Source organism: Parasteatoda tepidariorum, chromosome 10 (assembly GCF_982258835.1).
Source record: "Parasteatoda tepidariorum strain Cologne lab strain chromosome 10, Ptep-v5.0, whole genome shotgun sequence".
Lineage (NCBI taxonomy): Eukaryota > Metazoa > Arthropoda > Arachnida > Araneae > Theridiidae > Parasteatoda > Parasteatoda tepidariorum.
Window position 1 is genome coordinate 65,333,289 of NC_141764.1, and position 121,896 is coordinate 65,455,184.

At 28.4% G+C, this 121,896-nt stretch overlaps 4 protein-coding genes across 5 annotated transcripts; 3 read left to right on the forward strand and 1 right to left on the reverse strand.

Annotated features, from left to right (window-relative positions):
* The first annotated feature begins 18,413 nt into the window (after window positions 1-18,413).
* On the forward strand, window positions 18,414-51,352 carry LOC107450776 (ubiquitin-protein ligase E3B). Its single transcript, XM_043042361.3, has 28 exons — window positions 18,414-18,971; window positions 21,137-21,242; window positions 22,647-22,714; window positions 23,795-23,851; window positions 24,784-24,888; window positions 26,334-26,433; window positions 27,048-27,216; window positions 28,174-28,279; window positions 29,303-29,423; window positions 30,511-30,545; window positions 30,630-30,659; window positions 30,768-30,880; window positions 31,547-31,722; window positions 33,023-33,184; window positions 33,309-33,480; window positions 33,994-34,112; window positions 34,198-34,312; window positions 35,538-35,637; window positions 36,354-36,473; window positions 36,921-36,998; window positions 39,998-40,096; window positions 40,818-40,925; window positions 43,807-43,944; window positions 44,087-44,211; window positions 47,487-47,669; window positions 48,666-48,777; window positions 50,037-50,129; window positions 50,984-51,352. Exons 1-28 carry the CDS (start codon window positions 18,858-18,860, stop codon window positions 51,173-51,175), a joined length of 3,216 nt encoding a protein of 1,071 aa, XP_042898295.1. The 5' UTR covers window positions 18,414-18,857; the 3' UTR covers window positions 51,176-51,352.
* Window positions 51,353-58,837: 7,485 nt separating this feature from the next.
* LOC107450774 (tyrosine-protein phosphatase non-receptor type 9) lies at window positions 58,838-94,798 on the forward strand. Its single transcript, XM_016066672.4, has 11 exons — window positions 58,838-59,074; window positions 62,147-62,290; window positions 63,175-63,264; window positions 65,663-65,787; window positions 67,373-67,478; window positions 74,533-74,643; window positions 80,774-81,357; window positions 83,338-83,498; window positions 84,358-84,587; window positions 86,256-86,463; window positions 93,612-94,798. Exons 1-11 carry the CDS (start codon window positions 59,018-59,020, stop codon window positions 93,836-93,838), a joined length of 2,043 nt encoding a protein of 680 aa, XP_015922158.2. The 5' UTR covers window positions 58,838-59,017; the 3' UTR covers window positions 93,839-94,798.
* A 10,433-nt stretch (window positions 94,799-105,231) lies between these two features.
* LOC107450779 (uncharacterized) lies at window positions 105,232-111,264 on the reverse strand. Its single transcript, XM_016066677.5, has 3 exons — window positions 110,777-111,264; window positions 107,057-107,225; window positions 105,232-105,545 (listed from the first exon to the last, which is right to left on the reverse strand). The coding sequence occupies exons 1-3, from the start codon at window positions 110,991-110,993 to the stop codon at window positions 105,266-105,268; spliced, it is 666 nt and encodes a 221-aa protein (XP_015922163.2). The 5' UTR covers window positions 110,994-111,264; the 3' UTR covers window positions 105,232-105,265.
* A 101-nt stretch (window positions 111,265-111,365) lies between these two features.
* On the forward strand, window positions 111,366-118,615 carry LOC107454444 (ras-related protein Rab-28). Of its 2 annotated transcripts, none has more exons than XM_043042371.3 (7): window positions 111,366-111,406; window positions 111,701-111,817; window positions 113,101-113,197; window positions 114,875-114,963; window positions 116,184-116,313; window positions 117,256-117,359; window positions 118,177-118,615. In XM_043042371.3, exons 2-7 carry the CDS (start codon window positions 111,746-111,748, stop codon window positions 118,360-118,362), a joined length of 678 nt encoding a protein of 225 aa, XP_042898305.1. In that variant the 5' UTR covers window positions 111,366-111,406; window positions 111,701-111,745; the 3' UTR covers window positions 118,363-118,615. The 2 variants fall into 2 exon arrangements, with proteins under 2 accessions (XP_042898305.1, XP_042898310.1); XM_043042376.3 differs by lacking the exon at window positions 111,366-111,406 and adding an exon at window positions 111,467-111,598 and having other exon boundaries at window positions 118,177-118,502.
* Window positions 118,616-121,896: the final 3,281 nt, after the last annotated feature.

Genomic DNA, 121,896 nt, shown 5'->3' on the forward strand with positions numbered 1-121,896 from the left:
GTGATCCTTCATTTCTTTTAAGAGTTAATTAAGAAAACAAACTATTTTTTTTTTCAAAAATAGTCTCCACTGTCCCCCAAAATAATCCCTATTTCACAGGACTAGTGTGGACAAGTCATAAAACTAATTATTTTATCAATGAGACAACGGGATAAAAACGACTTCCACGAACTTCCTTTTTACATTAAAAAATAGCCAAAATTTACACATAAATCGATTTTAATAGCATGGATGTTCTATCTCATTAAAGTATTTATATCCCTCATGCCCCTTAGAATTCGAACGAGCTTTCGAAAGTAATTCGAGAACGAATACTCGCGGTGGAACAAGGACCTAGAGTCTATTCCTCGCTTCGAAATCTTAAAAGGTCTACCAATTACCATCACTAATAAGTAAACATCAGCCTTCTCTGCACCTCAACGTGGTACGAGGATGAACACCAGTACATCAGGTAGGTAACGCAGACAGAGAGGGCGGTGGACCGAAGACAGAAACGAGGGCTGTCTTATAAGTGATTGTCAGAACCAAGACAATTCTATCTTGCTTTTCATTTTGCAATCGGATCATTTCAATCTATTGATTTATTTTCCTAAAAATGGACAGCGAATCAGAGCTTGATTATATTCCTGAGGATTTCAATGATTCGTTTAAAGACTCCCAAAGAAAGTGGAATAAGGCAGCGGCGGTTTTAAATTAATCTTTTATGAGATTCATTGAGGAGAACTTAGGGAAAAAAGTTAACTGGAATGAGCTTAACAAAACTAACTAAAATCACATTTGAATATCAAGATATAGTGACAAGACAAAATGAGGTTTTGTCTTATACCAAAGGGCGACAATTGGAGGCAGAAAGAGCTTTAAATGAATTTTTTTTTTTTAATGGCGGGCAGTTGGAGCTATTGTCCATTGGCCACAGAAAGTGCCAGAACTGCTAATTCTCTTTTCGTTACCCAGTGGGCACCTGTGGCGAAGCCACGGCGGTGGAACAGCGTCGCCCACGTCACACTACCACAACCCGTTTATAGGGCGGGTCACATTCACACATTCACACACAAAGGAGAAAGGACATAGAACACAGATAGAGGGAAAGAAACATCCATGCCTTGCCCGGGATTCGAACCCAGAACCTTTCTGATGCAAGGACAGTTCCCTGCCCCCTACACAGACTGGTCGGCTTAAATGAAATTATAAACACGAATATAAAAAAGTGACAAAAACATACGCAGATGTTGCTAAGTCAGCACTCCCAGTTGCCACGAAAGTAAAGACAGACCATGTTGTACTTGTGAAACCCCAGGATGCCGGAGCATCTGAAGAAACAGAAAAATTTCTAAAAGATAACATCAAGACCGCAGAGCTGTGCTTGGGTGCTAAAAAGTTGAGAAAAATTAAGAATGGAGGCATCATGATCCAAGTGGAATCCAAGCGAGATATTAGAAAACTAACCGATGAGTTTGAAAGAGAAGGCCTTAACGAGAAATAATCCTGAAGTGCGTACTTAGAAATTGCCGATGATAATACTCTATGACGTAGACGTGAGTATGACGTTGGAAACCAAATTAAGAGAACAAAACGAAGAGTTGGAAGAATCAAAACTAGAAGTATTATTCCCCATCAAGGCAAAGAAAGGTACCCACTGGGTAGTGAGCGTTGACTCTAAAACATTTAACAAAATTCTTAAGAAACCCAGCATTAAACTCGGGTGGAAAATCCACAAAGAGAACCAAAGCCAGATACCTAAGAGGACTGAGGTGCTACAAGTGCAATCACTTTGGCCATACGGTCAAAATTGTCGCAGCGAGGAAATCTGTGCGAACTGCGATAAAGCAGGACACCATATAAGAGATTGTTCATCGAAGAGCAACTGTGTGAACTGAGCAGCTGCGAACGAGAAATTCGGATTGAGATTAAATGTAAACCATCCAGCTACGAAAGGATCTTCTCCTGCAAACCAAAGAGAGCTGGAAAGACTCATAAGACAACTTCATTACTAAAACTAACTGCTGCCCCATGATTTTGTGGGCCAGTTTGGCGTCCCAAACCTTATTCTAAAGGAATTTATTATGTATCACTTTTAAGCATGTCTCTTATAAAATTTGTATGTTTTAATCCATTGAAGCTGGTGGTTTAATTTGTCTGTACTTTTGACTGTTTAATAAAGCTAAAGCTAAGGTTCATAGCTCCTTCCAGGCGGAGGATGCCTCATTGGATCACATGGTGGCGGTTGGCTCTCCTGCTGTCGACCCTTTCATGACTGCAGCACGGTTTGGCACAGCCGCCCAATGGCTCTTGGTCTGGAGCTTGCTCCACCGGCCTCCTTTATCCGTCGAAATGATTGTGGTGCTTCCTCGTGCGTGACTCGGGACCATGCACCTTTGTGACAATGCACCGTTGAGTCCGCCGAGCTGATTCGAGAATTTGCATACATAATAAGTCTGCAGTTTCCCTGGATGCCCCTTATGGGGGCGGGTCAGGATTAAGCTGCGATTAAAATATTTATATACAAGAAACTTTCTCTATAGATCTTGCATAAGGTGCATTTTCAGGATAGGGTGCATTGTCATAATGGAGCACGGTTCCTCTAACATTCACTTCTTGAAGAAATCCTGGAAGACATTTTGTGGCGTACCACGTACCAGTTAACAGTAGCTATCTTCTGTCCTTTCAGCTTGATGTCAACATGACCAGTTTTGTTCTGCTGAGGAAAACAGCATGCATTACTTTTTTCATGACATGTTATCTTTTCACTAATGTGAATATGGGATTATGAAGGATCCGTGCTTTGCTTTCTCTCCTCACGTGTTGGAATAACATGACGAAGTGGTATGCGCGAATCATCACGAATTACGATTTTCGCAACAATGCAGCGGCTACCATCTTTAAGAATTTAAGGTTTTCCTTATTGGTTTCGATAAGCGTCATCTTTAAAGTGCTCAATTAACCTATAATAAACTATTTTTTATAGGAAATTCTTCGAGAATAATTTTCCGTACTCTACGGATTCAATATCAAGTTCCTTCAGTGTCACTTGGTTAACAATTTTCCATAAAGCAGATACATAAAGGCTTAATATGAAATTACATCTGACAACGGCCTTTCTGTTTATGTTCTCCATCATAAAAAGAATTGTGACCTCGGTGAAATACTGTGTGAATACAGTCGAATGAGATGAATTGATATTTTAAAAAGTTAATTGCGGAGGTTGATCGTATTCTTCATTATTTAACCCCACTATCATAAACAATTAGAGCATAATACTGTTGTTCGATCAACTTTATTTTTTTCTTCAGCTTAAATTTTATGCTTCATTTAACTACTCACGATTGGCCAATAAAAAATCGTCTGCTTGGCTAAAATAAAGCTTGGCTAAATAATAATACTTGGGTAAAATCGTCTGCTTTGTTTCAAATAATTCATTTAAATAATTTATATTTATTCATTCTATTCCTTTTTTTTCTCTACTGCTTCTCATGGGTGCGTATCTTATAAATTTTTGAGTAATTAACAAATTTTAAGGATTTTTCTTTATTTAAAATTTACGCGGCTATTAATGCACCATGGAATAAGAGCAGCCGGTTCAGCCGCTAATAAGGTCCGATATCCCTGCATAGCGTCACTTCCAGGTACCCGATTCTAAATAGAGTACTATTCCTATTTAGTTCACCTTTAAAAGAAAATTTAAGTTATTTTATTTAGTAGTAATCTTTTTCAAATAAGAATTGCATTACTGCGAAGTGAAATTTTTGCTACATAAAGAAAATGAATAATATAAATTTTTTCTTCTAAAATTAGAACGTAAAAACTTAAACGCCATTTGTTTATCTAGAAGTTTTTAAACAAATTTTAAAATTTTAATGAAAAATATAATTTTTAAAAATTAATAATTTATTTAAAATTAACTTATTTATTCCAGTATTTTTTTAATAAGCAAATGGAAAGCATCTATTAGATTTTTCCTTATCTTCCTCTGTTAAAATCTACTTTCAAAACTTTAAAACAGTTATTTTTGTGACTTCACTCTAAAGAAAATCTACATATTCTTGTTTTCTCAAATATTCTAAGAATCTTTTTAGGCTTGTTTTTAGAATTCGTTTAAATTTATTTTAGTTTGATTTAAAATACTGAGAGCATTTTTTTCAGTTTTGCGTACAGTTTAAATTAAATTTGTTTTGAAAGATAGTTGCCAGAGAAAGTATGCTTTTTTTCAATCTGATTTCCCACCAAATTTATAATTAATAGTTCAAATTCATAATCAATAGTCCAAATTCATAATAAAAAATGAATTAAAGCTAATTATCATATTTGAACCCTTTGACCCTATAAGATTAGTTTATAATAAGAGAAAATTCTATTAAAGCAAAAGTTGTTTAGGTTTTTTTGCACCATTTATACACCTACTTTCGTAAAATCTGATACATAAACTTAATCATAATGCTATTTTTTTTTTCTGAATGAATCGTAAAATCTATTTCATAAAAAAGGAAATGTTGTTTTAATAATGTCATAGAAGTTGATCTTTTTTCTTCCAGCTAGCTTCTTTTTTCGCAAAATTTCCACTTTTAAAAATTTGATACCTAATATAAGTTTGTATCGAAATATATTTTATTAGCATAATTCTATAATTTTATAACCATCGTTGAACAGTCGACCCAATTTCCGGGTTTACGACTACTAATGCTCAACTCCATAGCCTTGTAATTTGAACCCAATCCAGAAGACAAGGGAACTCCTGGATTAACGTATTGGGAGAAATTTGTCTTTGTGGAGGACTTTTTGATGGAACTAACCCGCATTTGCGTTAGATGGAGAGAAAAACCATGCAAATCTTCCACGGTTAGCCTGACGGTAAGGGGACTCTAACTCATGATCCGTCTACCACTGAGAATATTTTACGTCAGCACTGTAGTCGATGCGAGCCGGGTGCGGAATTCGTATCGACCAGCCATCACTGGAATTCGAACCCGGCTCACCTCATTGGAAGGCACACGCTCTATCCCCTGATTCCCCACGACTCTATTCCGACCATATGAGAAATAGAAATTTGTTGATGCGAACACAGTAGTCCCCTTGCCATCAGGCTGAGAGTTTTCGTGGTCCCACCCCCATGTAACACAAATGCGGGTATGGCATCAAAAAGTACACCATGAAGACAAATTTCTCCCAATACTTGATTCAGGAGTTCCCTTGTCTTCTGGATTGGATTCAAAATTACAAGGCTACGAAGTTGAGCAATGGTAATCGTATTCCCAGAATTGGGTGGGCTGTTTAACGACTGTTATAAAATTATAGAAAAAAGTAAATTATTCTAAATTGTAAAGTAAATTATTCTAGTATAAATTATAATAATTAAGAATAGAACACAATGACGTACTTGGTCTAAAATTATATGTTACCATAAAAGAAGTATGAGGTATACGTGCAACAAAATGGTCGAATGTATCAGTTATTCTCTTCTATTCTTAACGTTGTTTTCCGAAGTTCTGCCACGAAAGAAAATAAAAAATACATAGTTTAAGTGCGTAACACTTGAAGTAATGCGATAATTTCAAACTATATACTATATAATCTTGCCGTGAAGAATAATTTGGGCTTTAGAACAGAAAAATAACTTCAACATTCAAAAAGTTATTAAACTTTTTTTAAAAATCGCCAATTTGGCGACATTTTTCCACGTTATTCTGTGTTTTCGCAAATTTTTATAAGCGCAGACAATGCAACATTGGAGTAAGAATTTTTGAATATTAAGAAATTAGATGCCACAAACGCTTTTCAATTTCACAAAATTCTGGCTTTTCTCCATATCGACGTTTTGAGCAATTTTCAAAATAAGCGTAGACTGCGCTGGCTTTAGATAGGCTAAACTTGACCTAACAGTCATGGAGTAACAGTTGCAAACTCACAGCAGTTATAAAAATATAGCATATTATTCGCAAAAAAGCATCATTTCATATCACAACGGAGCCTTCGAAAACCAGCTTTAACTCCAGCTTATGATTCTCGTGTATGATCCAAAAATACGAGGAATCCACTTTCTATCAGACAAATTGGCATAGAACTAGGCCACTTTACCGGATTAGATACTTTACTCGAAAATATTCATTTTAAAAGAATCGACATAAACTCAAACTTGAGGACATCAAAATCATATTGCTTAAGAAATACTCTTTTGAAACTAAGACTATAGTTGAAATATTACGATAATGCCTGTTTTTTATTCAATAAACAATTCACAATTATGCTTTTCATTCCGAATATTTTTCAAGAGAGACTCACTCCTGAATTTTGGAGAGAAAAATAAGCTGGTATTACTGACAGCCAAAATAGAATTTTCCAGACGCAGGTACACATAATCTGCCGCATATTCGAGCAGCACGTCGTTGCCACACATATACGATCAAATAAATTGAGAAATAAGCTACATTGTACAAGAAAAACACCCTTCAGATCCAAAGCCGTCGGAAGGATTAAGGATTATTTAAAGTCGATTACATATTTTTTTCCCTCGTTGCTTCTTCCTTATTCAAAGCAGAGTTGAGTAGTTGAGTGAATATCGTCTGCAAGTGAAAAAAAGAAAAGGAAACGCCCGATGAAGAAGCGAATTCAAAATGCATTTGCATAAGAACGAACTCTGAAATTGGAAATTGCGTTTCCTTTGTTTACAGAAGCGGGAGAAGGATATGTTTCTTCGAAAGAACATCGTCTGCAGCTAGAACGTTCGTCGCGGTAAACACATCAAGTATTAAAAAGAGCGCCATTTCAAAAGGCTTATCACAGTAAACACATTATTCTTCTCTCTTTTCATCTTTGTTCCGTTTGTCTTTCGTTTCATTCCTTTTGGAATTATTTTTTTTTCTCTCTCTTTGCTGCTTTCTCGTTCAATGAAATACGTATTCGAGTAGTTTTAACAAAAAGAATTTCTTTAGCTGTTTCGAACTTTAAGGCGACACTAATGTACTAGGTTTCAATTTTGAAGGATTATCTTCCCAAGAGACTAGAAGAGAAGAAGGGCTAAACGTCCTTTGTCGTTAAATAAACGGCTTAGAAAACGACGGAAGAAAGAAAATGTTGTGTAATATATTCTTTCTTTGTAGGATTGGATCTTGTACAATCGGCTTTCTACAGCAACTGCAAAACTCTAATTAAGGAATTCGTTTCGAACAGTTAGGTTTTGATGCTTTTCTAAAAGAAAATCATTATTTGAAAGACCGTTTTCAATAACTTATGAAATTCTTCATTCTTTATAAAAATAGCAAGAGTGATGAAAGATAAATATTTTATTCGTGAAAAAGCGATGTAATGTTAGTTTCAGATTTTGCAAAATTAATCCTTTACCAAACTCTTATTATTTTAAACATCTAAGCAATTTTGATCATGCATAAAATAAAACTTTTGCAGTATCCCCATTCTAGCTATAAAACATATTCTTTTTATCTTAACCGATTTGAAACAAACATGGAACTATTTTTTAAGAACTACAAAATGCTACATGGTAATTACTTTTCATGCATTTTCTTAAAATAATAATTTTCTGCAACTATGCTGCATTGCGAGTTCATTGTGGTATAGAAATATAATGATAAGTAAAATACTTATTAAAGGAATAAAATTTAAAACTGTAGGTTTTAAAATGGAGGCTTATCAAAAGGAGAGTGCATGTATTCCTGAATTGTTTCTACAAAACTTTTAACCCTAAATTGAAAGAAACATTTTAATTAAAATTTAAGACTGAATTTTGTTTCCACTTTAGAAACTAAATTATTTTTTGAAGAAAACAATCAATGCTCACTTTAAATAACGCTTTTCATCTATCGTCGGGATTCATCGTGCTAATGCTGTATTTCCAATTTTGAGTTTTAATACTATGTAATTAACTATGTAGCACTAAAAATAAATAAAATAATGAATCATATTGCTAGTGCAAAAAAAACAGTGCAAAGGAAAAAAAAGAAACTGTACTCTAATTGATAAAATCTTTACATGCTTGATTCGCAAAACATAACTTATTACATTTCCAAAAATTTTGGTACAAACACATTTTTGAGATTTTGTACAATAAAGAAAAAGTTTATCAAGAGGTCATATTTTATATGATAATACAGTAGAACTTAAATTAACCGAGGTTTCTGTTAACCGAGCCAATTACGAAATATGCTTTTTTTTTTTTTTTTTTTTTTCTGAATGAGTCCTGAAAAAGACCACACTTTTCAGTTCAATGAAATATTGCACCCTGAGAAGTCAACTGTGGCTGACAATTACTTTCAAAACTTTGTTTCCAGTGGCTGTGGGGGCGGCCCTATTAAACACGAGGTGCAATAGGTAATCGGACAGTATTTTTGTAACAATGCACTTTTGTAACAAAATATTTTGAGAAATAGTAATGTAAAATTAACAAATTAATATATTAAATTTGAAAAATTCTATAATTTCTTGAGATTTGTGTTATTTTTGAAAATGCTCATTTCAGTTTAAATTTGAAAACAGTTTAAAAAAAAATTCTATTTGCTTCTTAAAATTTATTACAAGTACTTTAAAAAAATTTTGAGCTGTGAGACATAACTTTATCAATGTTTATTTTTATCATTTTAAAAACTTTCTGGTGTTTTTAATATCAAAAATATTAAATTTGCGATTTTTATACTCATTTCCTATTAACCGAGATTTCGATATCCGAGGTACTAGCTGTCCCAATAAGCTCGCGTAATCGAGGTTCCACTGTACATCAAAGTCGGAAAAAAAGTTTGTATATCAAAAAGGTATTGGCATGAACTCAAAATTCTGAGTTAATGAACATCAAAGCCAAATAACCCGAAAATGATGTAGCAAAATGAAATTTGTGGTGGATTTAACATTCGTTATAAGCCATCCTGACAATGCAAATCTCACAATAAACGAGGGCTGGGATAGCCTGGTCGGTAGGGCGCTGGGCCCATGTCCGAGACTTCATGGGTTCGAACCCCGCCGGCTGAAGACTCCCTGTGTAGTAAAGTGACTGATGCACGTTAAATCTGTCGAGTCGCAAAAGTCCTCCATGTTCCCATAACAAATCAATACCTCTGGGGGTACTGGATTGGAGATCGATCGTTCTCTGATTCAGGTCAAAATTACGATCTGTGGATGAATGAATGGATGTATGAATGGGTCCTCCCTACAAACGGGTGCAACGTATAGTGTGGCAGAAGTCGAATTCTTGGCCATAGATGGCGCCACTAAAGAACAAGAAACGCACACTCTGCCTTAAATTTGCTCGGTTTCACCAAGCAGGCTTGCCTGTGTGGCAAGTGGCATTAGAAACAACAGCACAATAAACGAACCTATGTTCGTAAAACCTATGTTTACGAAGCTGACAAGTGTTTTGGGGCACTAGAGAGAATATATGTTATTCCACAAAATTTGAGCGAAATCGGTTAAATAGTTCCTGAGCGATCGAATTTTAAATATATTAATTATTTTTTAATTTGATTTATCGGGAACTATTTGACTGAAGTTTGCTTTTAATTTAATATCATAAAAATTAGTTAACTTTAAACAATGAGAAATGGTTTATTTGAAATGCTTGTTTTTTCTAAAATAACTTTTTTTTTCTTCTAATCTAACATTCAACTCTGAAAGTAAAACATTGGTAGCATCGTCTTAAGTGTACTCTGACTGCAACATGAGGTTGTATCGTCAAAAAGAACTCTCTAAATAAGAGTTACACACAAATAGTTAGAATACATTTTAATCTACTTATTTGTTTCATTAAATTTTCTATTTTGATAATTTTCCGTGTTTCCTTATTTGACCTTTTCCGCATTTGGTGCAAATGTTTGCCCGGTCGCAGGGAGAGGCTTTAATGGTCTCTCCTAAAGGACGGGTGCATCAAAACTTCTCAGCCAAAACTCCCGGAGTTTCTGGCGCGTCATAGTAGACGTGTGGTACAATTTCTTGTATTCCGAAATATTTATAATTATTTGTTTCTCGGGATTTGCATGAAATTTATTTCATGTGAAAGAATTTCCATTTTGTGATGTAATTTGTATATATATATATATATATATATATATATATATATATATATATATATATATATATATATATATATATATATATATATATATATATATATATATATATATATATATATATATATATATATATATATATATATATATATATATATATACACTATTTACCAATTAGTATTTGGACATCTCTGCAAATGAATGGTATTTCTCCTGGTATGGATATTGGGTCCCTTGATCCCCATTTATAGTAAGCTCAGCGCCGATGCCTACTGCACTATTTTGGATGACAATGCGCTTCCTACGTTGTGGCAGTTTTACGGGGTGAACCACTGTTACTTCCAGGACGACAATGCCAGCTGTCATGTTGAGAGGGTTACCAAGGCTTGGTATGGTGCCAATGGGGTTAATCGAATGGACTGGACTGGTCTGCCCAGAGCCCAACCCTGAACCCTATCGAAAACCTCTGGGACGAGTTGGATCGCCGAATTAAGGGGTGTACTACCCGTCCAAAATCGGTGAAGAAACTTACATGTCTTCTCCAAGTCGTGTGGAAGAAAATACCACTAGCCGTCACACAAGGACTTGTGGAAAGTATGCCTCGGAGGGTTCACGCTGTAATTGCCTCTCGTGGAGGCTCTACCAACTATTCATTATGAATAAAGTTTGTTTTTCTTTTCAATCACACGTGTCCAATATATATATATATATATATATATATATATATATATATATATATATATATATATATATATATATATATATATATATATATATATATATATATATATATATATATATATATACACTATCTGGCCATTAATGACCGGACACCCCTCATTTCGGATACATGAGGTGCTAGTATCAAGTCAGTAGGGCGTAGGGCCGAGACGCGCCCGAATCACAGCTTTAACCCTTCTAGGAAGGCTATCCACTAGGTGTTGGTACACGGCGGCAGGTATTGCCCGCCATTTCTCCTGTAACATGGCGAAGAGTTGAGTGTTGGCTTTGGGGCGTTGTGGTCTGGCCCTCAACCGGCACTCCAACTCATCCCAGAGATGCTCAATTGGATTGATATCGGGACTTTGGGATGGCCAGTCAAGCTCTTGCACCCCCATTTCATCAAACCAGTCCGTGATGGCATGTACTTTATGAATGGCAGCGTTATCGTGTTGAAACACAAACGGGCCATTACCGAACTGTTGCCACAGGGTGGGAAGCGCCGAATTGTCCAGGATGTCTCTATACCCTTCTGCGTTCAGGGTTCCACACACTAACACCAAGAGTCCAAGGCCAAACAATGAGAAACAGGACCACACCATAATTCCTCCACCACCGAACTTCACAGTGGGGACAATGCACTCCGGTAGGTACCGTTCTCTGGGCATTCGCCGGGTCCACACCCGTCCATCAGAGTGCCACAACATGTAGCGTTACTCATCACTCTACATAACGCTTTTCCATTGCTCTACTGTCCACTGGCGACGTGCTCTGCACCACTGAAATCGGTGGCGGGCGTATGTTTGGCTTATGTGCTGCTGCTCGTCCGTGGAATCCTTGTGCAATCAGCTCCCGACGATTGGTACGTGTACTGGCAACACTGCCATATGCAGTCCGGAAGTTGGTAGCGACAGTGTCCAACGACATTTGTCGGTTTGCCTTCACTACTCGTCGAAGAGATCATCGATCCCTGTCAGACATTATTTTGGGCTTGCCGGGTCGGGACTGTGGTTTTATCACTCCCTCCCGTTCCCATTTCAACACGACGTCACCAACTGTTGACCGTGGTATCTGAAACTGGTCGGAGATGGCACGTATGGAATGGCCAAATCGGTGGGCGCCTATGATCATGCCCCTTTCCACCTCATTCAGCTCTCGCCGTCCACTCATTTTCACTGTTAACGCTCGTATGGCCGTCGCCAGCTTGCGAATGGTCTTTCCCTCACCACAGGTTCCGTATTTATTCCGCCAGGACGAGTCCACCTGCCGTTCAAGGGGTGTCCGGTCATTAATGGCTAGATAGTGTATATATATATATATATATATATATATATATATATATATATATATATATATATATATATATATATATATATATATATATATATATATATATCCTTTCGTCCCTCCCCCCTTAAGAACGAATATTCAGTTAGTAACTATAGAAAAAATATATTTTGAGAGACTTGAAAAATTTTTACTTAGCTTTCTTCAATCATATATACGGGCTGAGTACTTAATACAGTTTAACAGTTTAGAAAACTAAGACAATACAAGACATTCGATAATTTTAAAGTACAAATTAGTAAAGGAAAGCACAACGATACATCAAGGATTGCGGTGGAATTCGAAACCATTACCTGGATGTTTCAAATCGTCTGCCAGGTGAAGGAATTCTTTGTCTTCTGGATTGGGTTCAAAATGCTACCTGAGTTCAACTGCGAAGTTGAACTCAGGTAGCTGCAAACAAGAAAACTGATTGGTTGCTCAATTCCGTTTTTAAAATAAAATTAATTGGAATCATCAGCATAGGCAGTGCTGAAGTCCCAACTTTAATGTGTTCCAGCCTTTCTGATTCATGGCTTTAACTCAGAAATGAGGCAGCGAGTTTCTTTGTCAAATTTGTCTACTTTTGTTAATAAAAAGATTTTTTTCTCTTCTTGCTCACAGGGCGCAAAAATATAGACGGACCACCTTGAATAACTTTTGATCTAATGATCGGTTCTTCATATTCCAGGACTCAATTTTCATGGTTGAAAGGGATTACTTCAAATATGATCATTAATAAGTGCGGACGATATTTTAAGCTACGAAAACAGACACAAAAACCTACTCTCTCTAAATAAACATAGAAATTTTTCGACAGATCCAGAATTTACCCCAAAGTCTGGATCTACCACCAGCTGGAAAACATGAACTCCATTTTGGTCAGGAGAGCTATCCACTGTCGTATATTTAAAATTCGATTTTTCACGAACTATTTGACCGATTTCACTGAAATGTTGTATTTTTCCATGCAAAATTATCTTCTTTAAAATGGTGTAAAAAATTGTATACCTAAAAAGTCAATTTTTTTACTATTATTAAATAAAATAATTAAAATAATAAATATTTACTAAAAGTTTATTTTTAACTAGGATTTATCTTCGGATAATCGAATATCATAATTGCGGGCAAAAATTTTTCAATCCGCTTAAAAATTTCTCGAGATATAGCGAAATACGCAAAATGTAATATTAGCATCAATGGGGTCAGAACTTAGGATCTCCTCTGAACTCCTTTTAACGGAACTATGGAGACCATATTTCCCAAATTGCCGCTACCCCCCTTTTTTAAGGGTCACAAATATGAATGAAATATGCCACAATGCACACTTTCATCAATAGAATAAATAGCAGGGATGTTAAAAACAGGGATGGTTTAATGCGACAGAGGTAATGTCATACTTGCAAAAGTATGCAGTAAAAAGTAAAGCATTTAAATGTGATATAAGCAGAACTTTATTTACGTCGCTCCTAAAGCTGCACAATGTAGACCGGAAAATAAATACTCACATGGCGAGTCAACAAAGAAAAAAAAATGGGGACTTGAATAAACAACTGACCACTCCCATCTTTATTTATTTATTTATTTACTTTGAAATTTTTTGATTCCGCAATAAATTTTCTTGCTCAGTGAAGTCAAGTCAGTATGCTTAACTAGATTTTGTCACATATTTGTATTATTTTTATTGTAAAATTAATTTTTTATAGCCATAGATTATTTTTAATATGAATTTCTTTAAAAGAAATACATAATTTAACCTATGCAACAAAAAAAAGCATGAAGTGTCTACTATATAAAGAGAACCAGCCGGTAGTTGTGACCGACTCATTAGGTTTGAAGAAAAAATGACTACTAAGTTACTAAAGTCTACCAGCCACTGGCTACTAACTGAAAACTTAAATATTCATGTCAATTAAATATTCATATTCATGTTCACAATGGGCACTGGGGACGGTCTGTGAATCATTCCTGGGGTTATCTGAAGACATGCCATCACAATCCTCAGCAGAGGGAATAGCTTGGCCGTTTTGGTAATAACGAGGACCAATACCGCGCATTCTCGCTCCCATGGACTGCAGAAATATCATGTTTTGGTTTAAAAAAAAACTAATTAAAGACATTCTTTGAGCACTTATGGACAAATAAGATAATTTTCGGAAAATTTAAAGCACATATTTAACATGGAACCAGTTTTAAGAGAATTGCATTGTTCAAAAAATTTGTAAAAATTCGCAAAGGTGTCCGCTCTATTGCATCTTTTATGTGGACTGTGGAAATTCCATGTTTTGGTTTTGAAAAAAATCGGTTTAAAAGACCTTCTTTGAGAACTTTTGGACAAATAAGGGCATTTTCGGAAAATTTGACGCACATCTTTTAACATTAAACCAGTTTTAAGAGGATCGCTTTGTTCAAAAAATTTTGAAAATTTCACAGTGTCCGCTTTATTGCTTCTTTTATGTGGACTGTGGAAATTCCATGTTTTGGTTTTCAAAAAAATTGGTTTAAAAGACCTTCTTTGAGCACTTTTGGACAAATAAGGGCATTTTCGGAAAATTTGACGCACATATTTTAAGCAGAAATCAGTTTTAAGAGAATCGCTTTGCTCAAAAAATTTTAAAAATTAGCAAAATGTCCGCTTTATTGCATCTTTTAAGTGGACTGTGGAAATTTAATGTTTTGGTTAATAAAAAAAAAGTCTGATTTAAAGACATTCTTTGAGCACTTTTGGACAAATAAGGGCATTTTCTGAAAATTTGACGCACATCTTTTAGCATGAAACCAGTTTTAAGAGAATCGCTTTGTTCAAAAAATTTTAAAAATTTCACGAAGTGTCCGCTCTATTGCTTCTTTTATATGAACTGTGGAAATATTATGTTTTGGTTTTTAAAAAAAATCTATTATAAAGACCTTGTTTGAGCACTTTTGGACAAATAAGGGCATTTTCTGAAAATTTGACGCACAAATTTTAAGCAGAAACCAGTTTTAAGAGAATCGCTTTGTTCAAAAAATTTATAAAAATTTCACAAAGTGTCCGCTCTATTGCTTCTTTTATGTGGACTGTTCAAATTTTCATGTATTGGTTAGAAAAAAGTATGTTTTAAAGACATTCTTTGAACACTTTTGGACAAATGTGGACATTTTCAGAAAATTTTTACGTATGTATTTAAGCATGTATATATTTCAGCATATTTAGCATGTAATAAAATAATAAATTACCTACCTACTTTTTTTTTATTGAATGTTAGTACAAATAAATATTACGTATACTAATATATCGATATACGTAAAATCAGAATAAAATGATGATTAGACCGTGTATTCTAATTAGGCAGATAAATCGCATAAGTATGACCCAAATTTTTCTCTCATGAGATCCTGTTTATTTATTTATCAGGCATAAAATTAATAAATATTATAAAGGTAAAGATTCCTGCAAAATATTTTTTCATCCCTTTTCTTAAAGCTCCCAGTAATAATTACTTATTGCACTTTCTTTAATCTTCCCTGCTATTATATATATGGGTGATTCTCACGAAACATGACATTCACTGTCCTTTGCTCCAAGATCTAATACTATAATACAAAAAGAACTTTTTTTTAAAAAAATTATAAATAGCATTGCTGTTAGCATTTTAAAATGACTTTGCACTAGCATTGACTGTTTTGTATACTTAAAAAATTTAATTGAATATCAAAATGTCATTTTCCTGGCATGCCCCAAACAATATTTCCAATAATAACTGACTTCAAAACTTCCCATGCATTTTTCAAAATCTATTTTTTTCTTTTTTTTATCTTATCCTATGTAAGCATTTCTAGAATATACGCAGAGGGTATTGCTTACTAAAACTTCGTTTAAAATAATTTTTTTTGTCAATAATTTGTTTGTCCCATGAAAATCTGTCATTTTCCTGGCTACTTTTATTTAGTGATTTATAACCGAAATAGATAGCGCCAGGAATCAATTGATTAGATACCCTCCTATCTGAACATGTCTTGTTGCATGAATAAAGAACCAATTTTCTGGCTCAAAATCTACTTCAAAATTTTTTTCAAGGTGAGTAGGTTTTTATGCTGTCATTTTCCTGGCTTCTTGAAATCATTAATAACAAAAACTACATCGATTTATCTGAGTTATTTTAAGAAATACTGTTGTTTTCTACAGAACATAAGCGTCTCCGGCCAAAATATTAAATTAAAGTAAAGTTATATGCTATTAAATGGCGAATTTGTCACTATCCTGGCGCAATGCTGGCTGCATTTTCCCTATCATTCCGCTGATTTCGAAATTGTGGAGTCTTAGCCACCATCATCCCACTATGGGCTGTTGCTGGATTGCTCATGTAAACTAAGTCCAGTCAACTTATACAATTAAAATAATGAGAACAAAATTAATAAAATGATGAATACTAATGCCCCTCTGACAGAGCATTAATGAGAATTACGTATTTAGAATTATGTATTAGTACTAATCTTTAGATTAGTCATTATAAATAATAGCCGATTTCTCCCTTTAGCCACATTTTCTAAATCAAATGTGTACACATATGGAACATTGATTTTATCTCAATGGATGAAAATACATTTTCTCAGTAATTTTCGATGCATAGTTCACCAAAAAAAAAATTTTAAAAAAAATAAAAAAACGGATTAACCAGAATATTTTTTGGTCTAATGATTTGATTTTCATTTTCTAGGACTCGATCTTAATGGTTTAAAGAGGTGACCTCGAATATGCTAATTAGTTAGCGCAAACAATATTTTAATGATATCAGACACAAAAACATACTTTCTCTGAATAAACATACTTTTTTTATCGGCAGATTCGGATATCAGATTCTCAAAATGTAGGGGTAGCCGCAATTTGGGACATATGGTTCCCACAGTTTGGTCAGGAGAATGATCCGAAGTTATGACCGCATAATGTTAATATATTAATTTTATTTTTGCGTATTTTACCATATCTCCAGAACTTTTTAGATGAATTGAAACACTATTGCCCACAATTATAAAGTTATGTTATCCAATGATCCTTGCGAAAAATAAATTTTGGTAAATATTTATTACTTCTTATTATTTTATTTAATTGCAGTCGAAAAAATCTTGAATTGTTAAGCATTCAATTTTCACATCATTTTAAAGAATATAATTTTACATGATAAAATACAAAATTTGTGAGAAATCGGTTGAATAGTTCCTGAGAAATCGAATTTTAAAAATGCAATTTTTTTTTAAATTCAATTTTTTTAGCAGCTATTAACCGATTTCGCACACATTTTGTTATTCTAATTTTTTAAAAACTGTCTCAGGTAACCACGAATAAATACTTCTTAATACTTTCTCATGCTTAAAAAATATAGTTGGTCACCGATATTTGGCAACCCATTTCTGCAACGCCATTTAATAATAGGCAACGCATTTTGATAACAGTTGGAATTTGTTGTTGTTGTTAATTTACGTCACATTAGAGCTGCACAATGGGCTATTGGCGACGGTCTGGGAAACATCCCGGAGGATGATACGAAGACATGCCATCACAATTTTGATCCTCCGCAGTTGGAATTTAATAATCAGGGGAACTATTATTAAATACCAACGCGTTTAAATCTCTTTTATAATTTTTCATTCTATTTTTAATCATTACGTATTCAAAGAATCTTATAAGATTCTGCGAAAACTTCATTATTAAATGTATGGATTTAATTAATTTCTTAAATATCTCGTAATTTTTACAAAAACTGTTATTTTTATAATAGTAAAGAACATAAATTTACTCTGATAAGCACAAAGCGAAATTGCAGATATTATTATTATCATAAGCAAAAATACGCACTATGAAAATTGCCACGTAAGCACATTTCTTTTGTCAAAAGCCAGTCTTTTGGCCACTAGGCCCTTGGACTAAGGGCTTATCTTCTCCACTTGACTAAAAAAAGTGTTAGATGGCCCAAAGCATAGATGGTCAAAGTGCAAAGCAGTCACAGTAACCACAATATTCACTGTTTACATTCCCCCCCCCCCTCATTTTTCTGCAGTTTACTCAATTTATTTTGCAGCATCTGAATCTTTTCTGCCATTTTAGCACATTTTTTTCATTTCAAAATTTACTATTATAGGGTAGATTGAGCATTAAAAATTTCTGAAATCTCAAAATTTGTTTATTAATCACTAAATAAAATTTTTTAGATTTTTACTGCAGTAAGCTTTGTTATAGTCACCCTTTTATTTATTATTTCTTTAATTTATATAACTAATTAATAATGAGAGCAAGATACCACAAGAGTTAGTTCCTCGACATTATTAAAAAATCACTCAAACTTTACCATATGAACTCTCGAAAATTGATTACCTGTAGAGGGCGCTACTATACTCAAAATATTTCAACAGCATAATGGCAGTTAACTGTAACAGAATTGTACTTTCCAATTTAAATATTGGCAATGGTGAATTTTAATACACAACAAGACATCAAAACTAAAAGCTGTCTGATTGTCTTTAAATTTTAATGGGATATTTATTTTAATGTTGAGAAATTTTTCATTGATTGCACATGTAATGCTGTACCAATATCAGAAATATCATATTTTTATTTGAAACGGAAACTCTATATAACATTGTCTAAAAACAGTTGCAGTTTATGATCTCAAAGCTCTTTTAATTACTACCATTTACTTAATTACTTTTTTAGTTTAAATATGCTATAAAGTATATGTGAATTATTTTCCTAAAAATTATTAGAACATGTTTTTTAATTGTTTTAGTTTATGTGCAGTCATAGGTTAAGCGCTACCGCTTATAAATTTTAAAAAAATGTTTGAAATATCAAATACTAGTAGTAAAGACCTGTTTTTGGAACAGGCTAAAGCTGCTAGATTAGAAAGAGCTTTAGAGAAAAAACGTGAACAAGCAACTTTAATAATACAAGTAAGATGAATATTTTGTTTTCTTTGCATATTGCTGTAGAAATTAAAAATCTTCAAATAATTTCCTTTTGCAAAGCTTTTCTTTTTTTTAATGATCCTTGTTTGTAAACAGTTATAAATTGAAGAATAATTCCTTTTTGAATAAGTAACAATATATTATAATAGGCAGCAATAAGGTAGACAAAAATATTTTACTCATACTACTTTGGCTAGCATAATTAAAATAGTTCTCCTAAGAACTATTCATGATTTTCTTACTTATCTTGAGTGTTTTCCTCATCAAATTTAGGGTTAAGCTATTCAAAAATTTAATCATATTTTTGTACCAGTTAACACCTACCTTCTCCTAGTGGCCAAAGGGTTTTTTAACTTACAAAACTTTTTTAAAAATGTGTATTGTTTTGCCTGCTGGTTGCTACAAGTTATACCTTTCAAGTTGATCCCCTTCAGTGATATTTTTTTCTTTAGTTTCTCTAGGATCATTGTACAGAAGTTACCAAAACTTGGCAATTATTTTGGCGTAGGTACTGATATGAAAATCTTACCCCAAGTTTTCATAAGTAATAATAATAAATAAGCATTCTTATATCTCTCATTTATTGTGTTCTTTTTCAAAGATATTACAGCTTATCTTATCTTTTTTTTCATGCCGAAGGAAAAAGTTTCTTATACTTGTGTTAACCCATAAAATCCTACTTTTTGTTTCTATAGTTGTCTTATTTCTTATTCTCATTTTAAAAAAATGCCCAATTAAATAGATTAAAGTATCACTAAAAAAAAAAAGAAAAAACTTTGTTAAAGTAACTGATTTGTTCATCTTATATTGATAAAAAGCTTAATTATGATTGTTTGACATGTGAACCGTATTGCAGTATTTCTGCTTATGCTCTATAGGGCATCAAATATACAACAAAATCATTCAGGGGATGCAACAAAAAAAAAAGATGCTATAATGAGTCTATTGGGACTCTTTATTCTCACTTCAAAAGGCTTGAGAAATATTTGTGAAATTTAATAGTTGTATTTTTCATAATAAAATAAATGGTAACCAATATTCAGTGAAAATATTTTATTCTATTACATTTCTTCATGGGATCTTGATCATTTCAGATAATTTGTTGTTATTCTGAATCTATGCTAAAGTAGATCTTTCATTTTTTAACAAACTGGTAGCATACACAAAGTTAGATAAAATGAAAAGCTTACTGCGAACTCTAACTCTCTATTTAATAACTTCCTGCCAGCATTTCATTAAATCTTGTAAGTACTAACCCTTTTGTGATAACCTCATTTTTGGTGAAATTCGTTTGAAAATTATGGATTTTTTTAAAAAATTTTATGGAATTTCATATTGATTCATTCCACTGATATGAGTTTGGTCAAAAACCAAGAAAGCTAAAAATAGAAATCCAAATATGTCAAGCAAAAAAACAGTTTTTAAATAATTTAAAAAATACCTGAATTTACAGCATGGAAAAAGTGTATGTAGGAAGCATTTATCCACAGAATGTTAGTTATACTTTAATAAAACTATTCGTGCGAGATTTTATTTATATAAATTGTGTGAATATGAATCTCGATTGATTTTGTGATTTTTACATCACGCGAATCTCGGCTTTTAATTTTTGAAATCCTGTGGATTCTATTCTTGATGTTTGGTTTTTAAATCGCTTGAATATGAATCTCTATGTTTGATTTTAAAATCTCTTTAATGTGAATCTAGTGTTTTGATTTTCAAATTGTGTGATTACTATATTGTGTGATTACTAATTTTAAAATATTTTTCTTAATCATACAGTACTCATCTCATTTATATACTTATACCTTTATATAGGAGATTTAAATTATTTTAAGTACAGATCTGCGTTCATTAAAAGAAGTCCTGAATTATATTGACCCATTTTTCCAATGTCTACTGGAATATTCTGCTCATTAAAATCTTTTTCAAACCAGAGCTACTAGAACAATGAAAACCTGTGTGTGCAGTTGTACCCACTGATTTTACTTCTACTTTTGTAGCACTGTATTTTATTGCCTTTTTTTAGCTTCTTTTTTTAAGAAAAAAAAATCTCAATTGTATCAGTGATTTTGCATTTTTTATTGAAAATTTAAATACTTTTGAACTTCTGTTATATTTTTTACTGCACTGAGAGATTATTTTTTTAGGCATATACTAGAGGCTACATATCTAGAAAGACCTTAAAGCAGAATGTCAAAAAAGAATTTGATGAAACCTTTCTTGAATTCACTGAAAGTAACAAGTTGCCACCAGGTATGTTTGTATTGAGTTTTTATAAATATATCTATATTTTATATTCTGGGGTATAAGTTTACATTTCAAAACCCAAAATTTTTATATATTAGGTGTCAAATTAGGCACCGGTAATAATGTCAAAAATTTGCTAATCGTAAAATATCGATACATGATAAACAATGAGATGGATGTGAATAACTCTGTATCAATTTACTTTTACAAATTACTTTCAAAAACTTTTTTTAATATGTTATATACAATTAAATTTGAATTTTCTCTTCTTATATTTTCTTTAAAGAGAAAGATTTTTTTTAGAAGCAATATATTTTGAAATACATTCAGAAAAAAAATGAGATTGAGGAAAGTTGTAGAGTATTAATTATTATTATTATTAATGTGTATTTCTAACATTATAACATAATTAAAACTTTTTTTAAAAATACCATTAAGCTACAAATTTAAAGATTCCAGAAAATCACGCGTGTCGAATTCATTAACCTTAGCAGTAACGTCATACGAATCCCATTCTGCAATGAATTCTACTTCATTCTCATCTGTTGAGTTTCATCTTCAAAAACCACCTTCACCCCTATCCAAAGATTTCAACTCATCACTTTTTTAAAACACTTTTCAATAACACATGAATCCACATTTTGCCACACATCTATACTCTGTACCAAGTTAAGAAAAGACCATTGCAGTATAGGATTTAAGTAATCATCCGCGGTTGCATGTTGTTATGTTTTATTTAGCCATCAAAATATATAATTATGCTTTCAAAACAATGTAAAAGCTTTTAAAAATTAAACTCGTCGGACAGAAATTGAATTCTTGCTGTTTTTTATAAGCAAAAAGAAGGCCATGCTACGTTGTTTCAAGAGTTGGCAATGTTGATTTTCATTCACGCTTGGAGCTTCACTCCCATTTAGCGTGCGTTTTGATGCAAACAGGTTCTCTCCATAGGGATAATGGTTTTTCTTAACTTGCAGCAGAATATAGTATAATTTGACGCATGATATCTATGGGAATAATAATCGACTTGTAGACAGCGGTTGACCTAATACACCCAGCATACCAGAAATTTGCTGTCTTGTAATTTTTTATTTGTTAATATTATTATTACATTGGTATTATTAATTCCCCAATTTAAAAAGACCAAACCCAAAGTTTGAATAAAATTAGTCAAATAGTTTTGAAAATTTAAAAATTTTATTTTCGTTACTCTGAAATTATTTGATTGATTTCACTCAAATTTGGTAATTTAAAATAACATACCTTAAACATGTTCAGTATTCTGTTAAAATAACATGAAGTTTTAAAAAAATTTTCAGATAAAATGTTATTTACTATCATTTCATGATTTGTAAAAAGAAGCAGATTTGTTTCTCTTAGGTAATTTTAAACTTTTTTTTCTTTATATAGTCATAGATATGTACAAAGTGATAAGGAAACTGATATTTGTCATCAGTGAAGACGTCTGTGATAGAGAGGTGATTATTTTGAATATCAAAATATTTTAAATTGAAATGTATTTGCAGTTGAGTCCCGATAATCTGATTCACTACTAGTGCAAGGAATGAAGCATATTTGATAAGATTCAAAATAATTAATCAAAATGTTTGGTAAAAATCTATATTTAAATTTTGCATTACCAAACCCTAAAAATCACCTACATCAATATGAAATGTGATATTGTGTACAAAATACAATATCTGAAAGGTGCAAAATAATGTTGTATTGTAAAGTTATAAATCACAGTCTAACACACATCAGTTCTAACATACATTTCTTTTCAAATAACTATTTTTTAAAATATCCAATTTTTATTTGCACACAAAATAATAAAACAAAAAATGCACAGACTAGAAATTCTGACCTGAAAAATTGTATGTTATATGTTGATATTCAGCAATGAAAAGGTTATCACTCAACTTTAACTAACATAGCCAAATATAAACTAATTATTAACCCTAAAACAAAGCATTAAAATGCCTACTCTTTTTTATATAGAACCATGAATGATCAGTTTTCTTACTGATCAAAGAGGAAATAAGTTTTCTGTTCACGTCAAAATTAAGAGTTTTTCCCAGAGTAATGAAATTCGAGTTCGCGTTAAAAGTACTTTGAAGCATTAAATGCTTATTCAATTTGACGGGGAATTAGAAATTTGTTCACATTAACGAAATTCATTTAAAGCGTGTTCACCTTAATGAGGTTCGACTGTATTTAAAAAGCTGGGGACTACAAAAATGCAAAATTTTTAGATTCCAGAATCAATTTTTAGGATCCAACATGTTGTAAAAAATTTTCTATCATACAGCGTTTTGCTTTTATACTAAATTTTACTAAAATGTTGGGCACCAGCTACAGTTCTTTAGTTCCCGTGGTAACTAGGTGTGCAGGATTTGTAGACGTCTGGTTATAGCTAATTTTTTTTGGATGATAGTGTGATCTACCTAAACTGAGTTTTCAGTAATCAGATAGTGATAAGCTAGATTAAATCAGATTATCAGGGCTCTGTTATATTTTTATTGCAATAAAACTAAATTGTTTTAATGGTTTCATTTTAGAGATTTGAAAAAGTTTGCAAATATATCATTGCTAGTCTTGACAGTGACTCTTTAAAGGTAAAACAACCGTTATTATTAAAATTCTATTATTGCGTAAATGATTATTTAGATTAAACTTATAATAATTAAAACTTTTAATAAAAAGTGTTAAATACTGTTTTTAGCTTCATTTTTGTTTTATGAATTATTTTTGAGTGTACATTTATTTAACATAACACTTATTATTCTAATACTCCTGTTCTACAAGCCCAGATTAAATGCTTTTCTTTCACTGAACAAAAATATATAATGAAACACACTGTTTCTCTACACTGCAACTTGAAAAAAACTCATTTTCTCTGCAGAAAAGCCTGCAGGTTGTAAGAAGACTGTGGATTAATCAAGTTATTAGTGTATACCTTATTCGTTATGAAAATAAAAGTACATTTATTTTTATCTTAAGATATTTTGTTTTAAAAATATTGGTTTTAGGATTCTTCCTTGCTTTTTAATTATTAATTTATGAATATGATTTTTTTAGCTTTCATGTATCTTTTATTCTCTTAGACAATGCTTAAAAAATTGATAATTTTGTTTAAAAGTGTAAAATATATCATTGATTTGAATTAAAGAACTGGTAAGAACCTGTAAGTTTTAATTTTACTAATATATGAGATGTACTGTAAGTTCACCTTAAAATATTTTGCAATATAATAAGAATAAACTTTACGGGATCTTTTTATGAATTTTAAAAAGTATAAAAGTAAAAAACCTGTCTAATTTCTCGTATTTCTAGCCTTAATGCTTTCTTTAAAACACTTAGGTTTTGGTTTATTTTTTAATCTTTCTGAACTTGTCTGAATTTTATATAGAATGCATCATGTATGTTTTGCGAATGACATTCTGATGTCTTAGGTGAAAAAAACTTTTAAGTGATTAGATGTATTAGATAATTATGTTCAAAATATTCTTAAATATCCATATCTATTTATAATATTATTTATTTGCAGAAAAGCTATATTGCTGTTGCTTTCAACAAGGATCTGGCAGTTGGATGGATTCATCACATAAAAATTGTATTATGGCAATGTTGTGTGTATCTGAAATCTTTAAAGGTAAAATATTGTTCATGTTTTAAAATTATTTTTGTATAATAAAAGAAAATTTAATATATTCTTGTTTTGTAATAACCATATCAGGAATTTGATAAGCAATTATCTATTAGGGATCAAGTTTCAACTCAAAGTTTCAAATTCTTGAATAAAATTAATATTATCAGAATAAATGTTATATAAAATTATTGCTTGGATTCTCATCATATGCTTTTCTATTTCTTCATGATACAGCACAGTACCATCAAAATGCAACTGATAATCATTAGATGATGTTTCGTTAAACAAAATATATTAATGTAGTGTGTAAAAAAAGATGAAGGTTTTTGGAGAATTAGGATTAATTTAGAGTTAAGTAAACTACAGTAGGGAATCGATTATCCGGAACGATCGGGACCATCGCTATTCCGGATAACTGATTTTTCCGGTTTTTTTAATCGCTACAAAAAGCCGTTTTTTTTATTGTTAAACCCAACTAAAAAAATAAAATTGGAAATAATCTTAAAAAGAAGAACAAATGATGAACTAATACACTAATGATTATTTCCAAAATGATGGTAAGGTAAACATCTTTCAAAAAAGAAAGAAAAATCCTAAAATCTTATAAGGAAAAAAATATTATTTTTTTGAAAATGGCGGTAAAATTTATTGAATTTCATTCCGGTTTTTTGGTTTTCTGTATTCCGGATAATGGGTTCTGTACTGTATATTAAGAAAAGATATAGTAAATTTAATAAAAGCAAAAAGAATACAATGGCTCCGACATCTGGAACAAATGGGTGACGAAAGAGCAACAGAGAAACTTTATAAAGGAAAACGAGAGGGAAATAGAAAGGTCGGACACCCTAGAAAACGATGGCTTGAGGAGGTGGAAAGAGGTCTAAAAAAATTTAAAATCAAAAATTGGAGGATAAAGGCCAAGGACACAAAAGTGGAGTTGTGTGATAAAGGAGGCCAAAGTCCTTCATGGCCCATAGAGTCAAGGAGTAAGTAAGTGTGCAAAAATAAAAATAAAAACATGCTGTTGAAGACTCAAATATCATTTAAATTATTCCTTTGATTTATAAGTATGTATTTTTGCACGAGGTTTCGAATTTTGTGAACAAAATAATATCTTAAAATTTTGATGTTGTCATTCTTCGCTGAACTTACATCTCTATTTTATATCAAAAATATGAAATGATTACAAATCTCAAATTAAGCTGTATATTTTATTCTTTTCCTATTTTTAAATATTCATGTTACTTCAGTCTTCATCAATGAAAATATATATCTGTTGCACAAGTAATGATATAACTATTTATAGTTTTGTTGCTAGATTTGATTGGTAACTCAATAAAAAAATGACCATAAAAACTCTTTGTTCTCTATAACTTTTTTCATAAAATGAAATTGAAGTATACAACTTCAGTTATGTGATTTATTTATATTTTGTTTATGTATTTTAGCCTGAATGGTCTCAAGATGCAAAAGCCATGATGTTGTTCCTTCATATGCTTGTTTCATTTACCAGCATTGGAACGTGGAAAGTACTCAATAATAAACAAGGTATTTGTTTTAAATTTTCATGTTTGAAAAAAAATTTAAATAGTTCGTCTTATAATTTTTTTTTTCAGTTTTATTCAATAAAGAAAAAATGTTTGAGTAGTTTGTATTAGTATAGTAATTTGATTCCTTCCTTTAAATTATGTATTTGAGAATAGTTATTTTAAAATAGCTTAAAAAATATTTCAATTTTTATCTTAATTTCAAAAAATAACTCAATAAATAAATAAACATATTACCTAGGTTTTGCAAAAAAAATAATTATTAAGATGCAAATCCATCTGGGAGTATAATTAGTAAATTTTTATTTTATTTTGCTAGACTTAATGTTTATTATCAAATTTTAATATCAAAATTAACTTGTGGTTGATCTTTTTAGTATTGTTTTTTTCTCTTAATTTAAACAATTATGTGTTACAAAAACTATTAATTGTACTTATTATTAAAGGTTTAGGATACAGTCTCATTTAGAAAGTTAATATAGACATCAGGCATATATTTAGCTACATGTATGCTTAACTATTTATTTAAATCATTATTTTTTTCCATTGTTATATGAATATTTTAAACTACTTGTGCAGCATTTTTCTTACTTTTCTATTATATTTTTAATTTAGGAGAAGCATTAAAACCTGCAATGAACCAACTATGTGCTAACATTATGGGCTTTTTAGTTTCTAAAGGGCTTTATAGTATACTTCAAACTGTTTTGCTGAGAGGTTTAGTTCGAGTAAAACCATGTTTAAAGCGAGCTACTCTTTTAGCTATCACTAATATATCAACTCGGTAAGAATATGACTTTCTATGTATTAAGTAATTATTTTGATTGTAAAGTGATACTTTGTTTTCATGAATTCACATTTATGTGAAAATGAAAATTTCAGCTGCCTTGTTTTACTTTTTACAAATTGATACTCTCTTACAGATATAAAAATTATAATACTCAAATTATGAATTTTTTTTTTTTTTTAGTCACTGAAGTTTTATTTTAACTGATGTCTGTAAAATATTTTATGTAAACTCAATATATTTAAGCTACAAAATAAAATACACTCTGCAATCTTAAGATTTCAATTAAATTTTTATCAATTTCATAAAAATTAATTTTTTATCAATTATTTTTAGAAATTTTCCTTTACAAAATGTTAAATTTCATCTGTAAGTAAAATTTTTCAAATTTTTCTTTAGTTAATTTCTATATTTAAATACTTTTTATAATTTCGTGAGAAATTTTATCAGGATTTTTCTTCTAACTTTTTTTTTAACTCTCAAACTTAACTTTGTCTCCTTTATTTTCTCTAACTTAACTCTTAAGTTTGTATTTTGCCTTCACAATACCTGCTTTTGTAAAAAAGAGAAAATACAAGAGGATATTTGATATTGGATTTGTCTATTCTTGTAAAGACAAATAATCAATAAACCATCAATAATCAATAAATAAAAATTTAGACATTTAATACTGCTTCGAGTCACCAAAGTTTCACTGTATTTGAGCTTTTTGATGAATCTTGTTATTCTTTTCATTTTACAAGTAAAAGTATTTATCTTCTTTTAATATATATCTAGATATTTTCTGCACCTTAAGACTTTTTCTTCTTAAGGTACAGAAAATATCACAGTTAATTTCAATTACCAAAAATTTACACATTGATTTACTGTACAAAAATTGTATTTTTATTCAGAAAATGTATTTTTTTTTAAATATGTGTGTCTGAATTGTCGTTTTTATTGTTGTTGTTGTAGGCCTTTAGCATCATCTCAATACTCAAATAACCTACTAAATTTATTCCTCCTTCATATTGTGTCTGTTCCTGCTCTTGTTTTACATTTTCATAACTCTGCACCTGAGGTATGTTAACAATTATGTAACTTCTGCTGCTATGTTTTTCTTGCAGATATATGTGTATTGCTAGTATATAAAATTTCTTCAACGCTACATAATTTTTAACATTATGTTGTGCAGTGATTTTTTTTAAAGACATTTAGGTTAAATTGGCAATATTTTATTTTATTTATTATTATTTTTTTTTACCAGACGTAGACTGTATTTTTATTTGTGATCTATGGTTCTACGAAAAATTCTAGTTAAGATTCCATTGATACTTGTGTAGTTTGAAAAACCCTTACATTTTACAGCCCTTTTATTAGTTTCGTGTGTTACCTAAACACGTCTGAACAAATTTACTTTTATAAATCTGTTGAACCTTATTTATTTCTTGAAGTTTTAGTGCGAATGTGTAGCTAAAAAAGTATTCCAGTATTGGAGAAGTCGATTCATACAGAATTCAGATTGTTATTATTTTGTGATATCAAAGCATTCTTCATGTTGGAACTTGTGTTTTGAAAGTTTGACTGTTTTTTTTAATTAAATTTTTAAGTGATATGATGCTTTGATTGTATGTTTTTTTAAGTAATCTAAAGGTTTGAGTGTTTTTGTTTTTAAATTTTAAGTGATATGAAGGTTTAACTATATGTTTTTTTTTTAAATTTTGGTTGTCTTAACTAAAAAAATTGTCCAGTAATGAGAAAGCCAATATGTACAGAATTCAGATTATTATTATTTTGTGATATCAAAGCACTCTTCATGTTCAAACTTGTGATGTGAGGATTAGACAGTATGTTTTTATTTTTTAAATTTTTAAGAGATATGAAGGTTTGGTTGAATGTTTTTTTAAATGATATGAAGGTTTGACTGTATGTTTTTTTAAGTGATATGAAGGTTTGACTATATATTTTTTTAAATTTTTACAAGTTATTTTTGTTATTTTATTGTTTTTGGAACAGCTACTATTTATTGTTCATCTAAAAAATTTTATCAATAAGTAAATATGATATTATATAAATATGACAACTTTTTTTTATTTACTTGCAGTGTTTAGGTATTTTTTCTAGCAACAACATTTTCAAACATGCTATTGACTTACTGGTATCTGAGCAAAATACCAGAATTTTGTTTAATGCTCTAGAGGGAAATTATGCACTTTGTCTTATAGGTAAATATTAAGTTAAATATTTATTTAGTGAAATTTTAGCAGGAATCTTATAACATGCAAATACTAAAAAAGAAACCCACATTTAAAACATATCTAAATCTGGTTTGCTTAAATGAGCTAAAATGTTTAGAAATTCCTTTTTTTTACATATATTTTTTATGTACTAGATACTTAAAATTATATAATTATTATGTAAGTCTGATTTATAATTAAAGAAAATTTCAAACGCCTAAAATTCAATAAATTTGATAAATTTTTTAAAAAGAATATGTAAGTTATATTTAATTCCTTATTAGAATTGACAGTTTATTTTTATTAAAAAATTTAAAACACTGTTAATTTTACAGTCAAACATTAAGATACTTTCTTTAACACTTAAAAAGTTGAACTATTTAAATTAATTTTTGAAGTGTCCTTTTCTAGGAATATTTGTTTAATTAACATTATAGGGAGATAAAACTAGTTTTATCTGTGAGATAGCAAAGAGAGTAATTAAAAGCGAAATCAAAAATCAAGGAAAAAGAAAAGATTTTGTATTTTTATGACTTCTGGAGCTGGTTCCCCCTGACGATGTCAGCTTCGATTGTCATTATTATATTTTTCATTTTTTTTCATTGTTTTGATTGTCATTATTATATTTTTCATTTTTTTTCATTGTTTCGATTGTCATTATTATATTTTTCATTTTTTTTTCATTGTTTCGATTGTCATTATTATATTTTTCATTTTTTTTCATTGTTTTGATTGTCATTATTATATTTTTCATTTTTTTTCTTCATAATTTTCATTGTTTTCATCTTTAAAATTTGCTATGGCAAAGAGAGCAAAGGACCAATATTACAAAGTTTGTTACTATTTGTTAATTTCATAGCATTATTGCATTACTATTTTGAATTGCATTAGTGATTGAAATGGTATTAACTTTTTTTTTCTTCAAAATAATGTCATCTTTAAACTCATTAACTGTCAAACTTTTATTTTCCCATTCATTTTAAGCTTGAGTTGGCTGAATAAGAAATTAATAGTTTACTTTTAATTGTTGATTAATAATAATAAATGTTTTAATAGTTATTTTCTTATCTTTCAGCTAATTTGATACATTTAGGTCACTCTGACATTGAAGTAAGTACAAATTTACTTAATTTATATTTAGTATTATACTTTTATTATTTATTGCTACTAAAACTGTTTTATTTTAAAATTTAGTGCCTTCAGTCCAATTTGTTAGATTTCATTGTAAGTATTTTTCATGTTCATGAAAATAGTTTTTAAGTTATATTTTAAAATTGTAAATTTATAAATGTTCTGAAGCTGCTTGTAAGTTATGTTATATTTATGTTCCAGAATGTGATCACTAAAATATTAGAGAGCTGTCAAAAATATGTTGTAAACAAGCAGTCAAACTTAACTCACTGGCATCCAGTGTTAGGCTGGTTTGCTCAAAAAGTAGATCATGGGTTAGTATAAGTTACTATATTTAGTATAATTATTTAGAAATTCATAGCTCTATATTTAGAAATAATGACTTTTTAAATACCTGGATGTTCATTGTGGTACATTTTTCTAAATTTAATTAGAATTTCTACTTAACGAATTTTTGTTGCATTTTTTTCCCCTGCTAAATTAACACCATTAGGAAAATGCAGATTTCTGGCTCTAGTGTATCAGTATGTTTTGTGTTATTGTTATCTACCTTTATAAGTTTTATTTTATTAGACAGCAGAGATAAAAGAAATTACCAAAAATAGTTCACAACTTTCTGAGGTATTTGTATGTGAAAATTAGATTTTGTTTTACCAATAGTATAAGTTACTACATTAAAATAATTTAAAGCAAATTAATTAGCTCCTTTTGTTTTGTACAGAAATAAATGAAGTAGGTAATTTATTTATATATGTTTGAACTTTTGCGAATTTTTTCACTAACCAGTTTTTTAGGTGCACTCGGTTATGACAAACAAATAATACATTCCTTTCACGCTCATTATAAGCGAGCTCAACTCTAGATATCATCACTGAAAAGATTAAATTAATGCTAATATATGTTAATTCTCTATTAAACTTCAAATGAAACATATCTTTTGTTTTAAACATATATATATTATTATTTATGGTTTCTTCTAGGCTCCATGACTCCCTTTCACTTGTTAAGAAGCAAATTCAACTCCTGTGGAGTGGACCAATGATAAAAGCCATGTTTTCTCACCTGGTAGACTCTGTCACAAATGCACCTCAACCATCTAGTCCCACCGCAAATAATCCTGCTACTTCACCTGTTCAGAATTCACCTTTCAAAACAAGTAATTTATACCATTTATTCCATAAGTATCTTATTTGTACGCCTGTTGTAACATTCCATGACTTAACAGCATCAATCTGTCTTTGCTCACCAAATTTTGCTTTATTTACATAGATTATCTTATATATAGCCATATTGTTCATTTTAATTTGCCATATTGTTCATCCATCTCCATATTGCTCATCTTGAATATTTTCAAGTTCTGCATGTATGTATAGTTTCTGTTCACTCCTTCTGATCTTCAATAAATAAACTATGCATCTCTACGAGTCAGTTTTGGGTCAATTCTAAGCATACTTTTACTTTTTATATGATGAATAGTGAGCCAGCAACCATCTTGTTTTAAAATACATCACAGCATTCCTTTTTTTTCTGTTCATATATAAAATTAGCAGCATCATTATGCATGTATCATTATCATTTTATTTATGTCGTTTTCTTTAGGAAAAATGTTGAATCAAAAAATATCCTCTGTAATTTTTTTGATTCTTGTCAACACTAAAGAGTAAAAACTTGTATGAAAACTTTTTAAATAACAATGAGACAATCTATTTTGTTGTTCATATGTCTTGCTAATATAACTTTGTGAAATAATTTCAAGAAAGTAAAGACCTCATCTAGTCACATAAACTATGTGAAGAATAAAAATGACATTGTCCAATGTATAATGAAGAAATTGTGTATACGGAAGTAGACCTGTTCCAATTTATTTGAAAATGAAATCAAAATGTATCATTATTGATAATTGAAAAAAAGCTCAAAATTATATTATGGATTCTTTTTTTTTTAACTTAAACCATATTTAATAACTACATTAAGTTTTCTCATTTTTCTTTGCATACTCTAAAATCCAAAGAGTTTTAAGATTTTTAAATTATCATTTCAAAAGTGCTGTAATTTATTAGGCATGGAGTACTAATGTATTTTGCTAAATTTAAACTTAATAAATTAGCAAAATATTTTAATATATTTTTAGACTTTGAATATCAATAAAAGTAATCTTAGATTAAATTGCTTTGCAAATTTTTAAATTGATATTTTCATTGAAAAGAATAATTTTATTTAATTAAGCAATTTTTAAAAAAAAAATAAGTTAGTTTAAATTATGTTTCTAATAATGCTGTTTTAAATTATGCTTGTTAGAAACATTTTTTTTCGAATAATAGTGAATTAAATAGGTTTTATTTAAAAATATAAGTAACAATTGTGTGTACTTTAAGAATTGCATATTATCTAATATATAATGTTTATTATGAATATTGGTATTCTGATTTTATTAAACACTAATATAATTTTGCTAGATATTTTCAAGAAGGCCTTAGAAAAAGCATCATCTAGTCGCACAAGCAATGTGAGATTCAAAAGACTAGGTAGTCCTGAAACCACATTAGTAGCACTTACATGTAATCTCTATGAGACTGCTCTTGCTACCTTAAGTCAGATGAAATTAGACATTCTTACTGGTATGAAAAGCATTTCCTTAATATTTTGTTTAGCTTTCCTTAATTTTTTAAATATTGTTTAGGTTTTAAAGGGAGGAAAATTATTTGAAACAATTGTTAATAGCATCTTTGTCTGCCATCATAGGTCTCTGTTATCAAGACATGGTGCTACCACACTTGTGGAAGTTCATATGCAGTCTTGGAACTGGAAATGGCCTAAAAGCTTTTCTAGATCATCTTGCTGTCACAACAAAAACCTGCAGTCCGGAATTCCAGATATTGGTCTTATTTTGTGATTGTGCAACCCACCTCATAACGTAATAACCTCTTGTTTCTACAAATTTTGTATGTCATTTTGTGTAAATGTTTTATATAACTATTCAGCTCACACATGTTTCCATGCAATTTACTACACTTTCTGTTATTTATTACTCTAAAACGTTAATTAGTCATGATTGATGTAAATGTTAAAAGGGGATATGTAACATTTTTACAAAAATAAGTGTTTTTGTTGATTAACTGAGTCCAGAAAATACAGAGCAATTTTCTAGACTGACTAAAGAAGAGAATCCAACAATTTAGAAGCAATTAAAACAATTTTGCCACAGTTGACATACTAGTTTTTTTCCCCTCAAAAGTGCTGATTTGTAACATGCCCTCCTTTTAACATTGACCGCTTCAATTTTTGTATGCGAAACAAAAATATATCTTTGTTGTTCACGTGAATTCTGCTATTTGGCCTGTAATAAGCTACTGTCAAAATTCCATGCAGCAATGTTCTATTATTTATTTATACTTATTCGGTTTTAAATGTTTTCCATTTATTATAGGATTTTAGATGATGTTGAACTCTATGAACAACAGAAGCCTTTTTGCCTGGAAGATTTAGTATCAATATCATCTTTTCTTAATCAACTTGTGTTTAAACTTATTTGGAACAATCTGATTGGTATGTATATTAAGTTTTGTCACTAAAGTTTATGTCACACACTGTTAAATCACAAAATATATGTTGCTTTTCATTCTTATTGTAGATTCAAAAGCTGTGAAAAGCAATGCCTTGCTGAATTCAGCCCACACACTATTAATGCTTCTTTATAAAAGAGACTGCAGGCACCCTTATACTCCAGCTGATCATTGGCTTATAAAGTATGTTATATCAGTTTTTTCCCCTCTAAATGAATTTTTTTGCATCTTTTCTATTGAAATTGTATTAAAATACTGTGAAATCTTTGTTACCCTTTTCCGTTTAAATGATGAAAATATAGTTTACATTTAACTGAATAATATCAAGAATATTCTTATGGGTTGAAGTGTTTGATTATTATTCTTAATTTTTATGTGCCCACACCCTATTAATTATGTAAATTTATAAAATATATTATCACTTTTTATAAATTTTCTCAAAATGTGTACCATGCATTATTATACTTACTTCATTTCTGAGTGAATTAGGATAGCTCAATATAGCTTTTAATTCCATTATCTTCCTTTACTTCTACACATTCATGATATGGAGTCTACAAAATATCTGGCTAACACAAGCATGAATAAAAAAAGGATGATCAGGAAGAAAAAAATAAAAGAATGAGGCAATTTTTGGCATTGTTTCCTTCTAATTTTTTAGAATTGTCTTTTGATTAGTTTTGGAGAGTTAGATTTTTGTTGGGAATAATTTTTGTTTGTATTTAAGGTTTACACTAATCCTTTATTGGAGTTTCAATTTTTTTTTTTGTTGCAAAGTTTAGGGAAAAATATACTTGAGGGTGCCCCTTGATGAAATTGGCGACTTATGTTTGGCGCCATACTTGTTTGCCCGGAACGCCGTGGCAACCCACAAACAGGACATTTATATCTATTACTAATTAAACCTTCATTCATACACCAGTCAATCACTGCTTTTTATTCATTGTTATTCAAATCGTACAGAAACTTAAGATTCATCTTATTGACAGTATTCATTTTTAGTACCAGAAGCAAAAGTAACCTTACCAGCCGGTATCCAAAGCAGAATTAACGGATCTCTGAAATTGCATTTAAAAATTCATTTAAAAACAACGCTAAATTCTGAACCAATCAGAATCACGATTAAAATCTAAACCAATCAGAATCACGATTGGTTCTCAGCATCGCCCAGCTTGGCGATCAATCGCGATCACAACTTGGCGGGGGCACCCTCAAATATAGTCTACCCCAAAGTTTATACTAACCCAATATAGATATCTCAATTTATTTTTGCTTTATTGATGTGTGGATGTTGTGTCAATGAATGTGTTTTTATAAAAAATATTTGAAAAACGGTCTCTTCAGTATAGCTGGATTCATTACAATGTTTTAAGCTAATATTAATTTAGTTTTAATTTGAATATTTTAGAGATATTAGAGTCAGTTCTTTTATGAATGATCTGGAAAAGGGAAAAAAAGCTGCACAAGTATTAATGCAAAAAGTACCTCACATCATTCCTCATAAAGAGGTAATTTCATTTTTTAATTGCAACTTCTGTTTTTATATTAGTTTTAAAGTAAGTCATGTTTCCATTTCATAATTTTTAGCCTTCAATTTTATTATTACGATGTATATCTTATTTAACCGTATATTTTTTACCAAACTTATAAATTATTTTTCTTTTTGTTTTTCCTTTTGTTCTTGCACATTCTTTTTAGTTTTTGGCTTGTATCTAATATTTTGTATTTCAAAGAATCTTTATTTTTTTACTTTTTAGATGAGTTAATGTGTACAGCAATTACATTTGAGACAGTCTATTTTATTATTGTATTTACTTTGCTTATTTTCTTGTTCACAATTAAATATAGTTAAATCTATTTCAAAATTTAAAACAATGTAAAGTTTGCAATTCAAAAATAAAAAAATTTATAACTACTATCAATGCAGTATTTAATGTATCATTCTATGGTGTACTACAAGTTTGAAATTACAATAAGGTGAGTCATGTTATTATAAATTATTCATAATAAGCAAAATCACAACAAGTTATTCAAAATAAGGCTTTTAGTATAAGTGTTTTTAACGTACACATGTGATAATTTAGATCAAATAACCTTATAGTGAGTTTACATTAAGTTTATTTTGTCGTTCATGCTTAATGCATATTGTTTTTAGTATTAAATTATTCTATTAATATTCATGCAAAGTGTACCTCTATTACAATTTAGAAAATGTATTTTTTAGAGAGTTGTCTTGTTTAGAAAATATGTAAACAATGAAAAAGAAGTGCTGGGTCTCACAGAGTCTGCTTGTGCATCACCACAAAGTACCTTGATTACTGTTCATAGGTCACGAATTGTTGAGGTAAATTATTTGAGCTTCTGTTTTATGAAAAAAAGCATTTTTTTATTCAATACATTTTCATGTCAAAAATTATTTGAGAATATTTAATATCTCGTTTATTATTTTTATTTTAGATTTTGCAGACATTTTAAGATGTAAATAAAACTCCAATTAATATAGTTCAAATTGAAAACTTTTGGGTTACAAGTGGTGCAAAAATTGCATATTTAATTAATAAAGTATTAATATAAAATTTTGTGGAATTTTTGATATTCGAAGGAAATGACCTTGGTTAATTTGAGTTATTTATAAGTTTAACATTATGAATGCTCCTCAGATTTATCACGTTTTTGTTATTAGAATAACTAAATTAGACATTAACTGTATCATCATTCTTTGAACCATATTTTTTAATAAATGAAAATTATTAATATTTTGTTTTATTTGTAATTTTTTTTTTTTATGTAGGATGGATATCAGCAGTTGTCAATGCTACCTTCTCAATCTTTAAAAGGTGTTATTCGAGTAAAATTTATAAATGAACAAGTATGTAAATTTTTTACATTATTTTTCATTTCTGAGATAATTTTTCTTCACTTTTGGCTTAGCTGTTCTATAAAGTTTGAGTTCGTTTTAACTAGTTAATATAAAATTTGTCTTAAGTATTATGAAGAAGTAGAAAATGTAAACTTCAAATAAAATTATTATTTTTAATTGTTATGTCAAAATGTTTGTTGTGGTCAAATAAACTGGTGTTAGTTATGAACAGCCTTGTTGGGTGCATCATTAGGCCATTTTTCTTTTATTTTTTCCATGTAAACTTTTCTTCAAGCAACAAAAAGTGTACATGCAGATGGTGTAATTTAACACTTTTACATTTTTTTTCCAACAAACTTTCATACACCCAGGTCTTGAATTGTGTGATGTTATATCAACTGTATTTATCGCGATTGAAAATACCAGAAAATCACGATAAGTGTATAACACTTTTACAATTTTTTTTCCCAACAAACTTTCATACACCCAGGTCTTGAATTGTGTGATGTTATATCAACTGTATTTATCGTGATTGAAAATACCAGAAAATCACGATAATAAGTGTATATTTACCAAAACTGGTGCTCCTTGTTTAATTGCAACTAGTCTATTCTATGATTTAAGTAAAAATCTGTTTAGTTAATAAATTTTTTCAAACACATTCTTTTTCATTAATTTTGCATATATTTTATATCTTTTTTTAATATGATACTTTTATTAATTGATAGTATTTAAATAATGAATGTTATAACTGATTTGTTGTTGTGCTGTTAAATTTGTTTAGAATAACCTTCCTTATAAATTATGTGTGTGTTTAAGTTATATAACTTAATTGTGAGATCATGCATTTTAAAATAGGCAGAATCTAAGAAAGAAGCCATTCATGTTTACTATACAAATCTTTACAAACTCTCTAGACAATGAAGTATAGGTTATAAATTTTAACACTTATCCATTAGCTGTGTATTAAAAAAAAATTTATATTGGTTCAAGTTTAAAACTGATTGCCAAGTAGTCATGCAAAAGCAGGCAAAAAGCTAAAAAAAAGTCACAAAAAGCAGCCAATTGGAAGGCTACTCTATGTATTTCCTTTAATAATTGCATTTTTTTAAAATGCAATTATTAAAGGCAATGACACTTTTGCATCTTAGATTAATTAGAATCTCAATGACACCAGAATCAATTATTCTAGTATCTAACTAACTTAAAAGACTGATATCCAGCTAACAGATAAGTACCTATTTTAAGTGTTATATGTGATCATGAGAGTGCTGTCCTGGTTTTGATAAAAAAAATATGATGAACTAGAGTACAAATTTTATGAATACATTTCTACTGTATCAGTTGATAAATTGTAATTATTTACTTTATTGTGTAACAATTACATAAGATAATTATTGACCTAAAAATTACTATCAATGAACGTTAATTCAGCTCTGATATTATATACACATTTTACTTAATGTAATTATTTATTAATCAGAATGTGTGAGCTTACTAAAATCAGGAATTGCCGTTTTTTTATATAAAAAAAAAAAATAACATGAGCACAGAAAAGCAAAATAATTATAAAATTTTATGCAGGATATGAAGCATAATTAACTGAAAAGCATGTAAAATATAAAACACCATAGCAGACTATCATAATATGTAATTTTAATGATTCATGGGTTTAATTTACACATTAACTAGTTCATTGTAGATAATATTTTAAGTTACAGAATCAGTCATGAAACCATACTTTCTCTGAATATTTTTGCCTTTTTTATGGATTTGGGTCTCTGATCCACAAAATAGGAAGTGTAGTTGGTGATCAAAAAAATATCCCGATAGTTGCATCAGTTTAGTGGTCCTTAAGTATTAGTTTAACCTTTTTGCAAATTTCTGAATATTTTGAGTAGTTGTTTTTGTTTATTTTTCATAGATTTTGAATAATTAAATTTTGAAAGTCGTTCTAAAATTTGGTTATGTCGTTTAAAATTGCGCAGTTTAAAATAATCTAAGCATTTCACAATTCAAACATTTTTTGACCGTAATTAAATTAAATGATGATAATAATAAGTAATCTGAAATAAATGTTTTTTACATAGAATAATAATTGGCATGTTTTACAGTTTTGTCCAAAAATTGTTTCTTTCTCATAAATAATTAAAATAATGTAGCAGATTACCTAAAAATTAAATTAACGCAAAGGGCATAAACTTTCCACTGCTCTCCTGACTAAATTGTTGGGAACATATTTTCTAAATTATGTCTACCTCCAATGTTGTTAGGATCAAAAATCCAAACATGGTAAAAAAAATTTGTTTATTCAGAGAAAATTTGTTACTGTGTCTGATTTTGTAATTAAAATATCCTAGATAGTTTTCGCATATTCAAAGTTTACCCTTCGAGCCATAAAAATTGCCTCTTAGTTTGTGACAATTCATTCTTTGATAAAAAGTAATTCTGCTTTTAAATCTTTTATTCTTACACCCTGTTCTGACTATTGATGTATGTTTTAATAACTTAGTTAGTTAAAGCTTAAAGTTGTGCATTCTTTCTTATTACAAATGTGCTGCTTATTGTAAGAATAGGGCCGGGATAGCCTGTTTGCAGGGCACTGGACTCGCATTCATGATAACGGGAATTAGAATCCAGCCGGGCCAAGACTCCCCGTGTAGTAAATGGTGACTGGTGCATGTTAAATTTGTCGGGTCACAAAGTCCATTTTGTTTCCATAACAAATTATTGGAGGTATCGTTTTCTGGCTCAGGTCAAAATTGTGATCTATAGATGAATGAATGGCTGTGTGAATGGGTTCGCCCTATAAACCGGTGTGATATATGGGTTTGGGAGAAGTTGAATTCTTGGCCAGAGAAGGTGCCACTAGAAAACAGGAACAGATGTATCCCTAATGGCCTATGACAACAACATTGTAAGAATAAAAAGTACTCTTTAATTTCTATTACGAAATGCTAAATTTCCCAAATCTTGTTATTTAAGTTTTAAAATGGCATTTTTTGTAGGGCTTGGATGAAGCTGGCATTGATCAAGATGGTGTTTTTAAAGAGTTCTTAGAAGAAACTATAAAGAAAGTCTTTGACCCTTCGCTTAATTTATTTCGTGTGAGAAAATTTTAAGTATTTTTTTATTCATTTATTCTAAAGGTTTAACATTTTAGAGCCATTCTCTTACATGTTAATGACTAAAATTAATTGGTAGCTGAAGATAAATTAATGTAACTTTTTATCTTTGTCACAATTAACTAGTACAAGAATTTTGATCTTGCTATATTATATATCTAGAAATATTCATTTAATTTAACTCTGATTTATAACTTGACTGGTTTTCTTTTATCTTTAAATATACAAAAGCTGAAATTAAATTTCAATCTCATTTAAAATTAATTTTTTGATGATAAATTTACTGGAAATTTAACTTATTCGTATTGGAATCTATTTATTCCCTTAATATGCATTTATGAATAAATGATTTTATTAAGAATTATTTCAACTAATCAGTTTGGAAATGTTTATCTCAATTATACATAGTATTTTTTTTTATAAAAGTGCATTATATTTTTAATTCAAAATAATTCTGCACTATTGCCCAGATGCTAAGGTTGCTAATATGTGAATATCACTCTCATAGTTTTTTTTTCCAAAAAGGAAATAATATCTTACATGCATTTTGTGATATTTTTATTTTAATGCATTTACTGAAATTAATTTGATTATATATTTTAAAATGGTCTAAAAGCTAAAAAAGAAAAAAAAAACATAATTTAAAAACTGCAACAAACTGTACCAAAATTCAAACTTGATATAATTTTATGTTCTTATGTAGGCTACAAGTGAAGAAAGACTTTTTCCTTCACCCACCTCATATATTCATGAAAATCATCTCTCACTTTTTGAATTTGTTGGGAAAATGTTGGGCAAAGCTGTATATGAAGTAAGTTTACTTTTATTTTAAAGGATTATAAGCATGATCTGTATATCTAACTTTCAGACTTCTACAGCTAATAATTTAAAATTCTTTTTTTTTCATGCATATAATCAGATTTTTTAAAGTTATTCATACAGCTGTATAATATTTTTTGAGATGATTCACTAAAACAATTTGTTTGTGTGTTTTTCTAAGTAAAAAACACTTTGCGAAAAATTAAAAAATTTACTACATTTGTTAGTTTTTATATTTATTAGTAAAGGCAGGGTGCACAGCATTTTTAAAAAGTGCTTAAAGGTGCTTATTTTTGATTATCTTTTTTTAAAAGCCCTTTAAGGTGCTTTTTTCGTTGGGTATTTTTAAAAAGTGGTTAATATTCTATTTACCCTGTTATGCAAACAGACACTGTTCATATTACAGTGTAACGTCCCATATCCGGACGTCCCTTTTCCGGAAGGGTCGATTTCCCGGACACTTTTTAACAATCAAAATAAACAAAAATTTCTTCATCTTCCCCTCTCCTTTAAAAAAAATAATAAAAAAAACGAAGTCTTTTGACAGGTTTTTCCCCTCTTAGCTTCTAGAGATCTATGCATTGAACCCATAATTCAACAGAAAAGAGAACAGAAGATCTACTAAGACCATGATGCTCCTCCTCTGGAACGCAGGAAAGGGGGGGGGAGATTTGTTTTCAAAAGAGCACAACTGAGTCCCCTCCCTCCCCCTTCTTTCCTATGCAGCTGGCTAGTAAACGAGGCATTTCCTGGAACCTTTTCATTTGAGTGTCAGGGGAAGAAGAAATACTGTGAAATAGGGTAAACACAGCAAATGTTAAAGTGGAGGGGGAATCCCCTTTAGTCACACAAGAAAAAATAAAGAGAACCCAATCAGCATGCCACGCCTTTATGCTTGATTGATAGCCAATGATGGGAGAGAAAATAAGAATTTGTCCCTACCCCGCCCTCAACTTGAATGACAAGTAAGGAGGAAATGAATTTTTCTTCTCCGCCTACCCACCTTATTGAATGACGGGAATTTCCCCTTCTTGCTTGAATCGTTCTAGTCCAAAAGGGCGGAGAGAGCAATTAATATTTTCATAACTGTGAATTTTTTTCGTTTTCTATATTTATTTTTAGAATAGCAATAATTATTTTTTTTGTAATATTTTGTTTATGATTGATTAGATATCACTCTAATACTAAAACATTATTGCCCGAAAAATAATGTTTATTTATTTTCTGCTTCTTAGATTCAGATCATTTTAAGCTTTGTTTACCTTGGAGGTCAATTATACGGAAAAATCATATATACGGACTTCGGGAAGTTCCGCCTATTCCGGATACGCGACTTTCCACTGTATTCTATTCAATGTTTTCACAATTAATGCAACCCCAATCTATTTCGGCGTACTGTCAATCCTTAGTGTGTGAAAACGCCATCAACCCCAATCTATTTCAGCTTACCGTCTTCCTTAGCGTATGAAAGCGCCATTCGTTTCATGATTCAAAATTTCCAGATTTCTGACAATTGTCAAAAACTATGCCTGCAAAACTAACAAAACTAAAGTGTTTTTGACATGACGGTTATATCCGGATAAAACCGTCAATTGTCGAAAACTTGCCAACCCTGCCTAATTATTTTTAAAGTACTTGAAAAGTGCTTATTTTTTGTTGAAAAATTTGGCTACGCACCCTGAAAAGGTTTGCAAAATTAACTGTTCTCTAAAATCTATTAAACATTGTTTTCTTTGTTGTCTAATTAGAGTAATTCATAAAGAAGTATGCTGTTTCAATGCACTATAAATCAGTGTAAAATATTGTATGATACATGCAACAGAATTGTATGGGATTATTTTAATTTTTGTTAGAAACAGCCTGAAATGTTATATGACCCCTTTAGTCACACAACACACATCGGGCCAGAAATCCATTTTCACCCATAGAAGTGTTCAAGTACAAGAGCAAACTGTCACAGGAGCCACTTTTTCATTTATATTAAATTTTATACTGATACCACAGTTGCTGAACAACATGACAACTTCCTTCTCTAATGGGATACCTGCAAGTGACGTAGTGTGGGTATCTCAATCCTGATTGGTTGCTGAAACGTGGCAATTGTTTACATTAGCAACTCTTCTTTCCATTCTATTTTGAATAAACCTAGCCTGTCAAGTACCAATTCTCTTAAGTAGCACAGCCTATATTCTTTCACTATATATTTGCACAAAGACAGGCACGAAGCTATATAGAAAATAAACTTATTATGCATCGAAGTTGCCAGTTGCGCAAAACAAAAATATATCACGGTTGCAATAAAATATATAAACAAATAGGAAAGAAAGAATTATATTTCAACAAATTCAATGTGCGATACGGTTCTGTATTTAATTAACTTAATGTTAATTAACGTTCTAAGTTATGTAGAGAATCTCAGCTCAACTTTAATGCGCCATTTTACTGATAAAGATTAGCTGGTAATGACATTATAGGTCACATGTGTGGTTATAAATTGTCTTCTTCTTGGAATGCAAGTACCCAATTGGATGGCACACAACCAAACTGGTTGGTCTACCTGTGAGATCACCTTTGATAAATGTATCTCACTTATTGATTGATGAATCACATGGATTTAACGAGGCGCGAACGCAGTGGCCACTCAGAAGTTCTGACCTAACAGCTTGTGATTTTTTCTGGTGGAGTAATGTGTGTCATGTGACTAAGGAGTTACATCTAGAACATCTGTGACTGTCTGTAAGAAATTTTAGTATAATTCTGTTGCATGTAACATATAATAACTTACATTGCTCTTGATTAATAGGACCATGGAAACTGTGTATTTCTCTTTGCATCACCCTGTATCTCTTATTAAATAATTTGCCTTTATTTAGGGCATTGTTGTGGATGTACCATTTGCATCATTTTTTCTAAGTCAAGTTTTAGGTCATACTCACAGTGCTTTGTACAGTTCAATAGATGAGCTTCCATCATTGGATCCTGAACTCTATAAAAGTTTGACATACATAAAGGTACACTTTTTTTTCTATTGAACGTTTCGTAATTTTCCTTTAATTGTTACAATTGCTGTTATATAATTTTAAATTTAGCTTAAACAATTTTACTATACTACTAGTTAGAAATTTTGTAAAAGTTTATATTTTGAATATCTAGCACTTTTCTGGAGAGCTACATGATCTGGATTTGACATTTTCCATCGATGAAGATTGTATGGGACAGCTAGTCACGCATGAACTTGTCCCTGGTGGTAAAGCAGTTCCTGTAACTAGTGAAAATAAGTAAGTAAAATTTTATCATTTTTAAAAGAAAGGGAACATTTAAAAACAAATAATAAATCTGTAATGCACATTGAAATAAATAATTGCCCAAATTTATATTTTCAATTCCTGCTCTTTCCTTCTTAGTTATATTTTCTTCACAAAACCTTCAGAAATATAATATATTTCATCACATTATTGACTTATCCAAATAACAATAAATTACAGCTTTAGGGTTTCTCTTATCTTTTTTATGATAATCTGCATATAAGCAGGAGTGCTCTCTCTGGCCTTTGGGCAGAAAGTGTCCTCTGAAGACTTTTAACATTATCCCTAAACAATTTTAAATATTTATAAAAGTACAGTCAGACCTTGTTAATTCGACACTCTCGGGACCTCTGAAAAACTAACGAATTAAGCGGAGTGACGAATAAACCAGAGTTGCATTGCTTTTCAAAAAATTCATTTCGTTACCTCCTCGTAAGGTCAGAGATAAGGAACATTATTGCAACTCTTTCTGCAAGAGGTGGTGGAAGGAGAGGTGAGACAAAAGGGCAGGGGAAAACGCTTCCAGTGTCCGAATTCCGTTACCCCCTCGTAAGGTCAGAGATAAGGAGCATTACTGCAACTCTTTCTGCAAGAGATGGTGGAAGGAGGGGTGAGACAAAAGGGCAGGGGAAAAACGCTTCCAGTGTCCGAATTCCAAGAACCAGTTGCCTAGTGCGAATGGCAAAATTAGCAAAGTGGAAATTTCCGCAAAAGTTGACTGGAGAAAAGCAATTTCCCAGTGAAAACATTCTTTAAAGTGTCATTTTATACGGAGTTCATAATTTCCCCATGACGTATTAAACGGAGTTTGTTAACACTGAATCCAATGCAAATCAATCGGGACTTGAAAAAAAACGTCAAAGTAACTGGAGTGACGAATTAAGCGAGTGTCAAATTATCGAGGTCCGACTGTATAATAAAAAAAAAGGACAAAATCCTTTTCTTTTAGCCATGCTTCATAAAAGTATGAATATTGAACTAACTTTCCTCGTAGTATCAGATTTTATGTTAATTTATGACAAGCATTGAACAGCCGACCCAATATTGAGTTTACGACTATTAATATTCAACTCTGTAGCCTTGTAATTTTGAACCCAGTCCGTAAAACAAGTACTCAAGTGGGAGAAATTTTGCCTTTGTGGAGGACTTTTTTGATCTAAATAATCAGCATTTGCGTTACATGGTGAGGAAAACTGCGAAAAATTCCCAACGTTAGTTTGACAGAAAGGGGACTCTAATCCATGATCTGTCTACCACTTGAGATATTTTACGTCTGCACTCTGGTCAGTGCCAGCCGGGTGTGGAATTAGTATCAATCAGCCATCGCTGGGATTCGAATCCAGTTTACCTCATTGGGAGGCAAGCACTCTATATCCTGAACCATCACAACTCATAGTATCAGATTATAACCAATTACAATTACAATCTGTCATGATTTAAACGATTTAAATCCTGATTAAAATCGTAATTTAAATTGCCTGATTTTTTTTAAGTCATTGATTTAAATGATTTGTAATTTTTTTAAGAGTCATCAATTTAGACCAGCTGATTTTTTTTTCTAAAAAAAATATGAAGTAAAAATTACTTTTTGTATAATATAGTTAATAAATACACTCTTTAGAGTGTGATTTTTTTATAAAGTCTGATTTTATTGGTATTGTAGGTTTTTTACTAAGAAATAATGAAAGGGATATGTATGTAAATTATTATATTTACATGCATATCCCTTTAAATTTTTCATTAAAAAAAAGCATTGATTTAAAATAATTTTTTTAAAAACTGATCAATTAAATAAAACCATTTTTTAATAATTAATTTATGCAATTTGATGAAAAAAATAAGAAATATAAGGGATAGGTTTCTAAATTATTATATTTCAAAAAAGTTGAAATATAAACTGGATACTAAATGTGGATAAGAATGCCTTGAAACTTTTGAATTATAGTTTTCCATCAGATATATGTAAAATAATTTGCTCTCTAAAATCATCTATAATTGTACCCATTTAATATTGTGCTTATTTAAATTTAGTGCTTTTAAAACTTATTAAATATTTAGTTCATGTATATCAAACAGAATAACTTAATATAATTTTCTTTTCAGTTGCACTTTTTTGTCTAAATTAATTTACTCTTCATTTGATATCTAATTGGCAAATAGTCTTCCAATCGTTTACATTCATTAACAAGTTAATCTTGAAAAACATGTCTCTGATTTTATTTATTCTATGATTAGTTTTTATAATTAAATAATAATTTTGACCATTTTAATAAAAAATTTTAACCATTTTATCTATGATATTGTTCTTAAATAATATTAAGTATGCTGGATGCATCTTATCAGATGATTTTATTGAAAAATGTTTTAAAAATCTGATTTAAATAAATTAAAAAAATCATGACTTTTGCCAGCCCTGCAACCTGTTCATAATTCTGATACTGTATTAGTAACTAATTTTGTTTTATAAATTTAAACGAAAATGTAGATTGCGATAATTATCTCCAGTTGTGTGTCTGAAAATTTTCTTTTTTTGTTTTGTTTTTTTCTGTATGCTTACAAGTGTTTTATGTGATAATTTGTTTTGTAATCATCTAAACTATATCTGTCTGTACATGTTTACATAAAATATTTTTATTCTTTTTTTTCTGCACTCGTAAAAAAAATAATTAATTGCACCATTATAAATAATTCATATTACTTTTTAATAAAAACCAGAGAAATAATATTTATAATCTCTCCTTCCACAGAGTATTATTTTTCTATAAATTACTGTATGAGAATTCTTGCATGTGAACTTAATTGAACGGCATAGTGGAAAGTTTTCTTAAATCATAAAACGTTACAAACAGCGTACGTCCACACTCATAATCTAGTGCAAAAATGTGACAACCAGATCACATTTACGAGGGTTCATGCCCATAAATTTGACCAGATGCAATAAAGACATTTTGATTAGTTTTAAATAATCAGCTTTAAAATATATATTAACATTAGAAGGCTGTTTACGAAATGTTTTTCTAATTTTAACTGATTTGTGTGCATATTTGATAGAATAAAGGAATGCTCCATGAATACAGCTGACAATTACTTAGAAATTTGTGTATTTCCAAGATATCACCTATTGTGTTATTTTTCTTATCTCTTCCATCATTATGCCAATTTGCCAATTTTTAAATAGCTCTCTAAATTAAAATGAGATTGATTTATTCCCCTACAGAAATAATTTTTTCTTTTTTTTCTTCTTTTAGAATCAGTTACATTCATCTTATGGCCCATTTCCGAATGCATGTACAAATCAATGACCAAACCAATGCCTTTATTAGGGGTTTTCGTTCAATAGTAAATCCTGACTGGCTGACAATGTTTTCAACTCCAGAATTGCAACGACTTATCTCTGGTGATAACACACCTGTAGACCTTGTTGACTTGAGGTATGAAAATTTTGCTTTAATTTGCTCTTTTCATTTTTTTTTTTTTTTTCATGAAGTGCAATTGAATCTTAGTCGCCTAAACTTTAATTGTTGATTAAGATATTGTTTTCTTACCTGACTCATTAAAAAGCAGAAAGGAAATAAATAATTTTTATCCTCTAAATTAGCATTGGGTAGTATCGCAGAATTTTTTTAAAATCTTAAAGTAAAAAATATAGAAATATAAATTAATGTTTCGAGTTTTAATTCTACTTTTAAATGGAAGTAATATGCTGAGAAATTTTACTGGTTCAGTGTGGAAAACTGAAAATCGTTCTACTAATGCAGAACTATTAGGAAAGTTTTAAGAGATAGATGTCTGTTGAACCTAATATGTGTTTTTAATGTAACTTTTTAATTGATTCATAATCATTGTAAACTATGTTTTAAAAATGAACTCACAGATTTTCCTCTATGATTATTTTTTCATCACTAAACATTTCACGCTACATATATATATATATCTATAACTTTATAAAGATGCCATTTGCTCGTGACTGTTTGGTCTATCTAAAGTATTTTATACTATGCTTATTTTAAAAATGGTGTTAAACTTCAATATAGAGAAAAGCCACAGTTTTGTGAAAATGAAAAGCGCTTATGGTCGAATTTTTTAATATTTAAGAACTTACTTCAATGCAGCATTACCTGGACTTATAAAAATTTGTGTAAATTGAGAATAAGGCAGTAGTTTTGGTAATTTTTGTCTAAGTGGAAAAATATTGCCATATTGGCAATTTTTTAAAAAGTTTATAACTTCTAAAATATTTAAGTTATGTGTCTGTTCTAAAGACCAGATAACTCTTCATGCCAAGATTATATATAGTTTGGCACTATATATAGTTGGTCAAGTGGCTTGCCTTATACAAGTGTAAGGCGCTTAAACTATTTGCTTTTTTTTTACTTGTCGACAGAGCTTCAAAACACAGCATAAAACTTCAAGTTTTCTTTTTTTAGGAAACACACAAAATATTTTGGAGGATTTCATAACAACCATAGAGTTATAAATTGGCTGTGGGATGTTTTAGAAAAAGACTTCACCCAAGAAGAACATAGAATGTTTTTAAAGGTATTATCAAAATGTAACATTAAATGAGAATTAGATTGTTAATTCTGTTTTTCTTGTTTAAAAGTTTATTTTTCTTATATAAAGATGGTTATCTTAAATGTCTGTTGTTTTGAACAATAAAATGATGTGTAAGTTCTGAATTAAACTACAAAATAAGCCACTTCTGTGCTTTAATTCATGTATACAGTTAATCATTAGTGCACTAGAACTAACTGTATCTTGATCTTAAAGTTGGAGTGATAATTCAATTGCATACCTACCAGTTATTTAGAAGCATCAGATGTTTCTGCTTTTCAATTTTAATAGTTTCAACTAATAGAATTAATTGTCAGTAATTTAAATTTGTCAAAAAATTATGCTTAGCTTGTTCTTAACATTTTCTCATCAGATGAAATACTGTAACAAAAGCATTGTGTGACCAGATAATTTGCTACCCTTGTGTTTTCACATTTTTTTTTTCTGATTTTGTCTTACTGTAATTTCAATTAGTTAATGTTCATGTATGTAATAATTTTTTTTTGAATACCTAATATAAATTAAACTTAAGGCATATAATCTCTAATATTAAGAATTTGAGCCATATTAAAAGAATATAAAATTTGTGCGTTAACTTGACTTAATAATCAATTCAAATAAAGCAGAAGTTATTTATATTAAATGAAAGTTATGCGTAACTCAATGTGAAAATTTTTCTGCTTTTCTTAAATGTACTTGTTAACCTTTAATACTGTTGTGCAATATATGCTTCCTTTTTTTTATTTTAGTTCAATTCATTATTTTGTCTTATTTAAAAAATTAATGTTTTGATTTTGGAATTTGTCATTCCACAAGCATTGAAAATAAATTCATTGTTTCTGGTTTAGAATAATAAAATATTCACTTTTGCTTTGCAAGATATTACTAGCTTTATTTAACAGTGTTATAGAGTTTCTTTTTTTAATTACATTTATAACCTAAAATTAGACCTCCAGAGTGAAGCCCTTTTCTAACTCTAACTCTATCATTGTAAAATTTTTTTAAAAAAAAGAATGCCTATTTTTATTTTGAAATGATGTGTCTAAAATTTAACCTATTACTCATTGAAGACTGATAACAAAATATGTATACTGAGGGTTGAAAAAAATACTACAATAAGCAATTTTTGAATTTTTTTTTTTTTTAAGTAATATATAAAAAAATTATTTGCTTGATAGCATTCATTTAAGTTATAAGTTAATCAATAACAGTATCTCTGCAATTAAAAAAAATTTCATTCACAGTTTGTCACCAGTTGCTCAAAACCTCCGCTTTTGGGATTTGCCCATTTGGAACCAGCTTTCTCCATTCGTTGTGTAGAAGTCAGTGACGATCAAGTAAGTGGCTTTGAAATTGAAATTTGTTATATATAATATATTGTCTACAAAAACAAAAGTTTGTATGTTGAAAGCGCCGATGGCCATTTTCCCATTAATGTTTGTGATACATTTTCAATTTTTATTATCTTACAAGAGTCCCAGCGCCTCACTTCTAAAATGATCCGCTAATCTAGAAATGCAGCAACATACTGCGTATGGTGGAATTGATGTTTTCTTTGTCTGGGAGTACTGCAGCGGTTGAAAGGGACTTTTCAGCAATGAATTTACGAAAAAACACATTACGTACTGGTCTTAAACAAGAAGCGTTAAACGCAATTATGAACATCTACCTAAATGGAAAACCCCTTTCAGATTTCTGTGCAGAAACCTCTGTAAATCATTGGCTTGATTGTGGAACTGGCAAACGTCATATTTGATTCATTTAAAAACGCAGTACCCTCGGATAAACTGGCATTGCAGATAACTTGACCTTTGTCATTTAAGTAATTTCATAAAAGAAAGAAATTATTTCATAAAAGAAAGAAATTATTTCATAAAAGAAATACTAGGTTACTATTAGTAACCTAGTATTTCTTTTATTGCTGTATAATGTAATCTTAGTATTTGTAATCCTAGTAACTACTAATTCATTGTGCAATTTATATAAATGTTTGCAATAAATGAGAGAAAATTATATTTTTATTTATTTAGAAACTGCGGGTTAGCTTCAAAGGAGGACGGGTACATTGTTGGGCAAGCCGTCCTCAGGGACGGGTGAAATTTCAAACCCTGTTACAGACCATCGTTGATTCCGAACCCTGCAAAGTCTATTTAGTGATTTTAACATCTTGATATATTTTTTTATATTGTAGGACACGGGGGATACAGTTGGAAGTGTTCTTCGAGGTTTCTTTACTATCAGAAAGAAGGATCCTGTCAATCGATTACCAACTTCGTCCACTTGTTTCAATCTCTTAAAGCTTCCTAACTATCAAAAGAAAAGCACACTTCGAGAGAAGTTGCGCTATGCAATTACCTGCAACACAGGTTTTGAACTGTCTTAAAGGACAAGTCCTTCCATGTATTTATTTCCACCGCACCATTTAGTTTTTGCACTTGTATATAGTTTAATATTTTTGTCATTTTGTACTGTGGTTATAAATTAATCAAATACATTTTACATCGAAAATGTTTCATTTGTAATTTTTTCATTTCTTCTGATTTTAAGAAAGAGTATTTTTAGTAATTTGAAAGGATGTATTTTGGAATAATATATGCTAAAATAGATTTGAACTACTACCTTAAAACCTGATGACATTTTATTTTTTCTACTTAGTAATTTTAGCTTACTAATGTTTTATATTCATCTATTCTGTACAATTTAAATTACTGACGACAATTGCATTCATAATAGCTATTGATAGAAATTTCCCACTGTTCTATGTATGAATGTTATTTTTTTTAAGGGTCGATTTTACTTTTTCATTATTAGCTTGTTTTTTTATTGTCTCTTGTTGTAAAATGTTTAATGTGATTCTTAGTCACAAATTTAAAGATTATTTTTTTTTTTAAAAAAAAGCAAATTTAAGAATTAAATACTCCTTAATATTTTAAATTATTAATAATTGACTCTTAATTTTAGTTAAAAGGTACAGGTGATGTTATAGGTACAGGTGATGTTATTTAATGCAATTCATGAAACTTTTTTTTTTTTGGATTTGTTTTATTGTAACAAAACTAGTTCTGACACTCATGCTATTCAGATAGGAATGAATTAAATTCAAATTTTTGTTTTACTTTTGAAACTGCATTAGTATTTTTTTAAGATACTAACTAAAATAAGGATTTTTTTCCCTGATTAATACAGATTTTTGCTATAAATGTTGTACATTTTAATAATTATGCATGTGCTCAAATAATTTTGTTTAAAAGTGAACTTTTATTAAAAAGTTACTCATTTTGTTTTTAAAAAGTAAAAATAAAAGTTTCATAACTTCTCTTAAAACAGTATAAATTTTAATTCATAGATAGTCTTTTTTATTAAATTTTTAAATTATGTTTACATTATGCTTATATTAAAAAATGTTATGAAATTGAATATATTTTCAATTTCAAAAAATTATACTCTTAGAAAATTTGCATAAAATCAAGCTTAAATTTGATTTTCCTTCCTTTTTCTCCTATTGTATGCCAAAGATTTTTTTTTCCTAGAAAATAAAACTTTTTATGCATGTAAAAAAGACACAAGACTTTTGTCGATTTTGCTCTTATATTATATTTTTAGTGCTCTAATAAAAACCAGAACTTTTCAATAATTTTAAGTATTATGTCATTACAGAGCCCTAAATATTTTATTTAACTTTTTATTGGCCATTTTGATGGAAATTCAAATTTTTTCTTGTTAAGTTTAAAAAAAGGATACACATTTTCCTAGTAATTAGCTTTTGTGTTAAAAGTTTTAATGAAAAATTTGTTTAAATAAATAATTTTAATTGAAATAAACAAGTGCAAGTTTTAAGAATTTAAAAAATCCTATTATAGTTTCACATTCATGCTATGTTTATGTCATATAAACACAAAACTATATTTTAATCAAATATAGATGGAACTTTTACTAAAAACTATCAAAATTAATGCCAAGAATATTATCACTATTCAACTCAAGAGTGAACTCTTATCAGTGTTTGATAATGTGAAATCATAATAAACTTAAATCAACTATTTATCATCAGACTCCTTTCATTTTGAAGTACTATTGATATACTCTGAAAATTCTTTTAAAACTTTAATTTCACATTGATATTTATGAATTACTCAGAAAAGAAACTATATAACTGCTGCTCTTTATTTAAAAAACTAACTGTAAAACAACTACACTTTTAAATTTTTTACTTTATTAGTATACAGCACTTCAGATTGATGCAATAAAATTATTGTCTCCATCTTGTATGAATTATTAGGGTTAACTGTTTTATATAATATTTATACAAAACTGATTAACATTTTGCATCAGTTAAGTATTTTGAATTTTTGTTTGATTAGTTATCTTTGTTCTTTTTTAATATTTTCTTGAAAATAACTGTGATATAACTCATAGAAACTTTTCCTATTTGTTCTTGTCAGTAAACTATTACTGAACTGTTATATCTATGTACTAGCACATATCTCACATAATCTAGTATTAAAACACATTCACAATTAAAATGACTAAATCTTGTTAAAGTTATAAATTGTTATTTATTTGCTGTACTTTAAAATTTTGCTAAAAGTGCTTGCAAATGCACTAAATTTTTAAACTCAGTTTAATACTGTTTTGGATTTCTATGTGTATATGCTTAATTGTTTAGTTATTCTTTTCAACTCTTGACACTCAGAAGATTGTTGCTTCTAAGTAAAAGAGATAAAAGCTTTTGAGTATTGTTGGCAATTGTTCTTCGTATTTTTTATTTAATGGTTGTATTTTAATATCATTGCCTTGTGTTAAAGCTTAAATAATGCATTAAGTTTGCTGGCATTCCTATTGCATTATACATATGTATATAAGAGTTTATTTGAGCGAAAAAAAGGTGTAGACATTTTAGTGAGATTTCGTAACCAAATTGTATGGGTTCCATGATTAATTTTATGTTTGTATGTTTTTAAATAACTCATTTTTAATTTGTTTTCTTAGAAAATACTTCTTGCATTACATAGCACTTTGCTAAATGTATCTTTCTCTCAATTATATAATCTTGGCAGTTACAATATAAATCTATTTTTGCTTTTACCTATTTGCTTTCCCATTAACCATTAACTTTTTCAAGAATTTGTAAATTTCAATATAAATTATTTTCTGAAATAGGTTAAGGTGTTTGCCAACTGGTTTATTTTTAGAAATACTTCTATTGATATCCTTTTTTAAATCATGCACAGGCAAACATGGCCAAGCACCTAACTCTTTTTCCTGGCTTTGTATGCCAAAGACTATGATTGGAGTACCACATAAACTTGACACCACTCAGAGGATATAGTAAACACGAAACTTCCACTTCACAATGACAGATTTAACATTCACCTTGCATGTATTTTCGAAGCATCTTCTTAAGTCTCACTCCAGATTTAAATCTGCCACCCTCTGCCTTCAATTGATATGTGAGCTGACTGTCACTGTGCTTTTAAATCCTTATTGATATTTCAAATATAGTTGTGTCTTTCACCAGTTTGTCTGAACTCACAGATGAAGACTATGCAAATCCGGACCTAATTGCATTTATTAAATGTTAACTCATTTTAGCAGTTACTTTGCTAAATAAGTATTCGTAAAAAGCACACATTCCAATTGTGTTGTTATTTCTGTGCATTACTAAAAAATTTAGGAGATACTGTAAATGGTTGAACTTCTGTTAAAAATATAAGACGTTTTTAAAAGAATTAATTAATTTCGAAAGATATTATAGGCAATTTAAAATTGCATTGAATAATTTATGTGCGGTTTCAGTATATAAATCTATTTGAAGGTATTTTTGCATAAATTAATATGAATTATTTTATAAAATTGTGCCTTTTCAGGCAAATTTTATTGATGAATATGTTTATTACTTATAATCTCTAATTTTTATCACTTTTCAAAGTTTAATAAGAACATTGTATTAATTGCAGTATATTTTTTATACTTTCTCATTAGTTGATTAAAATGAAGTTTTTAAAACACGTCAGCATTCTTATTCATTTAGTAGATGCACATTGAGTGTGAGTTGAACATTCTTTTTTAACTGTTATTTAAAATTTAGACGAATTCTAATATATTGGATTAAATTTACATTTTTGCTTGCAATTATATAAAAAAAAAAGTAATTTAGATTTACAAAATCCTATATATGTTCTCAAGCAACATTTTAATTTTCATATATTTTTGGCTATATGCCCACACTGTTTTTAACAGCTAACACAGGGGTGGCCAAGGAGTATATGTCCTTCCATCCGTCTAAATTGATTTGTTTTAACAGGGAAATGTTAAGTATGTAATCCCATTCTTATGTAATAAACCTTCATAACGAGAGGGGGTTTTTTTTTTGAAAAAAATATAGGAATAAATAACTCCCACCATTGAGACAATGTCTGTTAGACTTACATTATGAAGTGTTGTCCTGAGACTTGTGAGAAAACTGCAGATGTCGACAGCTATTACCAAACAAATCAAAATCACATTCTTTTTTTTCTTTCTTTTTTTTATGCTTCCCAAAGCTCTATTCTGTACTATTCATCATTTGCTTAGAGTCTAAAACTGGAGACCAATGCAAAACCTTTTATTAATAATTAGTTTGAAATTTACGTATATAATTTTTTTTTCAAGTGTTTTCCCTCTTTCCCAAAAGAAAAATTTAGTAGGGTTAAATTTTTCTTGAAAAATCATGCTATTTACAATATTGTTCCAATGGGTGCCTTTGTAAATCTGGAATAGTGGAGATGCAATTGCAATTTAGATTGAACTGGATCAGTGCAATCTTCTTAGTAACTGAAAAACTTATGAGTTCATTAAAATGGGAATAAATAGATCCTATATTTGTAAGAGTACACTTTGTTGAGATTTATAAGGTGCTGGATACCTCTGGTAACAGATTATCATTAAGAAATAATGGTGTAAATTTATGAAACATAAACAATTAAATGATTTTTTTTAAGAATTTAGCTAGCTCTATTTTCACATTTTTGTTGTTTTATATTTTCAAACCTCAAGAACTGTAAAAATTTTAAAACATTTAACAATTTTTTTTCTACCATAAAAAGTATAATTCAAGGATTTTTATGTTAAATAATTGAGTGTGTTGTTCTACTGTTTTATTAATTTTTGAATTGAAAATTACTTTTAGTATTTTAAAACAGTATCATGTAAAAAATAAAACTACCTATTTTTTTATCGCAAACCCTTCAGATATTTTTTGTAATGATTCTCTGAAGGGAATTCTTTTGTTTATGTCATGTTCCTTTTTTAATATAACTGTTTAATATTAAAATAAACTGTTCAGTAAATGGAAGATTTTTTTATTGCATGTCCGTAAACTTAAATAGTTAGTTTTCAAAGAATCAGTTCTTTATCTCCTGGGAAGTGCTATGGTTTTGTATTGAAGTGTTGCATTTTTTATTTGATTTGAAAATATCTCTTGTACTTTAAGCTTTGACACTTTAATTTTAAAATGATATGGCTTTGTTTTTCGTTTTAAACATAATCCCAACTAAATATGTTAGAATGTATCTTATATTGCTTTGTGCATTAAATAAAATAGTGTATTTGAGTTTAATAAATAAATTTTTTAAAACAAAAAAAGTTAAGCTTTTTATTTCTTGTGGATCTCTTAATTAGTTTATAAGTGTAAGATTTCAATTTGTCGGATAAAAAGCACTTGAAGTGTTCATTTTTACTTTATTTTCATCTGTATATAGTTTTATCAACTGAAACAAACGTTTTACCAGTTAAAATCAGACAAAAAAAATAGCGTCTTTAAGATGTCTTATGTCCATTTTAATCAGATAAAAAATGGCCTCAGTCAAAATCTGAGGGTATAACCTAAATAAAAGTCTTATCTCTAAGGATATAACCTAAAATAAAGTAACCACTGGTTGAGTCATGTCCTCAAAGTGATTGATGAGGTTTTTGATAAATTTCAAAGGAAATTTTATTTATCTATTTTTTAAATTCTGGTTCTATATTCTAAATAATAGCGCCATTAATACGTTCTACATACATTCTTCACTTGAAATAGTTTGCCAAATTATTCGGTGTTGCAAAATAGTTTTAAAAAAAATTGATCCTCTGACCGCTGGATGAGCTAAGTCCTCAAAGTATAAGTTTCATTCAACAATATAACCTGGTATGTTTTATTTTATTTATTCATTCATTTTTAAAGTTTGACTTAATTTGTTAATCATTAGTTTATTTGATGCATGCACTTTCAAATCAGTGGTGTGTAGAGGTATAATGTTGCCTGGAGATAAAAGTGCTTGATTAGATGCCTCTGAAAAAAGGGTTAAAATAGTAGAAAAAGTGATAAAAAAACTTTAGGTTCATAAAAATCTAATTTAATATGTAAACCCATGTTGAAATAATTGGAATGTTTGAGTCGTGTTTTTTAAAAAATTTTTTTACACGAAACAGATTTTAGAAGAATCAAGTGGTACAACATAATTTTAAAAAAAAATTCCTGTCCACTGGATTAGTCATAACAGTTGACAATTTTCATAGATGGAAGAAATTTTGATTATGACGCAATTTTCTAATCATAAATGTCATAGTATTTGACACTCAAGCATTCAGATTAATTTGGTTACAGGAAATTCTTTTATTGCAAAATAATTCAAATAAAGCTGCCAAAAAAATAAATCATATCTTTATTTTTAAAATCTCTAGGTTATTCTTAATTGAGAAATCCTATGTGAGCTCAGTTCCTATAGATAGAATTGTTCCCAGAATAATTTAGTGAATGCAAAATATTTAACAAAGTTATTTGATTGTTCACTTTATCCAAATTATAGGTTTTTATTGAGATTTTTAAAATATTTAAATTTTCTCTAAATTAGCTAAATGATAACTTCATCACAAAGTTTGACACTTCCCCCCTTTATTTTTACTTATTACAATTTGGAAAAAAATCTGACTAGTGTTTAATACTTTCGAGTTTTAGCTATTATTTCTATAACTTAAATAGATGTTCTCCTTTCTAGAAAGCGCACATTCCTTTATGAAATTACTATTACTGAAAAACCAGGTATTACTAGAAGATATCTTTTATCTTAAATTTCACGTCTGTAGATCCTTTTTGTGAACTTGGTCCCGTTATCAAAATGTTAATGAAACATTTTTAGAGACATTCTTTAACTTCTCGAGCTAGACTGGTAGTAATTGGCGATCGAAATGGGCTGCAGGTGGCGTAGAGCAGAACTCTTTTCCTATGGCAACACTTCACATGCTTTCCCCATTAGCGTGTGGAAAGTCATAGAGAAAGGAAGTACGTTAGTTTCTCTCTTGATTTTCATATAGATTGAAATCTTTTAACTTGAAAAACTATATGGAAGTGAAAATTACATTAAACATAGTTCTAAAGAAAAGTATTATGGGAATTTTAAAAAATATTCTTATTAAATAAAAAGGAAAAATATTAAGAAAAGGGAAAATATCGTAGTACATTCCTATACAACTGAAAAGAGGAGGAGAGGGAAGGGAGAAGGGCTAAAAGCATGAAACTGGTCTCTCCCCAGATGGCGTATTCGAGTGTTGCGATCGCGAATAGTTGCGCACAAAAGTAATTTGTTCATTCTTTATAAGGACCATACTCAAGGGTAAGGGGTCAGAGACAAGTGACCCGAGCCAACAGCCAAAGGCTGCTGACGGCCCGATTAGTCTAAAAATTAAGTGCTTTTTTGCTTGTTTTTTTCTAAGAAATTTGTGGAAAATTCTCAACTTTCTATAAAATAAGAAAACAAGACTTTTTGTGTTTTCGGGAAAGGGAACCTATATCCTTTTATATTAGTAGCCAAAAATAAGCTTAAAAATAAAAAATATTCTTATTCAACCTCACTAAAATACAGATACCTCATTAAAATTTTAATTGTATAATTTAATTTTTATTGCATTAGTAACGTCATCACAATCAGCGGTTGCCTGGTGGCAACTGATCAGAAACGCCAGTAAAAAACAAACTGTAAAAAAAAAATTCTTCACCTTTTGTATGCTATATGTTAAGCCTTATTCTCTTAACTTGCAAGTTTTAACTTGCGAATATAATTTTTGGCAACTGCTTAAAGTTAAATTAAAAACATTAGTATATTGTTATGGTAGGAAATGGGAAGTGAAAGATCTTTGACATTTAATTTGACGAACATTAGTTTATGTAAAATTTGTATACTTTAATATTTATCATGCTACTTTAATTATGATCATTATAGCAACATCCGTCATGGATACCTCCTTAACTTCCGAAGAAGAACAGGTTCGTATCATAGTAGTGACTTGCTTGTTTCATGAAACTTTAATTATAGTATTTATTTCGTACAGTATTATTTTTAATTTAAAATTTCATTTTAGTATTTTTTTAAACAGTTCTAATTGTAATAAGCTATTCTTTGAATTCGATCATTTAAATTTATGAGTGAATTAATGTATTTTTCATTAGAAGTCAAAATTGACATTCGGCAAAATTGTATAGTTTAATTATATTTTTTATTATTATTTCTTTTTTAATTGCAGCCATATTTCTTTTTGAGAGAGTACAGTACAAAGATTTAAAAGCTGTTATCGATTTCTCAGATCTCTATGATTATCGTATGAATTTGAATATCGTAGTTGGATTTGAATATTATCTTTAAAATCCTGTTCATTTTTTCGTTTTACTGTTACGATATTAATCAGGGGTCTGTCTAGGTTTTTCTAAGATGTACCTATTTTGTGAAAATTTAGACATAATTTGTGAAAAATTAAAAATTATATTTAAAAATCAACACAAAAATATGGTAAAAATATGATTTTATCGTTTCTAAAGGGATACAAAAATAAAATTGTAAGAAAAAGTATTTTTACTATCGTTTTTCCTAATGATTGTTAATGAAAAATTATGTTTAAATATCGTAATATGGAAAACTATAGGCTTACAATGATATATCTTTTACAAAAGTAATAAGTATAAGTAATATTTTTCTCTAACACAGCTGTTCCCAGCATGTGTTCTGTGGAACCATAGGGGAAGGGTCCTAGAGTTTCCAGGAGTTCAAAATTAAAACAGTAATGAGTTTTGAAAATCTTAATTATATTATCCGATCATTAATCAATTATTTAATATTTCATTTATTTTTAGGAAATGGAAAGTAAAATGCAGTGAAGAAAGAAACTGCTAAATTTTAAATACGTTCTAATACATTGAATAAATTATGAAAAGGATTTAGATTTGTAAAAAGTTGGGTTACTGTAACTTTTCAATTCAAATTAAAATAACTAAATTCCATCAAATCCAATTGTTTTATATATAAAACCTCATTTTAAGACTTATTGATATAAAGTTGAAAAAAACTTCATTCTTCACATTAAGTAATTTCAAAATAATCAGTTGTGCTTCTCTAGATTCATTATTGCTAATGAACTTCAGTGTTCCGCCAAAAAAAGTTGATCATTTAGGGTTTTATTGCTGTAAAAAAGAGAACCACTGCCTGTTTACATAATGCTATTAAATTTTTATCTGAAGGGGTGGAAAAAAGGTTTAAGTACGGATTTGTTACTTAACAGTTTGGAGGCAGTGAAAGATCTATTTTTCTAGTATTTATGTTAGTTACTTATATTAGGATATTAATAAATTTGTATCATATTGCCATAAGCCTACCTACTATCACAATTACGTAAGCATCATTGATGTCAATAATAGTTTCCCAATTTTTTTATGGCTTCTCTAAACTAATATGTGCAGACATAAAGAATATGGATAAAGAACTGTTTAGATCCATGAAAGCCGATTCTAAGAACAAATGAATTTCAAGGCAAACTAAATTTTTTTTAATAGCACAGCTGATCTTCACTGTGTAATAACTCTTTAGAAGAACTGATTTTCCAAGTTATTAATTTAATAAAACTTAGAAATCCCCAAAATGCAACAGATGGCAATCCAATTATCATTTTTGTGAAAACATTTTGCATAAATCATTCTTCTCCCTTGATCTTAATTTTTTACGTCCCATATTACACTTATTCATCAATTTTGTTACCTTTCACACTTTTTACTGAAAATTTATTTTATTGGAATTGCTGTAGTTAATTATAAAATTTAATTGCTTTTTTTTTTATCAATTCCTTCTACCTACATACGTTTATTAGTTAGAAAGTTTTTAATTTTAAACAGTAATACATAAATTTAATTCATTGTATGAAAATTAAATAAAATTTAATCTAGGAACTTGGTAGATATTTGTTTAGAATTGTTCATTTTTTAACTCTTTAATCAAATTTCGATTCTCTAATTAGTTATTGATTATAGCTCAATCTGTTAAAGTGCACCATAAGTTTTTAATAGTTTATTAATTCAGTTAAATTTACTTTTCTATTTAAACAATAAAGATATTAGTAATTAGTAAATTTAATTTGAGGATGCATTTCAATATCTTTAGTCTTCATTTATTGATATCTTTATTGCCAATCCAGGGGTCTGTTAAGAAGAAATTTGGGTCCGTTAACGGGCTCTTTACAATATATCTTTTCATGAAAACGGACCCTTCTCAAAATAATTTATCTTTTAATCACACCTTTCACAAATTTGTTTATCTTCATTATTGTTTTGTTAATCGAATAAACCCTTCCAGGGGGGGGGGAGACGGTTTGAGACAAACAAAGTTTCCCTCAGTTTAAATTCCAAATGACGTATTCTAAGAAAATATTTCTACTTTTACAAACATTGTGTTCGCATTCTTATTAATATGAAATCATAATTTTTTTCGTAAATGAATAATTGATCGATTTATATTTATTCATGAAATTAATTAGTTGAATATTATGTAAATAAAAATTAATTTCTGGCAATTTTTTAAATAAAATATTATAAATTTAAGAATTGTTTAAGTTTGCATACTGCGTAACACATTAAAAGTGATACTTTACTAAGTTGTGTTATTTAAAATACATAAATTGAAATTATTAAAAGTGTGAGTGATTTTGTTTTCATTATTCGTCCGAAATGAATATTCTGTGTTGAGCAGTATAGGCTGAATACCAAATATTTGTATGTTGCCTCTCTAATTTAGTAACGGCAATTGTTGAGCAGAATCTTGTATCTATTTACAATTTAAAAACTTCTTGAAAAGGTTTTTAGCAATATTTGCAATAACAGGACCCTATTTACACAAATTCACAAAAGCAGAACCCTGGTTGAAAAATTCGTGACGTAACGCTTATTTTATATTCACAAATTATGAATAGTTTTCTCACAATTTTGCAGAAACAGGACCTTTTACAAAATATCTGGACAGACCCCTGCAATCATGTAATCTTGCTAATATTGATTTATTGTGATTTAATTTATTTCTAGGCTGTGCAGGAATTTATATCTATTGTAAATGAATTGCGTTTACGGCAAAATGTTGGCCCATTATCGTGGAGTACAGCTGTAAAATTTTTGATGGCAAGAAAATTCGATACACACAGAGCATTGCAACTGTATGAAGCTCATGAGGTATTTTTTAATCTTAATTTTCTTGGAACTAAAATAATAAGTTCAAATTTAAATATAACCTTTTTTTTATTGTGCTAATTATTGGCCCTGATAGGGTTTTTTCTGTGTAAAAGAATTCATAGAGATTATCTTGGTTTATTAGTAATAGATATGATGATTCAAGATGTGTATGAGTAATTAATTGCTGCATAAGAGAGTTTTGTAAAATAATGGATTTTCAAAAAGAGTTATAAGGTTATAGTTATGCATCATGTATTTTATGCGTACCTGTGAAATATTTTTAAAATGACTTTGGCTATAGCTCAAAAAAAATAATCATAAATAAAAAGAAAAAAAAAATGGGTTGTGTAGATTATAAGCAAATTTGTGCTACATCTATGCCTATTTTATTTTAGATTGAGCTTACGAGCAAAAGTAATAATATTTTGTTGTTTATCCGTCGTTTTTTTTTTTATATTTCTCTATTTAGTTAAGTATTATCTATATTTTTAACAAACTAAAAGTTAATGAAAAAAATACTTGAGCTATAAGGAAATTATTTAAGAGCTAAAGATACATTTTCTTTCTTTATGTGTGTAAAAAAATGATTTTGCCAGAGTTCTGTTACTCTTTACTCTTCTGTCAGACTTCCTTTCTTTTGCTTACTAATTTTTTAAGAATGGAATTTGAAATAGTGTTTTTTTCTCTCTCTCAATTAGCTATCTACAGTTGAAAAGTTCTTAGGTGTTGCAAGCTAAATTGCAAGTCATAGATTGTTATTTTTTTCTCTCTCCAACTTTTTTGATCCTTTTTTCTTTTTCTTTTTTTTTAATTGAATACATATTTTTAAGTCTTTAATTATTTGATTAAAGGACTAATTCTATTTTTCTTCTTCTTTTCTTTAGATAATTAGAAGAAAAGAAGGCCTCATCAGGTTTGACCCGAACTCTGACCCTTTAAAGTCAGAACTTGAAACTGGAAAATTCACTATTTTAGTAAGTAATTTTGAAAATTAGGAATAAGGGAATACTAATTTCATAAAATCTATATTTTAAAGTTTTTTACTTATAAGTTGAAAAAAATTGTCTAGAGTACTGTTTGAGTTTATTAATCATACAAAAATACATGTTGGAATTAAATACAAAATAGTTAACAAAATAAATTTTTAATGAATGTTGATATTGTTGTGACTCATAATACTTGGCTTTTTTTTAAAACATATCTGAAAATAGTGAGCTCAGTAACTTTTAAAGTTTTTCTAGAGAAATAAAAGCATGCATTTTATGCTATTTTGTAAATTCTGAGCTTTAATTTAAAATAGCTAATAAACTAAATTAAAGGAATGTAAATTTTATGATTGATAATGTAAGATATATTTTGAAAGAAAATAGGGAACTCAATTACTCTTACAGCTCTTATTTGTTTAAATTATTTTATTTACTTAAAATTTTAATATCGCATATAACATTGCTATCATTTTTTTTGTTACTAATGAAAATTTTTTTTAATGATATGCTTAATTATGGTACAAAAATTGGCTTAAATATAATAATTCATTAAATTAAATTCTTGTTTAGTTATTACAAATTTATAATTGTCATAAAAGAAATTCTGTATGAAATGTTAATATTTATATAGTTGCTGTTAAATTTTTTAGTAAAAGAATTTTTCAGTAAGAATTTGAACAATATTATTAAATTTGCAAGTGAGAAAAACTATGTTTTACTATCTCATTATTCAATTATTTATTTTTTTTCTTCATAATTCTAGTACTCCAAAAATTAATTTTGGGTGTGTTTGACAACTGAACATTTTTTTTTAGAATTATAAACAGAAAACAATTTCTTAAATCTACACTTTTGTTAGAATATTTAAAATAAAAAATATGTAATTAGAATAATTTTTTCCCTTCAAAAACATATCTTTATTAATGAATTATTTATTTTATTCAAAATTTAGAGGACAAGGCAAAGTTCTTAATACTAAAAACAGTATGATTTAGATCTTGTTTTCATGTAAAGTAAACTCCCTTCCTTGTGTATTTTATTCGCTGTCAGTATTCTATACTTTGGATTTTCTCAATCATTCACTTTCTGAAGAAGGTCAAACATCAAACACAGATTCCATGAATCTGAGACTCCTAGTGAATTTTCTTACTATGCTTTTTTGTTCTTGTATTGGATGTTATCTATTTTTAAAACACTTTTTCAATATTGATTTTTGATACCTTAAGTATATAATTTTGTTTGTGTTTAGCAAATTCGAGTTTCTTCCAGCTCTTGGGCTATTCGAGTTGTTCTTCAAAGCTCTTAGGCAAAGAAAGGAAAAATCTCAGTTTGAGTGTCATAGAAGCAGAGCTAAGCTTTAGTTTTAAACTGTATACTATCTTGCTCAAAATAATCGTCTTGACTTTAAAATAGACTAATCGCTTGAAAAAGAATTTTCGAATGCTGAAAATGTCATAATATGGCAATCATTGAGATTATTAAAAAAGTTCTCAAATTTTGCTTTTTTTTATGTGTTTAAACACAGCAGCTTTAAATATTAAATATGAATTGATTTTCATTTTCTCCAAACTGTGACTGTTTTTCATGCTGGCATTTTGTACCTGTCTCATAATAAACATGACAAAAGATGCACTAAACTTGATATTACAGTCACAAAAAACTGTTACAAGGTCCTAACAGTTATAAAAAAAAAATAGCACATAATTCCCTGAAAAGCATTACTGCATTTTGCTAGATCTACAATTACAGTGTTTTCACTACAGCACGAGAATCTCACATATTTTTTTCTTTTTGCCCATTAAAAAATGATTAATGCCAGAAGTTTGCGCACTCTATTAATCAATTTTAAAATGTGCGTATCTTTTAAATTTCGGAAAAAATTACGTCTTCGCCATTTTGAAAAGTGTTGAGAAAAAAAAAAGAGTCCTTCATAATAAGTTGTTTAAAGTTAGCTCTATTTTTAGCTATTAATGAATTACCAAACTTCCTCTTTAATAATTTACAGCAATTTGTAAAAGTTCAAGGCTGTGAAAAATGTGCTGGAACATTTTCCGTATGATAATGCAGCAAAAATATTCAAGGGCTTAGAAATTAGAAGATGTTAAAAATGTATTATAATTAAAGAATTTTTTTTTCCAAGTCCATTCGTGTTTTTTAATTTTTAGAAATCTCACTTAACTTTTTGAAATCTCACCCTGTTTTTGAGAAAGGGTGAGAAATTCTCTCCCATTTTTTTCTGTAATGAAAACACTGAATTACAGCATTAAATTATCTATATATGTTAGCTAAGATCATTAGCTCATTCTAAGTGCCATTAGCTATGTGTATCCTAATTAATTATTTTTGATTTTGAGGATTTAAATAATGTTTGCCTATATTTGTTTAGCCAACAAGGGATTCTGGGGGAGCAGCTTTGGCTCTTTTCACTGCTGGCAAGCATAATCCTTTTCAAAGTTCTCATAATGTAACATTGCAAGGAGTTGTTTACCAGTTGGATGTTGCTTTGGAAAGGTATGAATATATATATTAAAAAAATTTATTTACACATTTTGAACATTTATATTTCATTATTATATAAAGTATTTTTTTAATTTAATTGAGGCTTTTTTATACAAAAATTTTGTAAGGAGATTTATTATATTTATTGTGTGCTATAATCAGCCATGAAAACATTTTACTATAAATTTATAAAGCTATAAGTACCAATTGTATTTTACTATTTAAGTATTAAACATTACAGGGGATGGAGAAAATAATGGAAACACTTCTATACTACATTTTTTCATATTTCTCAAGAAATACTTAAAGAATCATTTTATAACTTCAGAAGTGTTTAAATCATGTGATTTCTCATACTTATCAATAAAGTTTAAAGGTTTGAGGGACAGACAGTAAATTACAGACGGAAAATAGTGTTTTTGAATACCCTATGCCGAAAAATGTAGCAATGAATTTGTAACTTGTAACAATTATTTCGGTTATTATCTGTAATAATTGCACAAAATTTCATAAACCTAACCTAGTTTAAATATTTATGGAAATATGGACATTTCACAAAAAACTCTTTTTTTTTCCTCAAATGTTTTTTTTTTTTTTTTTTTTGCTATAACTTTAAAAATATTTAATAAAATTAAACAAAATTTTTAGATCAATTTAAAATTTATCACAAACTTATTCTTTTGAAATTTGAGAAAGATTTGTTGAAACTGCCCAAGTTATTAGTAATTGAAGTGATTCTTTTATACCGTGCATACGCAGAAAAATTTAAATTTGTTTTTTCTTAATTTTGTAGTGAATCATATATGGCAACTAATAAAATAAAATAAAAATTTGATTTGAATATCGTAAAAATTTTTAAAGTTTCAAGCCATTTTCTTAAGTAGTTTTTGTACTTTTTTTAAAAAAGTTTAAAATGATAAGTTCTTTTCCACAAATTTTGTTTTTTACTGTCAAGATTTATTAAAAATGTCTCCCGGGTTGTTATGGACCACCCCCCATAAAAGTATCTTTTCCCAAGTTTTCTTTCCAACTAATTTGAAGCAACTTTTTTTGTAGTCCTACCCTAGTGGCAACCCTGCAATGATGTCACAAAAATACAGCTCTTTATATGGGGTGTTATAATTTTTTTAAAACTACATTGTTATGTTTCTGTTATATTTTAAATTGTAATTTTGTTTGAATAAATTAAAAATATTTCTTTCATCATCAGAATTATGGTTCAAACAAATCATGATTCCCTTTAAAAAAGACTATAAATTATAAATGGTGTTTGTCTCTGATATAAATTATAAATGGTATGTGCTCTTTGGTATTTATCTCTGAGCTGAGTATGGGTATCTATTAATAAGTTTCCTGTCTTCCTGGTATTTATTAGTATCCTATTCAATAAATACCAGTAAATGTATCCTATACATTTAACTACTCATTCTTGTTTTCAAAATTCTCAAATTATGGAAACATGCTTTTCATTGACTTTTTTTTCAATTTTTACCGAATGACATATTGAACTAGTATTATCAACTTAAAAGTTAATTACTTAATATTTATGTAAATATTTGTTATATAATGCATATTTTTAATTTTTGAATTACTTCAGTTTTCAGACTCAAAGATGTGGGGTTGTATTCATTTATAATATGCATGATAGCAAGTATTCAAACTTTGATTATGAACTAAGTCAAAAAATGCTGACTCTATTAAAAGTGAGTAAAGCAAAATATGTAGTAGTATGTTTGTGTTCACAATTATTTAATTTGGTGATTTTATTTCTTTATTAAACTTTCAGTTAGAATATACATTTTCATTTCTTAGGATGGTATGAAATTTAAAACAATTTCAAAAATTTTTTTAAATAGTCATTTAAGCATGATGCAGCAAAGTCTGTGTCCATTGAATATAGTGGTGTAATGCTTATAATTGGTCAGGGTTGCTATCTGGGAAAGTCAGGGAATTTTGAAATTGTTCAAAAAATCAGGTAAAATTTTGATATTGTGATCCATTGCAATTTTATGTCGTTTAATAATAGTTTATCCGCAGTTATTTATAATTTTTTCGGCTCCTTTAACATGGTTTTTCTGGTTCCTTTATTTTTAATACCATGCTGTTATGATGTTAGAATTTGGATGGTTGAGTTATCACTTTTTGATACCTTCGATTCATGGTGTTTCCATCCTAATTTTAAATCGTTTGGTGATAGTTTTTTTTTAACACTTAGTTATTTTTTTAGCACTTTTCACGTGATTTTTCAGATCCATGCTATTTTCTGATAGATATCGTAAGCCTTTTCGGCATGTTTCTTTTACTTTCTCTTTTTTTAATAAATTGATTTATTATTCTAATGTGATATTACCATCAATTTTTGGCGTGCTTTATTCCTTAAGATTCCATGGTAAATATTTATAGATTTCTTATAGTTTTTTGGCACATCGCTATAGATTTTTCAAATTCTGGTATTTTTAATGCAATGTCTTTCGATTTTGAGGTATCACTTTCTGATGTGTTCGATTTGTCCCCATTGAAATTTCACGTCATTTCGTGATAGTTTTCCCAACTTATAATTTTTTTTGCTCCTTCTCATGTAGTTTTTAGAATTCCGATATTTTAAATATGATGCTATTACGATTTTCGAGTTCGAGTTAATACTTGATGCTTTTACAATGTGAGGATTCATTCTACAGGGTTCCCACGGTCCTTAAAAGCCATTAAAAACTGCTTAATTTTTATTTTGAAAATTAAGGGCCCTTAAAAGTACTTAATTTTGATTCACGGTCCTTAAAAGTCCTTAATTTCTAGTATCACTAGTTGGTTGGAACAATTTTTTTATCTTGGGAAAATATCCACAATTTTTTTAAAAGTGATACAATTTAATATTTTATATATTTTGTATTTAAGTAATTTATATTTTGTCATAAAAAGTAATTTTTTTTAAAAAATATATTTAATTCACGTTGCACCCCAGAGCCCAAGGTTAAGAAAACTAATATGGGCATAGTAGGCCTTGGTCCTCTATGGGCTGTCGCGCCATTGAGTTTAGTTTTTTAAGTATAATAATTTGATTAGCTTTTAAACCAATAAAGCTTCAGTTGCTTTTAGTTAAAAAAAATTAGAACAAAGCCTACATTTAATTAATTTGCTTTTATTTTTGAAGAAATTGAAACAGAGTTTGTGTTCTTTCTTTCTTTCTTTTTTTTTTTAATTTGGTTGTTAGTTAAAATGACAAAATTTTTTTTAAATAAATAAAAAGTTAAGCAATATTTTAACGTTTTTCAATAATTTAACAATAGTGCTCTTAAATATAGAATATATATCTATATTTTTTAAAAAATTCCTTCAATACATGTTCGTTCAATAATTTGTCAGATAGTGAGTATTATTTTTAAACATTTAAATCTTTAGTCTATTTCATTTTCAGAAAGGAAAATAATAATAAATAAATAAAAAAACTTACATTAAAACCATTTGACCATTAGTCAATACAACTTTATTATTTTAAATAAGTAATTAACAAAAGCCTAACAATGTTTCAAAAGCACATTTTTTTTTCAACAAATAATTTAAAAAATGTTTTATTTAAGTGGACATTTTCTTTCTTTTTTTTAATTTGTAATGTATGTAAAATATTTTGTAACAGTTTTATTATTATTTTTAAAAAATCTAAGTCATTTTTAATTTAAAAAAAAATTTAAATAAATCTTGTGTTTGTTTTTACTTTAAGGCAAGTCAATCCTTAAGACAGTCTTAAGTCAATCCATCTTTATTTTAATTGAAAAAATTAAGCAATGCTATTGATGTTATAGAATAAATTTTTTTTTTATAGCATTAACATTTTCTTTTGTTATAAATTTATTTTTGATTGATTTAAAGATCTCTCATTGATAAATTTCAAACATATGTTAAATTGCGATACATCGCGATGTCTGACTGACGATAAATCACGATATAAAATTTCTTACAATGCCCAGGCCTATTTTTACATAAACAATAAAAATTCTTAAGGATTTTTTTAAAAAAATGTTGTTTGATCACTGGGTAGGTGGCCGTTTTATTTGACCAGATATTTGACTATTCGACCAAATCACTATTCATTATTCCCTATTTTATAATAAGTAATATATATATATATAAACCATATTTGCATCCAATTTTCATTGCCTTTGATTTATTTGACAAATTATTGTTTTATAATTTCAGACAATACTTTATTAAGAACAAATTTTTTTTATCGTCGATTAATTTAGTTCCTTTAATTTCTATACAAGACACAATACTTTTTAATTGGAGAAATTCTAATTCCATCTTTTTTTATGAATGATGTTTCCAATTCCACTATGTTTTGCTGTTTTTTTCCCTTCATTCACAATAAATTTTGTACTTAATGAATTATTTCATTTCATTTTCAATTTTTAGATATGGAATTTTTTGATTTTTATTTCAATTGATCATTACATCCTGCCTTGTCCTGTGTTTCAATATTTATGTTAGCACTTATTTTAATTATCATTTCTGTTTCTCAATTCTTAATTTTAATTAATAAGTTTTCCTTGTAGTTTATTTATTTCTTTTTTCCTGATTATTAGGTACTGAATATATTCTGATTTTAATCATTAAATTTTTTATATTTTGTGATTTTAATAAATCTTTAGCTTATTATAATTAGGTTTTACTTGGTTTAGAATAATTGTCTTAATCTCAATAAACTTATATTTGTTAGTTTCTTTAATGTTAGTTTCTTTTTATTAATTTAATGAATTTACCATCTTAATTTATATATTTCTATCTGTTAACACAATTTCTTTCTATTTTTAAAATAGAAAATTTTAATGTTTAATCTGAATTCTTTGAGTTTTTCTTTATATTCTTAAAAGCTATGTGAGGTGATTAAATGCAATTTAATCTTAATTAAATACAGATTATTTGTATTAAACATTTCTTTATTTAGTTTTTTTTAAAATTTTTTAAAGGATGACTGAGTTGAAGAAAAGCTATTCCATTTTTTTAATCTATTATTATTAATCTATGATGTTTTATTCGATGATAAATAATCATTTTTAAAGTCCTTAATTTCTACAAAAAAATGTCCTTAATTTTTTTGATAAAAGTCCTTAAAAGTGCTTAATTTTTGCTTTGATAAAAGAGTGGGAACCCTGTTCTAAGTGTCATGATATTTGGTACTATTTTCTATTTTGGCAGTTATAATTTTTTTCAGCGTTTTCACATATTATTTTGAATTCTAATATTTTTAATATGATGTTATTATGACATTCAAATTAGAGTTATTACTCTTTGATGCATTCAATCGAGACAATTCCATAGTAACTTCACGTCATCGAATGATAATCATTTCGCCATTTTCCACTTCATGCAATGTTTTCCGAATTCGATATATCTAGCACACTATTACTACACAATAGAGAGCTATTTTTACAAATTGTAACTTCGTAAACGCGTCGTTTTTACAAATAAGAATTTACTGAATAGGCCAATTTTTTGGAATTTGAATTTTGTTTAAGGGCCGCTTTTTAGATTTTGCATGTTGTGATAAGGTCGCAAAATAGCCCCTATTTCTACCTGGATCATCCCCTGATATCAGTTTTGAAAATTAATTTTTTTTATAATACTTCGTCAGTTGTTTTTATTTTGCATTTCTGTATTTATTATATTCAAGAATAATGAGATTTTTTTACCCTGTATGTTTCTGCCATCTTGTTTTCACTCTCAATTTAGTTAAATCTCTAATTTATTTTATTACCGAGAGTAAAATAAATTGCGCTTTTTTTTTAATATTCCGGTCTTGTTTTCAGTTCTTGTCTAATTAAGTCTTTAATGTATCATCAGGGATGAGATTTTTCCGCTTTTTAGCGGATTTCCGCTTTTTTCACTTTTATCTCTTGAATTTCAGCTTTGTTATCAAAAATTCAGATTTTCTAAAAATTTCACTTTTTTTTATAAGTATTTCACTTTTTCAGAAAATTCACCGATTTTCAAGGAGAAACAGAAAATTCAAACTACATAGCTACCAATCCTTTCTCATTTTTACTTATTTTAGCTATTTTCTCCCCTTTTACACGCAGCAGATAAGATTTTCCGAATTTTTTACCCGCCCTCCAGATAGATCCGATTTTCGTAGTTCAAACGACGCTGCTTCTGACAAGCCTTTTAGAGGTCCCAAGCCTGGAATCTGCTAATATCTCGATTCTTATTCACACGATTTTAATATCAAACATAGCTTTTCATATTTGCCTGTTGCGATTCTTATGCTCGCGATTTGAATATTGTACGTTGCCATTCTTATTTACGAGATTTAAAAATCCGATATTGTGATTCGCATTTACGCCTTTTTAAAAACCTATGTAGCGATTCGTATTCACGCAAGTTTAAAATTCAATGTCTTGATTTGCTCATGCGGTTTATAACATCAAGCATTGATTTTCGTATTTATACGTGATTTTAAATAAGGCATTGGGATTCGCATTCACGCAATCTAAAAATTATGCATCATAATTCTTATTTATGTAATCTAAAAATTGCCATCATGATTTGTATTTACGCGATCTAAAAATTATGAATCGTGATTTGTATTTACACGTTTTAAAAATTCTATATCCCAGTTTGTATTTTCTCATTTTCAAAATCGTATATCTAGTTTCATATTCATGTGATTTCAAAATCCATAATTGTTATTTATGTTCACGCAATTTTAAGATCAACTATCGCGATTCTTGTAAGAAGTAAATTTTTTTTATAATTAGTTACTACAAAGGTGACTGTTTTTCTAACGACGATTATTAGTATATGTAAGTGTTACAACATCAGAGAAACTGGAAGGGAATGTATTCAAAACTTACATCCTGTTCTTGCAAAGAAGAAAAAATAGGATTTGCCACAAGATGTTTGAAGATGGACTAACGACTAAATATAGCAAACATAAAAGATATAGCAGACAAAAGCAATCACTTAAAAAGCGATTTAATTAAATTTTAATTTTTTTTTTTTTGGAAAAAGAGTTAACTCATCATCAAAATTTTATTTATAATTGCTGTTATTTATGCTATAAAATGCAAAATTCTTATCAAATAAAAAACAATTATCTAAACAGTTGCTGATTGTCATATAATTTTTCAAACTAAAATAGCAATTTTTGTATGTTAAGGAGGTACTATATATTTCTACTTCACTGTTATTGACATGTTTCAGAGGGCTCTAGTTAGATTAGACTATAATATGAACATAATGATTCGGTCCATTGTTAAAGTTTTTTTTTCAATAAAATTTAAAAAGTAATATTACTGATATATTTACTATAAATCACATAACAGTATTTATTAAAAGAAATGAAATATTAATGTATATTCTCAGTAGTTTTAATTTGCTAAACCAGGTAGTTTTTCAAGCAATAATTGTTTCTCATGTGAACTCAGGAAAAATATAATTTCTAGCTTTATTTTTTCAATTGGTAATTTTTATTTTCACTAAATGTTAAGTATCAATGTAATCATTAATATAATGATAGATTAGTACACAATTGTATGTCAACACATTATTTATTACCTTAAACTGTCTGGAATTTATGATTAAAGGTTTGCACTTGCGTAAAATTTACTATCGTGGAAATTCAGCTTTTTTGCCTTTTGGCTAATCTCATCCCTGTGTATCCCCTTTCAAAAAGATTTGAAGACGATACAGCTTACTTTTTGTATCTTTGATCCTTTAGCTTTCAATTGAGTTTAATACCTATTAATTATAACATTAATTTCATATTTTAATAGATATTTTTGGAATACTTATTCTTTTTTTTTTGTGTAGACATAAATTTCTACATTAGTTTCTATTGATACACTACAAGAATTTTGTTTCGTAAAGACATAATTTTTTTCCAGGCATTTCAAATAAATAAAATATATATATATAAAATATTTATAATAAATTTCTGCATAGTTATATATATATATTTTAAATAAATCAATATAATGTACAAATTACAAATATATTTTGTGGTTCACAGTATATTTTGAAACAGTATATATACCGCATTGTCAACTGCATCACATTTCATAGCATGTAATGCTGTGAAATGTGACTGGAATTTTTTGAAATATATCTGGAAATGTCAAGGAATTTTATTCTTCTATTTATGTAGCAGCCCTGATTGGTCAACTGATAGGTCCCTCTTCAGTATTTGATTTGTCATGTCACACATATAACGAAACTTGATTAACTTTTAAGAGAAAAGAAAATCTGTATGCCTAGAGTAAAATATATATTAAAATGATAAAAAGAAAAGTTGCAGAATATGTTGAAAGTAATTGAAATTTCTTTTGAATTGTATAAAGAATTGAATTAATATTTTTGTTGTGAAAAAGTATAGGCATTTTGATAATAAAATTGATCCTACTTCACACAAATAGCTCTCTTTAGTTACTGAAAAGCTTCAAAAAATTAGTTTAAAAGCTCATAGATAAAAACATTTTGACATAGAATTTATTTGCGAAGATGCTTTAAAATCCAGAGAAAAATTTAAATTTGGGAAAGTGTATAAAAAAAAGTAATTATTTTTTATCTTTTTAATTTAAACTGCATCAAACAGTTTAGATTCCAATACCAATGTAGTAATTTATTTATTTATTGAATTTATTATTTTTTTTGCATTTAAACAAAAAATATGAATTTTAATGAATATCCAAGAATTTTATAATCTTATTTAAGAATGATATTAGAAACAAATTTGTAGTTTGATTGTGAAATGTATTTTTGTCTTAGGGTGGCTATCCAGCTAGACTTAAAAAAGTTCTTATTGTGACAGCACCATTATGGTTCAAAGCTCCTTTTAAAATTCTTCGCTTGTTCGTCAGAGAAAAGTTACGAGACAGAGTAAGTACTGAAAAATAAAAAATTTATTTCAGGCATGTGATTCTTCCACTATTTTTCGGAATTCCGCAAAACCCGAGACTATTGATTCACTTATTTCAGTGAATCAATAACTTATACAGTAGAGAACCATTTATCCGGTATCCAGAAAACCGGGAAGAATTTCGCTTGGTTTTCCCGCTATTTAAAAGTACTATAACGATTATAAAAAAAAGCTGAAATTTGTCTCATCCTATAGTTGAGCAGAGGGAAAGGGAGGAATTCTTCTCCTCACTTGCCCAGTGGAACTTCAATTCTTCCCCTGACCTTGAAGATCATTAGATCCAGAAGGGGTAGGGAAGGGACAAATGTTTTACTTTCTCCGGTGTTTATTTTCTTTTTCTGATAAGCTGCCATCAATCAAACTTAAAGGAGTGGTAAGCTGATTTCGTTTTCTATTTGAAGGGACAAATGTTTTACTTTCTCCGGTGTTTATTTTCTTTTTCTGATAAGCTGCCATCAATCAAACTTAAAGGAGTGGTAAGCTGATTTCGTTTTCTATTTGATTTACGAGGGGGTGGGGAAAATGCATTGCAGAAGCATACCAATAAATGTTCGAGTTAAGGAACTTGAAACATCTGACTAACGCCCGTATTCACCATTGACCCTAACCCTCAGTCAGAGTTCAAAACAGGTTTTATGAGAGCAACTCCAGGTCAGAGTCCAAAATTTCATTTCACCGTGTGCGTAGCTGCGAGTTACTCTTACCCAGAGTTAAGTAACTTTAACCTGAAGATATTCCCGGTTAGAGTAACCGCGCATGAGCAGTAAACTAGTGTTTGTTCATTTACTTCGTTTTCTTTGTCGGTATTTTTTATATTTCTGCTCTTTTTCGTTTGATAATTTTAATTGTTTTGAATTTCGATTCTTTTTTTGTATTTTTAACCTGCAGATTTCCCCGGTTTGAGCAAACGCGGATATAAAGAAGGCAATTTTTTATTTATTTATGTTTTCAAAAATAACACTTTTCATGTTCGGTTGCTTATGTTCAATGAGGTCAATATTTTTCACTTGATGCAACTATAATTAATTTATATCCTTGCCTTGCCTTCAAAAAAATATGGCATACCATAATATTAATAAATTGAAAATATATTAATAAAAGGAAAATTAAATAACACTTTATTTTGATGTTCGGTTGCTTTTTTTATGTTTAATAAGATCATTTTTTTTACTAGATGTAACTATAATTAATTTATATCAAATAAAAGCTTATTAATAAAATGAAAATTAAATTTTCTTGAATCAATATCTTCTACAGAAGATGCTATATATATTTCTCAAATTATTATTAGTAGTCGTTACAGCACTTAAATAATTTTTCACTCGAAAAAAAAAAGTCGTGAATAATAAAGATTGCGGCTACAATAATTCAAATGAATAGTGTAAGTAAGAAGATTGTAAATAATTTAACTAACTTTTACATATTTTTTAAAAGAAAGAAAACAATCGATTCTTGAAAGAAATATAAAATTTAAAAAAGAATATAATTCATTAAATGTTTTTAGATTTCGATAATATCTATCGAGATGATAGATCTTGCCCAAAAATAAAAATAGTTTAGAGTTGAACAATATGCAATATTTAGATATGAAGATAACGAAAAGAATTTAAAACTTTTTTAATCCATAAAATAAAGCTACCTATTAATTAAATTTAAACACATATACATCATTTTAAATATATATTAGAAATTATGCTGAAATAAATATTACTTAATCAATGCAAATTTTGATCCGAGGTAACATTTTAACTACACAATATTTTGCATCAAATAACTTTGCAAATCAGGAAATTTAGAATTTTGTAAGCATAAAATAATCTGCTGAATATTTCGAAAAAATATGATCATTTGGAAGAGATTTATTGCTTAAAACTATATGAAATTAAAATGCCCGTCCTTAGTTATAATTTTTAATATATAGCCTGACTACTTTATGACATATGGGACATTTATACAACTGATATATTTCCATGTACAATTATCAAAATAATAAAATTTTTAAAGGCATAATTTTTTTTAAATTTTAAAGTTTTGGAATATTTGTTCCGATTATGACATTTTCCTTTAAAAAATTTTTTATCTTATTCACCATATCACCGACGTCGATTCTCTCTTATCATCACAATAGTATCACAATAGATGGCAGCACAATAGTAGTCATTTATAACTTCTGAATAATATGAATGAGTTGATTTATGCTTAGCTGTACTAAGAAGTTTATTATATACAATTTCATTTAAAATTTTTAAAAAAAAATTCTTCTCAATGGTTTAAGTTATCGATAGTATGTTATGAAGGGGAAGAAAAAAAAAGATTCAAAATACGCGAATAAGGACGATGATGTTAGCATAATACCCTTGATCATAGTGTAAAATAAAATTATTAAATAATTGTGTGAAATAAAAGTATTTTTAATCGAATTTCAGTTACATTTCTATGGTTGCTTGCGGCTTTATGATATCCATAATAATAAAATATCTAAATTCATAATAATAAAGCTCGGATCCTTTTGCTCATCAATACAAGTCAGTTAGGAAAACGAAAATAAACATATTTTTTATTTGACCAGTAAAAGAGAGATTCAAATTTAATTACTCGATGCAATCTTTTTTTCTTCTTCTTTTAATAGAAATGTTTTTTTAAAAAATAGCAATGAGAATTGAAAACAAACGCTGTTAATACGGCTAGAAATCTACCGCTTGTCACTGCCGGTCAAGTAACCCGCAGTTAAGAAACCGACGGTCAAAAAATAATGGTGGAATCACTTTTGAACTCTCGGTCAAAGTTTCCCAACCGGGGGTTTCGGAACTGGGAGTTACGCGTTAGGTCAGAGTCAATGGTGAATACCATTTGAGAGTATTGATTTTAAAGGTGAAATGTGAGATTTATTTTAAGTCATCCACTTCAGTTACTCAGTTTTGTTTTTTATTATGGTGAATTGTTTTATTATTTCGGATAATGCATTACTTAATCACCAGTTATATTCATCTGTTTGACATCAATTATTAAAACAATATTTTTTTGTTGAATAAATTCTGATTTCTTAGAAATGGGATATCATTAGCAAGTTTTTCTTGATGTGCAATCACATCTGCATTCATTAAAAATAGTCTTTTAATAAAAAAATAAAGTAAAAGGAGAAGATTGTTTATTAATTTAAGCATATAATTATTTGTTAATAAAAGCAGGTGATTATTTTATAAAGAAGATAGTTTTTTTTTTTTTAAATTTTGATTCTGTTTTTCTACTGCATTGTTTTTTTTTCTTCTTTTTTTTTTCCTTTTAGGATAAATTTTGTACTCAATAAATTATTTCTTTTTATTCATAAATTTTATCATTAAGTTTTTTTTGTTTTTTATTCCGTTTATTTTATAATATCCTGTCTCTTCTCATGAGGTTTTAATACTTAAGTTAGTGCCTTTTTTAAATATTGTTTCCGCTCCATAATTTTCAAGCATTGTTTTTATTTAGATTAATAAGTTTTTTTTTCATCCCCCCCCAGTATAATTAGGTTTGAAATATATTGCGTTTTTTAATTATTGATCTTGTTTTATATTAGTTAATTTGGGGATTTTAATTATTATCAAAAAATAAATAAGCAAATTTTGTATTTTTTAAACTTGTTTTTCTTGTCTGAATTTGCAACTGTTTTTATCCTTTTAAATGTTATTTTTCTGACATTTTTTTTAAATTAGGAGATCTTTTCATTTTTTTCCCTATTTTTAAATATGTTTAACTTTTTCCTTGTAATTTGGGTTTGATAAAACATCGATTAACAGCACTTTTGGCCGATCCAGAAAACTGGGAAATTCAGTCATCCGGGATAGCGATGGTCCCGAGCATCCCGATTAATTGGTTCTCTACCGTATAACGAAAAAAATGTCTCATAGTTTCGCTGATGTAAAATTTAAGTTCTTCTATACAAAATCTCGTTAGCAAGAAATTTATTCAACACTTAGGGGCAAAAATTTTTTCTAAGTACTCATTGAAGGATTTTTATGTAGTTTAATCTGACAATCATGAGAAAATAAGCATTTAAAGTTGCATTTTTTTATTTTTTAAGAAAGTTATTTAAAAACTAATTTATAAAATTAAAAACATTAAAAAATTTATTAATATTCCCTTCCAAAAAAAGAGATGCTTATAAAAATGTAACAAATTGAGAATAATCCTAATAAAATAATCAGAATTAAACTGATAAAAATAGATAATTATAACAGTGTTGTGTAATTATTATTTAAACAGTGATTTAATTTTTTTAGAAACGGAATATGAATAAAAAGGCAGCCTTTTTAAGGGATGGGTGGCTGATTTTAACAAAAAGGACAAAGAGGACTCATTTATAGGGATCAAAGGGACAGCAGGGCCGAACGCCATTCTAAAAACGCTTAGGAGGGATACTGCATAATTTGTTTTTCTTACTTAGAGTACCTAAAATTGTTATCCACTAATTCAATTTTTATATTTTTCTTTTTTTTTTTTAAATTTTTGTTTGCTGAAGTAATTATATAACTAATCTAAGAATTATAAGATATTTTGTTCTCAAAGGAATTGGATGAAAAGAGCAAGGGGGAAGAAAGAATCATTCTTTAAAGTAAAAGAGAGTGGAAAAAAAAGAAAAAACACCAACCTTTCTCCAAAAATTTTAAACTTTTTAACAATTTTTAAGTGTATAAATTTTGAATTGAATTGGTTTTAATACACCACAGAACCTTATCATATTGGTGTTACGAGGGTTGCTATTTATATTTCTGGCCTTGGCAACAGTAAGTGTTGCTAGGCGACCACAGACGATTTTAATCGAAAGTTTGATATTTTAAAACATAAATTCAGCAGACAATTTACCATTATAGCTTCATTTGTGTTGTTGATAGTAAATTGAAAAGTTCTTCTCTTTCAAAAAATGGAATTGAATCGTGAACATTTTCGTGCCATTATTTTTCATAACTTTCGACGTGGATTGTCAAGACAAGAGTGCTTCGATGAACTTAATTCTTTATTCAGTGATAAAGCGCCATCCTACAGCACTGTAAAAAATTGGGATAACGAATTTAATCGTAGTCGACGTTCGATCCAGGCCGAATCCCGTGCAGGTCGTCCAAAATCCGTTGTTGTGCCAGAAAAGATCGATGTTGTGCGTGAACTGATAAAGCAAGATCGTCATGTGACATACCGTGAGATAGAGGCGTCTTTGGACGTTAGTATGACTAGCATCAATAAAATATTGCATGAACATTTGAGCGTAAAAAAAATTTGTTCGCGTTGGATCCCGCATAATCTGACAAACGCTCAAAACAAGGCTCGTGTCGATTGGTGCACGGAAATGTTGGGAAAATACGTTCAAGGTACATCAAAGGTTGTGTATAACATCTACACAGGTGACGAATCATGGATCTATGCATATGAGCCGGAAACAAAACAGCAATCAACTGTATGGGTCTTCCAAGACGAGGCAAAACCAACAAAAGTTGTTCGAGGAAGAAGCACATCGAAACAAATGATTGCCTGTTTTTTCGGCATTAATGGTCATGTGGCAACAGTGGCGTTAGAGCAACGCAGGGCGGTCAATTCTGAATTGTACACGACCATTTGTTTGCCAGAAGTCATCGGAGAAATTCGAAAAAAGCAGAAGAACAGGCGAATCATTCTTCATTATGACAATGCGAGCTCTCACACATCGACTCAAACAAAGGCATTTCTGATGGAGCGAAAGATCGAACTGATGGGTCATCCGCCGTACAGCCCTGATTTGGCACCCAATGACTTCTTCTTATTCCCACACATCAAAAATAAATTACGTGGACAACGATTTTCGACCCCCGAAGAAGCGGTTGATGCATTCAAAACGCATGTTTTGGAGTTACCTCAATCGGACTGGAAAAAGTGCTTTGAAAATTGGTTCAAACGCATGCAAAAGTATATTGATCATGATGGAGAATATTTTGAAAAACAATAAAACCAATTTCGATCCTACATATTTGTTTTTTCATTATTAGGCCGGAAATATAAATAGCAACCCTCGTATGACTTAATTATATTCATCGTTGAATCTTAAATGTTTTATTTCTTTACATATTGTATGTTTTTTAGGTTTACATGGTAAGTGTTCCTCAGCTTCCACTTCATGTGCCATTATCTTCATTACCCTTGGAGCTTGGTGGAAATGCATCCATTGATCATCAGACATGGCTTTTGCATTGCGTGAAATCCATGGCAAATCGATGCGGTGACCTCTTCGATTTTGTCTCCGCTCCCACTTCCCCATCCGCTTTCTCACCCCCAATCATGCGAAGTAATGGATTGGCTACTCACTTATTCCACTTTGCCAGCAGCGAAGGAGAGACAGACGAGTCGAGCGAAAATCAAAGCTCCATACACGAGAAACAAAACTCTGAAGATCGTGAGAAGGAGGTTGAAGTAATTAAGGAAATATCCCTTACTGTTCAGGATGTGCAAGTACCCTCTTGCTCGCCACTTCATGAAAATTCTCCCAGCGAGGAAAAGACGAGCACGCCTTCTTCCATGTCTGCCGATTCTTTACACGATGACTTAACAAGTGGGCAGAGTTTGGAAGAATTTATAGAGCATTTGCAGAGGAAAGGTAGAAGAGGCTTGCACGATGAGTATGCAGATATCAAATCTAAAAGCTCTGATGGAACCTTTGAATCTTCAAGGTTTGTACTTTCTCCCTATTATTTTTTTTAAAAAACATTTCTTCCTTTTTGTTGTATTAGTTCTCTGATTGAAGTTGATATTCAATCTATTTAAATCACTGCCGTACAGACTTTTCCATTATTAATTTTTAAATTTGAAATTTTTTTATAAAAAAGACTAGAAAAAAAGACATGGAAAGGGTGTAATAAATTAAAATTACCTATAAAAAAATGGGGAAGTAAAGGCGGGTTGTGCACAATAATGAATAAATTGCTGTAATCCTGCCTTTGGTCACGATATTGTAAAGCCATAACCTTTACGACTCATTTGGCCCACGACAGGCTGTTATAGTAATGCCTTTACACTTTTTACGTAAAATTAAGCTGCTATTTCTGTCCATTTCAATACAAGCAGTAATGAGAACAAATTATGTATGGTGGTCCATTTTTAATGTGAAGCTTGCAAAATATTTGAAAAAAAAGAATTAGGTAGTATGGCAGTTTTGCTAATTATTCAGGCAACTGCTGTCTTTTTAACATTGATAAGTCAAATGAAGCATATTTCTACTTATTAATTTAAATTTGGTTTTAAGGCTCACATTATGAATTTATTATTATTGTTTGATTATGTCTCTATATTTGTTTTATAAAGCATAATAAGTCTTTCAGTACCATAAATAGAAATACAGGGACAGAAGTGCTCCCTATTCATGCATGTTCCTCCTATAAAATGTAGTCAGCATATATAATGATGAGAGATGTAATGCACATATTGTTGCACCAGGAAGAAGTTTACATTATAAACTAATAATTGTAAGGCATTAACTATAATAATTTAGTATTATTATAAAAAGACGTTTAAAACAGTCATGTTAAATCATTGGTTGAAATGCAAAATTGATATATTAATATAGAATGATAGTAATATTCAATTGGTTTTTAAAGTTTTATCTATAGGTTGACTGCTATGAGAAATAAAATTTTCATAAGCAATTATTGATCTCTAAACTTTTATGTAAATTTTAAATGTAAATTTAGATTTAGTTATATCATCAGTGGAATGATGAAATTTGCTGATGCTAGTGATGTTTATATGATTGATGTGATAAAATATTTTTAGAAATGCCATATTTAGACATTTTCCCTGAAAATTGAATAACAATTAAAGTGGCCATGTTCAGAAAAATTCCAAAATATCATATGTTCAATCATCAAATTTTATTGAATCTTGCTATCAGTTCAAATGTTATTCAGATTTTTTTTCATGTACTTTTCACTGTGTATATTATAGGAACATAATTATGTTAGAATTAATGCTTATACGAGACATGTTATCTAATATTTCATTAATGTATGGAGGAGTCTCACAGTGGTTTAAATTCTTTCCTTTTATTTCAAAAAACAGTTGTTCAAAGTTACTGTGGGCTGTAAAGAAACAAGGAAACAAAATCTATTTCCACCTAAAAGTTGCACTAAAAGTTCAGCTATATTTACCAGAAGCTAAGCTATATTTAAATCATTATTATATCATTTTCAATAACAGGAATCATGCACTCTGAAATGAAAAATGCTAACTAATTCTTTAAATTTAATGTAATTTATAACTTAAATATTATCTCTTTTTATTTGTCTATACTATTCCAGTAGCATATTCATTGCTAAAAATGAAAAAGTTATGAACTCTTGAATGTCTTAGGACAAGATCATTTGTTTAATTATCTACAGAAAGTTCGAGAAAAGTTTGGTGCTCGCTTTTGGAAGTAATACAAGCAAGGTCGGTTAGTATTTTGCATTGAGAATATAGAATGAATTAACCTTAAATTGAAATCAAAAGTAAAAATTAGCTTGAAGACCAAAACGAAAGTAAAAATATTTCACAACTAATAATAAAATAAAGATAAAAAGAGAATATATAAGTTGAATAAGATCACAACATACTAAGCAGCTACTATTTAATTAAATGTCAGCTACTTCTCTGAAAACTAATTAATATTTCCTTAGGTTGAAATCCAATCAGGCGAAGAATAGATATTCTGATGTCTTATGTTATGATCATTCTCGAGTAAAACTGTCTTGCGTTGATTCTGATCCATATTCTGACTATCTAAATGGAAATTTCGTAGATGGGTTTCAACAAAAAAATGCTTTTATTTCCACACAAGGTAAGTAAATTAAAATTATTTCAATTTATCCATTTGTATTTTTTAAGTTATATAATATGATTATTTATTATGCTCTAATATTTAGATCATGATGTGGTAGCAATCTGTCATTCTATCTTTGACACACAACAATAATAAAGTTTTTCTATTTTAAATTTTTATTGTTTTTCCATATGTATTGGAAAAAAGTGGGCTTTTTTTTATTCTTCTGTTTATCTGATTATTGAATATGTGAGAGAGTTTTAAAAAAATGTATGTGTCACATCTGATACCATATTTTTTTACACCACTGGAAGATGAAAAAAAAACCTAATCAATAAGTAACAATTCAGCAATTTTTAAAATTTAAGATGACATTTTTCCTTGTTTTATTATCCAGTCGAAAGCAATTTACAAAATTTTGAGATTAATATTAGTAAATAATACCTAGATATGATGCCTCGTCAGGTTAAGCAATTGATTTATACTTTGTGTCGGCATTTCTGCCATTTACGAATATTATATTTGTCGTTAAATGTCATATATATGCCCATAATTTATAAAAAAAAAGTTAAGCAGTTCTAATAATTTTTGTTAAAGTTATCAGTGTCATTTACACCTACACCATTTTTATAGTAACTCTCATTATTTTAAAAATGCGGTGTTATTTTAAGTAAGTAATTGTAAATGCCATCAAGAGTTATTTTAGCAAAAGATATTAGAACCGCTTGATTTTTTTTAAACTGAGTTATGTGCATTTAAAGTCCACAAATATGATATCCTTAAAAGGTAAAATTGCCCATTACACATTATTATTATTCATTCTTATTATTATTCTGAAAATAAATAGGTGTTTTATGAATTATTATTAAACTTTTAGGACCATTGCCCAAAACATTTCCAGACTTTTGGAGAATGATTTGGGAGCAAGTAGTTGGTGTCATAGTGATGACCACACGGACTATTGAGCGTAGTCGAGTTAAGTGTGGTCAATATTGGCCCAAAGATGAGGGATGTAGTGAAGAGTATCTTCCTTACATTGTTCAGAATGATGGTGTGGAGTACTTCAGTGATTACACTGTTACAAATCTGAAAATAACAAATATGAAAGTAGGTTTCTCACTATGGTTGCAGGTTACTTCTTTTTTTTATCTATTTATATTTCACCTAAATAAAATTTAATCAAATTAATTTTATATCTTCACTAATGAAAAAGAAATTTACAATAATCAGGAGCTTAAAGATGCCAGATCTTACAAAGAAACATACATGAATCAAACATGAATTGTAGGTCAAACATGAATTGTAGGTCAAACATGACTTTGAACTACGGGTAAGAAAAAAATTCTGATACATTTAAAAAAAAATATTGTTTTTCTCGGGAAATATATTTTACACAAATTCCACATTTTGTGGCAATTTATATTTGCCACAAAATCGGGCACCCTGATCGTTCATAACTTCCAGGCCCACGACGGGCTGTTGTGAGAATGCTGAATTTTTTATAAAATCGGCATTATATGAAATTTTTCCAGTCTTAAAAATTTTGCATGGTCTTAAAAATTTTTGTCATTAGATAATTGATGATGAGTAAAGAATTATTCTAATGCACACGTAATATATACTTTTATTATAATCATTTTAAAGGGAATGATTTTTTTTTATTTTTGCTTAAATGGCACTAATAATCTTGAAATAATACATTTACAGTAGAGTCTATAACGAAGTTAATTGATACCAGTTAAGAAATTCAGTATAGATACAATTTTCTTGTATGGAGGTTAGAGATATTTTAAGTCGTTTAAGAAAATATTACCAAAATTCTGATAATCAGTGTCATAAGTTCAAAAGTTTATAATTATGACTTTTAATTAACAATGAAGTTTTAATATTATACATTTATAAAAATCGTTCCTTTTCATTGTACAAATAAATTTCTCAAAAGTGAAGCTAAGTCATTAATTATGAGAATATATTTTAATATGTACTAATAATTGAAAAATTGCATGTTTTGTGATGTTACATATTCATAAAACTAATAATTTTCATCTCTTTCATAAAGCATTAAAATGTAACTTTCTTCAAAAAGATAAATACCTGAAACATTTGCAAATAGGAACACAACTACTTTATATTGAGAATATTTGGAATGCTTTATAACATTCCACTTTAAAGTTTTATTAGTTACAGGGATCAACTTGCTTGCTTTTGGGAAACTACTGTGTTTATTTTATTTTTTGTGCCAAGAGAAATCCAGAAATTTTGAGTTTTCGCAATGTTAGGAACGTTTTTGTAGTGTCTAGATTTCAATATAGACAATTTAAATTATATTTACCTTTATTAATTAATTTAAATTTTTTGAAAAGGAAAAAAAAAAAGAAAACGAACAGGAAAGTAAGTTATTAAACCTTATAGTGAAAAAGCTTCATAAACAAAAGCTTCATAGCTTCGTAAACAAAGCTAAACAAGCTTCATAAACAAAATGAAAAATACTCTTCAAGGTATGTATGAATTTCTAAACAATAATCCAATTAATGCTTAGAAATTCATACATTTTTACTAATCGGGAATTTTGGTAAGGATTAATAGGGAAGTTAAAAGGCAGATACTTGAAATACATTAAAGAAGAAATAAGCAGTTCTTAAATTTTTTTTATTAACATTATTAATATTCTTAGTAATATTTCTTACTGTATTGAACTTATAGTTTTGTATTTAGATTGCATTTTAACTTGAAAGAAAATTCAGTCAGTGTTTTTAAATGAATATTTTCCTTTAGACAAATAAAACTCGCCAAGTATATCACATGCAGTTTACCAGTTGGCCAGATTATGGTGTTCCTCATTCAGCTTTAGCTATGCTTGACTTTAGGGATAAAGTGAGGAAAAAACAAACTGAACATGTATCTACAATTATGGATGAATGGAAAGGACATCCAAAAGGTCCTCCCATAGTAATTCACTGTAGTGCTGGAATTGGCCGAACTGGTAAGTATATAATAATATACAATTAATCCATAATATTCTAAATAATAAACTTTTAAGTGGGTGTGCACACTTTAATGGATTTTCAGCTCTTGAAATATTGTAATATGTTATTCACATTAAAATTATACCTATCACTACATAAAACTTCCTTATTTAAAATGACTTGTATCTGTACAGTCAGTAAAAAAAAAAAAGATATCACCCTGAATAACTTTTGTTATAATGATCGGATTTTCACGATCTAAGTGTCAATCTTAATGGTTCCCGGGGGTGACCTCAAATATGCTAATTAATTAGTGCTAACTATTAATTAAGTTACGAAATCTGACACAAAAACGTACTTTCTCTGAATAAACATGTATTTTTTTTTACATATTTGGATTCCTAACCTTCAAAATATAGGGGGTAGCCGCAATCTGGGAAATGTGGTCCCCATAGTTTGGTCAGGAGAGCGATCCAAAGTTCGTACCCCTTAATGTTAATTTCGCTTTTTGCGTTTTCAGTCATATTTTCAAAACTAATGAAGCAATTCAAAAAAAATTGCACCCACTCATAAAACTCATTTACCCAAAGATAATTTCATGAAAAAAATAATTTTTAATAATTATTAATTATTTTTTATTATTTAATTAAATTGAGGATGAAAAAATTTTGAATTATAAGGTATGAATTTTTTTATACCATAATAATCTACATATTTTTCAATAGAAAAATTTAAAGTTTCAACTGTTTTTATTTATTAGAAGCTGAAAAAAATTAAAATTAATTATTTTAAAAAAAATAATTTGGCGACAATAAAAAAATGATTAAATGGGGCAATTAGTATTAAAATGTGATAAACTTGCGAGGAACTTGACTTCGCGCGCGTAGTGTAAAATTTCATTCATATTTTTTTCGCTAATAATCGTTTGCTAATCTTTTTAATTTTATTTCTTTCAAACTATAAAATACGATGTTTCTTTTTAGTCATTTAATAATGTATTTGTAATTTAGTAAAGAAATTATGAATAAAACATTTTGAATAAAAAACACTTTATTCAACGAATGTCTAGTTTTATAAAGGCGTGCTTCTGATAGAATATGATTATGCACCAGATTGTGCTTACTTAATGTGATTATTTTTTAATTTTTGATTTTCTTTTTCAATAACTGATACAATTTCAATAATATACACACGTATGCATAGATTTGGAATAATATATTTATCAATTTCTTGAATATATATTTTATAATTATTAATACGAATGCGTAGTCAACATTTTTAATCATCTTAAAACTTCCCCCGGTGGCTGAGCGGTAGCGCTTCGCCCTGTCGTTCCTCGGGCCGGGCAAGGCTGACTCAGCCTTTCATCCCTTCAGTGGGTCGATAAATAAGTACCAAGCATGATTGGGAACTAAACACTGGGGGTTCCGCGTTCAGCTGACCACCTGACCGGAACATCTGCTCCTGCACCCCAGAGCCCTAGGTCCAGAAAACTGAGATGGGCATAGTAGGCCTTGGCCCTCCATGGGCTGTCGTGCAGCTGAGTTTAGAGTAAAGTTTTTTAAAACTTCTTTACATCTTATATATCGCCTTAATCTTAAAATAAATTTGTAAATTACGTGTCTATGCGTGTTTCGCAGAATTATTTTTCTAACTTTTTTATTGAATTTTAATGCAATTTTTTTTAAATTCTATTATGGAGATATTTTTCCAATAATATACTAATCAATTGTTTAAGTACTTTAATTAATGTTTTTCTTTAAAATAAAATTACTTTTTAAATTATTGCTAAGTTCTTATTGAAAGAAAACTTAAAATTATTGCCAGCTATCTGAGAATTAAATCTTGTTAAGAAATTAAAAATATTCTACTGATCACACTCAATATCATTCGAAGCAGAACAGCTGACTATTTACTAAAAATACTATTGTTTACGAAAAATGAAGATAAATTATTAATTTTATTTTTTTTTATTACTTCTTATTTATTCGAGTAATGAAAAGTAAATGCGTATGTGCGCACAGGGGAAAAATTTAACAGATTGTTTTGTTTTTTAAATGAACAAAAAACTATGGGCATGCAATTTTAATTCAACATTCAAAGTTAATCTTGTGCGCTAACCCTTTTAAGTTACCCTTTTGTCTTAAAAAGTTGAAAATATTTTCTTTAAAAGTTGTTTGTATAATTTCTCAACTTTTGCACAGTTCAAAAAAATATTGCTATATCAGGAAAATGTTCGATATGCCTTGTTTTGTTAAACAACTACTAAAATAAAAAATTGCAAAAAGATTTGAAAAGTGTGCTATTTTTAGAATCATCATCTCAAAAATTGTTCTTTTACTCCATTTGACTTTTTTCTTCTTAAATAACTTATAATCATAGTTTTAACACACGTTTTGAAGAAATTATGTATACAAATTTCTCCTAATATTTCGTAATAAAAAAACAAGAATATTAATGATTTATTTATACAGTGAAACCTGCCAAGTTGACCACACTTGTAAGTTTTACACCTGAATAAGTTGACCTCAATTATCAAGAACGGAAATTTTCCTACATAATAAAGAAGCAAAACCTTTGTAACTTGACCACCTGTCTATCTTGTATGTTGACCACTGAAATAAGTTAATTTTGTCTAGGAGTATTATGAAATTCTATTCTAAAACCCTCATAAATTGACCAGAAAAAAAAATTCAGAAAATTTTCTGTCATTTCGCAATGTATGTTAATATTTCACTTGTTTGGTGAAATAGTGTAAAAAGCTAATCTAAACCTTTTTGTGAGTTGACCATCTGGGGAAAGTGTAGGGAGTCAGCTTTTGACCATTTCGTTCATTCATTCATTGAAAAGTTGCTCTTCCAGTTGCAATAGTGAGCAAATAGGCTTGTATGCGTAGTAATAACATAATAAATTTTAAAGTGTTAAAATAATTTTGTTTTGTTAAAATTTTCAATGTTTTCGTGTTCTGATATTTTAAGAAATTATTTTTATTAAACACTTCACATGCATAACTAACAAAATAATTTTTTTTTAAAAGTTAAATATTAAAATTATTTCTGTGTAACAAATTGAAGTTCGTTTAGGTTTAAACACATTTCTTGAGATATTCATTTGGCCATTTGCTAAATCAAATTTTTAAGTCAAGTAAAAAAAAAAAATTTTAATGTATAGCAACATGTAGGAAATGAAAAAGTAAACAATGTCCCACCCCTTCTATAAGTTGACCACTTGTCTACGTTGGCCACTAAAACAATGCACATGAAGTGGTCAAATTACCCAAGTTTTACTGTAATTGTTTCATTGAACCAGAGTAGTTAATTGTTTTCGTAATAATCGGCCTTACAACTATTTAACTTAGATTCTTTGGACTAGGCGTCACTTCATGCATGTCTTTCGAGATTGAAATTTCAAAGATAAAATGTAAAAATTACAGGAATGCGTAAGCTGGTTTCAACTAACAAAAAAAAAGGGACAAAATCGTTGGCAAAAGAAGTTATCTCATGAAAAGAGTGTCAGAGTTGAAAAATTATTGTAAAAACTGTAACAATTGTTACTCTTGTTTAATTAAGGGTATTATAAACCTAATTTTCGTTTAATCATGTTTTTTAAAGAACTAACGAAAGGAGTGTGTAAATAACATCAACTCTTTTTACTGCAAAGTAAGTTTACTTAATATCATTTGCAAATATTAAGAAGTACAAATTCTTGACTTGCTCCTTAAAATAAAGTTTTATTTTAATCGTAGTTGAAGAAGTACGGATATAGTTAAGGGAGGTATGCGACATTCGAAAAAAAAAAGTCGTGTGATAGAGATAGTTTTAAACAGAACGAATTAGTTCTTTTAATTGAAATGCTAACAATATCATTACAGCATTTTGGTTAACAAGTGCCATGAAAAAAGGTTCTGAACTTAAGATATGGATTTTAATATATTTTCCTATTTACATACCTCCTTGATCTCCGCACCGTTTTAATATTCTGTAAAGCATAAAATGAAATAATGTTGAATAAAAAAATAGATTTCAAATGAAATATTTTATTTTCCTTTATTTACATTTTAGATTTTCAAATTCATAACTTTTCTTGTCTAATTCCAAGAATTTTCATGATTTAACGAAGTTACTATTTTCTCCGATAAAAACAGAATAATAAATTCAAAAAGCATTATAATCACATTATATAAAATAGGTATAACCAAAACACTGCAGTAAGAACGCACTTTAATACAAAACCCCTCTATTTAAGCTTTTAGCTCAATTTCCGCTTTTGGTTTCATATTTTGTAATGTGGCAATCTTTTTCGAAAATATTTTAAATAATTCTTTAAAAATTTCACGTTCATGTAATAAGTTCATTTGAATTCGCAGCTCGCTTTATAGATTTCGTTTCATGTTTTATTCTGTTTCTTCTTTATACTTAATTTTCTGATTTCGCTTGATATTTTTACTTATTGTGTTCCATTATGTTTGTAATTTTTTTGTAAAATTTTTTTGAGTGCTTCTCAAACTATTGCATTGATATATTTTACTTTGGCTATATTGATACAATAATAGAAAGTACTATTTTTTTGCTGATATAATCGTGTAAGCTGATGAAAAGATTATATCTTTTATTTTCCGGATATTTTTAGAATTTTTTTTCCGGTTTCCTGCTGTTTTATTTTTTATTATTATTTTTCTTCCCCCCTTTTTTATTGTTCCGTAATTTTTCCCAAGTTTTTTCTACATTCTGAACTTAATTACTTATTTTATGAGTTCTATTTACTTGCAGCTTATGCGCAATAAATAAAACTTGTTATTTTTCGTAATTTCCTTCGTGTTTTTTTTGTTTTTATTTATTATGATATATATATATATATATATATATATATATATATATATATATATATATATATATATATATATATATATATATATATATATATATATATATCAAAATGCTTTTAAAATGCCTTATAACATTTATTAAGTTTTACAATTTTATCGAAAATAAATACCGTGATTTCTATAAAATTTTGCGATTATGCATCAGAATAGCTATCTTTTTTCAGGTCCACCTTTGCTTGATCACTTTTTTTTCCTTTCCTAAGAAACTCGAAGTGCGGGGCAAAAGCATTTAACCCTACAACTCTTCATAAATTTATGATAACTTATGAAAATTTGGTTTTAATTCAAAACTGTCATACAAATTACATTAAAACAGCTTTACAAAAATAAATAATGTCAGATAAAAATTCAAAGATTCTATAATCTTGGAGAATCAAAAATAATTTATTAATTTATTTAAATTTCCTTTTTAAAGGAGATTTTTAAAAAAAAAAAAAAAAAGCCCAGAAAGCAACGTGAAAAATTCTTTTGGTTGCTTAGCAACGAGAAGCACTATCTTCTCCCATCTTGTCATTCATTCAGTTTCTTTATGGTTGTTATAAATTATTTCCCCTTCTATGGCGAGGTAATTTGGCATATTTTTAAACCATCGCCAGATATATAAATCCCTATTGCGACCTAATTTACAACCCATTTTTTTCGAAATTTTGTCTACCCCCCCTATTTTAAGGGTCAGGATTCCAAATGTGTAAAAAAAAATACATGTTTATTCAGAGAAAGTACGTTTTTGTGTCTGATTTCGTAACTTAATTAATAGTTAGCACTAATTAATTAGCATATTTGAGGTCACCCCCAGGAACCATTAAGATTGACACTTAGATCGTGAAAATCCGATCATTAGAACAAAAGTTATTCAGGGTGATATCTTTTTTTTTTTTGCGGACTGTACATGCTCAGACCTGCCAACTGTTCAAAACACAACCAAGTTCTAAGCTTTTCAGCCAGATTCCATACTCACAGGTTTATTTATATTTAATTGATGACGATAGAAAGATGTCTTCTCATAGTGTGTATCTATAAAATTGATCCATTATATGTGTTGTCTCGGCAGTCGTGATATTCTTAAATTTCTCCACGGGAGGCATGGTACAACTAAACTCCTGACTGCATCTAATTATAGCATCATTTGCAGATAACATTGTTTGGGTTTTTCTACGCTTCTTGTAAATGGATCTAAGCCAACTTGTGTGTGCTATACTAGCTCTCACTGTTTAGTTTACCCAACCCTCTAGTCATGTTGAAGTTTTCTCTGTCTGTGCTCTAAGCACGAGTAAATATCTGGTTTATAGTGTTTGTTTAAATTTAATGCATAGTTTTTGTTTCCTGCAATTCAAGATTTTAAAGTTTCAAATAAACATAATGTTCCATTTTTCTTCAGACATTTTTCTGTTTGTCAGAAATAACCACGCTTTGCTATAACTAGCTTACAATGGAATGTCAGGTAATTTAGCTCTCAATTTTCAATTCTCTGGCTTTTATGCCCTATCTCAGGACCTCGTGTCCCCAAATTATTTTCTTAGGCATTTTTTCCTAACAAGTGTATGAATCAACTGACCCTGCAAACTTTGCATATAGTACCCAAAACTCTTCTCCAGATCAGTTTTTTTTTTGTAGCCCGATTGACTTATCATTAATTCCTTTTTAGAACCTCTCGAGAATTTCCTAAATGGGAAACAATACCAAGAATAGTTTCCGAAAAGTTTTTAAAGTCAGTTTTTTTTTTGATGATTTATTTTTCGTTTATTATTTTTTATGGGTAAAAAGCCTGTACTAAAATAAATTTATGTAATTTATTTATTTTTGAATATTTATTATTGTTTTGCTTATTTCTTAGGTTGGCTTGTCTACTATGTACTTATGTAATTTTAAGAATTACTTTTAATTTATTTTTATAGACTTTCAAACATGGATAGTAATTGTTACCTTAGAGATATTATCGATGTCATAGTGATTTGTTATAATAGATCTTCAAATTATAAATATAGATAGTAATTATCTTATAGATATTATCAACATTATGGTGATTTATCATTATAGATCTTAAAATGATATGTATGGATGGTAATTGTTATGTTATACATATTAGCATACATATTATAGTAATTGTGATTGCTGTTCCACTATCTTGGAATCCATTATTTTTATAAGATTATTTTGAACTTGCTCCAATTAATAAAAATTGTTCAAAAAGAAAGATTTAAAAAAATGTAATATAATGTTAATTAGGACTCAAGTAAATAAAACAGCATAGTATTTAAAAAATTTTATGCATTATTTTAGGTACTTTCATCACCTTGGACATTTGTATTTGCCGATTAGAAGCAACTAGCCTTATTGATGTGCGCACAACCGTTGAAAAAATTCGCTCTCAAAGAGCTCTTAGCATACAAATGCCAGACCAATATGTTTTTTGTCACCTGGCTCTCCTGGAATATGCCCTTAGTCATGGACTTTTGCAGGATGTGGATTTATCTGGGTTTAATGATAGTGATTCAGAGTCTGAGTAAAATACATTGTCCACTTTTCAAAAGTGGCATGTTTATTTATTTAAATAAGCTTTATTTTTACCAAGGTCAGTGTAAACACTGTTATGCTTTTGTTATGCTGCTGTCCTATTTATTTTTTTAAATGTGTTATTGCCAAAAAAAAAAAAAAAAAACTTGCAGCCTTTTTGTGTGAAAGTTTCCTGTTTGTGCTCATTAATAGATTCTTCCCTGAGGTAGCTTTTTCCATACTACTAGTTTACTTTCATGTTATTTGTGCAAATATTTGTTTTTGAATGCTTTTCAAAACATTTTGTAAATTATGGTTTCAGCTATTTATAAGTTTTTTATTTTTATACAAGCATTGAGTGTATGTTAAAATATATGTATATTTGCTTAAGATTTATGCAATTATTCCAAGAAGTAAGCAATTAACAGCAACTGCCTGTTACTTTAATTATTGATGATTTAGAAAATCAAATCAGCTATATAAATTACCGTATATAAAGTAATGAGTAATTTTGCTGCATTCTGCTAGAAACTAGAAAATATACTTTCTCAAAATTTTAAAATTAGTTACAAAGTTAATTACAGATGGCACTGCTAACAAAGAAAAACTGTAAAACAACGCTACCAAGCTGATGTCATTTACATAATAACTTGGCCTGGTCTAAGGACAAAATTACTACTTGTCCCTGCAAATATAATTAAAATGGTTGCAGCAAAAACAATTATATTTAGTTTTTATTTTCAATTTTGTTGTGCCATCTACTGACAAAGTTTGTAACTAATTTTTAAACTTGAAGAGAATAAATTAACTTGTTGCCTTAACAGAATGCAGCAAACCTTACATTACTTTTTTCTTCTATCTGATATTTTAAGTTGTCACCCAATACCATGAAAATAAATACCTAAAAGTAAATAAATTATGGTAGAACCTCGATTTAACAACCTTTGTGGGACTGGTCACAAGCGTAGTTAAAAGCGGAAAGTTGCAATATCGGAGGTATGAAAGTGATATAAAATAGCATAATAATACATATTTATCTTCTTATTTACTATGTAAACTAAAAATAAACAAATTTATTTTAAAAATTCAATATGATCAATTGATATGATTTTAATAAAATATTTAAAACTTATATCATTTAGATTTAAAAAAAAACACAGATCTTTTCATTTGTCTTGAATTCCTTAATTTTAATAAATGCAACGAATTTTCAAACATCTCATTTGTATCTATCTCTTTTTTTCTTGACCTTCATATCCTCGGGGGAAAAAAAATTGAGATTCTGTAACATAACCACACCGTTATTATAAGATGGAGAAGATGTGCCACATTCAGCTACATCTTCACCACTGCTTTCACCGAAAGATTCCATAATATCAGCGATTGAAGCGGACTGTGTCTTGCAAATTAAAACATTGCTGTCACATTGCGAATATTCTAATAACTCTGCATTATCCAGCTCTAACTCATTCTCCAAAATAACATCAGTGACAGCATCAAGCGCCGTTTCAAGAGGTCACACCACCGAAGGAGTAGAAAAACCACCTTTTAAGTTCCCAGTGACATCTAACGGACCTTTTTCCATTTTTTGATTGATAAACAGACATTGGTGTGAAAAGAGAATAGAATATGTTTCATTAATCAGTGCAATACCGGCTTAGAACCTATAGGGGATCGTGGAGTAATGTATGTGCATAATGGATGCCACCTCAATACGTGATGACTCACTAGAAAGATGAAGTCCCCTTCAACAAAAGCGATGTGATCTTTTCACTTGTCGGCGTTGAAGGAAACTTTGTTTGCTACCATCCTCAACGCGAGAAAAATAAAGAAAACATGAAATGTATCCATAGTTGGGTAAAAATACTGTAACTAAGTACGTCAGTATTTCCGGGTAGTAGTTAAGGAAGGCGCTTGTAATACCGGACTTATTTTAAATTATTAATATAGAAAATAAAATACCAGACTGAAATGATGCCAATAGAGGGAAGTTTTTATTAATGGAGTGGCTGGTTAAATCGGAGTTCTACTGTATTGGAAAAGTTATCATTAATTTAATTCTTACTCTTGAAAAGGAAGTTCTAATTTTTACATAAAATTTATTACAAAACCTGTATATAAATATAAATTTTTTCTTTCATTGAAAGCTACAACAGGGATGTTGATTTTCATTTTATAATTTTGTTTGCAATGATTCTATTCCTATATTATCAATGGTACATGTTTTTTTTTTAAAACATCATAATATTACTTATAAATGTCTTTAAATGCACTTTGCTAGTAGTTTCATATAACATATGCTATGTACATTGTTAAGCCAACTATAAAAATACATCTTATGTATATTTTTGGTAAATATCTGAATTTATAAAGAAATTTGAGAAAAAAAAATTTGTTTTATGATGAATAGAACATATCAAGCTCTTAAAGCTTTTGAGAAATAGCAGTGTGATTTTGTTTAAGAAATTCTTTAAGACTCAATTTTTTATTTTGATAAGACTGTAAAAGATATATATATATTTTCCTTCTGAATTTTTATTGTGATATGTGTCATATTTACACTTTTGTTTATCATTTATTTATATTTCATTATTTAAAAGTAATCATTTTCATTTTATCTGTGAAATTTCATTAACTGTATTTGAAACTAAATGCATGAATATAAATTGCAGAACTTTTGCTATAGTATTAATACTTTCTACAATAGTCACACTATTTGCTTTATAACAGGAAACTAACTACAGATGCATTTTCTTGTCTTAAAACAATTTTTAAAATTATTATTGTTAAAATGCCTAGCTATAGTTATGTTTCACTATTTAGAAAACTTGCGCATTAATGACTAACGCATTGTCCCATAACTTGCGCATTAATTGTAATAAATTTGTATATAATCTAAAAATTTTCACATTTGGGGAATTAGAAATACCAATTACATGCATAAAAGCGGGCATTCAATTAGTATTTAAGCTTGTTTTTGCTAAATTTTAAATTCCCTTTTTTTAGAACAAGAGGATGAAGGCATACAATATGTCTCCTTATTAGGACCCAATAACTTAAATGGCCCTAAAGTTGCAAACATTTTTTTTATATACTATGACATTAATTTACTGTAAGTATTTATAAAGACATTTCTACTAAATCAAAATAAAGAAGGGGAGAGCAAAATACATCCAATTGCCAAAATTTGTTATTCTTTTCAATAAGTGCACAATCTATTGTTTCTTAGTCACAGTCTATTTTTAGCATCTTTCTAAAAGCCTGTTGAACAAATTTTAATTAAATTTATGTAAAAATGTTCATTATCATATCCTCATAAGTTTTCATAATTTTCTTTTAAGACATAAAGATTAATATCAAAAATAAATATCATAGAATTTGTTTTTTTAAAAGTTCTTATAATTATTAAAACTTAATTTAATAATCAGGGTGAAAATTTGGAATTAAATTTGGACTACTTTCTGATTGGTTAGCTCAAATTTAAATTGAAGTTAACTATGTGTTGGATGATAATACAAGTTTCAATCAGTTTCTGATTGCTACTAGCAGACTTTGTCACCAGATATAATTTATCATTAATCAAAATAATTTTCCACCCACTTGCTACAGTGTTCAAATTACAACTCTCTGCTTGAAGAAAATACACAATTACAAGTATAATTACTTGCCAATCAAAATTTTGACTGCTTCCTGACATAAATAAGCTTAAGGAAGAAAGAAAAAAAAAACATTTTGTTCTTTTATTTTATCTCTATTATTATTATTCAAATTTTATTTTAATAAAATATACTAAATCTTCCTTTTATTCTTTCATTATATTCAAGAAAAAAATTGTTGATTGATTTACATTCTGTTGTTTTGGATAAAAATCTTCACATCAATTTGTGAAATATACAGTAATATGTGAAGTAAAATTCATAATTAAAAATATTTTAACTAGGCATTTCAATTATAGTCTAAATATTATTTAAATTTTTTTAATTGTTTATTTATTACAATTAATTTAAAAAAATAAACTTGTGTAAGGTACATTAAAATAATCGTTATAAAATAACCTTGCCTGGCATTTTATTAAGAGGATCTTATTGTAATGAGTTCACTTGTAATCTTGAGGTTAAGCATTTAGAGTGGAGTGTTCAAGAAAATTTATGCAAGTCATTTTTAAATATTTTTTGTAACTTGTTTTACTGATTCTGAACTATTATAAAATACATTTAAAAACAAATCTGATATATTCACCTGTGACATTTAAATGTGTTAGTGAGTGGTATTAATAAATTCTTTTTTATTATAGAAGTATAAAATTTGTGCACTTTTAAAACAAACTATCCTTTTACACAAGTGAAAAAAACATATTAAATAAATTAATGCTTTTGATAACAGTAATAACATTTACGTTTGTACATATTTCTCTTTTTCTGTAAGGAATTAAATGTTTCCTCGTCAAAAACTGCCAGCTACTGTCAAACTTATCAGTACAAATTTAACTTATCAGTCTTTGATTAATAAAATTGGTAAAACCAAGAATCCTTTTATCTAGTACATAGTCTAATTTGCAAAATGATGTATAATATTGAAAAGTGAAAGAAACAGTTCTTGAGAGCAGAAATAGAATTTTTAAAGCATTGTTTAAGCAATTATTAGCTGTTTATTTTTTTGTTATTAATCAATTTTTAGAAGTATATTAATAATATAATTTTAAAATCATTTGTGTATAATAAAAGTAATTATAACTTTTCAATCATCACAATAAAAATCTTACAATTGTGTTGATATAAATGGAGTATATAGTTATAAGTTTACTTGTTTAGAAATATAAAACATAATGACGTTTTTTTAAAGTAATGACTTATGAAATTAAACATTTTCTAAAACAGGACAAATTTCTAAAATGTTATAATACATTTATACATATTTTAAGTTAGGTTACAACTGTAAACATATTATATCATATAATTTTTAATTTCTAAAAATTAAATACTAGTTTTTAAGTTGCTGTAAATTTCTATTATACGGTTACTAATCATTGAACACATACACAATTTAAAAAAAAATTTGATCAATTTTATATGTTAAAATTGTTAAGCCATTTTAGGTTAATATGTTTTTTAAAATGTTCATATTTTCTTTTATTCATTTTCTGGTTTATTATTAACTCTCTAACAATTATGTTTCAGGTCTCTTGAAAAACACAAATTAGTTGAAATTTCTCTAGCTATTTACTGTGGTCGAACTAACTCCTGGTAGCTAAAAAAATTAAGTTGTGTTTTTATTGAGAGGATGCAGAAACATAAATTAAATTGAATTTTTTTATCTTATTCAATAATATAGATAGAATCTGGTTTTTGTTACAAGAAAAACACCAGCTAATAAAAAGGGTTAATACAGAGGGTTAATGATACAGTTTTTCTGCTACATACAATGTTCTACTATTTTTTAAAATTTATAATTAGGCATACATTGTAAAATTAATCCAGAACTAACAAAGACACATCTTCTAGCATTTCATTTCATTTTATAACCGTCATTGAACAGCTTACCCAAATTTTCAGTTTACGGCTACCACTATTCAATTCCGTAGCCTTGTAATTTTGAACCCAATCCAGAAGACAAGACCTCCTGGATCAGTATCCTCAGAGGTATTGATTTGTTATGGGAACTTGGAGGGCTTTGTGATCCTGGCAGATTTAATGTGCACCAGTTTACCATTTAATACGCGAGAATTCTTCAGGTGGATTCCCGTTCTCATGAACTTAAGTCCAACGCCCTATCCCGGCGCTTCTAGCAACCATTGAAGTTTCTTCTGAGACCATATTGTCCATTAACTATCGAGTAAAATCTAAATCAGATTACTAGTGTTGATCAGCCAGCTGATATCAGATGTGCCATTATCGATTTTCAAATTTGTTGCTCCATGTAATTTTGAATCTAACCTAGATGTTAACTCCTGGATCGAGCATTAGGGCAAACTTTTTGCTGTGAAAATTGTTTAATAATTGTTGTGGAAATTGTTGTAAAATCCAAGAAAGTCTTGATATGGTAATCAGACCATCACTAGGGATTAGAGCATTATGATCAGGGCAAATCAAGCTGCATACAAATCGCTTAACCATCTCAAATTATTGGAAGTTGGGTCACCTCATTGGGAGGTTAAATTTTTGACTACAATGGTCTTAGAGAGAGCTTCATTCAATTCCCCAGAAAACATTCGCTTGTAAGAATAATTCCTTATCTATAAAATTATTTTTGTTTTTCTAAATTACTTAGGATGGAAAATTGTTTAATAATACTGTCATTTGTATTATGTGTGAAGAAAATCCAGGAAAGCCTTGTATGATAATCATACCATGACTAGGGATTAGAGCATTGTGATCATGGTGAATCAAGCTGCATACAAAACATTTAGCTATCACAAATGATTGGAACTTGGGTTACCTCGTTGGGGGGTGTAAATTTTTGACTCTAATGGTCTTAGATAGAGCTTCCAGAAAACACTCGCTTGTAAGAATTCTTTATCTATGAAATTATTTTTGATTTTTTTTTTTCTAAATTATTTTGGATGAAAAATTCAGAAGTTGATATTTTATCTGTATTATATTGTTGTAAAACATTCAGTGTTACAATACAGGCTTTACAATTGCTGTTGTAAATGTTGCATTGTTCCATTATTTTTGTAAATAAATTACTTTTAATATTTAAATATATTCTATTCTTCTGTGTTATACATTGTTCTTGATGTATAGATTTCTGTAGATGTACACAAAATATTTATTACAAAAAATAAATAAAAGTAATAACTGTAGTATTTTTCTAATACAATTAAATGTTATTGATGTATTATGTATGTTAGTATTAATTGGTAGGTGATACTAGAATTATTTATTACTATTTGTCCAAAATTAGTTTTATTTTTTTCTAAATTTAAGTATTTTTAGAAACCACAAAACATTTAATTGAAAAAGGAAGAATGCCAGATATTTAAAGACTAATTTTTCATACAAGTTTTCTAAAATTGAAAATTTTTCATACAGTTGTAAAAGAATAGGAAAGATATGAATCAATATCAAACTACAGTATTTCTAAACCTTCAATCAATCACTGCCATTCTAATATAGTGCAAAATTTTAGTTTTATATTTATAGGAATTCAATCAAGAGCAAGAAAAAATTCTGTTGATAAAAAAAATTTTAATAGGGGAATCTAGTTAAAAATTACTGAAGAAAGCTTTATATTTTAGCATTTGGTATGATAGCTTAAAAGTAAATAAACAGTTACAATGAATAAATATTTAATGTAAATAAAATGTAAAACATATCAACTGAAATTGGTTTTCTAAATTTTTTTTTTTTAGTGGATGATTATTTTTTTTTATAAATGTTAAACAATTTAAACTTAAAACTAATTTTTTTTTATCTAATCAAATTTATATTTACTTACTTTTCTTCTTGTTACTATTAAAATGTAAATTTGCACATGTGTGTACTACTGTACAAGCGTTTCTTTTTTTAAAAAATTATTTTAAGTGTAGTTGCATAAAGTTTTCAAATTTGTGGTTTTTAAAAGAATTTATACTTCAACAAAGATTCAAATGTTGTGTTTCCTAAAATGCTTAATCTTGTTTTATCTTAAATTTTAAACAACTGTTTTGAAAGAATCTCTCAATTCTTAAGAGTTGTGCTTTGTTAAAAAATATATACCTTTGAGGAATAATTTATACTCATATTTTGAGCAAATTTCATACATTTTTGTTAATGAATTGTATTGGTGACTTTTCACATTTCATCAAAAATAAAGCATGTTGTTTATTTGTATTTTGTTTCTTTAACATTTAAGTAGAACATTACAGCTTACAATGCATGTTGAGCAAAATTTGCTGATTTATAGAATTTAACATAATCATTGATTTCAATCAAAAATGAGATAAAAACATTAATAAAAAATGGATGACTATATATATTTCATATTATTAAGGACCATGAACTGAAAAATAAAGCAGTGTTTTAGAAAGAACGAACTTCCTTTCATCATGCAGTTGAGAATACAATGAAAGAAAAGAGGATTAAGAAAAGTGTCGGTAACAAAATTTAGAGTAAAAATGGGTTATGGGTAAAAAACTGTACAAAAACATAAAATTACCTGAAACAGTATCCCTAAAGTTTCAGATAAAAATTTTGATTTTTTTTCATTCACATTAATTAATAAAAAAATAATCAGGCTCTGAATTTTAGTTGACACAGGAATTAATCTTTGCATCTTGAAACTGGATAAGGACAAGTCCCAATTATGTTTAGCTTTTAAAAATTTAAATATTTCTTGACTGGTAACATATCAAAGGTGGTCATTAACCATTTTTTCTAATAACTTTCATTTGTCCAATATAGTCATAAAAAAATACTATAAATGTCTGCTATCATAAGGCACATAAAATATTTTGTGATATGCGGTATGGTCTTATCAAAAGATAGTATAAATGCAAAAATAGTAAAAATTATTTTTAGAGTCGAAAGTTAAATTAGAAAAAAAGTTATTTTAGAAAAAACTAAGCATCTCAAACAAACAAACTTTCTCATTTTTTAAAGCTAACTAATTTTTATGATATAAAATTAAATGCAAACTTAAACAAAAACCTATTTGTTTATTTATTTAAAATAGTTCTATCATTCACAATTGGTAGATTTGTTTTTACTCATAATAGCTGTAAAGGTCAGTTTTTTTTGTTGTTAAATTTCATTCATCCGGTTTTTATGATGCCAACACAAGGGGCATTTCTGCACCAAAAAAATGACACCGAGTACCTATAGTTAAAATTGTTTTTTAAAAAAATATGTACCTTTGATAACATTTCGAAATCAATGAAAGTAACCCCTAAGAACGATAACCTCCATTAACGACCATTTTATGGTGGTACAGAGAGGGGTCCTGAAAGGTTTCACAGCATAAAAATTTTTCCATACCATTTAAATACCAGATTATTTAATAAAACCAGTTACCGTAATTGAAGAACATGCAACATTTTATGGTGAATTTGCGAACGTAAGTTTCAGAATATATTGAAACATGAGAATGCTATTTGCAAATCATCTTTATCCAAAGAAAACCATGTAACCTAAATATCTTGCAGAATAAAGCGATTTTTTAAACAATGAATCATACAATATGCAACATATTATTTCAATATCTTATTCTTTAACATAACATATTTCAATGTTTTTAACACACATATTGTAAATTATAGAAAACCTTGTGAATGTGCATTAGAAATACTATAGTACAATCTACATTTTATTTTTTAAGCACTTATTTTATTTCTTCAACTTTCTTGCCTAGAAGACTCGATTATAACTGTAAAAATGATTATCCCTAAAATTTTGTATATAGCTATAATAAGTTATGTAAATTTGATTTTAGAATGAAATCCTCGTATAAATATAGTAAGAGCAACATAAGAAATCTAAATAATGTCAGATAAAAAGTTCATGTATTTACATTCTAAAAGCTTAGAAAATCATATATAACTTATAAATCATTCAAATTTTATTTTCAAAGGAGATTAGAAGAAAAAAAACTTTACTTTTTGGACAGAATATTGTTAAAAATTGTCTATTGCCTAGAAACTTCGAGAAACTTCTTCAATTTTAATTATCAATTAAACCTCTCCGAGAAATCACAGAACATTATTAAAAAATTTTTTTTTACAGTTAGAGCTTGGTTGCCTAGCAACCGAGTAAAAATAAGTATTCCTCTTTTGAATTCCTCTTTCGAACTAAACTCAGTCCCGGTTGTTGGGCTGCCCGCCTGTTCGCTTCCCGTTATTTTGACAACGTTTTGTTGTTTTATCTATCTCATTCGCTTTTTAATTCTGTTTTAATCTATTTATTCACTACATTGGGCTTTTTATTTGGCTTATTTACATTGCCTTTCCTTGCTTTGCAAATTTTAGCGTCGCCTTTTAATTGTATTTGATAATTGTTTGTTTTACCACTTTACATCTTCACCTCCTTTTGTTTTACATTTGAGATTTTCTTGGCTCATTACGCCTTGTTCTTCTGTCTTACCTGTTGTCCATTTGTCATCGACTGTATTGGTTCTTTGACCTATATTAACTTAGGACCTCCGTTTACCTGTGACCTTTTAATGTTTTCTTATGTTCACTTCAGGTACACGTTTTTTTTAATGGTTCACTTCATGTTTTACTGTTCTTGAATACATCACTGTGATGTGTTGTAAAATTTTTCATTTGTGTCTTTGGCTCACTATAAGGGAAGCCCTGTCGGCTTCGGCACTATAAGGCGGGACTCTCGGGGCATTTTAATTATTTTACTGCTGTTGCCATCAGACTCTGTAATGTTTACATAATGTTACTCTGTAACGTTACTTTTTGTATTTTATGTACTTTTCTGTTTTTCTTGATTTTAATAAACATTTACCCGTATGCCCTAAATTGGGGCAGGTCGGAGTAAATATTTCATTCCTCTTTTGAATTAGTGTATGGGTTATCTTAAAATATTCATTTGTTGGTGCGACTTTAGTTGGCTGTTCTCTGAACTATTGCCAATTATATAAACCTTTATTGCAACCCAATTTTTTCTTTTTCAATTTTTGCGAAATTTTTTTCATAGATAGTGCGTTTTTATGTCTGATTTTGTAACTTAGTTAATAGTTAGCACTAATTAATTAGTATATTTGAGGTCACTCCCAGGAACCATTAAGATTGACACTTAGTACGTGAAAACCCGATCATTAGAACGAAAGTTATTCAGGGTGATAACTTTTTTTTTTTTGCGAACTGTACTGTAACATAATAATGTATTTAACTTTAATTTTTTATTTAAAGACAGAGCAATGTGAAAATCTAAAAAAAGCAATAAACTTAAAAATCTAATACAATCGTTGAAAAATTTTTTTTCAGTCTGTATTGTCTTATCTTAACCTATTTTCAGATACAATGTGTAAAAATATTTGATAATCGTAAAATTATAATAAATGAAAGAAATATCATAATTGCTAACATTTTTCTCCACCCTTGTCCCATGTTCTACTGCTTAAGTAAAATCATAAGTAACTCTGATCTAGATCAGGACTGTCCAACTGCAAAGAGCCCACGGGCCAGAATTCCGGTCACTGATCACCTGGCGGGCCGCAGTTTGAAAAAGTTGAACAATACCCTCTTACCTCTTATACAATAACAATTAATAGTTGAATTATTAATTATAAAACAATGGAATAGAACGATTATAAAACAATTTGTTTACATTTTATAGGGAAAACTGAGGACGATCAGACTGAATAAGAAGTTGGCGGGCCACATGTGCCGGTGGAACACATGCGGCCCGCCAGTTGGACAGCCCTAATCTAGATGATAAAGATCTTAAGTATAGAAACAAACAATTTAATAAATTTCATTAACTTCATGAAAAAATAAAAGTACAAATATTTAATCACTAAATAGTACCCAATACACTTTTTAATAGAAGTAAATTTCTCTCATCAGAAGATTGGTCAGTTTCAGGAACTTCTGTGTCAGTTAAAACAGTTCTATTTGAGAATTCTTTCTCCTTGCCCTCATCAGTCTCTGAGGAATTCTTCTTGCGTTTCTTTTTTTCAATACCCCGAGAATAGAAATTTACTTCTCTTTTAACTTGAGCAATTTCTGCTTTCATTTTTTGTACTTTTCTAGATTTTTCATATGCTTTCTTTTCGCTTAAGTGGCTCCATTGAAATCTAGAACACAGTTTTGATAGAATAAAAAACAATGAACTTACTTTATTTCTACTAACTTACTTTACTTACAGAAACTTTAGCACATTTTAACATTGATTTAAAATACAGAACATGTCTAATAATATGAAGAAAAAAGGTTACACTAGTCGTTTATGAAAAAGGTATTGTTATGTAAGAAATAAAATATTGGGTGATATACTTGTCTTAACAACATTTTCATTTTCTTGCCAACAAAATTCCCATAGGACTTTCAGTTAACTTCTTATAGGGCTTTCAGTTAACTTTTGAATTAAAAATCAATGAAATGTCTGAACCAAATTTTTAAATTCTTTAGATTTAATAAATATATAATAGCTCTTGTATTTCTTATTCATTCTAAATTAATATCAATATTTAAATTACAATAATTATGCTGAATTTTTCGTTAAAGGAGTGGGAAATTACGAAGCTTTAATTTACTATTACATTTTTAGCAAAAAAAAGAAGTACACTTGATAAGCTAGGCTGATAAATGGGCCACTAAAAAAATTCTTTTTGGCTAAACTATCTGATACTGAAAATGAGGGAGATCAAAACTTAATAGATTGACTGCCTAGAAAAAAAAAAACAGAAAACTATTTAACTGACTGGGAAACCTTAGCCAAGCACAGGTGAGATGGGATAGCATTCCGAGGAAGGCCTATCTAGACCAGTCATCCCAATGAAAATTTACTAAAAGTTAATTACATTTATAAAACAGATTGTTCCATTATTAAAAGCTTACTTAAATAGGCTGGCACTTAAACCACAAGTTGTAAGAGGTACAAGCAAGGAATGATTTTTTTACATCAAGGAGTTGGTATTAAAACAAATAGTAGAGCTTGAAATAAAGCTCTAATACTTACAAAGAAACTGTAGAAAAATTAAAAAAAAAAAATAATGTTTACTTTCATTAATGCTGTGTAAGAAATTGAAGTCATTACTTTTGCAAGATTATATTCTGCATGAAAAACCATTCCTCTTATTTAATAGTACTAATAGGTGATTTTATGACAATGTTGTCATTTTTTATTGAAAAAATATTAATTGAACACTGGATCATTATAAGACAGGGCTAATGATGATGCAGATCACAAGGTCGATAGTTAACCCCTCCCTCTTAACGTTTCAAAGAGTTTGAAGGAATTTTATTGCAGAAAAAGAGTCATAAAGGGTAATTGCTCTTTTAAAAGGCGTCTCATTGATTGTAAAGTTGCTCAATTATTACAAGAACTGACTGTAATTCTCGATCAAAATGAATCACGGAATCTCAAACTGGAATGTGAAAGCAAAAGATTCGCTGAAGATTTCAACGCCCTGAGAAAAGTCAGAAAACAAGCCATCTGTATAGACATGTAACCAAACCAGTACATTAAACATAATGCGTTTATAATTAAACATAATGCATTTACATAATCAGATTCCCTAGTTGTCGAAGGCTTCAACTATAAATGAAAAAGCAAAAATAAATAATAAAATAAAAATATACATACTTAGGCAGATATTTTATGCTCCATAAAGCATCATAATAAGGTGTATGCCTTTTCCCTCCAACTTGAGAACCATTAAGGCATTGGGCTACTTGTTTAGCAACTTTCTTTTTGGTAAATTCTACCCAACCTTCAGCAAAAAATTTACTCGGTTTTCCGGGTTTAGTTTTTTCTGCAGTATGAAAAGAGAAAATTTATAAACATTAAAGTGCTTAAAGTAAATACATTTTTAAAATCATCTAATTCATTCACTTATAGAAAGTGTGATAAAAAAGTTTAGCATTTCGAAGGCTTCTTTGAGCCCTTCCATGCATCACCGATAGCAATATTTTCGTATCGGTACATGTTCGCACCGACTAGAATCAGCAAGGCGCCAAAGGATCTTAAAATTTTTAAAAATTAAAAAAAAATATGCGGAGGATTGTCTGGGGATGACTACCAGTTTATCCCCTACAGCATGGTATTTTTTAGCTTCTCACATGCCATTGCCCAGAAGTCAACAAAATTTTGTACTGATATGGAAGTCTTCCTGAGATACATAAGTATATTCAATTCTAAATGGAATTGATGTGTCTTTTATTTGGTTACAAAGTGCACACAGAAAATGCTAAAAGAAGAACAATGTATCCAAATGGGTCCAACCAACTGTTATTCTCTCTTGAGTTAACCAAAAAATAAAAAATTACAGATGTTCATCAGAGAAGAACAAATGTTTGAAGTAAAGAGGAATATCATGTCTGTAAAAAGTACTATAAGAAAACACAAATATTTTTAATTCAAAATAGAAAAAACTTCTTTGAAAAAAATGCGCTAAAAAGCAGCAGAAATTTAAGAAAAAAGTAGCAATAAAGAAAAAGAAAATGAAGGAAATAAAAATATGACCACCGAAGCCGACGTCTTCAGGGGGTACCGGCCCCGGTAGCCATAAAAACAAAACCATTTCTGATTGAGGGAGAAGCAAATGCTTAAATTAACTCCATCAGTACCCCGATGGTTTTGCATAGAAGTCCAGGAAAAAAATGCAATATAAACAACAAATTAAGAAAAGAAACTCAAACAGTTATTCTAACTTATTACTTCGATTTACTTCGGACAAAAAGTTACTAAGTCATATATTTTGTTTAATATAAAAAATGTAAAATGTTTAAGAAATGTAAAAATAAAAAATTTAAAACTTGTCCTTTGGCTGATAGTTCTCAGATTAACAGCCATTCTAATGTACTTTTTTGTAAAAGTTTTAATATTATTTATTTAATTCAGTGCAATTGTTGTAATTTGTGTTATGTTGGTCAGACTGGTCTTGAATTTCATAAGCGGATTAATTCCCACAGGTCTGCTATAAAAAATTTTAATAATAGTAATTGTTCTACTGATTATGAAATTTTGCATTTTAAATTTCATGATTTTGATAATGTTACTCTTTTTATTTTAGATTTTATGGACAATTTAGATAATAGACTTGATTTAGAAAATATTTACATTGGTAGTCTTAAAACTCTTTTTCCATATGGATTAAATAGTAAATTTAATGGGGAAGGTAATGTTAATACTGAAGATTATTGTATTTATGATAAATTAAAAGTTTTTGATTTTCCTGGTATTTTTGATTCAAAATATAGGAATAAAAGAGGGGGTGGAAAAAGTAAAGTAAAAGTTATTGAGTTTGATGAATTTTCGAATTTTTGCAACTTACCTGTTAATTTGAATAATATTTTCAATATTAGGAAATTTTATTATTGGTTTTAAAAATAAAGTTCTTAAAAATTTCCTTATTAATTTTGGTTCTAAAATTAAATTTGATACTTAACTTGTTAAATTTATTGTTTTGGATTTGATTAAATCAAAAATTGGGGTTAGTAAAACTGATATGCTCTTTAATAAGACTTCTAAAGTTGAAAAGGTTTTTTGTACTATTAATTTTCATGATAAGAAATTTGAAATTGCTAAGTTACCACAGATTATTCATGGTCTTTCTGATTTTTTCCCTTTAAAACAAATTAAGGTTTCTGCTGCTTTTAAATATTCTTCTACGCTTAGATTGTAATTACAATTGTACGCTGTGTAATTACAATTTTTTAAGTCGAAATCTTAATTGTATTTCTAAATTTGATTGTTTTTGTAATGAAGAGGATTTTTCAAAATTTATTGATAATGATTATGGACATGTTATTACAGGAAATTTGGAGATTGTGGGTGATCAAGATTTAATCAGCATTTTAAGTAAAGGTTCAAAATTTAGGACCAGAGTTAAAATGAAGAAAGAAGATTTTATTTTATCTATTAAAAAGGATCTTGACTTTTTTATTGCAAAAATTTCCCGAAAATATCATTGGCCCGTTGAGGGTTTTTCTGAGTGGAAAGCTAAAATTATTGAAAGGGTAAAATTTAATTTATTTAATAACTGTTTTAGTTCATTTCCTAAAGGTACTTATATAGATTATGATTTATCTAGGAAAATTAAAAATCTTAAGGATAAATTTATTGTTACTGTTGTAGATAAAGCTTCAAATAATTTCTGTATTATATGTAAATATTTTTTTAAAAAATTTATTATTGGGGAATATAATGCAAATAATACTTTTTTAAAATTAAAAGAAGATAAAAAAGTTATTGAAAAGAGAGTTATTGCATTTAGTAAAAAATTAAAATTTAAATTAAATAGGATTACATTTCCATATTTATTTCCAATTGTTAAATTTCATAAAAATCCGATTAAATTTAGGTTTATTGCGTGTGATACTAATAGTTATAATTCTGATATTAGTAAAAGGTTTTTTAAAAATTATTTTGCTTAAAATTAAAAAAGAAAAAAATATTGTTATAAACAGTAATGTTGAAGTTTTGGATTATATTAATAATAATGATATTTCCAGCATTAATACTTTTGATTTCGAAAATTTATATACCAGTATACCACATGGAAAGATTATTGAAATTCGTGAAGGGATTTATGATAAGTATTTATTTAATGAGAAAATTGATAAGTTTAATTGGTTGGATTTATGTAGGTTTAATCTTTTTGAGAATGTTCTTTTTAATGGTTTAGATTTTTACAAACAAATTATTGGAATTCCACAAGGTAATTCCTTTTCTGGGGCTTTTGCCAATATTTTTTTGCATTTTTTTGAGGCTAAATTTCTTGAGCATAATGAATTTAATGCTTTTAGATATATTGATGATTTGATTTTGTTTAATTGTGATAATTATAATTTTATTTATAGTATTTATCCTGGAGATTTAGTCTTGAAGAAAACTAATGAAGATTGTTTTAATGTTGAATATTTAGATTTTAAAATTGATATTGTTAACAACTTTATTAAAATTGGTGTCTTTGATAAAAGAAAAGCTTTTAAATTTAAAGTTATTTTTTTCTGCAACTTTAATACTAATTTGTGTAATAAAATATTTAAAAATTTAGTTTTTTCACAATTGGTTAGAATCAAAAGTATTTGTAATAATGTTGAAAGTTTTCAGGAAGCTGTGAATTGTTTTTTAAATAATTTGAGTAATAATGATTTTCCTTTTAATTTTTGTAATGTTAATTTTTTAATTAAAAAAATGAATGTAGAATTCTAGGTTTATCCCCTTCACAAACTCACAAATCTATCACAAGTAAAATCTTGGAAGAGAAGAGATAATTTCAGACAAACCCATTGAGTAATACTGAAGAAATAAGTGAGGCAAAGATAATGTCATACAATGTGCAGTGTAAGATTTACTTACCAGGTTTCAAAAATAATCTACGTACTTCTCCAAAATCAGAAAAGATTTCACGAACTTTTTTTACAGTCATGTATCTGGGTATAAAGTTTAAATAAATTATTCCAGGCTTTTTAAGTTTCTTCGTGGTATCAATTTTTTTTTCTTTATTTCCAAATTTCTCTATTTCCACACTCTCGTTGGTCATTTCTTCCACTTCCTGACTTATTTCTTCTTCCATATTGAATTTTTGGAAACAAATTTTATCAACTCGAAATATTGACAGTACTACAGTATACCTTGACAAATGCAAATACCAGAAAGATCATAAACAAAAAATATTTACAGTTCACATGCGGTTCAGTTTTCGGTGGTTTCAGTATCAAACAGGGGTATCAAGTCTTCCGTTTCTTCAGTTTTGTATTTAAATTATTTATATAGAAAGTAACAGAAGAATATACTAAGATGAAACAGTTTAAAATGTTTAACATTACAAACTTATAGAGGCCTATAATCATGATTTGAAACTATGTGCAAAAGTTTAACTGGCTTGCAGCTTACTAATATTAAAAAATATTTTCCAATATAACAGAAACTGTCAGGCAGAAACGCACCAAACAAAACAAATAACGACGCTGTTTATTGTAAATACAGGTAAATTTTAGTTTCGTTATTGCCGAACTTATGTTTGAATTAATATTAAATTAATAAGACGATAGTATTTAGCTGTTTAATAATGTAATGATTATTGTTTTGGAATTCTTAAAAGAGCAAAACTTTTTATTTGCTTTTTAATCTCCAAAATTTTTACATTCTTGTTGTTTTAATGTGATCTTGATTTCTCAAGTAATTATAATTTTGAATTGCTTTGAACTGTAGAATTTTTTTATCATTGTGAAAAACTTTATTTTTTATGGTTACTCTTTTAATATTAATGATTTATTTAAGGTCCAAATTGCTTTAATTGTCAACGATATATCTTCACTTTTGACGATGGCTGATGGCCAATATTCTGGCGAAAGACAATTTAAGTTTCTGCTGATAGGAAATGAAGCTGTTGGAAAAGTTAGTAAATTTCAATAAAAAAAAAATTCTTCCTAAGCAATTTCTATAATTATGGTAATTATATATGATATGAAAAAAACCTCGTATGCTAACCTTTATTTTAACTTAAGTTAACCTAACTAGTTTCACTTCTTCATCAGAGCTCTAATGATACAGAAGTGCTGGTAAAATATCTAACATTTCTTTTTTAAGTAGTCTTTTAGTTACTTTTTTTCATTTTTTGTATTTTTCTTCAGCTTGGATTATATTTGATATGGAATCTATTTTTCTTTTCAAATTTAACTATGCTGTTATATTTTAAATAATATTTATTGAAAAAATATGAATAATTGAAGTTTACAGTCTTAAAGAGTTATTTATTCTTTTTTTGTAAATCTAGATTTATGTTCAAGGTTGCACATCTTGATTGGTTTTCTAAGCAGGCATTAATAGTTAATGAAACACACAATGAACTCAGAAAATTTTATCTTCAAAAAATTTTTTAATAAATAGCATACTAACATACACAAAAACTAAACCACTAAAAGTATTTCTAAACCACTTAAAAGTTGTTGCACAAAATATCTTCAATTAAGATAACTAGGATTAAATTTAAACATTGCAAAATTTTTACACATAGAAAGATTTGTTTAATTTCAAGAATTTGAATTAAGAATTAAAGAATAAATTAATAATTTGTTTAATTTCATTGATGGAGTGTTACTCAATACCATTTTCAGGAACTCTATTTAAGTCAACATGAAATAGGCAAGAAAATATTTTAATTGTTTTATCATAATTTGCTAATTCTGTGAAACAATTATCAAATGCTGGTATAAGTTTCTTTATTTCATAAAGATATTTGGAGAAATTCATTGATTTGTAATTTGTGAAAAATGTTGAACACTATTATTTCTAAGTTGGTAGTCAAAAAACAATTAATTTTTTATTAATTTTAAATTGAATTTTGTATTGATATTTTATTTTTTTCTATTTCTTTAGCAAAAAAGAACAAACTTAAAATTTAAATTAAAAATTGCTCAGCAGGTCACAAACATTAACATGGTGTCTTGGCCAAGCTTGTTCTATATAATTTTTGGAGGGAAAATGTACGTGGTTTAATTTTCATAATTAATGGAGAATGTAATAATTAATAGATAACAAATTAGTTGCATTTTTATGCTCCATTTATATTTATAGTTTTATTTTTACTTTAGAGTTTTGTTATATTTTTTAAACAGCATTTATATTTATTTTCATTCATTTATTTGAAATAAATTTTTCTTTATGTGGATTTCTTATAGACATGCATAGCATTGCAGTTTACGCAAGAAAAATTTGAAAAAAATTACAAACCAACTATTGGAGTTGACTTTTTTATGAAGCATGTTAGCCTGCCTGGTGAGAAGACAGCATTTTATTTATTATCCTCTAAAATTCCATTTTGATTTTATTTACTTCTTATATATTGTTGTCACGTTTGTAATGATGTTATTTTGATGCATATTTTTAAATACTTGATCTATTTTTATTTTAATACAAGAACATCAAAATTAACTAACTTGAGAAAATTGTATAATGCATGACTAACCCGTAAAGAAAAAGCTCAGAAAAGCAAGAGAAATCTAAAAATGTTGTCTTTAAAATGGCTATTTATTTTTCTTTGCATTTCAAAAATACATTTTAGGATATTTCTAATGACATTTTCTTCTCTTTTTATTTTTTGTCAATTCTTATTAAATGCATTAGAAGTTTTTAGCAATGTTATGTTGTTTGGTAATTTTTTTTTAGATAACTTCCACTGGTTTTCAATTAGTTAATTGCTGTGAAAATGGAAATATTGTATTTTTTCAAATAAGTCAAATGAAAACATACTTAGTTTGCACTTTTAAAAGCATATGAATTTTCTTAAAAAGATACCGGCGAAAAAAAATTGTGAAAAATTTTAAACTTAATTTTTTTTTATTTTACCATGTAACATTTTTGCAATTTGAAATCTAATTAAAAATTATTAAGTTTTAAAAAAAATACTTTTCAGTTTTTGATGTTTCCAGTTCTATGGGTTTGTAAAAAATATATTTTGCTGCAGCTATTAGTCTCATAGCAAATAATTTAATTTAAATTTATATGTATTCAATATATTGAAAAGTATTACCCAAAAGTTTTTTATATTTTAGGAAAGATGAATGTAAAAGATGTTTTTGTTTAGCTAAAATCTCACCTGTCACAACTCAGTATATTTAACTAGTAAATGTGTTAGATTTTTCTTCAGTTAAAAACAAGACTCACTAATATCACTTTGTCATGAAAGTGTTTTTTTTTTCTCGACAGTATATCAAAAGATGTTTGATTGTTATTAGTAAGTGAGGTTTGGCCACTTTTCAATTCTGAAAATGGACTTCTCTTTCTTACTTTTTTTTCTTTTGGCTTAAATGGTAATTTGATATATTAAAACCATGTACCCAAAGATAAAGATCTTTAATTTCAAAAGTATTTAAATACTCAATTTTAAAATTTTTGACACAACTTACATTCTGGATCCAGAAAATTTTGTTTTACATTCTTTACAGAAATACTACAAATATATATTTATAGATTTATTCTATTATTTCTATAAATTTATTTTAGCTATTTGGGTAGATGGTAATTTAGTAATTTTCTTTTTTTAAAAAAAATATGCCATATTTTGAAACTCGATTTACAGATATATTTCTATAGCTATTCTCAGATGTAATCGAGAAAACTTTATATTTCATCCCAACTTAAAATTCACAGGTGCTGTTTGTCCTGTCATGCATCTTTCAAAAATAATGGCTTCATCTGAAAAAAAGCTATAAAACCCATTTTATTTTTAGAAAAAAATTTTAAGAACTTAATGTACAAAAGAAAAAGCCTTTTTCAGAATTTTGATTTATTTCTTTGTCTGACTTAACTAGTGTAATTATTTTTTTAGCTTCCAAATTAGCTCTAAAAGTATTTAATATACTTATATTAAAAGTATATAATATGCATTCATGTACATAATACACTTGTTTTATTTCTGAAATAGCATTTAATAATATATTTTATAATAATTAGGTGGTTTGAATATTACTATTCAGCTTTGGGACATTGGAGGAATGTCTTTGAAAGGAGAAATGTTGGATAAATATTTGTATGGTGCCCATGTGAGTTTTCATTTTAATTTAATGAAGTTACAGTTTTCGGATTGTGGAATGATTTAGAAAATATTTTATTAATAACTTTGTCTTACATTTCAGATAATTTCTTTTGAAAGTTTTCATATTTTTGTTTTAACATTAACATACAGTGCATACATAACTTTTGATCTAATGTTTGGATCTTCACGTTCTAGAACTCAATCTTAATGGTTGATGGGGTGACTTCAAATATGCTAATTAATTAGTGCAGACGATAATTTAAGTTATGAAATCATACAAAAAAGGTACTTATTTGAATAAACATACTTTTTTTTCATGGATTCGGATTTCGTAATCTGGGAAATATGGTCCCTGTAGTTTGGTTAGAAGAGCTATCCAAAGTTTGGATTCCTTAGTAGTAATGTTAATTTTATTTTTTGCATATTTTGCCAAATCTCGAGAACTTTTTAAGTGAATGGAAAAACTTTTTGCACGCAATTATAAAATTAGTTGATAAAATTCAAAAGATCAGGGTGCATTTTAATTTTTTAATCATTCATTATATATATTTTTAAATAATTAGTTAATGAATGTTTTAGAAATGTTTTTATTAGAGAAACCTTTTTATTACTATCTCGAATTTTTAGTTTTAAATTCTTTCAATTGGTAATTTCCTTTATAATTTTTGTTGCTGCTTGGTATTATCTTATATTTATTGCTGTAGGTTTGTTCATTATTTATCTAGATATTTTTGGAGTACCTAATTCAAATTTCAAACCATATTTTATGTTTTCAACTGTTTTTATAGTTTAACTTCATTATTAACCTGCCATTACAAATCTCAGATTTCAGAATGCTGCATAAAGCATTTTTTTTTTTTTTTTTGGTCAAAAGTTTTAACTCTAAATTTAATCGTCTGCAGTTTAATCCAAACGTTAAGCTGCAGGCTTACCTGCATAAAAAACGGGTTTTCCTTTTGTTATTCAATGAGAAAGCAGTAAAATTTCAGTAAAATTTTTCTCTGGGGTTCAATGCTTGGACGGTAGAATATTAGGGGTTATTTTTTCACTTCTTAATTTTGCTTTAATACCTACATAAGTTTTTGGTTGTGGAATACTTAGAAATTTTTTTACATTGAAATCTGCTTTACTTGTGAGCTAAATTTAAATGAAAATGAAAAAATTTTTTAAGCTTTTATTGTATTTTAGTTATAATAATACTGTGGTTTATAATGCTTGTTTCTTTAGGCAGTACTTTTTGTGTATGATATCACAAATTGCAACAGTTTTTCGGATCTTGAAGATTGGATGCAAGCAGTGCATCAAGTTTTCAAAGAAGAGCTTATAATGCCACATTTAGCGTTACTTAGCAATAAAGGTAAGCATACTCTTTATATATTTTTGAATATGTGCGTTTTATTTGAAAAACTATTAACATCAGGGTGTTTTTTATTTGTAGTGTAAGAATACTCCAATTAGTGTAAGAATACTCCAAATTTTTCTCTCACAAGATATTATTTTAGAATTATTTATTAATTTATTTTTGTTTAAATGTTCTTTTGTGTTATTACGGTAGACCTAAAAATTAATCAGGCAGTAATATAAGAAAGAAAAAAAACTGAACACTAAGTATCCTATAAACTCTTTAAAATCAAAACATAAAACTCACCATGCATTAACGTCTGCCCTGGTTTTAAAATGTTAATGACGAACAATGATTAAAAAGCTCCCTTTGGATTACATTTTCAAACTTATTTTTTAACATAAACAAAAGCAAGTTCTTATAAATTTACACATCTGTGAATGATCTAATTATTCACATTCTTTTTGCAATCTGATGTATAATAAATAAAAACAAGAAAAAATGCAGAACTTAATAAAATATAATTTTTTATCAATTATACTGAAATTTTATTAGTTTTTTTTTGTTACCCTTCAATTCTATATATTTAGATATTACTAAAAATGCAATGGAAATGTGATAAAATAAATAATCTAAAATGTGCAAAACCTCTTGTCCTGTGGTATTATTTTCAAATGTGCAAAATGTCATGCAATGTTAATTCAAATGTTTTATTTACGGAGCATTATCAACAAAATACAATATTGATGCATTAAAATTGTTTGTTATAATTTTTTTTTGGAAAAAATATTTTGTTTTTTAAAATCAGCAAACATGAATAGAAAGAGATATAAACAAATTTGAAAATCAATTTTGTTTCAACTTTCTCAACTAGAACAGAGTATGCATAGAGTGTATTAGCTGCTTTTTTTTCCAACAATTCTATGCATTACTAATTGAAAAATTGTTTTCCTCTAGGTGATCTAGAACACAGTAGAACAGTCAAATTAGATCGGCATTTAAAATTTGCTTTAGATAATGCAATGTCTTCCCACTCTGTCTCAGCTAAAACTGGTGAATCTGTAAGTAAATATTAGGTAACAATATATACTTCTGTTCTATGGATGGTGTTTTCAATATAAATGTAAACAACAGCAATCTAGTGCTATTGACCTGCGCTAATTCCAGTTCGAAAGTATACAGCTGCTTATTCTGCGAGGCGATATTTTGAAACAGATAATTTTGTTTTTAATAAGAGAAATAAATTTTATAATTTCTCAGCTCAAATCTGCTGTATTTCATAAGATATTAAGTAATTCTGGTTAGTTTGAAGGGAAAATTTGCTTTAGTTAATTAGAGATGTATTGTTAAAAAAGATAACATGGTTGCTAGATTTAGAAAGAACACGCTTTTTTAGCATTTCCGATTTGGTTTCTTTTTTTGCTTATTTGTTACTGTATGTTCTTGTTGCAAGCTGCACACCATCATAGGTTAGTGTTAGCATATTGTTCGAGCAGAGAGATTAAGTTAATTTTACAAATTATCATTTAGGTTTATATCTCGAAGTTGGTATATTGTTAACAAGGTAAGAAGTGTTTTATAACAATTCTTTTTCAAATGACAATTCTTACGTCTTAAAAAGACAGGTCTTCAAATGACAATTCTTTTAAACACAAATAATAAATCTGGTACAATAATAAAACAAATACATGCATACAAGAAACACTACTCAAGAGTGTCTCAAAACACAATGATCATGTTGCGAGTCAAATGGCTTCAAAATATACTGAAAACAGTGAACTGGAAGTATAGGGAATCAAGAGCTTGCAGCACTCCCTAGTGAAGAAAACACCATCCATTTGTTTCCAATGCTTAGTAATTATTATGATTTTTTTTTAGATTGCATTATGCTTTCAAAAAATTGCTGGTGAACTGTTAGGGATTCGTTTGACTCGTTCTGAGCAAGAAACTGTTCAGCCTGTAGTGAAAGCTGAAATTGTTCAAACTGCATCTATGGTTCCGGAAGTAAAAGCTAGTCCATGTAAAGCTAATAAAAACAACAGCACAGTATGCACAGTTCAGTAAAGATACATACTTGTTTTTTTTTTTTTAAGTGATGTTTACTTTTTGTTGAAAATTGTTGCTATTTCAGTGATTTAAAAATTGTATGCAATTATTTTCTTACTAAAAGCGTAAGTCTATTTTAATATTTGTACAATGTGTGAGGCTTTTGTGTAAAGTCTTTGGTTATATATACTTCCGAGCTCTTGTATTTTTTTTCTTTTTTGTTGCCATTATGTATTAAATGTTGCAACATTAGTGTCAGATAAACAAAAAATAATTTAAAATGAATACACCCATAATTATCAACACTCGTGGATAGGGATTATATCAAACATTATATTAAAAACAATATTGAAGTTGAATAATAAATTTAAATCAAGAATGTCAATTTATGAGATCTTTATTATATTTTATCTTTTTTTAAATAATTAAAATATAAAATATTAAGAATAATATTCTTTTGGAATTTTATAAGGATTAAATTACATAATAAATATCATCTGAATCATATCAAGTTAGATTTCATTTTTGTTGTTGATCGCTTTGTAAATTGTTAAAGTAGTTGTTTAAGAATATTTTCTTCTGGGAGAGTGGAGTGCAAGAGTAGTTCATTCGAGCTGGCAACGACAGAACCAGTAATTTCTAGTGACCAAATCTATGCAGAATTTATTCAATCTGCAGCAGAATCTTCAATTTTGTTAGACAGAATCTTTAACTTTGTTAGTCAAAAACTATAATTGAAAAAATAAAGTAATGTTGTCACATAGAAAGGATTAGATTTAGTTGAACAAATCAAACAGATTTATTACAACACTTCATGAATGTAAGGAACAAGGAATCTGACGTTGGTACTAGAAATACATGAGTTTATGTACAGGAATATTAAGGAAACAGAAATGATGAAGAAAAACTTTTAGAACATTCCATAAATAATAACCAAAATCTTGAATTACATATTTACGTGCTTCGGAAGTCTTGGTTGAAACCGGACGGAACGTTGAAGGTCGAATTTTGGACTTCCATCAGTGCCTTTGGTTACTCGTCCATGCCGACACACTTTGTGTCAATATGAGATTAAAAATAATCTGAAAATGCTATGGTAATCTATAGCACTTGTTGTCTTTATGCAAGGAATCTGCTGGCAGAGTTTAAATATATATGAAATCGCTTTTTAAAACAAAATAAAAGTATAAATCATTAAAAAAGTATTCTTTTGCAATTTTATCAGAATCAAATTATTTAAAAAAAAGAAACATCTTCTGAGTTATATTAAGTTTGAGCTCATTCCTTTATACCCTTGGTAAGTTAAAACTGTTTAAGAATATATCATAGTGTAAGAGTGGTGCTCACTGGCTTCAGCTGCAATAAAACCACTAGTGACACTTTTGAGTTCATAATCACTATTGAAAAGGATGTACATCTATGATCCAAGGTGACTTTTTTTTTACCAGTAGTTTGTGTTTGCTGGTGTTAGTCTTGCTTTTCCAATTAAGCATGCCTTGGAGATATTTTTTTAAACTCTTTTTAAACAGTTAGTTTTCTAAAGAAGTTAATTTTCATTAGTAGAATTGTTTTTCATTAAATCCAAATGTCATAAAAAGTTTTGTAATCTAATTTAAGAATTGCAATTGTAATAGCAGTTTTTTTTTAAAAAAAAAAGAAAATTAAAAATCAATACTTTACTGTACTTCAAGTTTTTAAAAAAATAAAGGGAGACTAATTTATAATAATTGTTTATAAGAAAAGTTTAATTTTTGATGATTGAAGATGTTGACAGAAGAAGTTGAATGATTTGCCATTAATAGGTGGAAGGCAGTATTAGTAGAATATTTATCATATTTATCCTGGAGATAATGAGTAAAAATCTTAGTAAATATGACTACACTAGTGTAAAAATCTTGATGAATCATAGTAGGAAATTATCAATATCCATTTGTCTAATAATTCTATTGTCCAAAGTGTAAAGGTAAACAAATATAGTGAAGTATCAAATCTGATAAATAATAAAAAAGTTTTATTTTTGAAATTATATGGAGCTCCAAAGTAAAGATTAAGTTTAAGTTTTGATATAAACATACATTATCAAATAATAAATTTGGAAAATGGTGCGGAGGGTGTGGCTGCAGGAATAAGCCCCACCAGACACCTCCATTCACCAAGAAATCAAAAATGCGAGTGCCATGTGTACGTTAGCATAGTTTTCACCAAGGAAAGTTGAATAATTCCATGTATTGGCTATTAATTGATTTTTATCTATTGTCAAGGCTCTTTTTCTCAGCCTTGCGCATTCAAATGTGTTGGCGGAAAGGAAAGTGTGAGAAATACTAACGAATTTTAATGAATTCAAAACATTAGCAACCATAATGGTTTTGGAGTTCTCTGCTAATGTGTGTGAGGGAATCTCTAAAAATAGATTTTATTCTGCACAATTTAAGGTTGTGGTATTAAAAGATTATCGATTATATTAATAATTTTTTTTAACTGAGAAAAGGATTAAATAAGATAATTTTTAAATGCTAGGTAACATGTTATGCATATTTCAGCATGACAATAATACTGTTTTGTTTCATATTTTTGTTACATGTATGAAACAAATTTAAAAATGAGATGTTGCGTCAATATTCTGAAATAAAATTTCATTGTTATCAAACCAATTTTTTCAAAAGAGAAGTTGGGTTACATTAAATAAAACACTGGCTTTCAGTTATTTGTGTAAAATGCATTAAGATCATTCTTCTGTTTTGAATGAAAAAATATGTATTATTTTCAATTCAAATTATTTTATACAAGTTATTTAAAAAATCAATTTATTTATTTTTTATTCCTCACTTAATTAATTGGAGTAATTTATGAAGTAATATAGTTAATATGAAAATAAAAACTTATGTTCTCCCTCCTGCTCAAGCCATAGTTTAAATTGTATACCATGAATAATTTCGATTATCATTTATGGTATAATTTTTGGTATATTGCATGTTTATGATTACGGATTTCACTCATTGTGTGCAGAGAAAAATAATTTTACTGAATATTTTTATTATGTTTACAGAAAAATTAATGAAATTATTCATTGTCTTTTTTACTTCTTTGCTTTTAACTTAGAAATTCAAATGGTATTTAAAGCAAATGTTTTACACTAGAAAGACTGAATATTGCAGTGTTCTTTGAAAGACTGAAAGGGCCAGTGTGGCTCTTCGCAGATTGTTTGTGAGTAGATCAATTAGACATCCAAAATCTTATATTTTAATAATAATAATTAATTTAATAAAAACCTATTATGGACTTGATCATCCACATTGTATGGCATTTTATTCAATTTGGTTAATGAAAATATTCGGCTAAATGGAACACTGGCTTTTCAACTATACTAATTTACTAGTTTCTTAGAAAATTGAATTTCCTTTTTTCTATAATTATACATATGTTGAAATATTTTGTATTTTTTTAATAAAACTGGGGTGCCTTATACTTACCAAAAGTACTTTATACCCAAACCTACCTGGGGTTAAGGATACCTACCAAAATAAATAAATGGCCACTCTGGCTCCCTTCATC

Bases quoted from the DNA above. Each gene is read 5' to 3' on its own strand.
- LOC107450776 (XM_043042361.3), top strand. From the start codon at position 18,858: ATGTTTGAAATATCAAATACTAGTAGTAAAGACCTGTTTTTGGAACAG. The intron at 30,881-31,546 runs GTTAGTATAAGT...GGTTTCTTCTAG, and splicing joins GCTCAAAAAGTAGATCATGG to GCTCCATGACTCCCTTTCAC. The intron at 34,313-35,537 runs GTATGTTATATC...TGAATATTTTAG, and splicing joins GCTGATCATTGGCTTATAAA to AGATATTAGAGTCAGTTCTT.
- LOC107450774 (XM_016066672.4), top strand. From the start codon at position 59,018: ATGATCATTATAGCAACATCCGTCATGGATACCTCCTTAACTTCCGAA. The intron at 81,358-83,337 runs GTTTGTACTTTC...ATATTTCCTTAG, and splicing joins GGAACCTTTGAATCTTCAAG to GTTGAAATCCAATCAGGCGA. The intron at 86,464-93,611 runs GTAAGTATATAA...GCATTATTTTAG, and splicing joins TGCTGGAATTGGCCGAACTG to GTACTTTCATCACCTTGGAC.
- LOC107450779 (XM_016066677.5), bottom strand. From the start codon at position 110,993: ATGGAAGAAGAAATAAGTCAGGAAGTGGAAGAAATGACCAACGAGAGT. The intron at 107,226-110,776 runs GTAAGTAAATCT...TTCATACTGCAG, and splicing joins TAGATTATTTTTGAAACCTG to AAAAAACTAAACCCGGAAAA. The intron at 105,546-107,056 runs GTATGTATATTT...ACTGTGTTCTAG, and splicing joins AGCATAAAATATCTGCCTAA to ATTTCAATGGAGCCACTTAA.
- LOC107454444 (XM_043042371.3), top strand. From the start codon at position 111,746: ATGGCTGATGGCCAATATTCTGGCGAAAGACAATTTAAGTTTCTGCTG. The intron at 111,818-113,100 runs GTTAGTAAATTT...GATTTCTTATAG, and splicing joins GAAATGAAGCTGTTGGAAAA to ACATGCATAGCATTGCAGTT. The intron at 114,964-116,183 runs GTGAGTTTTCAT...TTGTTTCTTTAG, and splicing joins AATATTTGTATGGTGCCCAT to GCAGTACTTTTTGTGTATGA.